Source organism: Coregonus clupeaformis, chromosome 30 (assembly GCF_020615455.1).
Source record: "Coregonus clupeaformis isolate EN_2021a chromosome 30, ASM2061545v1, whole genome shotgun sequence".
In the NCBI taxonomy this organism is placed as follows: domain Eukaryota; kingdom Metazoa; phylum Chordata; class Actinopteri; order Salmoniformes; family Salmonidae; genus Coregonus; species Coregonus clupeaformis.
The window spans coordinates 36,931,120-37,075,298 of record NC_059221.1 but is presented as its reverse complement, the minus strand read 5'-3'; the positions used below and the strand labels follow the sequence as shown (position 1 = coordinate 37,075,298).

Genomic DNA, 144,179 nt, shown 5'->3' with positions numbered 1-144,179 from the left:
CATCATCAATAGTAGACATTCCATTGCCTGAGGTAATTACATTAGGAGGCTCTCCTCTTTTCAGCTTCTGGTTGGTTCCACAGACTGTTTCACAGAGCAGGACCTCATCAAAGGGTATCACTGGAGCTAAGGGACAGAAACCCCCCAGAAGTGGCAGATGAAAGACAAATGGATGAATGGCGGATGGATCAACAGGCAAACATTAGGGCCTGTTCCCAACCCCTCAGTCAATGAGAGGGTATTCTTTTCACGTGTGCAAGAACACACACGCACGTGAACGCACACACACACACACACCATTTCAGGCCTCATGAACGTCGTGAAATCAGCTCCATCAACTCCTAAATGTTCTTAGGATGGCTTTGACCACTCTCACAATGGAGCTCACTGCATCACTGTCTCACTTTAACTACCACTTGACAAAGTAGACTAAAGGCAGACTAAATGGAGGGGGAGACACACATACACACATACCACCCCCTGCCAACACTAAACAGTGGGGAGTCTCTCTATTCCTCCAAGATTTAGAGGATTTTTTTTGGTGATATTTGCAGGCAGAAATGCTTGATTCTGCTGCGGCAATTCTGACATTTTGCATGGCAATATGCAATGATTTTGTCCAATTTGTTGGGAAAATGCACTGGCGAGGGAAAAAGTTTGTTGACGTGTGGCTTTTTTGAACCATGCGACAAAATTGCGATCATTTGACTGTTTTAATGCGGAAACAGTGCAGTGATTGGTCAAATTTGCAAGCACTCATATAATAAGCAGGGAATTGCTGATTTTGCAGAATCCTTGAGGGACTGATCTATTCAGCTGTGAATGCAAACACACACAAAGGCAGGGACAGCATCTCCATAAAAATGTCTTGCTGGTGGATCTTTCCTCTCAGAGCAAACCTGAAACACACACATTTTGAACAGTGTTAAAGAGGCTGGTCTAATGGAAACCTGTACCATACGGCACCTTTGGAACAGTGATGCACTGGTGTCACAGATCGATAGGGGAAAGATATTTTGAAGGTATAATTGACATCCTCACTCTAGAAAATGTGATGGTTTTATTAATCCATTGACGCTATCAGAGACCAAACATGTTTCCCTCCAGATTGATCTCTAGTCAAAAGTAACAGAGCTACACTGAAGATCAGCGCCGCCATCTAGTGGACATCATCTGTAAATAACATTTACAGAACAGAGTAACCAAAAAGCACACATGGTTTTAAAAGTTGTGTTTAATCAAAGGGAATGACTAGTTACACAATGTTACAGTGAATGGTAATGTTACTGCTATATTAGACACACATTACGGCTGGTTGTGAAATCTCAAAGCCATCAGACTGTTAAATTTCCCACGGGGGGCCAGTATGAAAATAATGTATGCACTCACTAACTGTAAGTCGCTCTGGATGCTCTGGATAAGAGCGTCTGCTAAATGACTAAAATGTAAAATGTAAATGTAAATAGCCATCACTAGCCGGCCTCCGCCCAGTACCCTGACCTAAACTCAGTCACTGTCACTAGCCAGCTACCACCCGGTTACTCAACCCTGCACCTTAGAGGCTCCTGCCCTATATACATAGAAATTGAACACTGGTCACTTTAATGTTTACATACTGTTTTACCCACTTCATGTACAGTATATACTGTATTCTAGTCAAGGCCATCCTATTCAACTATTGCTGTACATATACTATTCTATCCTACGTATTCTTCAGATATACTACATATTCTATTCACATACTGTCCACAATGTCTATACATCCCATCACACACACACTCTGGACTCCGACATTGCTCGTCCTAATATTTATATACATCTTAATTCCATTATTTTACCTTTAGATGTGTGTGTGTTGTTAGATATTACTGCACTGTTGGAGCTAGGAGCACAAGCATTTCGCTACACCCGCAATAACATCTGCTAAATATGTGTATACGACCAATAAAATATGATTTGATTTGAACAACAAGTCTTCAGTGGCCACGTTAGATCAAGGCAGAGAGTTTATAATGTTCAGAATTAACTGTTCTAGGGTCATTTCCCACTAGCATTTCTTATAAACACCTTGTAAAAAATACATGAGCGTTTCAGATATGGTGTCAAATGAAACACGGTAGCCTACTTGGGCTTTTTCTGATGTACTGTCAGACAGGCAATTCAAAAAAAATGACTAATTCTTGATGATAGGTGCTTGCATGAACACAGAAGGACCCCTAGAAGGTATCAGTGAGGTTTTCAACATTTTCCCACTCTCCCCTAGAACCTAAGAACGATCCACCTAGAAAGTGCCATACTGACCTCATTCCTGATTCCAATTGGACCATTCATTTCAGATGGACAAGTGCTTGTTTATGAGTAGACTGGCAGAGAAGTTAAAGACAGAGAGCCAGGGAGGGGGCAGCATGGCCAGAACGCTCACTGTGGAGAGTGACACCCCAGCATCAAGTGCCTTGGAGGACAGTTGTTTTTCCTAAGAGTGGTCAAAATCCCATTCAAGGCAACACAGTTGAAGGAAACGAGAGACAAAGAAAACAGAGGTAAAAAGAGGTATCTTCTTTGAAAGTTTCAGTCCTATTTCCTGACCCCCCCTTACCTGTTAACCTGGATGTTCTTCAGAGCATGCTCAGTCCAGTGTGATCCCCTCAGGCAGTTCCACTTCGACAGGGTCACTATCGTCAGGGTCTACTTCAAAGTGGTCAGGTGGGCCTTGAACTTCTCTGCCCTCTTCCGCGGGGTGCCGTCCACCCCCGGCCCACTGGCAAACTGGAAGAAGTCCTGACAGAGAGAAGGGAAATGGAGAGCAAGTTAGACACGAGACACACCAAAACAAACGCTGGCCGTGTGCAGCAGATCACCTGATGGGTGCCGACGAACTGAGGCAATTCAACATTTAGAATCATCAGGAAATGAATAGAAAAGGACGGACTGTGTTCTGTGGTCAGATGCGATAGGACGGCCACCTGCTGCTTTTAACCAATCATCGGTGTGGTCTGTTTTGTCTTTTAGAACTGGGGAAGATATTCTATAATACAGACATCAGTAATAATGGGGTTTCATTGATGCCAGCTCACCTGTAGCGTGAAGGTGAGGTAGTTGTCCTGAGACACAATGTCCACAGAGAAGTCTGGAGGTATCTCTCCCAGCTGCTGGAAGTGTTGAGGCCCAGGTATAGGTCCGGGCGCTGACGCAGGGCCTCCAGGGCACACTTCCCGTGCTCAAAGCCCTTGTACGTACACAGTCCCAATGAGAAAACTGCAGCTCACCTGGGGAGAGGAGGGAGGGGGGGAGGGAAAGGCATAGGAGAGAAGCAGAGAGAGGCAATCAGAAAGACAGTTAATTTCCAACTGGTGATGATCGAACCCAAAACAGTAGTGTGACATATCCAGGATTGCTCTTAGAGCAAAGGCTGTTGTTGTCAGTTTTCCTATTAAATGTGGTTAATAGTTGTTGAGGATAGGCACCTGAGGCAGACAGACATATGACTACTGCATGGTTGCAATCATGTCAATTCAAATGTCTAAGCCCCAATCTCTTTTGATGTTCCGCTGCCTATAGAGTAAAGTCTAAGTTCCAATTCACTTTATCTGCTCCATAAATCCACATAAACCAGTAAAATATATCACATAGATCTTCCTTCCGCCTGACCTAGCACGTTGAGTGGCTGCTGCTGGTGTTTCTCCAGTAGAATGTCCAGGGCATAGCTCAGGTCTGGGCTACACTGGGTGATCTGGGCTGGGGTGGCTCCAGGAGGGTAAGTCTGCCTGGGGATGGGGGAGAACCTCAGCTCAGTCCCCTCTCTCGGCTTCATCCTGTGCGGCCTGTCCAGCCCCTCCCTCATGCTCTGACACTTTATCGTTCCTGGGCAGGTTCTGCTCCTCGTGGTTCTTGGTGTGTGTGAGCTGAAGTTCTGGGATCACGTCGCTGAAGGCACACACACGACCCAAGAGAAGCTGCAGCCTTGTGGCCAGCTCCTGGTTCACCTGGGCAGTTAGGGAGACCCACTTCTGCATCACCTCGTACGGGTAGGGGCCTCAGAAAGGGTCCAGGTCTTGTAGGTCCACCCAGACCCGGCCCACCTCCTCTTCATTCTGGGAGGCAGATGTCCAGATCCTCCTCTTTGGGGTCCCAGTTGGCCAGCCTGATCTCTCTGCTTCAGAGGCCTGTTTTAGGGCCTGTTTTACCCCCAAGGTCTGGTGCGTTGGAGGAGCGGTAGTGGAGGAAGTGGAGGCCTGGTGGGATCATCTTCGTCCCCAGAAAGCGAGACCCGACCTGCCAGCTCTTGTAGTTGATGCCCAGCTCTGAGCCCTCGGGACCCTCCAAAACTACCAGGGTCGCCCCCTCCTCAAACAACCCCCATTCCACCACAGGCTTTATGTCCCAACTATCTCTTACAGTCTCACCTCAGAATTAGACGTTCATCCATGTTTCTCAAATGTCAAATTTCGAAGTTGTTGCAAATGTCACATTTCAAAGCGTTTAAGGTTAAGTTTAGGCATTAAACTCAAAATCTTTACGGTTAGGGTTAAGTTTAGGCATCAACTCCGAAATCTTAAGGTTAGGCATTAACTCTGAATGGTTAAGGTAAGGGTTAAGGTTTGGGATAGGCTTAAAACAAAAATCTTAAAAACAACTTCCTATTGCTGGATTCGAACTTGCAACCTGTAGAATCAGACGCAGATGATTACGTTAAGCATTAACTCCGAATGGTCAAGGTAAGGGTTAAAGTTTGCGATAGGCTTTAAAAAAATAACTTTATTTTGCTAGATTTGAATTTACAACATTTGAAATCAAACGCAGATGCTTACGTACACCTGCCATCCCTGTCCACACAGCTCAAGCAAAACCGAAACCTAATTGAAGGTAACAACGCTCACTATTGCCCCTAGTGACCGGTTTCCATGTCATATCCCGACAAATGGAAGTTGAATACTGACTTGTATCCAGTGCTTAAAACCCCCTAGAGTCGATTTAGCATAATAATAAAAATCCCCATCAACATCCGTCCGTTTAAACGAGCGATATCAGTTTTTTGCGCCGATGTCGCCCTTCCGCATCTGCGGTGAAAGGTGGCAGTGTTTGAGCGGTGTTTGTCAGAGCATGAGACATCCCAAAAATCGGTCTTCTCGAAGGGGTTCTCCGTTTTGCTCTACAACCCCCACAAGCAACACGGAACTCCTCTGAAGTCAGTACAGCCGATCTGCCAACTTCTGTCTGTAGCGTCTGAAAAGTTTGGACCTCACACTAATATGACCTCTCTATAGAAAGGTTAGTTAGTCTCCTACAAACACATCATTTGTTTTGCTCTAGGACTCCCACAAGCCTCACAAGGCTGGTCTGAAGGTTGCTGGGTACCAGTTAACAAAATGAATGGAAATATATGGAGATAGTTTAGTGCCTAAAATAAGAGGTTAAATACATGTAACAAATTTAATTAAAATAATAACAATTGTGTGTTTTACATGAAATCCAAATAAAAATCAATTTAAATTACAGGTTGTAATGCAACAAAATAGGAAAAACACCAAGGGGGATGAATACTTTTGCAAGGCACTGTATGTAGATGTGTTCAAGTTACTACAGCCACAGAGATGCTACAGGTTACATGCTATCTCAAATCCTTGGGACGTCCCTACCCCGTTGAAGTTGACATTTTAAATGGTTAGGGTTAAGTTTACGGTATGGACGTCCCAAGGAAGCCAGATAGCACTAACCGTTGCTACAGAGTTCATGTAAAGATGACGGTGCATGTGGAATATCTTTCCCCACAGAAACAAAAACCTAGAATAAAAAACTATCTGGAAGTTATGCAACTTGGGAAGTTTCTTGTTTTTTGTCCATTTTGATAACAATTTCTTATAACAAGAGAACAAAACAATTGGTATCTAGTAATAGCCCATGTTTTAATCATTACAGGGCAAAACAACAAATGGTGCAGTTTTAGAAATCTTTATTAGTAGGCATCTTGAAAAAATGTCATAGAACAGCAAATGTATCTATCGGATTAACAAAAACAATACAATATCTGGATTATGAGATAGCTAAGAGTTTTAAAATGTGTGTGCACCAAGGTATTACAAGTAAATATTTTCACTGCATTGTAAAACCATCCTCTACCAACCTTTATTAATTCAGATGTTCTATGGTGGGGATGAGCAACCACCTTCTGTAGGCCCGCGGACACATTTTTACTAAACTCAGTCGGGGTCTCAACGTACTGTTGAGAGTTAGAATAATACAATACACAAGGTGCAATTTTGAAATTTGGTTGTGCGTCAGCAGTCACTTAATTAGCCCATGTCAGCTAAACATGTTTAGATTGGCAAGTTAGTCTAGCGGCTAGATATCTAAACTTGTAGTAAGCATGTTAGAATTACCGACCAGGGTGGGGACCATTGATCATCAGTTATCATGTTTAAAACTGAAAACATTTGCCTCCACCCTATGGCAAAATGTATAGAATTGCAGGAAATTAGTTGTAAAACTGCACATTTTTCTCTCAGCCCCATGGCAAAATGAGTAGAATTCCATGAAATTAGTTATAAAATAGCTAAATCTTCATGGCAAAATGATCAGTTCCCTTTTTTTGTGGCCTCCACCCCCATCAAAGTTGCCCATCCCTGATCTATGGTGAGCTATAGCTTAAACATGTGGTACTTTACAGACAATAAAAAAAGGTCATAAACAGAGAGGCCCATGCCTGACATACAAACTGCGATTCTACTCTATAAAATGAGAACCAAACACAATCCATAAATGCTTTTTTGAAATGCTTTTGATAAAAAGAAAAACATATTTTTTTCCAATTATTTTGTGGGTGTTTACACACTCTGCAGCTTCTGCCAACAGTTTATCAGTGCCCTGATGAGTCTCATCCTCTTCCTCTTCTTTCCCTTTGTTCTCTGGGAAGTCACACACTTCTGTCTTCTCACCTGAAAGAAAGCAAAGGCAAAACATTGAGGATCCGTCTCATCTCATTACATCATCGTTAACTGATATACCTAATTTATACACGTTTACTATCATTATAAAAAATACAAAATTGTAAGTGACAAAAATATTTTGCCAGAACCATAATGAAACCCAGCCCTGTCTTTAAAGCAGCCTCACCAGGTCAGTGTGCCTGCAGTTCTGTCTGATCAGCACTACCATCATCTCCACTGGCTTCTCCATGCCTCCCTGCTGTCTGCTGCCCCGCCCGTGGTCCTGGTCCCAGCCCTGGCACAGGAACTGCTCCGTCATACCATGGATGGAGCGCAACACGTGCTGCACCTGCATTATGAAGCATAGGAAAACAGTGCATTATTAGGCCTACTGTCAAATAAGAGAAACACATTGGAGATACATTTTGTAAAATTGATTGTGTTGTCATTTGCAATGCACATTTTTATTTCATACATTCAAGAAATCAATAATTCATTCAATCAATCACTCAAACAAAGTTGTAATTGGAGTAAAAGGCAAGGGGTAATTGTTTTCACAGAGGGGCACACACACAGACACACACACATTTGTTTTACTATCCTTGTGGGAGCAAACAATTGATTCCCATTCAAAATCCTATTTTCCCTAGCCCCTAACCTTAACCCTAACCTTAACCCTAACCTTAACCCCAAACCTAACCCGTAAGCCTAAAATAGCCTTTTTCCTTGTGGGGACCTGCGAAATGTCCCCACTTGTCTGAATTTTCATTGTTTTACTATCCTTGTGAGGACTTCTGGTCCCCACAAGGATAGTAAAACTAAACACACACACACACACACACACTACCTTTCCTGAGGGACAATGGTCCCTCTCTTTGGGTGTGTCAAAAGTGCCTGTCAGATTCTGTTCCAAGAAAGCAAACATGTATGTTAGACAATAAAATGATATAACATTCATAAGGCAAACCAGTGAAGGCAGTCAAAAACAAGTATTCCACTGTACAGACTTGCCCTGCATTATATTTGTGTAGGCTCAAACTAGTGCCAGTCTTATTGAATAGGTTTTTCTCAGGTGTGAATTTTGCATCTGACAATATAACAGGTAGAATAAATGAATAAAGATAAAACGTATAGTTAAGTTTGAGATAAAGCCACTTTGATCTTGTCAACAACAGTATCACACTTTCAACGATCTGAAGGCCCACATACCAAATTCTGAAGTTCAACGAAGATTAGTTCTCTGTACGAGGTGAGTATCTCCGTGTAGTTGCACCTGCGTTTACTGTAGGAGACACCCAACAACAGAAACACCACGACGCTACGGAGCACAGGCCCGTTCACACACTGAAAAATCAAGTAGTGTGTGAATTAGTACATACCTGCCAGTCAGCTTGTTTTAATTCACATTAATGATTTGTAGATTTAATATGGAATGCGTCCTGCGCGTAATTGAAAAGGTTATTCTTGGGCGCACGACAGAGTGCGTAAACTGTGCGCAGTAAGTATATGTCTATATCTAATCATGATCAAACTGTTCAACATGCAACAGTTCAGGATAGAGAAAAAACACTATAACATTAGTTGGTTTTATCTACATGAATGGACCCCATCTCCACGTGTGACTTCCATTGATCTAGGACAGCACCCATCGTTACGCAAGTATGCATCACATGTCAGAAGGGAATGGCCACTTACCATTTATCATTTTCTATAGGATGATCTTCAGACGAGCAAATCCGTGTCCTCGGGAGCCAGCAGGAGCTGAGGGAGTTATTCGTGTTCGGGCTGCATACATTGTATCCAAAAGTTTAGTAGCCTATTTGGGTGTTTAAAAACGCTTTAATGGATAAAGTCAACACGTTGGCAAGCGGACCCAGGATGTGCCGTAATTTTCCCGAAGTTCCGTGGTTACCAAACATCGCCGAAATGCCATTGGCGTCTCTAGTTTCCCTCTGTCATGGGTTGCTAGCGGTGGGTTTAGGATATTACCAAACTCCTGTCCCATCAAGTCGAGGACAACTTCCGCGATCAATCAATCACCTTTTTGATTTCTTTCGGTTTCGTTGGAGAGATTATAGGCGCAGGGGAGCAATGTGGACAGGTTTAGGTTATATGCGCACAAATCTGCGGGGTAGGTTATGTACACTTTGGAGACCTCGAAATAGTTTGGGCAAACTGTAGTGCATAATAGTAGAAGAATGCTGAAACTGTTGCATTCAAACTGTTCCATTCAAACCTGTTGCATTCAAACTGTTGCATTTAAGTCTATATACAAGGGATTGTATTGTGTACTTATACTACCTTGGAATGTCAAATTACTGCAAAAAAGCGTCTGCTAAATGGCATATGTTATTATTATTATATACAGTGGGGTCCCAAATTGTTGTATCCCTTAATAAAGATTAGCAAAAAAGACTGTATAAAATAAATAATACAAGTAATGAGCTATATTGTATGCTAAAAAAACTGACATATTATTTTATACTAATACAATTAATCAGAGAAAGAGATTTTGTTTAACAAGTAAGAAAATATATCAAAAAAAGCACCCTCACCTTGTAAGCTCGAGGATAATGACACTGAGTATTTTTCTAAAATGCTTATGAGATTGGAGAACACATGGGAGGGATCTTAGACCATTCCTCCACACAGAATCTTTCCAGATCATTGATATCCATTTGTCTGGGCTTATCGACTGAAACCTTCTATTCAAACCACAGTCCGGAGACTGAGATGGCCTTGCAAAATGTTGATTTTGTGGTCAATTAACCAGTTCTTTGTGGATTTGATGTGTGCTTGGGGTTATTGTCTTCCTGGAAGATTCACTTGATTCACTTGGCGGAGGCAACCAGGTTTTTGTCTAAAATGTCCTGGTACTTGGTAAAGTCCATAATGGGAACTGAGTCAGTCTGGGTGGGAGGGCTGCAACTGTGTGTGGTTGCATTAAATAATGTTTATGGCAGGTCAGTAGTGGAACGTTTACTTTAGGCACAGATAGAATCAGCAAATCCCAACCCAAAACATTATGGGGGAATTGCCAAACGGATCTTATATCAGTGTCTAGACACACTATCCACTCCATCTCTGATTGTGCTTACATCCAGAGCCCGGATGCATTCACACAAAACAGACTATTTTTTGTTGGGTGATTCTCACAAAAATATAATTTTAAAATAGATATTCTTTGGATTTTTTGAAATCCAAATTTTCCTTTGGAGCAAAAAGAAGACAATATAATTTACATTCTAACACGTTTGGAAAAGCGTGTGTCACGTTTGTTGAGTACAGGATTGGACCAAGGTGCAGCGTGGAATGCATACATGTTTATTAACGAAGTTAACACATGACAAAACAACAAAAGCAACGTAACGTGAAGCTCACAATGGCTACACACAAACAAGCCAAACAAGAGTCAAGATCCCACAACATAGGTAGGCAAAATGGCTACCTAAGTATGATCCCAATCAGAGGCAACGATCGACAGCTGCCTCTGACTGGGAACCACACCCGGCCAACATAGATCTACAATAACATAGAATGTACACATAGAAATTCACACCCTGACCAAACCAACCAAAGAAAACCGGGCTCTCAAGGCCAGGGCGTGACAGCATGAAGTCATAGACAGGTTTGCACCTACAGTTTAATTTCTAATCTTTATGAATGGACTAACATCCTAGTACTGTGTAATATAACTCGCAAACATTGTGAATATTTAGTTGGAGAAAGGATTGTATGCTGGTATCTACATGTGTGTAAAATTGGGAAGTGTTGTTACTACAGGGGTGTTGGAGGGGGTGTATTTGTTTTTGTCTAATTAATTAGGTAGAAATATTGTCCTGTAGCTAATTGACCTTGGAATCTGTGATTTACTACCACAAATATGATAAAATCATGATTTTCAAGCATGTTTGGTGCCTGCGTTTGTACATTTTATAATACAATTCTACTGCTAATATGAGTTTTTGCAGTTCCAACATAATCCAAAGGATGGCAGCCTAAAATCCCAATCCTGCTATATTGCACGTAACTACAATTTGTTTTTCATGCAAAACATTAATTTATGGTTTAGGCTGCCACCATTTGGATTATTTTGGAACTGCACAGTGCAAGCAGCATGACTAGCTCATTAGTTAGCAGTAATGCTATTCATTGACTACAGCTCAGCATTCAACACCATAGTGCCCTCTAAGCTCATCACTAAGCTAAGGATCCTGGGACTAAACACCTCCCTCTGCAACTGGATCCTGGACTTCCTGACGGGCCGCCCCCAGGTGGTAAGGGTAGGTAACAACACATCTGCCACACTGATCCTCAACACGGGGGCCCCTCAGGGGTGCGTGCTCAGTCCCCTCCTGTACTCTCTGTTCACCCATGACTGCATGGCCAGGCACGACTCCAACACCATCATTAAGTTTGCCGACGACACAACAGTGGTAGGCCTGATCACCGACAACGATGAGACAGCCTATAGGGAGGAGGTCAGAGATCTGGCCGTGTGGTGCCAGGACAACAACCTCTCCCTCAACGTGACCAAGACAAAGGAGATGATTGTGGACTACAGGAAAAAAAAGAGGACTGAGCACGCCCCCATTCTCATCGACGGGGCTGTAGTGGAACAGGTTGAGAGCTTCAAGTTCCTTGGTGTCCACATCACCAACGAACTATCATGGTCCAAACACACCAAGACAGTCGTGAAGAGGGCACGACAAAGCCTATTCCCCCTCAGGAGACTAAAAAGATTTGGCATGGGTCCTCAGATCCTCAAAAAATTCTACAGCTGCACCATCGAGAGCATCCTGACTGGTTGCATCACCGCCTGGTATGGCAACTGCTTGGCCTCTGACCGCAAGGCACTACAGAGGGTAGTGCGTACGGCCCAGTACATCACTGGGGCAAAGCTCCCTGCCATCCAGGACCTCTATACCAGGCGGTGTCAGAGGAAGGCCCTCAAAATTGTCAAAGACTCCAGCCACCCTAGTCATAGACTGTTCTCTCTGCTACCGCACGGCAAGCGGTACCGGAGTGCCAAGTCTAGGTCCAAAAGACTTCTCAACAGCTTCTACCCCCAAGCCATAAGACTCCTGAACAGCTAATCATGGCTACCCGGACTATTTGCACTGCCCCCCACCCCATCCTTTTTACGCTGCTGCTACTCTGTTAAGTATTTATGCATAGTCACTTTAACTCTACCCACATGTACATATTACCTCAACTACCTCAACTAGCCGGTGCCCCCCGCACATTGACTATGCAACGGTACCCCCCTGTATATATAGCCTCCCTACTGTCACTTTATTTTACTGTATATATAGCCTCCCTACTGTCACTTTATTTTACTTCTGCTCTTTTTTTCTCAACACTTTTTTGTTGTTGTTTTATTCTTACTTTTTTGTTTAAAATAAATGCACTGTTGGTTAAGGGCTGTAAGTAAGCATTTCACTGTAATGTCTGCACCTGTTGTATTCGGCGCATGTGACCAATAAAATTTGATTTGATTTGATTTGATTTGATAATGTGACCAACATCAACATTAGGCTTTTTTTATTGGCAATCAAATATTGGACATTGCAATAAAATGATACTTTTTCCAACAATTTTTCTTCATGGAAAATTACGATATAGTTATGCACTTGTAATTTATACTTGCTAATAGATTTGTAAAATGTTTTATTAACACCATATTCCATGGGTTTACTAACCACAATCCATTGAATTAATATTAAGAATGTGACACTCTGGCTCCATGGACTTTGATTATTGAGCCAGGGTTGTTCATTTTCTTTTGGGTGTATTTCTATGTTGGTTTCTAGGTGTTCATTTCTATGTTGTGGTGGTTCTTGATTATTCATGTGACTCCCAATCGGAGGTAACGAGTGACAGCTGTCGGCTCGTTATCTCTGATTGGGAGCCATATTTAAACTGTTGTGGTTTCACTGTGTGTTTGTGGGTTTTTGTTCCGTTTTCGGTCTGTTGTACCGTGGACTTCATTTGAGTCGTCTTTTGTTTTGTATTTGGTTACTTTGATTAATAAAGTCATGTTTCTTGGACACGTTGCGCCTTGGTCATACTTGGACGACATAGACGACCATGACAGAAAAACCCACCACAAAAAGACCAAGCAGCGTGTCAAGCGGCAACAGGACCTACCTACACAGGATTTATGGACTCCCATAAAGGATTCATGGACATGGGAGGAGATTCTGGATGGTAAGGGGCCTTGGGATCAACCGGGAGAATATCGCCGTCCTCGTGAAGAGCGGGAGGCAGCTAAAGCCGAGAGGCGGCGATATGAGGAGGCAGCACGGAGGCAAGGCTGGAAGCCCGAGAGTACTACCCAAGAATTTCTTGGGGAGGAAGCGCCAGGTATGGAGAGAACGCTGGTGGATGTCCTCCTCGGCTGGGGACATATTACGCAGGAGGAGGCCGTCCGGTACCGGAGGGCGATGAAGGGGGAGAACCTGGCAGGAGAGGAGCAACGGCATCAGCAGGGCCATCGTCGGAAGGACGAGAGGCAACCCCAAAAAAATTTGGGGGGCACATGGCTTGGGCGCCTGGGCAGCAGGAGGCTGCCACAGGGAGATGTGGAGAGAAGGCTATCGGATTACGGGAGCCATTGGCGAGTAGAGGGAGGGAAGTTGTTGTGGCACGGCGTGAGAGACTGAAGTGTGTTACCAGTCCGGTCCGGCCCGTTCCTGATCCCCAGTTAAGGCCAGTGGTGTGTGTTCCCGGTACGGACCGGCCTGTTCCTACTCCACGCACCAGGTCCACGATGTGCGTCGCCAGCCCGGCCCGGCCTGTTCCGGCCACTCGCACCAGGGATACGGTGCGCGTCGCCAGCCCAGCCCGGCCTGTTCCTGCTCCACGCACGAATCCCTACGGGGTGCGTCACCAGCCCAGCCCGGCCTGTTCCTGCTCCACGCACGAATCCTACGGGGTGCGTCACCAGTCCAGCCCGGCCTGTTCCTGCTCCACGCACGAATCCTACGGGGTGCGTCACCAGTCCAGCCCGGCCTGTTCCTGCTCCACGCACGAAGCCTCACGGGTGCGTCGCCAGCCGGCCAGAGTCTGCCGTCTGCCCAATGGCGCCTGAACTGGCCGTCTGCCCAACGGCGCCTGAACTGCCCGTCTGCCCAACGGCGCTTGAACTGCCCGTCTGCCCTATGGCGTCTGAACTGCCCGTCTGCCAAGCGCTGCATAAGCCGCCCGTCTGTACTGAGCCTGCAAAGCCGCCCGTCTGCCATGAGCCTTCAGAGCCGTCCGCCAGACCGGAGCCGCTAGAGCCTTCCGCCAGACAGGAGCCGCTAGAGCCTTCCGCCAGACAGAATCATACACCAGCTATGGAATCAGCAGGAGCCGACGCAGCCCATACTAGACTGGAAGCCCAGGTTCGGGGCCAGCAAGAGCAGCTCCTGCAGATGGGAGCCGCCCTGCTGGAGGTGATGACCGCAATCCGAGGCTGGGGTCCGCCTCCACCGCCAGCCGCCCAGCCAGCACCATCAGCCAGCCATGAGCAGCCAGATCCGTCAACCAGCCATGAGCAGCCAGATCCGTCAGCCAGCCATGAGCAGCCAGATCCGTCAGCCAGCCACGAGCAGCCAGATCCGTCAGCCAGCCATGAGCAGCCAGATCCGTCAGCCAGCCATGAGCAGCCAGATCCGTCAGCCAGCCATGAGCAGCCAGATCCGTCAGCCAGCCATGAGCAGCCAGACCCGTCAGCCAGCCACGAGCAGCCAGATCCGTCAGCCAGCCATGAGCAGCCAGATCCGTCAGCCAGCCATGAGCAGCCAGACCCGTCAGCCAGCCATGAGCAGCCAGATCCGTCAGCCAGCCATGAGCAGCCAGATCCGTCAGCCAGCCATGAGCAGCCAGATCCGTCAGCCAGCCATGAGCAGCCAGATCCGTCAGCCAGCCATGAGCCGTCCAGCCAGGATCCGCCAGAGCCGTCCAGCCAGGATCCGCCAGAGCCGTCCAGCCAGGATCCGCCAGAGCCGTCCTGCCAGGATCCGCCAGAGCCGTCTAGCCAGGATCCGCCAGAGCCGTCTAGCCAGGATCCGCCAGAGCCGTCCAGCCAGGATCCGCCAGAGCCGTCCAGCCAGGATCCGCCAGAGCCGTCCAGCCAGGATCCGCCAGAGCCGTCCAGCAAGGATCCGCCAGAGCCGTCCAGCCAGGATCCGCCAGAGCCGTCCAGCCCGGATCCGCCAGCCAGCCAGGATCAGCCAGAGCCAACCAGCCAGGATCCGCCATTCAGTCCGGAGCTGCCCCTTAGTCCGGTGCTGCCCCTTAGTCCGGTGCTGCCCCTTAGCCCGGTGCTGCCCCTTAGTCCGGTGCTGCCCCTTAGCCCGGTGCTGCCCCTTAGTCCGGTGCTGCCCCTGAGTCCGGTGATGCCTCTTAGTCCAGTGCTGCCCCTTAATCCTGTGGGGTTTAGTTGGGGGTGGTCATTTGGAGGAGGCTACGTAAGCGGGTAGTGACTATGGTGGGGTGGGGACCACGACCAGTGCCAGAGCCGCCACCATGGACAGACGCCCACCCAGACCCTCCCCTAGACTGTATGCTGGTGCGCCCGGAGTTCGCACCTTTAGGGGGGGGTACTGTGACACTCTGGCTCCATGGACTTTGATTATTGAGCCAGGGTTGTTCATTTTCTTTTGGGTGTATTTCTATGTTGGTTTCTAGGTGTTCATTTCTATGTTGTGGTGGTTCTTGATTATTCATGTGACTCCCAATCGGAGGTAACGAGTGACAGCTGTCGGCTCGTTATCTCTGATTGGGAGCCATATTTAAACTGTTGTGGTTTCACTGTGTGTTTGTGGGTTTTTGTTCCGTTTTCGGTCTGTTGTACCGTGGACTTCATTTGAGTCGTCTTTTGTTTTGTATTTGGTTACTTTGATTAATAAAGTCATGTTTCTTGGACACGTTGCGCCTTGGTCATACTTGGACGACATAGACGACCATGACAAAGAAGTGTTCATTATTTGGCGTCAGGAGAGCACAGCGCATGGAAGAAAGCAGTGAGATATGCAACATAGCGTTATGTTTCTGCAAAATGTTCACTGCTAGCGTGTGAGGCCAAGAGTGCGGGTGTCACGATCGTCGGATACAGAGGACCAAGGCGCAGCGTGGAAAGTGAACATACTTATATTTATTAGAGTAATCACACGAACAAAATAACAAATCGATACGTGACGTCCTTAGTGCAAAACACAAACCTACACAGGAACAAGATCCCACAAACACTGTGGAAAAACAGACTGTTTAAATATGGTTCCCAATCAGAGACAACCAGCAACAGCTGACACTCGTTGCCTCTGATTGAGAACCACTCTGGCCAACATAGAAACACAATAACTAGAACTACACCCTAGAAACACAAAACTAGAACAACACAAAGAACACTCACACCCTGGCTCAACATACAAGCGTCCCCAGAGCCAGGGCGTTACAGTACCCCCCCCCAAAGGCGCGGACTCCGACCGCGCCAACAAAACACCACAGGGGAGGGACCGGGTGGGCACTCCGCCTTGGCGGCGGATCCGGCTCCGGGCATGATCCCCACTCCCTCTCTAACCCCCCACAGTACCCCTGGTCCGGTCTGGCCCTGCTGGCCGGAGCTGGACTGAACACTGGTGGAGCGGATTGCTCTAGCTCCGGCGTGGAGCAGCTGACCGGTGCCGGACCAGGCACCGGTGGAACAGGCACGGGCTGTGCCGGACTGACGACGCACACCACTGGCTTGGTGTGGGGAGCAGGAACAGGCCGAGCCGGGCTGGCAACGCGCACCATTGGCTTGGTGCGGGGAGCAGGAACGGGCCGGGCCGGGCTGGCGACGCGCACCATTGGCTTGGTGCGGGGAGCAGGAACGGGCCGGACCGGGCTGGCGATGCGCACCATAGGCTTGGTGCAGGGAGCAGGAGCGGGCCGGACCGGGCTGACGAAGCGCACCACTGACTTGGTGCGGAGAGCAGGAATGGACCGGGCCGGGCTGGCGACGCGCACCACTGACTTGGTGCGGGGAGCAGGAACAGGCCGGGCCGGGCTGGCGACGCGCACCATAGGCTTGGTGCGGGGAGCAGGAACAGGCCGGACCGGGCTGACGAAGCGCACCACTGACTTGGTGCGGAGAGCAGGAATGGACCGGGCCGGGCTGGCGACGCGCACCACTGACCTGGTGCGGGGAGCAGGAACAGGCCGGACCGGGCTGGCGACGCGCACCATAGGCTTGGTGCGGGGAGCAGGAACAGGCCGGACTGGGCTGGCGACGCGCACCACAGGCTCGGTGCGAGGGACAGGAACAGGCCGGACCGTACTGGGGACACACACCACTGGCCCTACGCGGGGATCAGGAACGGGCCGGACCGGACTGGTAACACACCCCAGTACCTCTCGCCGTGCCTCTACACTTTCCTTCCCCTTTGTGACCAGTGGCCCCCGTAACCTGGCGGCCTCCTCTGCCAACCCGCTGGACCGCTCTATCGCGGCCTCCTGCTGCCCCGTCGTCCACGGCGTGAGCCCCCCCCCTAAAAAATGTCTGGGTGTCTCTCCTCCCCGTGGACCAGGCCTCCCTATCTCTCGCCAGACTCTCACCCCACTGCTCCAAAGTCCAACCTCTCTGCTCTTCACTTGGCTTGGCCCAGTCGAGACTCTTCCTCCACTGCTCCAAAGTCCAACCTCTCTGCTCTTCACTTGGCTTGACCCAGTCGAGGTTGCAACGGAGATCCGCTAGAGATTCCCCTGGCGATGGCTCCTGGACACGCTGCTTGGTCCAGTTTTGGTGGGATCTTCTGTCACGATCGTCGGATACAGAGGACCAAGGCGCAGCGTGGAAAGTGAACATACTTATATTTATTAGAGTAATCACACGAACAAAATAACAAATCGATACGTGACGTGCTTAGTGCAAAACACAAACCTACACAGGAACAAGATCCCACAAACACTGTGGAAAAACAGACTGTTTAAATATGGTTCCCAATCAGAGACAACCAGCAACAGCTGACACTCGTTGCCTCTGATTGAGAACCACTCTGGCCAACATAGAAACACAATAACTAGAACTACACCCTAGAAACACAAAACTAGAACAACACGAAGAACACTCACACCCTGGCTCAACATACAAGCGTCCCCAGAGCCAGGGCGTGACAGCGGGGCGCTTCATTTCGGTCACGCAGGGATCAAATCTCTTCCCGGAGTCAGCCCCAGGTCTTCAGGGCTGAGCCCTGGATGTTCTGAATGCCCAGTGACGTCCCTGCTTGTGACCCATTCTTCCCATTGTACAACATTGTCTTTTATACATGGATCCAAAGTTGTAGGAAAGATTTTTCCTTCGCAGTCTTGACATTCTCCATCATTGCATGTCTTGTTGCCTTGGTCACACACAGTGGTGGCAACCAATTCTGCCACAGACAATGTGGCAATGACCCCCATTTGGTGCAGCTTCTTTACCTTCTGGAAAGAAATGCTCATGAGTTTGGCATGAGCGGACTGCTCTGGCACTGGAGTGGAGCAGCTGACCGGAGCTGGACTGGACACCGGTCCCGCTGTGTCCAGGGTGTTTGCTTCTCTCCGATATCTTTGGCCTTGCAATCGCAGTGCAGCAACCTCCTTACAATGGTCTCCATCAGCTTTCTCTGGCTGTTCTTTGGCAAAGCTGGGCTCTCTCTCCCACAAGCAGTTTGTTAAACTTGCACACAACCTTGCACACGACCTTGCACACGACCTGGACAATCTTTTTTCTTCTTCCTCTGTTGAAGTCGCTTCAGTCTTTTTCTTAAACTTTCCATCTCGCTGCTCTTTTTCTTCAGTTTCACCTCAGCATCTCTCAATTTGGTCCTTAGTTTTGAGATGGTGCGTTTTTGTTATTTATTGACCTTGGGGATGTCGAAGTTGGAAGTGGCAGATGTATGCCCATTGACGGCCTTGCATGAACAATTTGTGGATGGGGCTGTGGTTCTTCAAAGGAAGGGGGGTTTAGAGGCTGTGGTTCTTCAAAGGATGGGAGGGATTAAAGACTGTGGTTCTTCAAAGGATGGGGGGTTTAAAGGCTGTGGTTCTTCAAAGGATGGGGGTGGGGGGATGGGGGGGATCAAATATGGAGGAGTAGGGGGAGGGCTGTCATGACTTTCTCCGAAGCTGCCTCCTCTCCTTGTTCGGGCAGGCTTCGGTGTTCATCGTCACTGGCCTTCTAGCCACTGCCGCTCCTCATCTCATCATTCCATATGTTTTGTCATGTTTTTACACACATCAGGTTCATATCCCCTCATCAGTACCTGTATAAGTATTCCCTCTGCCCCCCTTGTCTTTGTGTGTGATTGTTTATTGTGAAGGTGACGATAGCTCGGTGGAGCTTTATATATTTGTATTGCCGGGATATTCACCCGTGTTCTTTGTTTTCTCCAGTGCGCCGTTATACCACACTGTAGTGTTTTACACATTGCTGTGTACCGCTGTATTTGCCGAATAAACCATTTATTCTGTGATTGTTGTGGAAAATAACCACCATACTTTATTACAAATACGGTCTTACAGAGTTTTTGTTGCATCAAGAAATGACTTTATTCAAGTTTTCAACAAAGCCGATACCCATCTGCAGAGGGGCACCAGGGTTGAATAGAGTTTGGGCTAGACCTTTGTCTCCTTGGTATCTTCTTGATTGATTACAGCTTGAGGGGGTGAGGTTTGTGTGATTTAGGGCCTGTCATGTTTAAGCTAAACATGAGTGTGTGTGCAAGACAGGGGAGCGGGTGATTGGTTGGAGTAATAGTTCAGCCGTTCTCAGGGACAAAGGAAGTGGGCGGAGCAATAAAAGAGTGGGAAAACTGAGGAGGACTATATAAGATGGAGGGAGACCTTAAGAATGGGTGCCCCTCTGCAGACGGGTATCGGCTTTGTTGAAAACTTTAATAAAGTCATTTCTTGATGCAACAAAAACTCTGTAAGACCGTATTTGTAATAAAGTATGGTGGTTATTTTCCACAACATAATTGGTGACCCCGACATGATTGGTTATAGAGATCCTTGAGTGCTTTTCCATCAGAGAAAGTTTGAGCGACTCACACAGACTCAGTGGCCGCTGTTTAAAAGGTAAGCTATGTTCTTACTTAAACTGTGTGTTTCGATCAAGCTGAATATGAGGGTGGGGTACGGAAGGGTTCTCTCCAGAAATGTAAGGGCCAGATTTAGCAGAAGAAGCAGAGTTTTTGTTGGAATGAGGAGTAAGCATGCATGCAATTGATTGTTGATGAGTTAAATTCTATGGATACTGCTTTGGGGAGCTAAAATTAGCACCCCAGAGGACATCTCGGAGGTAGGTGGCTAGCCAAACGTCCACTACGGATACCGCTCTAACGTGTTGATCATTGTTAGAGGCTGCTCGGAGGTAGATTGGACATACAGTACTGAAACGTCCACTACGGATACCGCTCTAACGTGTTTATCATTGTTAAAGGCTGCTCGGAGGTAGGTTGGACATACATTACTGAAACGGCCTACGGCTACCGCTCTAACGTGTTTATAATTGTTAGAGGCTGCTCAGAGGTAGGTGACGCATCAGCCTGGGTGAGGTGATGCACAAATTAGACAGCGAATCGGGTAAAAATGAAGTCATCCTGAGAAGGTGACAGCATAAATTGGATGTCGCGCTTTTCATCCCTAGTAGGTGAATGGTTGTGAACGCCACCAGGGCTTCAAAGTATAGAGAAATAATAAGATAGAGTAGGTCTGCTCATCTTGTGCGGGGGAATAATTTGTTTGAGCGGCTGTGGTTCATTCAATTGTGATTAAAGTTGTCATTTGGTCAGCTTCGTTCAATCGTCTGACACTATTGTTCGTCCTGCTTGTCATTCTGTCTGACTCATTTAAGCACAAGTGGCGGCTTATCTGTGTGGGTGATCGGACAACAAAAAGAAATCCTGAAAATAATAGCCTTGTCTTTGTGGAGAAAGTGTAAGGAAAGGGACTATATTTTAGGTCGTTTGAAGCTTCTACGGCTGGTGGAGAAAGGGAAAGCCCAATCTTGCATTAGGGAGAGAATAATTAATAGTAAGTGGATATTAATTTACTAACGTAAAGGAGAGAGAGAGAAATCCTGTTGAAGGAACAGTCGATACATTGAATTTCGGTCAAGCTTTTAGGGGGTAATTAAAGTTGGGAAATTTGGGAGGGATATAGGATTATGGTAAAATTGACCATAGTAAAGGAATATTCTGGTAGGTTATGCAAATAGTGATGAAGCGTGTTTGAGAACAACGTTGTGTGAATGGGATATGATGAAGAGATAAAGAGGTGTGTATGATAATGTTATAGAGCGTGTGGATAATAAGCTTTTTTATATAATAATATCTTGGGTGGTGTACAACGCGGCCTGGCATAGAATAGTGTAAGATCAGTGACCAGTCTATAGGATTCTGAGAGGATGCTATGACTGAGGGACGGGGTCTAGGTTGTTAAATTGTGTCACGATCGTCTGAAGAAGCGGACCAATACGCAGCGCGTGGAGTGAACATGATGACTTTATTTAATAAAGCAACCACGAAAAAACAACAAATGACGATAGTGAAGTCCTCTGTAACACTGACAGAAACATGGAACAAAAACCCACAAACACACAGTGAAAACACACAGTATAAATATGGCTCCCAATCAGAGATAACGAGCCGACAGCTGACACTCGTTACCTCCGATTGGGAGTCATATGACTAACAAGCTACTCCAACCAAACATAGAAATACACAACTAGAATACCCAACATAGAAATACACCCAAGTGAAAAATAACAACCCTGGCTCAATAATAAAGTCCATGGAGCCAGAGTGTCACAGTACCCCCCCCTAAAGGTGCGAACTCCGGGCGCACCAGCATACAGTCTAGGGGAGGGTCTGGGTGGGCGTCTGTCCATGGTGGCGGCTCTGGCACTGGTCGTGGTCCCCACCCCACCATAGTCACTACCTGCTTACGTAGCCTCCTCCAAATGACCACCCTCCCATTTAACCCCACTGGATTAAGGGGGCAGCACCGGACTAAGAGGCAGCACCGGACTAAGGGGGCAGCACCGGACTAAGGGGCAGCACCGGACTAAGGGGGCAGCACCGGACTAAGGGGCCGCACCGGACTAAGGGGCAGCACCAGGATAAGGGACAGCACCAGGATAAGGGGCAGCACCAGGATAAGGGACAGCACCGGGCTAAGGGGCAGTACCGGACTAAATGGCGGATCCTGGCTGGACGGCTCTGGCGGATCCTGGCTGGACGGCTCATGGCTGGCTGACGGATCTGGCTGCTCATGGCTGGCTGACGGATCTGGCTGCTCATGGCTGGCTGAAGGATCTGGCTGCTCATGGCTGGCTGACGGATCTGGCTGCTCATGGCTGGCTGACGGATCTGGCTGCTCATGGCTGGCTGACGGATCTGGCTGCTCATGGCTGGCTGACGGATCTGGCTGCTCATGGCTGGCGGAAGACTCTGGCTGATCCTGTCTGGCGGAAGGCTCTGGCTGATCCTGTCTGGCGGACGGCTCTGGCTGATCCTGTCTGGCGGACGGCTCTGGCTGATCCTGTCTGGCGGACGGCTCTGGCTCCCGTCTGGCGGAAGGCTCCAGCGGCTCCTGTCTGGCGGAAGGCTCTAGCGGCTCCGATCTGGCGGACGGCTCTGAAGGCTCATGGCAGACGGGCGGCTTTGCAGGCTCAGTACAGACGGGCGGCTTTAGCGCCCCGTTGGGCAGACGGGTAGTTCAAGCGCCGTCGGGCAGACGGGCAGTTCAGGCGCCGTTGGGCAGACGGGCAGTTCAGGCGCCGTTGGGCAGACGGGCAGTTCAGGCGCCCGTTGGGCAGACGGGCAGTTCAGGCCCCGTTGGGCAGACGGCAGACTCTGGCCGTCTGAGACGCACCGTAGGCCTGATGCGTGGTGCCGGAACTGGTGGTCCCAGGCTGAGGACACGCATCTCAGGGCTAGTGCGGGGAGAAGGAACAGGGCATGCTGGACCCTGAGGACGCACATAAGGCCCTAGTACGTGGTGCCGGAACTGGTGGTCCCGGACTGAGGACACGCATCTCAGGGCTAGTGCGTGGAGCAGGAACCGGCCGGGCTGGGCTGGCGACGCACCCCGTAGGCTTCGTGCGTGGCGCAGGAACAGGCCGGGCTGGGCTGGTGACGCACCCCGTAGGCTTCGTGCGTGGAGCAGGAACAGGCCGGGCTGGGCTGGTGACGCACACCACAGGCGTAGTGCGTAGAGCAGGAACCGGCCGGGCTGGACTGGCGACGCGCACCGTATCCCTGGTGCGTGGAGCAGGAACAGGCCGGGCTGGGCTGGCGACGCGCACCGTATCCCTGGTGCGAGTGGCCGGAACAGGCCGGGCCGGGCTGGCGTAGCACACCGTGGACCTGGTGCGTGGAGTAGGAACAGGCCGGTCCGTACCGGGAACACACACCACTGGCCTTAACTGGGGATCAGGAACGGGCCGGACCGGACTGGTAACACACATCAGTCTCTCACGCCGTGCCACAACAACTTCCCTCCCTCTACTCGCCAATGGCTCCCGTAATCCGATAGCCTTCTCTCCATATCTCCCTGTGGCAGCCTCCTGCTGCCCAGCCGTAAGCCATGTGCCCCCCCAAAAATTTTTTGGGGTTGCCTCCTCGTCCTTCCAACGATGGACCTGCTGACGCCCGTTGCTCCTCTCTCGCCAGGGCCTTGATCCTCCCCCAAGGTCCCTTGCCCCCGAGCATGTCCTCCCAGGACCACGATTTGCCCACCTGGGCCATCGCCAGCCTCTCGATCTCCTTACCAGGCGCTTCCTCCCATGTCCAGCTGTCTTGCTCCTGGACACGCTGCTTGGTCCTTTTACGGTGGGTTTTTCTGTCACGATCGTCTGAAGAAGCGGACCAATACGCAGCGCGTGGAGTGAACATGATGACTTTATTTAATAAAGCAACCACGAAAAAACAACAAATGACGATAGTGAAGTCCTCTGTAACACTGACAGAAACATGGAACAAAAACCCACAAACACACAGTGAAAACACACAGTATAAATATGGCTCCCAATCAGAGATAACGAGCCGACAGCTGACACTCGTTACCTCCGATTGGGAGTCATATGACTAACAAGCTACTCCAACCAAACATAGAAATACACAACTAGAATACCCAACATAGAAATACACCCAAGTGAAAAATAACAACCCTGGCTCAATAATAAAGTCCATGGAGCCAGAGTGTCACAAATTGATGTTCCACTGGGACTGAATTAGGGGAAATTAACATGTGGCGATAAAGAATCATTAGAAATATGAATGCGGAGGATGATGAATAATATTGACATATGATGTATGTTATGTGTGGGTAATTGATTAATGGAGAGTAGATAAAAGTGGAATAATATATAAATGCTGGCTTGCGCGCTGTCACGGTTTCGGCCGAGGCTGCCTCTCTTCCTTGCTCGGGCAGGCTTCGGCGTTCGTCGTCTCCGGAATACTAGCTGCCACCGTTGCATGTTTCTATGTTCGTTTGCTTTTGTCTGATTGTTGTTACACCTGTTATCGTTTAGTGTACTTAGTGTCCTATAAGTTCTCGTTGTGTTTGTCTAGTGTTGTGTGTGATTGTTTTTCACTGTCGTGCGTTTAGCTATTGTATATACAGTTTGCTCGGTTGAGCTGCTCTCCATTTCTGTGTATTGGAGTATTCTGTCGCGCGTATTTTGTGCGCCCGCTTTATTTCGCCTGCGTGCAGAGTTTCTCGCCTCAGGGCATTTGTTTTCGTGCTGTGTTTTGTTTGCAAACAACTAAAGTCTTTTGGACTTACTTTGTGCGTCCTGCGCCTGATTCCACCACCACACCCACCTACAGCTACACTGACAGAATCACACACCTTACTCGATGGAATCAGCAGGAGCCGCAGCAGCACAGGCGACGTTGGAGGACAGGGTCCGCGAACAGAATGACCAGATCCTGCGGATGGGGTCCGCACTGCAGGAGGTGATCACCACCATCCGAGGCTGGGAGACCCGAGGGACTCCTCCAACGCCATCCGCCCTGCCCGCACCATCGGCAAGTCAGCCCATTCCCGCTCCGGAACCCAGAGGAGTTCGACTCTCGCTCCCGAGGGCCTACGATGGGACCGCGGCCGGGTGTCAGGGATTCCTTCTCCAGGTGGAGCTTTACCTGGCCACCGTGCACCCGGCGCCCTCGGGACACGAGAGCGTGTCCGCCCTGATCTCCTGCCTTTCCGGGAAGGCGTTGGAATGGGCCAACGCAGAGTGGAGGAGAATCGACGCTAACACCATCACCTACGACGAGTTCTCCCGCCGCTTCAGGGCGGTGTTTGACCATCCCCGGAGGGAAAGCGGCGGGGAGCATCTGGTCTGCCTCAGGCAGGGAAGAGGAGTGCCCAGGAGTTCGCCTTGGAGTTCCGTACCCTAGCGGCGGATGCAGGGTGGAATGAGCGGGCTCTCATCGATCACTACCGATGTAGTCTACGCGAGGACGTCCGTAGGAGCTGGCCTGTAGGGACACCAGCCTCTCGTTCGACCAGTTGGTCGACATGTCCATCAGGCTGGATACCCTGCTAGCTACCCGCGGACGTCCCGAGGGGGTCCGTCCATTTCACCCTCCAGCGCCTCCGAGCCGTGCCCCATGGAGCTCGGGGCGCTGGCGCTAGAGAGAGGAGGGGTCGGCTTACGAGGGGTCCATCTCCTGCACCAACTGTGGTCGGGGAGGACACACCGCGGCTAGGTGCTGGGGATGGCCTCCTCGGGGAGAGGACGACAGGTCCCGCACTGGGAGTCCTTCCAGGTGAGTAGGCGCCCCACTCACCCAGAGCTCTCTGCTGCACATTTCTGTATATCTGTGCGTTTTCCACAGGTAGCACCTCATTCCCAGCATAAGGCGCTGGTAGATTCAGGCGCGGCTGGGAATTTTGTTGATAAGAAGTTTTGTTTAGCCTTAGGGATTACCTTCTCCCTGTTGACGTTCCCTTCCCCGTTCATGCCCTAGATAGCCGTCAGTTGGGTGCGGGCTTGATCAGGGAGGTCACTGCGCCACTTAGGATGTGTGCGCAGGGGGGTCATCAGGAGATGATCCAGCTATTTCTGATCGACTCGCCTGCGTATCCGGTGGTGCTGGGCATGCCCTGGTTGAGTACCCATAACCCATCTATTTCGTGGCAGGAGAGGGCTCTGATGGAGTGGTCTGCCCAGTGTGTGGGTCGATGTTTAGGCGTTTCCGTAGGGGCTACCTCGGTGGAGAGTCCAAACCAGGTGCCCGCATTTCACGTTCCCCCTGAGTATGGGGATTTGGCTATTGTGTTCAGTAAGTCGAGGGCGACGCGGTTGCCTCCCCATAGGCAGGGAGATTGTGCGATAGACCTCCAGGCAGGAGCTGCACTCCCACGGAGCCATGTGTATCCCCTGTCTCAGGAGGAGAAGAGAGCTATGGAGACGTACATAGACAAATCTCTGAGACAAGGATACATACGGCCCTCCACTTCCCCTGCGTCCTCAAGTTTCTTTTTTGTGAAGAAAAAGGATGGAGGATTACGCCCGTGTATTGATTACCGTGGTCTCAATCAGATCACGGTGAAGTACAGTTATCCACTCCCGCTGATTGCGACCATGACGGAGTCATTGCACGGGGCGCGTTTCTTCACTAAATTAGATCTCAGGAGCGCGTACAACTTGGTGCGCATTAGGGGGGGCTATGAATGGAAGACAGCCTTTAGTACCACCTCGGGCCATTACGAGTATCTTGTCATGCCATACGGGTTGATGAACGCTCCTTCAGTTTTCCAATCATTTGTGGATGAGATCTTCAGGGACATGCAGGGGCAGGGGGTGGTCGTGTACATCGATTACATTCTCGTGTACTCACCTACCCGAGTCGAGCATGTGGCCCTGGTGCGCCGAGTGTTGCGGAGACTGTTGGAGCACGACCTGTATGTCAAGGCAGAGAAGTGTCTGTTCTTCCAGGAGTCGGTCTCCTTTTTGGGTTATCAGTTGTCTGCGTCAGGGGTGAAGATGGAGGTAGACCGGGTGTCAGCCGTGCGTAATTGGCAAACGCCAACGACTGTGAAGGAGGTGCAGCAGTTTTTGGGGTTTGCAATTATTACCGGAGGTTTATCCGGGGTTTTGGACAGGTGGCAGCTCCCATAACGTCTCTTTTGAAGGGGGGTCCGGTCGTCTGCAGTGGTTAGCCGAGGCGGACAGGGCGTTTGGGAGGCTGAAGGACCTGTTAACCTCGGCCCGGTGCTGGCGCATCCGGATCCCTCTTTGCCATTTCAGGTAGAGGTGGACGCGTCAGAGGCCGGTATAGGAGCCGTGCTGTCGCAACGGTCCGGCACGCCACCTAAACTCCGCCCCTGTGCTTTTTATTCCAAGAAGCTCAGTCCGGGGGACAGGGAGCTGTTAGCCGTGGTACAGGCCCTAAAGGTGTGGAGGCACTGGCTTGAGGGGGCTCAACACCCTTTCCTCATTTTGACGGACCACCGTAACCTGGAGTACATCCGGGCAGCGAGGAGGCTGAACCCTCGCCAGGCGAGGTGGAATATGTTTTGACCCGGTTTACATTTAAGATCACGTACATCCCTGGGTCACAGAACGGTAAGGCAGACGCACTGTCTCGGCGGTATGACATGGAGGAGAGGTCCGTGGAGCCCACTCCCATACTGCCGGAGTCTTGTCTGGTGGCACCGGTAGTGTGGGAGGTCGATGCTGAGCTCGAGCGGGCGTTACGCACCGACGCTAGTCCACCTCAATGCCCGGAGGGTCGGAAGTACGTTCCGCTCGTGGTTCGGGATCGATTGATCTATTGGGCTCACACGTCACCCTCCTCTGGACACCCTGGTATCGGCCGGACAGTGCACTGTCTTAGTACCAAGTACTGGTGGCCCACGTTGGCGAGGGATGTGAGGGTTTATGTTTCCTCCTGCTCGGTGTGCGCCCAGTGTAAGGCGCCTAGACATCTGCCTAGGGTAAGTTACTACCCCTGCCCGTTCCACAACGACCATGGTCTCACCTCTCGGTGGATTTCCTCACTGACCTTCCTCCTTCACAGGGGAATACCACTATACTGGTCGTTGTGGACCGGTTTCTCTAAAGGCCTGTCGTTTGCTCCCTATGCCGGGCCTTCCTACTGCCCTGCAAACCGCCAAAGCACTATTCACCCATGTGTTCCGGCACTCACGGGGTACCCGAGGATATTGTGTCTGATCGAGGTCCCCAATTTACCTCCAGAGTCTGGAGAGCTTTATGGAGCGGTTGGGGGTCTCGGTGAGCCTCACCTCGGAGTTACCACCCGGAGAGTAATGGGCAGGTGGGAACGCGTGAACCAGGATGTGGGTAGGTTTCTTAGAACATACTGCCAGGACCGGCCGGAGGAGTGGGCAGATACGTTCCCTGGGCCGAGATGGCCCAGAATTCCCTACGCCATTCCTCCACTAACCTAACCCCCTTTCCAATGTGTGTTAGGTTACCAGCCGGTTCTGGCACCTTGGCAGCAGAGCCAGATCGAGGCTCCTGCGGTGGATGAGTGGGCGAGGCGCTCGGAGGAGACATGGAACGCTGCACACGTCCACCTGCAGCGGGCCCTCCGACGTCATAAGGCGAGCGCCCGATCTCCACCGCAGTGAGGGACCGGTGTACGCACCTGGTGATCGAGTCTGGCTCTCTACCAGAAACCTGCCCCTCCGCCTGCCCTGTCGGAAACTGGGTCGGCCGGTTTGTAGGGCCATTTAAAGTCCTGAGAAGGTTGAACGAGGTGTGTTACAAATTACAACTACCTGTTGAGTATAAGAGTATTAACCCCTCGTTCCATGTGTCTCTTCTCAGGCCGGTGGTAGCTGGCCCACTCCAAGAAAGTGAAATCAGGGAGACTCCTCCGCCCCCCATTGGACATCGAGGGGGCACCGGCGTACTCCGTGCGGTCCATCTTGGATTCGAGACGTCGGATGGGGGGTCTCCAATATCTAGTGGAGTGGGAGGGTACGGCCCGGAGGAACGGTGCTGGGTGCCGAGGAGAGACATTTTGGACCCGTCTCTCCTGACGGAATTCCATCGTGGGCACCCGACGCACCCTGCTCCGCGTCCTCCTGGTCGTCCCCCGAGGCCGAGTCGGCGCACGTCTGGAGCCGCGCGTCAAGGGGGGTACTGTCACGGTTTCGGCCGAGGCTGCCTCTCTTCCTTGCTCGGGCAGGCTTCGGCGTTCGTGCCTCTCGAATACTAGCTGCCACCGTTGCATGTTTCTATGTTCGTTTGCTTTTGTCTGATTGTTGTTACACCTGTTATCGTTTAGTGTAATTAGTGTCCTATAAGTTCTCGTTGTGTTTGTCTAGTGTTGTGTGTGATTGTTTTTCACTGTCGTGCGTTTAGCTATTGTATATACAGTTTGCTCGGTTGAGCTGCTCTCCATTTCTGTGTATTGGAGTATTCTGTCGCGCGTATTTTGTGCGCCCGCTTTATTTCGCCTGCGTGCGGAGTTTCTCGCCTCAGGGCATTTGTTTTCGTGCTGTGTTTTGTTTGCAAACAACTAAAGTCTTTTGGACTTACTTTGTGCGTCCTGCGCCTGATTCCACCACCACACCCACCTACAGCTACACTGACACGCGCCCAAACACGTAGACGTACGTGGGGGGTGGGAGACAGTACATAGTGCCATTATAATGCTTAACCTTTTCTACCACACGCTATCTATCATTCCAGAAGCAGAGGTGATATAGTCAAGGAATTTTAGTATATTAGGGGGGAAATATAATTCATTTGGTTAAGTCGTTAGAGCTGTTGCAAAATCAATGAATGTGGGTTTGACTCGTTGACTGCTAAGTTATACGTTGAGCGTGTGAGATCTGTGTCCTTCAAAGCTATTTTGTGATAAATGTGGTATGTGCAAGATACTAGAAATACGGACCATTTACAATTGGAATAATGGAGGATTTACTTGTCATTCAGATAAAGCATAGATTCTGCATTAGATTTTCCAATTACGTTTATGGGTTGCTTAGATTGATAGAACAGTCAATGTTCATTTTGTGTTATAAGACTGAACGAGTTAGCAGCTGGCTGATTTCAAATTGAACGACTCCGGTATTCAACCGGAATAAGATAGTTATTTTCTGTGGCGCTGAATTGCATTTTGGTCATTTGGCAGACACTCTTGTCCAGAGCGATTTACAGGAGTGGTTAGGGTTGGGTGCCTTGCTCTGGGGCACATCGGCAGACTTTTCGCCTGGTCGGCTCGGGGATTAGAATCACATTTAGATATAGACTGTTATGAAAGACTGAGGGGGATGTTAACAGAGCTGGAAAATTATGGGATAGATGAACAAGAGTATGATGGGCAAAGAGATGGGGGGAATACAAGTGATGAGGAAGGTGAAGAATTTAGACAGTATGCTGACTCTGATCAAGGACAGAGTGAGACAGAGGGACTAACATCAGAATCATGCAAGGAATTGTGCGACCATATTATCCACTCAATGGAGAAATACAGGAGGGATGAACGGAAATTGGCGAAGCAGTGGAGAGAGATTCTGAGAAAACTGGGACAGTTGCAGCTGGAAGAGCTGACAAGAAAGGACAAAAAGAAAACACAAACTACACCTGTTCTCCAAGAAGGTCAACAACCACTGCCTCAGAAGCAAGGCCAAATATCTACTACCTTACCAGTAGTGAATGTATACACACAACAGTCTCCTGGACAGCGGCAACACAAGAATAATGAAAAGAGACACAAGAATCAATGGTACCAACCACAGCATCAAACACACCAGAGTGGTGGACCAAGAAGACCGGGTGTCTGCTGGGGGTGCAATCAATTAGGACATATGAGAAGGGATTGTCCTACCAACCCATTGCTGCCTAGGCAATCACAACAGGAAAATTGGCAAAGAAATGGCACCAGCTAAGATGAATGGCAGCAGTCTTAGAACTCATGGGGAGGACCACATCAGGGTAGCTAGAGAAGCATTTATTTTGGACCAGGGGACAGGACTAACTTTTTGTAGGTTCTGGATTGATTACATAACAATTTATAATTTTACTAAAATCAAGGCAGCAAATTGAAATGATTCGAATACTGGAAAGTGGTTATGGGTTTGTTATGTTATAGGTGTATTCCACTTAATGAAACATGAAAATGTCTGTGTCTTGATTGGGAGTCTTTCTTCACGGATTGATGGAAATCCCCTACAGTATGAATGATGAGGGAGATGTAGGAGACCACATCTCAAACAACATTTTGATAGATACTTGGGATAAAATATCACCCGATTCCTTACACTGAGGAATTGACTGTATTTGTGAGAGGGAGAAGTATTACATTCAGTGGGGTTAAAGAATCCTTCCGAGGGTCAAAGATACTACATTCTGAAAGGTGAAATGTAAATTGACAGTATGTATGGGTGACAGCGCAAATGAGGGTTACAAATAGTCAAATGGTGTATCATGCTGCATTTAAACAATCGCTAGAGGGGTTGAATTTGTGTGTTATGGATTGGATTGTAGTAAAGTGTTATGGGTGTCGAATGACGAGGACGCTAATGGGAGAAACCATCACATTAGTAAATTATTTTATAGGAGGGGGACCACAGGGCATGTGGGAGAGTACAACCAACGAGGCAAGAGATAGCATATTTGAGTTTCCGACTCACGAAGCATGTTGGGGGTGATTGAGTGGTAGCAGTGCGGCTAGGGAAAAGCCTAGGGGTTTAAATCATATGGGATTTTATTTCGTTTTATGTGCACTAGATTGTGGAATTCACTGGAGAAGGGAGCAGTCACAAGTGATGTTCTTGAGGGTTGTCTGAAAGGAGGGATCAGGAGATGTGGCAAGAGAGTGAGAATTTCGAATTTAGATTGTGTGGACTGATTAAGAGGTATCAAAATGGGAACTAACTGTGTACTTTTTCTTCCAGGAAAAAGGGGGGAGGGATTCTCTTTTCTTTGGAATATGTTCTGAGGCTAGATATAAGGCCTGGCCATTTTTAGTTTGTTTATTGTTTTACTATATGGTGTTCAAATAACCACAAACAAACCACTTTGTATGAAATTTTAGCGGTATAGGATTTTTTATTTGGGTTTGGGGTTTTTTCACGGGATGGAAGTGAAATATCTTAAAGGGGCGAACACATGGAATTTGGGCTTTTATTTACTGAGGGATAAGTAAATACGTGTGATTTATTTTGAAAAGAGCTGTACTAAAGACATACTGTACACTTGGGATACAACATTTATGAAATGTTTTGACGGTTGTTAATGAGTAGTATACTATTTGATGGAACAATTAATTGAATGATTTCAATGACCTCTGCAATCTATCCTGGCTTTATAGTGTGATCTGATCATCCACACTATAAATCTTGGAGGCATGCTTAATTAGGGGTTCATTATAAATAAGCAATTGTAAAGAAGTATATAATTTGGCATTAATCCTATATATCATCCCAAACAGGACAAAGATGAAGTGGGAGAGTTAGTCTTGAAGGAGAGATACCCTTGAATAACGAATGCAATTGGGTTAAGATATCATCAAGGATTGTCATTTTAAGTTCAGTTATTATTTTTGGTTTTAGAAGCAATGTTGTTGTTTTGTTTTTTGAACACCTGAATCACGATGTGATGCATGTGTCCAAAGGGGGGAAGGTGTTAACGATTTTGATTTTGGGCTTTGTGCTTACAGGGGTTTTAAAGGTGTTTTAATGATTTTGGGGATTACAGGAGTTTCAATGGTTTTAATATTTTTAATGTTTTTGTGGTAAGATATGCAAATTGTATTAAGGATATGAGCAGTAGTAATAATGTGTTATGGGTTAGGTTAAATCTTTTTTGTTTTTGTGATAGGAGGCAGGGTGTAGAGGTCTGTCTATGAATTGAGGGGACTACAACGAGCTGGAAGGAGGTGCGCTTCATAATCTCAAGGCTTCTCCTGACGGATGAGAGGACATAAGTAGCATACTGTGTCTCACCTAACCTAACAATGTTCTTAAGATTTTTTCCCATGGATGAAGGGAACTCTGCCCAACGGAGTAGGAGAATCTGAGTATTTTCTGCGCCCTGGAGACTATGTGATGGTAAAAGACTATGGAAGAAAGAGTTGGAAAGACCCTATGTGGAGGGGCCTGTACCAGGTGTTGTTGGCTACCTCAATGATGGTAAAAGTGGCGGAGACAGATACTTAGATCCATGTTTTCCCACTATAGGAGTGTTCCAACCCCAGCCATTGGGTAGCATTTTTGTATTTTGTGTGTGTCTGTGCTTGTGTGTCCTTGCAGCAGTAACTCAGAGCTTCCTTATGGGTAGGCTGATAGAAGGACTTTCTTCGCAGACCGATGTCGATAGATTGAGAGGGACTCTGGCTGATCCGGAGACCCTAGTGACGGGAGAAGGTTAACAGCTAAAGTGACCATACATCATCGTCCCGGTTACACCAACGGCGGTACGGATAGAGGGGAGCGCGATCAGGTATCATCTAAACCATTGTACCAGAGTGAGGGAACTGAAGACTAAGAGACCGCCGAGAGATTCCAGACCTCCAAGACCTTCCAGACCGCCGAGAGATTCCAGACCTCCAAGACATTCGAGACCACCGAGAGATTCCAGACCTCCAAGACGCACCAGATATCCCCATCATTGATTTCTCTGCCCTTGACTAATTTCCCTGAGGATAAGGGGAATGGCATACTGACAATAGTAAAGAGCAAAATAATAAGGCAGAGAAGGGAAGCAGATAGGATTAAAATGTATATTCCTGCACAGGCAGGAAGCATAACTAAAATACAGAAAGGGATCGCTATTAAAGTACGAGGGTCAACTGGTTATTGGTGTGGGAGGAACCAGCACAAGGAGTATAGGGAAATCACATGGGGTAACGGTGACCTTAAGATAATAAAAGAAAAATATAGATTGATCATATACATAAGGATAACAGTTCAAAACATAGATAAACAATTTGATGTAGTACTTAGTGGGAAAGTGCACTAAACCTTGTATATGTTAGAGCCATACCAAATGCAGAAGAAAGGGAATGGAAGGAAGCGTTAAACGATAATAATAATAATAATAATAATATGCCATTTAGCAGACGCTTTTATCCAAAGCGACTTACAGTCATGCGTGCATACATTTTTTTTGTGTATGGGTGGTGCCGGGGATCGAACCCACTACCTTGGCGTTACAAGCGCCGTGCTCTACCAGCTGAGCTACAGAGGACCACATATGATTGGTATAGATGAGTACAATATATTACATTACAAGTAAATAAAGAAAATAGTCTAATATGCACCACATCTCCGTTTAAAGAATTAACAGTAGTTCAAAATCTTCACAGTTACCAGGACTGTGGTCTAGGATTCAATCACAACTTTTGTAATATTTAGGGATTTCTAACTATAAACAATTTTATGATCAACCAGGATGAGGAGAGAAGTGTAAGCAATTGTTAGAATAGGAACAAGGAAAAGGGAAACACCAGAGTAATATCAAATAGATTATGAGGAAATATAGGAATGTTACAATAAAACAATTGGGTTATATAATTTGGGAGAATTTAAGGGATGTTTTGGATTGGAAATTAACTCAACTGAACTGTTGTGATCTGTCCTTTCCTGAGGTTACTACGGATGGTGTCGTAATGCATAGCAGAGATAATTTGGTCCAGAACGGTGTAAACCTCAATAAAAACCAAAAACCCTCTACCCGGCTGAAGAGGAGCAACAAAGGCGTTGAAGACATTCCTGTCCGACACCACCTCTGCCAGGAGACCTGAATCCAGCATCAAATCAAAGCAATCAATTGCCTTCTCTTTTGTGCCTTTTCTCTCAAGAATGTGACAGGAGTCCATGTGGAGTGAGCAGGAGGAAAGATATATTCCAATACAACGTTCTTCATAGTTACTGGTTGGCAAAATGGACAAAACAGAATGATGGTGGAGGTGGGGCGGCTCAGGTGTGACATTGGAATTGGGGCATTGCCATGGGCAATCCAAGATGAACTATGAAGCTATCTGAAGGACATAAGGAGGACGCCAGAAGATTGAGTGCCGGTAGAGGAAGGGAGTGTTAGTTGAGGTAGTATGTTGGATTGAGGAGTTATTATACACTGCTAAATTGATAGTAATTTAGACTAGGAATGCATTAAGATACTGATCTGTTGTAATTCTCGTTATGAGGAAGGTAATGCTAAAATTATGGATAATATAAAGGTACATTCTGTTAGTGTCAATATGTGCCAAGGTGAGAGTTTTAACTTTGAATGATGGAACCAAGGTGGCTGACTAAGAATTGTCATTCTAAATTTGTTTTGGGTAATTCATTTGAGTATGATTATGAATTGTAAGCTGACTGATTGATCTGAATGAAGATATGTGAGTTAAAGATGTTGACACTATTCTTAAACATGTCCTAGGTAGTATGGTTAAAACAATGCTACGTTAGTTTTAATGTGTTAGGAGACTAACACTTATGTTGGACTTATTTTGAGTAGAAGTAGTGATATTTTTATTATGAGTATAACCTTGAATTCAAAGATTGGGATTGATAGCATAAACATAATATACTTTTATAAATGTATGGGATTAGTAATCCCATTGGGAGGGATATGATGTGTATTTTTTATGGATTATCAGATGAAATTGAGTTAATCATGAACATATAGTTAACATTATTTGTGGCTAACTGAATTGGGCCGTTTGTTTTTGTCTCTCTCTTCAAACACAGTGAAGGGAGCGGCACCAGGGTTGAATAGAGTTTGGGCTAGACCTTTGTCTCCTTGGTATCTTCTTGATTGATTACAGCTTGAGGTGGTGAGGTTTGTGTGATTTAGGGCCTGTCATGTTTAAGCTAAACATGAGTGTGTGTGCAAGACAGGGGAGTGGGTGATTGGTTGGAGTAATAGTTCAGCCGTCCTCAGGGACAAAGGAAGTGGACGGAGCAATAAAAGAGCGGGAAAACTGAAGAGGACTATATAAGATGGAGGGAGACCTTAAGAATGGGAGCCCCTCTGCAGACGGGTATCGGCTTTGTTGAAAACTTTAATAAAGTCATTTCTTGATGCAACAAAAACTCTGTAAGTATGGTGGTTATTTTCCACAACATGATTTACCCTCCTGCGCCTGACTCCGTCCAAATCACCAGCTACAGAATCACACACTCAACAGCATGGAGTCAGCAGGAGCAGGGAATATGCCTGGAGTCGTGGAGCGGGTCCGGGAGCATTCCAACATGTTAGCCAGCTTGGGCGAAGCGATGGATCAGGTTCTCCAGGCCATCCAGCGCCTGGAGAGGAGAGGACCCAACCCTTCGGAACCAGCTGAGCGACCAGATCCAGCCACCCACACCCCAGTGCCCAGAGGTATTCACCTATCTCGTCCGAGGGAGTACGACGGGACAGCCGCCCGCTGTTATGGTTTCCTCCTGTAGCTGGACCTCTATTTTTTCACCATCAGCCCGGCTCCATCGGAGCGGGAGAAGGTGTCCGCCCTCGTCTCCCGCCTCTCGGGGAAAGCCCTTGAGTGGGCCAACGCGGTCTGGAGTGAAGTAGGAGACGCGTTGGACAACTACGGGGTGTTCGCTCGCCTCTTCCGGGCAGTCTTCGATCATCCCCCCGAAGGAAGAGAGGCGGGCGAGCATCTGGTCCATCTGAGGCAGGAGACGAGGACCGCACAAGACTTTGCCCTGGAGTTTAGAACTCTAGCGGTTGGGACAGGGTGGAACGAGTGGGCCCTCATCGACCACTTCTGATGCAGCTTGCGTGAGGACGTCCGAAGGGAGCTAGCCTGCCTGGATACCACCTTGACTTTCAACCAGCTGGTGGACATGGCCATCCGGTTGGACAACCTGCTGGCTTCGAGAGGACGTCCTGGAAGGGGCCTGCCCATTTCACCCCCCTTCAACCCAGATCACGTTCCGATGGAGCTGGGTGATGTAGCGATCCGAGAGAATGGAGGACGACAGATCCAGTGTCACTCTTGTGGCAAGAGAGAATATTCTGCTGCACACTGTCATCAGAGTTCTTCTGGGTCTGGAGGCGGCAGGCAGGGCACTCTCGCGTCACCCCAGGTAGCGCAAACCCACACTTGTTCAGAGCCCTCTGCTGCGCACTTCACCATACACGTCAACTTCCCTGATTACACGGTAGTTCCCCAGTGTAAGGTGCTGGTCAATTCAGGCGCAGCTGGGAACTTTATGGAGGTCGTTAGCTAATAGTCTATGTATTACATTGGTTCCCCTATCCATTCCATTGCCCATCAAAGCACTTGACGGTCGACCATTAGGGTCAGGTTTTGTTAGGGAGGTTACAGCACCAGTCACGATGATTACACAAGAGACCCATAGAGAGCAAATAACCTTTTATATTATTGTCCCCTGATTTCCCTGTTATGTTGGGTCTTCCCTGGCTCGCACTACACAACCCCACCTTTTCATGGCCGCAGAGGGTTCTCATGGGATGGTCGCGAGAGTGTCAGGGGAGATGTCTAGCTGTTTCCGTTGGTGCAACCACGGTGGAAAGTCCAGACACTACCTCCACCGTGCGCATTCCCCCCAAATACCTCGACTTGGAGCACGCATTTTCCAAAACGCAGGCGACCAAATTACCACCCCATCGGGCGGGGGACTGCGTGATAAACCTCCGGTTAGACGCTGTGCCTCCCAGGAGTCATGTACAGTGGGGAAAAAAAGTATATAGTCAGCCACCAATTGTGCAAGTTCTCCCACTTAAAAAGATGAGAGAGGCCTGTAATTTTCATCATAGGTACACGTCAACTATGACAGACAAATTGAGATTTTTTTTCTCCAAAAAATCACATTGTAGGATTTTTTATGAATTTATTTGCAAATTATGGTGGAAAATAAGTATTTGGTCACCTACAAACAAGCAAGATTTCTGGCTCTCACAGACCTGTAACTTCTTCTTTAAGAGGCTCCTCTGTCCTCCACTCGTTACCTGTATTAATGGCACCTGTTTGAACTTGTTATCAGTATAAAAGACACCTGTCCACAACCTCAAACAGTCACACTTCAAACTCCACTATGGCCAAGACCAAAGAGCTGTCAAAGGACACCAGAAACAAAATTGTAGACCTGCACCAGGCTGGGAAGACTGAATCTGCAATAGGTAAGCAGCTTGGTTTGAAGAAATCAACTGTGGGAGCAATTATTAGGAAATGGAAGACATACAAGACCACTGATAATCTCCCTCGATCTGGGGCTCCAAGCAAGATCTCACCCCGTGGGGTCAAAATGATCACAAGAACGGTGAGCAAAAATCCCAGAACCACACGGGGGGACCTAGTGAATGACCTGCAGAGAGCTGGGACCAAAGTAACAAAGCCTACCATCAGTAACACACTACGCCGCCAGGAACTCAAATCCTGCAGTGCCAGACGTGTCCCCCTGCTTAAGCCAGTACATGTCCAGGCCCGTCTGAAGTTTGCTAGAGTGCATTTGGATGATCCAGAAGAGGATTGGGAGAATGTCATATGGTCAGATGAAACCAAAATATAACTTTTTGGTAAAAACTCAACTCGTCGTGTTTGGAGGACAAAGAATGCTGAGTTGCATCCAAAGAACACCATACCTACTGTGAAGCATGGGGGTGGAAACATCATGCTTTGGGGCTGTTTTTCTGCAAAGGGACCAGGACGACTGATCCGTGTAAAGGAAAGAATGAATGGGGCCATGTATCGTGAGATTTTGAGTGAAAACCTCCTTCCATCAGCAAGGGCATTGAAGATGAAACGTGGCTGGGTCTTTCAGCATGACAATGATCCCAAACACACCGCCCGGCAACGAAGGAGTGGCTTCGTAAGAAGCATTTCAAGGTCCTGGAGTGGCCTAGCCAGTCTCCAGATCTCAACCCCATAGAAAATCTTTGGAGGGAGTTGAAAGTCCGTGTTGCCCAGCGACAGCCCCAAAACATCACTGCTCTAGAGGAGATCTGCATGGAGGAATGGGCCAAAATACCAGCAACAGTGTGTGAAAACCTTGTGAAGACTTACAGAAAACGTTTGACCTGTGTCATTGCCAACAAAGGGTATATATATCAAAGTATTGAGAAACTTTTGTTATTGACCAAATACTTATTTTCCACCATAATTTGCAAATAAATTCATTAAAATCCTACAATGTGATTTTCTGGATTATTTTTTCTCATTTTGTCTGTCATAGTTGACGTGTACCTATGATGAAAATTACAGGCCTCTCTCATCTTTTTAAGTGGGAGAACTTGCACAATTGGTGGCTGACTAAATACTTTTTTTCCCCATTGTATATCCCCTATCGCAGGCTGAAACGGAGGCTATGCAGACATACGTCTCCGAGTCCCTGCGCCAGGGGTTCATATGTCCCTCCACTTCGCCCGCCTCCTTGAGTTTATTTTTCGTGAAGAAGAAAGACGGAGTTCTGCGCCCTTGCATTGATTACCGTGCACTTAATCAAACTACCATTCGCTATAGTTACCCTCTACCCCTCATCTCCTCTGTTATTGAATCAATGCATGGGGCGCGCTTCTTCATGAAATTAGATCTCCGGAGTGCGTACAACCTGGTGCGTGTCCAGGAAGGGGACGAGTGGAAGACAGCATTTAGCACAACCACGGGGCATTATGAATATCTGGTGATGCCGTACGGGTTGATGAATGCTCCATCAGTCTTCCAGTCCTTTGTGAACGAGGTGTTTCGGGACATGCTTGGTCACAGTGTGTTGGTCTACATCGATGACATTCTGGTGTATTCCGCTATGCACACCGAGCATGTGTCCCTGGTTCGCAGAGTGCTGGGTCGACTGTTGGAGCATGACCTATATGCCAAGGCCGAAAAGTGTCTGTTCTTCCAACAGTCCGTCTCCTTCCTTGGATACCACATCACCACCTCAGGTGTGGAGATGGAGGGAGACCGCATTTCAGCCGTTTGTAATTGGCCGACTCCAACCACGGTAAAGGAGGTGCAGCGCTTTGCCAATTACTATCGGAGGTTTATCCGGGGCTTTGGCAAGGTCGCAGCTCCCATCACCTCTCTGTTGAAGGGTGGGCTGTCCCGGCTCCGCTGGTCTGCTTAGGCTTACAGGGCTTTCAGTAACCTGAGGGCTCTGTTCACCTCAGCCCCGGTACTGGCCCATCCCGATCCATCATTGCCGTTCGTAGTGGAGGTGGATGCGTCCGAGGTAGGGGTAGGCGCTATCCTATCCCAATGCTCAGACACGCCACCCAAGCTCCGCCCCTGTGCCTTCTTCTCTAAGAAGCTCAGCCCGGCGGAGCAGAACTATGATGTTGGTGATCGGGAGCTGTTGGCTGTTGTCAGAGCCCTGACCGCGTGGAGGCACTGGCTTGAGGGGGCGAAACACCCTTTCCTCATCTGGACTGACCACCGTAACCTGGAGTACATCCGGGCAGCAAGGAGGCTGAACCCTCGCCAGGCCAGGTGGGCCTTGTTCTTCACCCGGGTTTGATTTCACGCTGTCCTACATACCAGGCACAAAGAACGTGAAGGCAGACACACTGTCACGGCTGTACAACACAGAGGAGAGGCCCATAGACAACACCCCCATACTCCCGGCCTCCTGCATTGTGGTGCCGGTAGTGTGGGCAGTGGACGCAGACATAGAGCCGGCGTTACGCACAGAGCCATCTCCACCTCAGTGCCCAGCTGGGCTGTGGTACATGCCGTCTCGTCTGTGATCGTCTTATCTATTGGGCACACACGTCCCCCTCCTCTGGTCACCCAGGTATCGGCCGTACAGTGCATTGCCTGACCGAGAAGTACTGGTGGCCTACCGTGGCAAAGGACGTGAGGGTGCATGTCTCCTCCTGCTCAGTGTGCGCCCAGAGTAAGGCACCTAGGCACCTTCCAGCGGGTAAGTTACATCCCTTACCAGTTCCACAACGGCCATGGTCCCACTTATCAATTGACTTCCTAACTGATCTTCCCCTCTCTCAGGGTAACACCACCATCCTGGTCATTGTGGACTGCTTTTCTAAAGCCTGCCGCCTCCTTCCTCTGCCCAGTCTCCCCACTGCCCTGCAAGCTGCGGAAGCCCTGTTTACTTACGTCTTCTGGCCCTACGGGGTACCAGAGGACATAGTGTCTCCAGTTTACGTCCAGGGTCTGGAAGGCATTCATGGAACGTCTGGGGGTCTCGGTCAGCCTGACCTCTGGGTTTCACCCCGAATCTAATGGGCAGGTGGAACGGGTGAATCAGGATGTGGTCGGTGTTCTTGCCATGGGCCGAATATGCCCAGAACTCTCTCTGCCACTCCTCCACTAACCTATCTCCATTTCAATGTGTTTTAGGATATCAGCCGGTCCTGGCACCATGGCATCAGAGCCAGACTCGAGCTCCTGCGGTGGACGACTGGTTTCGGTGCGCAGAGGAGACGTGGAATGCTGCCCACGTCCACCTCCACCACGCAGTGTGTCACCAGAAGGCCAACGCTGACCGCCTCCGCAGTGAGGCCCCGGTCTTTGTACCGGGTGATCGGGTCTGGCTCTCGACCCGGAACCTGCTCCTCCGCCTGCCCTGCCGGAAGTAGAGCCCGCAGTTTGTGGGGCCGTTCAAAGTCCTGAGGAGAGTAAACGAGGTTACGTATAGGTTACTACTCCTTCCTGATTACCGTATTAGCCCCTCGTTTCACGTGTCTCTCCTCAGGCCGGTGGTGGCTAGTCCGCTCCAGGAGTCTGAGGTGCGGGAGGTCCCTCCGCCCCCTCTGGACATCGAGGGCGTCCCGGCGTACTCCATCCGTTCCATGCTGGATTCGAGGCGTCGGGTGGGGGGCCTTCAGTACCTCGTGGAGTGGGAGGGGTACGGTCCAGAGTGAGGAATGTCCTCGATCCCTCCCTCTTGCGGGATTTCCACCATCGCCATCCAGCTCGCCCTGCTCTGCGTCCTCCTGGCCGTCCCCGCACTGCTGTAGCTGCACGTCAAGGGGGGGTACTGTCATGACTTCCTCCGAAGCTGCCGCCTCTCCTTGTTCGGGCAGGCTTCGGTGTTCGTCGTCACCGGCCTTCTAGCCACTGCCACTCCTCATCTCATCATTCCATTTGTTTTGTCTTGTTTTTACACACACCTGGTTCATATTACATTTACATTTACGTCACTTAGCAGACCCCCTCATCAGTACCTGTATAAGTATTCCCTCTGTCCCCCATGTCTTTGTGTGTGATTGTTTATTGTGGAGGTGACGATAGCTTGGTGGAGCTTTATATATTTGTATCGCCGGGATATTCACCCGTGTGCTTTGTTTTCTCCAGTGCGCCGTTATACCGAACCGTAGTGTTTTATGCGTTGCTGCGTACCGCTGTATTTGCTGAATAAACCATTTATTCTGTGATTTACCCTCCTGCGCCTGACTCCGTCCAAATCACCCGCTACAAGGGCACAGAGATGGAGGAGAGGAGAATGGAAAGATAGGAGACAGAGAAGAGGGGATTTAAAGCATAAAAAGACGGTGCAGCAATAATTACATGCAATGACGTTGTATAAACTATTGTATAAAGATCTAGGCCTAATTTAATTTAATCCTCACTCAAACTACCTTTCTCTCTCCTTCCTTCTGTATTCCTTCAACAGTTCTGGTTTGCCGTTAATCTTCCCTCTATGTTTCGCCAAAATAGCTTTTGCTGAAGTTCTCTTTCTCACACTGTCTTACACTCTGTCAACCTGGGCAACAACGTTTAACATTAATTGTTGAAGTTAACAATTAAAAAGATATTTCAAATATTATACACTGAAGAATAAGCTTATCATTACCACAAACTAAGATATTAATTACCGATATGGGCATCAGAGTAATGCGGTAATGAGAATCTGTATTGCGGTAATGAGAAGACCTAGCGAAAAAATGCTAATAGGGGTAGCGATTATGACTCAGCAGAAATGTTTACATTGTGATGTGTGACATTTAAATACCTTCATTGTCAGGGCGACGTGTATGCTGTGAGCGAAGTCAAGCGCAGGACACCGAGCTACTGGCAGACGAACTTTACTTGCGCAGTAATCAAAAATACAAACAAAACCTCCAAACAGGGAGGAACAAAATATGCATACACCCGAACACTGCTGACCTCACGGAAAACAATCACACACAAAAACCAATGAGAGACAGGGGGTTATAAAGGGAATACAATGTAACATAATGGGAAACAGGTGAAAACATTCAAGACAAACTAGACAAACACCGAAACATCGATCGGTGGCAGCTAGTACTCCGGGGACGACGAACGCCGAAGCCTGCCCGAGCAAGGAGGAGGAGCAGCCTCGGCTGATTCCGTGACATTCATATTGATATATACTGAACCAAAATATAAATGCAACATGTAAAGTGTTGGTCCCATGTTTCATGAGCTGAAATAAAAGATCCCAGAAATTTTCCATTCGCACAAAAAACTTTTTCTCTCAAATATTGTGCACACATTTTTTTTACGTCCATGTTAGTGAGCATTTCTCCTTTACCAAGATAATCCTCACCTGACAGGTGTGGCATATCAAGAAGCTGATTAAACAGCATGATCATTACAGAGATGCACCTTTTGCTGGGGACAATAAAAGGTCACTCTAAAATGCCACAGATGTCTCAAGCTTTGAGGGAGCGTGCAATTGGCACGCTGACTGCAGGAATGCCCACCAGAGATGTTGCCTGAGAATGTAATGTAAATTTCTCTACCAATGTCATTTTAGAGAATTTGGCAGTATGTCCAACCGGCCTCACAACCGTAGACCACGTGTAACCACGCCAGCCCAGGACCTCCACATCCAGCTTCTTCACATGCTGGTGAAACTGTGGGTTTGCGCAACCCAAGATGTTCTGCACAAATTGTCAGAAACTATCTCAGGGAAGCTCATCTGCGTGCTCGTCGTCCTCACCAGGGTCTTGCACTGACTGCAGTTTGGCGTCGTAAACGACTTCAGTGCACAAATGCTCACCTTCAATGGCCACTGGCATGCTAGAAAAGTGTGCTCTTCACAGATGAATCGCGGTTTCAACTGTACCAGGCAGATGGCAAACAGCATGTATGGCGTCGTGTGGGCGAGCGGTTTGCTGATGTTAACGTTGTGTACAGAGTACCCCATGGTGGTGGTGGTGGTGGTGGGGGGGCGTTTATGGTATGTGCAGACATAAGCTACAGACAACGAACACAATTGCATTTTATCAATGGAGATTTGAATGCACAGAGATACTGTGATGAGATCCTGAGGCCCATTGTCGTGCCATTCATTCGCTGCCATCACCTCATGTTTCAGCATGATAATGCATGGCCCCATGACGCAAGGATCTGTACACAATTCCTGGAAGCTGAAAATGTCCCAGTTCTTCCATGGCCTGCATACTCACCAGACATGTCACCCACTGAGCATGTTTGGAATGCTCAAAATCGAAGTGTACGACAGCGTGTTCCAGTTCCCACCAATATCCAGCAACTTCGCACAGCCATTGAAGAGGAGAGGGACAACATTCCACAGGCCACAATCAGCAACCTGATCAACTCTATGCAAAGGAGTTGTGTCGCACTGCAGGAGGCAAATGGTGGTCACACAAAATAGAGGAGATGAGACGTGTGAACGGACACAATGTATTTTTTTAATATTCTTTAGATTTTAATACTTTGAATTTAAAAGGAATACATTTTGATGAACTATAGAACATTAGAAACAACATGCAGTATGTAAAAAAAAAATATATTCAAATTTACATAATTTACTGTACTATACAGTGTTTTCAGAAAGTATTCAGACCCCTTGACTTTTTCCACATTTTGTTACGTTACAGCCTTATTCTAAAATTGATTTAATAGGGTTTTTTCCTCATCAATCTACACACAATACCCCATAATGACAAAGCAAAAACATTTTTCAAATGTATTACAAAAGAAAAACGGAAATATCACATTTACATTAGTATTCAGACCATTTACTCAGTGCTTTGTTGAAGCACCTTCAGCAGCGATTACAGCATTGAGTCTTCTTGGGTATGACGCTACAAGCTTGGCACACCTGTATTTGGGGATTTTGTCCCATTCTTCTCTGCAGATCCTGTCAAACTCTGTCAGATTGTATAGGGAGCGTTGCTGCACAGCTATTTTCAAGTCTCTCCAGAGATGTTAGATCGGGTTCAAGTCCGGCCTCTGGCAGGGCCACTCAAGGACATTCAGAGACTTGTCCCAAAGCCACTCCTGCGTTGTCTTGGCTGTGTGCTTAGGGTCGTTGTCCTGTTGGAAGGTGAATCTTCACTCCAGTCTGAGGTCCTGAGTGCTCTGGAGCAGATTTTCATCAAGGATCACTCTGTACTTTGCTCCGTTCATCTTTGCCTCGATGATGACTAGTCTCTCAGTCCCTGCCGCTGAAAAACATCCCCACAGCATGATGCTGCCACCACCATGCTTCACCGTAGGGATGGTGCCAGGTTTCCTCCAGACGTGACGCTTGGCCTTCAGGCCGAAGAGTTCAATCTTGGTTTCATCAGACCAGAGAATCTTGTTTCTCATGGTCTGAGAGTCTTTAGGTGCCTTTTGGCAAACTCCAAGCGGGCTGTCATGTGCCTTTTACTGAGGAGTGGCTTCCGTCTGGCCACTCTACCATAAAGGCCTGATTGGTGGAGTGCTGCAGAGATGGTTGTCCTTCTGGAAGATTCTCCCATCTCCACAGAGGAACTCTAGAGCTCTGTCAGAGTGACCATCGGGTTCTTGGTCACCTCCCTGACCAAGGCCCTTCTCCCCCGATTGCTCAGTTTGGCCGGGTGGCCAGCTCTAGGAAGAGTCTTGGTGGTTCCAAACTTCTTCAATTTAAGGCCACTGTGTTCTTGGGAACCTTCAATGCTGCAGTACATTTTTTGGTACCCTTCCCCAGATCTGTGCCTCGACACAATCCTGTCTCGGAGCTCTACGGAAAATTCCTTTGACCTCAAGGCTTGGTTTTTGCTCTGACATGCACTGTCAACTATCGGAACTTATATAGACACGTGTGTGCCTTTCCAAATCATGTCCAATCAATTGAATTTACCACAGGTGGACTCCAATCAAGTTGTAGAAACATCTCAAGGATGATCCATGGAATCAGGATGCACCTGAGCTCAATTTCGAGACTCATAGTAGAAGGGTCTGAAAACCTATGTAAATGAGGTATCTGTTTTTTACTTTTAATACATTTGCAAAATAAAAAAATATAAAACTGTTTTCGCTTTGTCATTATGGGGTATTGTGTGTAGATTGTTGAGATTTTAATTTTTTTAATCCATTTTAGAATAAGGCTGTAACGTAATAAAATGTGGAAAAACCTCTGAATCATTCAGATGTTCATTGGCAAACTTCAGATGGGCCTGTATATGTGCTTTCTTAAGCAGGAGGACCTTACAGGCGCTGCAGGATTTCAGTCCTTCACGGCGTAGTGTGTTACCAATTGTTTTCTTGGTGACTATGGTCCCAGCTGCCTCGAGATCATTGACAAGATCCTCCCGTGTAGTTCTGGGCTGATTCCTCACCGTTCTCATGATCATTTCAACTCCACGAGGTGAGATCTTGCATGGAGCCCCAGGCAGAGGGAGATTGACAGTTATTTTGTGTTTCTTCCATTTGCGAATAATCGCACCAACTGTTGTCACCTTCTCACCAAGCTGCTTGGCGATGGTCTTGTAGCCCATTCCAGCCTTGTGTAGGTCTGCAATCTTGTCCCTGACATCCTTGGAGAGCTCTTTGGTCTTGGCCATGGTGGAGAGTTTGGAATCTGATTGATTGATTGCTTCTGTGGACAGGTGTCTTTTATACAGGTAACAAGCTGAGATTAGGAGCACTCCCTTTAAGAGTGTGCTCCTAATCCCAGCTCGTTACCTGTATAAAAGACACCTGGGAGCCAGAAATCTTTCTGATTGAGAGGGGGTCAAATACGTATTTCCCTCATTAAAATGCAAATCAATGTATAACATTCTTGACATGCGTTTTTCTGGATTTTTTGTTGTTATTCTGTCTCTCACTGTTCAAATAAACCTACCATTAAAATTATAGACTGATCATGTCTTTGTCAGTGGGCAAACATACAACATCAGCAGGGGATCAAATACTTTTTCCCTCACTGTAGCTAGAACAAAGCAGCCTAAAACGTTTTCAGTCAGACATTCACACCTGCCATAAAGGGTTGAAATATTTGTCCAGCATTTGGAATTGAATAACATTGCTTCTGAACTTCAGCGCTGTAACAATTTGACACTTTCTCTTTGGTTAAAGGCAAGTCCAAACGCATTCTAGAAGCAGTCATCACTCTTGCTCGAGAGTCGAAACAACGTCACCATCTCACTGGCTTCTTCTTTGGCGAGCTCTCATTGGCTATTGCTGATCACCTTTCTCAAAACTTGTCGTTGCACATTTCACACTACAAGAACATTGCAGATTTTGTTCAGATAAAATCAAACATGTTTGAAAATATCTGGACGTCTGGGACTGCTCAAAGATGGGATTGGTAGCCCTCAGATTGCATCTCTTACCCGCTCACAATAAACAAGCTTCGGTGACGGACGCGCGCCCCGAGTAGGCAACGACATAGGGATTTTGGCTCCGATATCAAAAACTTGTCTGGAACAGCCAAATCGAGGCCAAAATCGTGTTGTGTACATCCGGCTGAAGTACGTCCCTTTGTTGGAGCATGTGTCAATACTGATAGGATCTAAAGAAACAGCCTGGTAACATAGTAAACATAAATCCGAGACACTCAAATTAGTATGATATACAAAAGTATTTGGACACCCCTTCAAATTAGTGGATTTGGCTATTTCAGCCACACCCGTTGCTGACAGGTTTATAAAATTGAGCACACAGCCATGCAATCTCCATAGACAAACATTGGCAGTAGAATGGCCTTACTCAAGAGCACAGTGACTTTCAATGTGGCACCGTCATAGGATGCCACCTTTCCAACAAGTAAGTTAGTCAAATTTCTGCCTTGCTAGAGCTGCCCCGGTCAACTGTAAGTGCTGTTATTGTGAAGTGGAAACGTCTAGGAGCAACAATGGCTCAGCCGCGAAGTGGTAGGCCACACAAGATCACAGAACGGGACCGCCGAGTGCTGAAGCACGTAGCGTGTAAAACTAGTCTGTCCTCGGTTGCAACACTCACTACCGAGTTCCAAACTGCCTCTGGAAGCAATGTCAGCACAAGAACTGTTCGTCGGGAGCTTCATGAAATGAGTTTCCATGGCCGAGTAGCTGCACATAAGCCTAAGATCACTATGTGCAATGCCAAGTGTTGGCTGGAGTGCTGTAAAGCTTGCCGCCATTGGACTCAGAAATTCCTTCTCTGGAGTGATAAATCAATCTTCACCATCTGGCAGTCCGACGGACAAATCTGGGTTTGGCGGATGCCTGGAGAATGCTACCTGCCCCAACACATAGTGCCAACTGTAAAGTTTGGTGGAGGAGGTATAATGGTCTGGGGCTGTTTTTCATGGTTCAGGCTAGGCCCCCTAGTTCCAGTGAAGGGAAATCTTAACGCTACAGCATACAATTACATTCTAGACAATTCTGTGTTTCCAACTTTGTGGCAACAGTTTGGGGAAGGCCCTTTCCTGTTTCAGCATGACAATGGCCCGTGCACAAAGCGAGGTCCATACAGAAATCGTTTGTCAAGATCGGTGTGGAAGAACTTGACTGGCTTGCACAGAGCCCTTACCTCAACTCCATCAAACACCTTTGGGATAAATTGGAATGCCGACTGCGAGCCATGTCTAATCGCCCAACATCAGTGCCTGACCTCACTAATGCTCTTGTGGCCGAATGGAAGCAAGTCCCTGCAGCAATGTTCCAACATCTAGTGGAAAGCCTTCCCAGAAGAGTGGAGGCTGTTATAGCAGCAAAGGGGGACCAACTCCATATTAATGCCCATGATTTTGGAATGAGATTTTTGACGAGCAGGTCTCCACATACTTTTGGTCATGTAGTGTATTTTTATGTTTGGTATGGTTACATAAGAGAGAAGGTTGATTAAGGCAACAACGAATGTAGGGTGGTTGGTTGGTTTGGGTGTATGGATGGATAGATGAGTGTATAATGCGAAAGTCTAGCAACTCAAATGTTGCGTGTTTGAATCTCATCACGGACAACTTTAGCCAATTAGCACTACTTAGCATGTTAGCTAATCCTTCCCCTAACCTTAACCCCTAGCCTCTTAGATAATGTTAGCCATAACAAATTGGAACTCGTAACAGATCATACTATTTGGAGTGTCCCGGATTGACATTTAAAGGGGTTAATGCAAAAAAAATATCCCATTACTGAAACGTATGTATATCTCAGATCGATTGTATTGGGCCAATTTAACTTCCCCTTTCATGTAAGAAAGTGATGACCATCATGCTTTTAGGGAAAGATTATCATTCTTTTAATTAAACTGCGAGTTTGACCAATTCCGGGATCCTCTCCAGGATAATTTTAATGTAGAAGTACTGAAAAGCTCAGTTCTGGTGACTTTTTAAAAGGACATTCTACTCCAAAATGTATGAAAATAAAATAATGCTGACACCAGATAAAATGTAATTTCCACCTCCAGAAAAAGGCCCAATAACATATTAGTAAAAATGATGTTGGTGTTTAATTAAATAAGAGAAAAGCTGCGAAATGGAGAGTTGAAAATAAAGATAAGGGAGGGCCTGAAAAGTCATGTTTGGGAAATATTTGGTGAAGTGGTAAAAGAGGATGATAGCAGTGCCGACTATGTTATGTGTGATAATTGTGAGGGGCTATACAAATTTGGCAGTTACAAGATGGGACTTCAAATAGGCCTATGACACGTAAAGGGAACAGTAGCCCACTGTTCAGATTGGTCAAATGGAAACTGAAATCTGGACACTGACTGTAGGCTATAGGTCTATAACCCCTTACATAGCCTTAAAGCTGGAATATGTAACTTTTTGGGCGACCTGACAAGGTTCACATAGAAATGTGAGTTATAAATCTGTCATTCTCATTGAAAGCAAGTCTAAGAAGCTATAGATCTGTTCTATGTGCGCTATTTCAATGCTTCTCATTTGTACGTTATGTTTTTGCGTCTTTTACTTTCGGTTTTGTACACCAGCTTCAAACAGCTGAAAATACAATATTTTAGTTTATGGAAAATATATTTCACAGCGGTTTGGATGGTACAATGATTCTCTACACTATACTTGCTTGTTTTGTCACATAAATTGAAATTAGGCAAACTATCAGAATTTTAGCAACCAGGAAATGGGAGAGCAATTTCTACATAGTGCATCTTTAATATTAATAATAATTTATGCCATTTAGCAGACAAAAGGGACTTAAAGTCATGTGTGCGGTCCCGGGAATCAAACCCACTACCCTGGCATTGCAAGCACCATGTTCTACCAGCTGAGCTACCAAGGACCACTGAAGAATTAAGTATTTCTTGTACTAAAATGATACACCAAATGTAGGCCACATTTTTACTCGGGAACAGGAGTGGAGAAACATGATTCCTTTCTTTCAGCATCTTTTGAGAATTAGCAGTTAGATAGGCTGTTTGTAGAGGTGCTGTCTTTATCAGCATCATAAAAGCAGATAGTATTTCAACCACATAAAATATACATCCAAGCTGAACTGAAACCTTATCAGAAACATGTTGGGTCATTTTCACAGCTTTGTATTTCCTTACAACTGGTCAAGCTGATGTCATTTTGAAATTTTACACCGATTTGTATTTATTTATTGCATTTTCTCCCCGGTCCCTAAACCTCTTTCAGGAAAGAAGCAGGGATGAAAGAGAACATTTTACAGATGGCAACTAGAGCGAAGCATTCATTCTATTGATTTATGACATCATTCTGGTGAGCAAGGGTTTAGTCTTCTGGGGCAACATATAATGACAGAAGATATAAATGACTAAAATGTAAAATGTAAGATAAGCTGATGTATCTAATTATAGACAAGTTGACTAACAAATAGACTACCAAAATGTTGGAAATTATAAGACGAAACATATCTAAATAAGGCAAAAAAAATCCTGCACCCCCTGTCAAAATGTTTTAGCCTACAGCGCATTTTCTGTATAAGTGGATTAGGGTCGGGTGCAGGCCTCAGATTTTCACTTTGTGACATATAGGCCTAGTCAGGTGGTTGCGGATGGGTTATTAGCAATTGCGGGTGGGTGAACAAACAGCTGACCCGCACACCACTAAAATGTACATAGGCTGAAGCATGGGGTTTGTCCATCTACATTTACCCTATTGGACACAACATCCTGATTGTTATTATTATTATTTTATTATAAATATGAACATTGATAATTATTACAAAGTATGTCATTGCCTTTTTAAGACGACATTGCCCCTTTAATAGTTCTGGTGAGCAGCTGTGCCGAAACTGCTGCAAATGCTGGTTGTAGAACTGCATTTGTAAAAAACAATGCCACATGCGCAATTGAAGGAGTAGAGAAATGAACGTGGTAACAATGGAAAACTGGCATCCCCCTGCTTTCAAAATACATGATTGCATTAAGAATTGTAGTGCATTGACTGCTTGTCAGAATACATGTTTCCCTCCTATGGATCTAGAAACTTGAATGCGCCTCGAGAGGAATATTGATCTCAAATAAAACACACAACCACAAGCCTCCCTTTGGGAGAGTTCTACTAAGCTAACATATGGAATTGTTTTAAGATGGCCATTCCATTGATCATTTAGCTATTTGATTTTGAATTTTAGGACCCCTGTAGGTATAAAAATAATATATATTCATAAATGTCAAAACAGACAGTCCAAAGATAAATCATAAGGAATAAGGTTTTGAAGTGTCTGTCCTATAGGAGAAAGTTCAGGAAATAATTTTTGGACACATATTTAACCCCTTTTTGGTGTATGAAAAACTACTTCCATAAATGTTTTAAACCGGTACCGGGTTACCTTCAAATCAAATCAATCAAATCAAATGTTATTTGTCACATGTGCCGAATACGACAGGTGTAGACCTTACAGTGAAATGCTTACTTATAAGCCCTTTACCAACAATGTAATTTTACGAAAATAGAGTTAAGAAAATATTTACTAAATAAACTAAAGTCAAAAATTAAAAAGTAAAAAAGTAACACAATAAAATAACAATAATGAGGCTATATACAGGGGGTACTGGTACCGAGTCAATGTGCGGGGGTACAGGTTAGTCAAGGTAATTGGTACATGTAGGTAGGGGCAAAGTGACTATGCATAGATAATAAACAGAGAGTAGCAGCAGTGTAAAAAAAAGGGGGGATGGGGTGTCAATGCAAATAGTCCAGGTGGCCATTTTATTAATTGTTCAGCAGTCTTATGGCTTGGGGGTAGAAGCTGTTAAGGAGCCTTTTGAACCTAGACTTGGCGCTCCGGTACTGCTTGCCGTGAGGTAGCAGAGAGAACAGTCTATGACTTGGGTGATTGGAGTCTTTGACAATTTTTGGGGCCTTCCTCTGACACCGCCCAGTATATAGGTCCTGGATGGCAGGAAGCTTGGCCCCAGTGATGTACTGGGCTGGATGTGAATTAGATTGACGCACGGGTGCATCAATCCACTCTTAAGGATTCATGTAGTCATATCTGTATGTTGCTTGTTTGTATCAATTGCAAAGACATTGGCAACTTTTTGTATTTGTAGTCAACTTTGTTCTGAAGTTATAGGAGGTCACAGAGAGATGGATCACCATGTGATTCTATGTTTATCAGAGATCTTCTGTGTATAAAGTGATGCGGGAGGGTAAAAAAGCCCAAGAGGGCAACAAAGCACTTAGATGTTATCCAAGTGGTCTGAGGCAGGCGTTTGCCTCTATGTGTGCAACAGAAGTTCAACATTCACCTTTTGCTACTTGTTCTGTCAAATCTAGCATACAATTTTAATGCATATGTTGGATAAATTTACATTTTAGTCATTTAGCAGACGCTCTTATCCAGAGCGACTTACAGTTAGTGAGTGCATACATTATTTTGTTTATTTTTCATGCTGGCCCCCCGTGGGAATCGAACCCACAACCCTGGCGTTGCAAACGCCATGCTCTACCAACTGAGCTACATCCCTGCCAGCCAGCCAGCCATTACCTACCCTGCCCTGGACGACTTGTGCGCCACCCCAAGGGTCTCCCGATCGCGGCCGGCTACGACAGAGCCTTAGACCACTGCGCCACTCGGGAGGTTATCCAATGTATGCAACCCTCAGAACGCTTAGCAACTGCCTCTGCAACGCAATGCTGCAAGGCAAATGCAGCATTACATTGTAAATTACTGTACTTCTGGTGTACCAAAGTGCAATGACACTGTTGGTCTGATCGAGGTGTTATGCCCCGTTTACATCGTGAACGGCGAGCATAGGATAGGGTTTCACGACGCAAGACAAGATGGAGGAGAGTCTCTCATCAGAAAGCACATTTATTTCGGGAGATATATGCAAAATATTAACTTTCATTCAAAACAGGAGAAACATATTGTTTCAGCTGATAATAAAACATGTTCTTTGATGGACTGTAACCCAACTGAAGAGAAGGGTCAGTGCTATCCGGGATCCTTGGGACGTCCCTACCATAAACCCTATCCTTAACCCTAACCATTTCAAATTCTAACTTCAATAGCGTAGGGACGTCCCAAGGGTCCCGGTAGCACGGACCACTGAAGATGACGCAGAGTTTGGAAAAATCCTAAGTATGCGGTGGCCATCTCCGAAGTGCTGATTGATAATGTGATTAACGAGCGCTTTCAAGTGCAACTTTAATAAAGATAGTTTGTGGAAACAGCTCGGAGATATAACGTCTAGATATGCGGCCTGTGAAGAGAGACACGCATACTCACTGACTAGCTAGCACACACACATTTTAATATTGTTTTATGGTGGTATTGTACATTTTGTGCTGTGGATAAGTAGTGTTGTGGTGATGTTATGTGATGTACTGCTTTATTTCATTTTTTGTCATTTTTTGTTTGAGTATGTGTGTTGTGCCAGTAACCGAAAGGTCGCTGGTTCTAATCCCCGAGCCGACTAGGTGAAAAATCTGTCGATGTGCCCTTGAGCAAGGCACTTAACCCTAATTGCTCCTGTAAGTCGCTCTGGATAAGAGCGTCTGCTAAATGACTAAAATGTGTTCTCCGTTTTGCTCTATGATCCCCACAAGTGTCACAGGACTCGTCTGAATGTGAGAATGGCACCGGAGGGGATGGCTGTCGTTTTAAAGGTTCCTAACCAATTGTGCTTTTTTGTTAGTTTTTTCGCATTGTTTGTCACTTTTTTTGTACATAATGTTGATGCTACCGTCTCTTATGACTGAAAAGAGCTTCTGGATATCAGAACAGCGATTACTCACCTCGAACTGGACGAAGATTTTTTATTTAATGAGTCGGACACGAATGATATAATGTTGCTCCCAGACAAGGCCCAAATCCCTGTCATTCGCATGAAGAAAATAAGGAAATACAGGGGGCGGAGATCAGGGTGCCTTGTGAGAATTCGTTGGCGAGTGGGTAACCCGCCTCTACCATCGGTTCTATTAGCCAAAGTGCAATCACTGGAGAATAAACTGGATAAGCTCCGTTCAAGACTATCCTACCAACGGGACATTAAAAACTGTAATATCTTATGTTTCACAGAGTCATGGCTGAACGACGACACATATAATAAAATAAAATCTAATTGTATTTGTCACATGCACCGAATACAACAGGTGTAGACCTTACAGTGAAATGCTTACTTACAAGACCTTAACCAACAATGCAGTTTTAAGAAAAATAAGTGTAAAGTAATTTTTTAAAATAAAAAATACAAAGAAATAACAAATAATTAAAGAGCAGCAGTAAAATAACAGTAGCGAGGCTATATACAGCGGATACCGGTACAGAGTCAATGTGCGGGGGCACAGGTTAATCGAGGTAATTGAGGTAATATGTACATGTGGGTAGAGTTAAAGTGACTATGCATAGTTAATAAACAGAGTAGCAGCAGCGTAAAAGAGTGGGTGGGGTGGGGGTGGGAGGGACAATGCAAATAGTCCAGGTAGCCATGATTAGCTGTTCAGGAGTCTTATGGCTTGGGGTAGAAGCCTTTTGAACCTAGACTTGCCGTGCAGTAGCAGAGTGAACAGTCTATGACTAGGGTGGCTGGAGTCTGACAATTTTTAGGGTCTTCCTCTGACACTGCCTGGTATAGAGGTCCTGGATGGCAGGAAGCTTGGCCCCAGTGATGTACTGGGCCGTACGCACAACCCTCTGTAGTGCCTTGCGGTCGGAGGCCGAGCAGTTGCCATACCAGGCGGTGATGCAACCAGTCAGGATGCTCTCAATGGTGCAGCTGTAGAACTCTTTGAGGATCTGAGGACCCATGCCAAATCTTTTCAGTCTCCTGAGGGGGAAATCAGCTTTGTCGTGCCCTCTTCACGACTGTCTTGGTGTGTTTGGACAATGATAGTTTGTTGGTGATGTGGACACCAAAGAACTTGAAGCTCTCAACCTGTTCCACTACAGCCCAGTCGATGAGAATGGGGGCGTGCTCAGTCCTCTTTTTTTCTCTGTAGTCCACAATCATCTCCTTAGCCTTGATCACGTTGAGGGAGAGGTTGCTATCCTGGCACCACACGGCCAGGTCTCTGACCTCCTCCCTTTAGGCTGTCTCATTGTTGTCGGTGATCAGGCTTACCACTGTTGTGTCGTCGTCAAACTTAAATGATGGTGTTGGAGTCGTGCCTGGCCATGCAGTCATGGGTGAACAGGGAGTACAGGAGGGGACTGAGCACGCACACCTGAGGTCCCGCCGTGTTGAGGATCAGCGTGGTAGATGTGTTGTTACCTACCCTTACCACCTGGGGGCGGCCCATCAGGAAGTCCAGGATCCAGTTGCAGAGGGAGGTGTTTAGTTCCAAGGTCCTTAGCTTAGTGATGAGCTTTGAGGGCACTATGGTGTTGAACGCTGAGCTGTAGTCAATGAATAGCATTCTCACGTAGGTGTTCCTCTTGTCTAGGTGGGAAAGGGAAGTGTGGAGTGCAATAGAGATTGCATCATCTGTGGATCTGTTGGGGCGGTATGCAAATTGTAGTGGGTCTAGGGTTTATGGGATAATGGTGTTGATGTGAGCCATGACCAGCCTTTCAAAGCACTTCATGGCTACAGACGTCAGTGCTACAGGTCGGTAGTCATTTAGGCAGGTTATCTTAGTGTTCTTGGGCACAGGGACTATGGTGGTCTGCTTGAAACATGTTGGTATTACAGACTCAGTCAGGGACATGTTGAAAATGTCAGTGAAGACACTTGCCAGTTGGTCAGCGCATGCTCCGAGTACACGTCCTGTTAATCCGTCTGGCCCTGTGTCCTTGTGAATGTTGACCTGCTTAAAAGTCTTACTCACATCGGCAACAGGTAACGAGTTCAAACAGGTGCAGTTAATACAGGTAATGAGTGGAGAACAGGAGGGCTTCTTAAAGAAAAACTAACAGGTCTGTGAGAGCCGGAATTCTTACTGGTTGGTAGGTGATCAAATATGTCATGCAATAAAATGCAAACTAATTACTTAAAAATCATACAATGTGATTTTCTGGATTTTTGTTTTACATTCCGTCTCTCACAGTTGAAGTGTACCTATGATAAAAATTACAGACCTCTACATGCTTTGTAAGTAGGAAAACCTGCAAAATCGGCAGTGTATCAAATACTTGTTCTCCCCACTGTAAGTATTTGACCCCCTCTCAATCAGAAAGATTTCTGGCTCCCAGGTGTCTTTTATACAGGTAACGAGCTGAGATTAGGAGCACACTCTTAAAGGGAGTGCTCCTAATCTCAGTTTGTTACCTGTATAAAAGACACCTGTCCACAGAAGCAATCAATCAATCAGATTCCAAACTCTCCACCATGGCCAAGACCAAAGAGCTCTCCAAGGATGTCAGGGACAAGATTGTAGACCTACACAAGGCTGGAATGGGCTACAAGACCATCGCCAAGCAGCTTGGTGAGAAGGTGACAACAGTTGGTGTGAATATTCGCAAATGGAAGAAACACAAAAGAACTGTCAATCTCTGCTGCCTGGGTTCCCATGCAAGATCTCACCTCGTGGAGTTGCAATGATCATGAGAACGGTGAGGAATCAGCCCAAAACTACACGGGAGGATCTTGTCAATGATCTCAAGGCAGCTGGGACCATAGTCACCAAGAAAACAATTGGTAACACATTACGCCGTGAAGGACTGAAATCCTGCAGTGCCCGCAAGGTCCCCCCGCTCAAGAAAGCACATATACAGGCCTGTCTGAAGTTTGCCAATGAACATCTGAATGATTCAGAGGAGAACTGGGTGAAAGTGTTGTGGTCAGATGAGACCAAAATCGAGCTCTTTGGCATCAACTCAACTCGCCGTGTTTGGAGGAGGAGGACTGATGCCTATGACCCCAAGAACACCATCCCCACCGTCAAACATGGAGGTGGAATCATTATGGTTTGGGGGTGTTTTTCTGCTAAGGGGACAGGACAACTTCACCGCATCAAAGGGACGATGGACGGGGCCATGTACTGTCAAATCTTGGGTGAGAACCTCCTTCCCTCAGCCAGGACATTGAAAATGGGTCGTGGATGGGTATTCCAGCATAACAATGACCCAAAACACACGGCCAAGGCAACAAAGGAGTGGCCCAAGAAGAAGCACATTAAGGTCCTGGAGTGGCCTAGCCAGTCTCCAGACCTTAATCCCATAGAAAATATGTGGAGGGAGCTAAAGGTTTGAGTTGCCAAACGTCAGCCTCGTAACCTTAATGATTTGGAGAAGATCTGCAAAGAGGAGTGGGCAAAATCCCTCCTGAGATGTGTGCAAACCTGGTGGCCAACTACAAGAAACGTCAGACCTCTGTGATTGCCAACAAGGGTTTTGCCAGCAAGTACTAAGTAATGTTTTGCAGAGGGGTCAAATACTTATTTCCGTCATTAAAATCCAAATCAATTTATAACATTTTTGACATGCATTTTTCTGGATTTTGTTGTTGTTATTCTGTCTCTCACTGTTCAAATAAACCTACCATTAAAATTATAGACTGATCATGTCTTTGTCAGTGGGTAAACGTACAAAATCAGCAGGGGATCAAATACTTTTTTCCCTCACTGTACCTCGACTGGTATGCCATCCAACCCTGGAGTTTTCCCGGACTTAAAGACTTTAATTGCATCCAGAAGTTCCTCCTCTGTAATTTCACCTTCACATGAGTCTTTCTGTATGGCTGTTAATTTTACATTATCAATAGAAAACAATTATCTACAATTAGCTTCAGTTAGAGGAGATGGAGGCGACTGAAACGAAAACATATGCTTAAAGTACTTTGTTTCCTCCTTCAAAATATAATTTGGTGAATCATGGGTGACTCCGTCATTTGTAACCAGTTTCAGTAAATTCTTTTTGGTAGCATTTCTATGTTGAAGATTTAAAAATAATTTGGTGCATTTTTCCCCATATTCCATCCAGTTTGCTTCATTTTTATAATATATTACACTTGCTCTTTCTTGAATAAGTTTCTCCAATTCTTTTTGTTTTTCCTCTAATTTATTCTAAGCCTCTATGTTAGTTTTTATTGATATCTATCTGTTTTGTTAGACCTTCTATTTCCTTTGTTAGTATGGACTCTTTTGACCTAAATTGCTTTTCTTTTCGAGATGGGTACTGAATTGCATGGCCTCTAAAGGCACATTTAAAAGTGTCCCATACAATAAGGGGATTTTCTGTACCTATGTTATGTCGGAAAAAAATCAGTTATAAATTCCTCTGTCCTCGTTAAAAACAAGTTATCATCCAATAGCCTTTGATTACATTTCCAATATCCTTGCCCACGTGGAAATTGAGTAAGAGTAATGTATATGCCAATTATATGATGGTCCGATCGCATTCTGTCGCCTATCAACACTTTTTAAACTTTTGGTGCCAATGAGAATGACATAAGAAAGAAGTCAAGACGACTAGCTTGATTGAGTCTCCGCCATGTAGATCTCACTAGATCATGATATTTAAGCCTTCATATATCTACTAGTATTCACCCCCTTGGCATTTTTCCAAATTTGTTGCCTTACAACCTGGAATTAAAATGGATTTTTTGGGGGTTTGTATCATTTGATTTACACAACATACCTACCACTTTCAAGATGCAAAATATTTTTTATTGTGAAACAAACAAGAAATAAGACAAAAAAACTGAACTTGAGCGTGCATAACTATTCACCCCCCCCAAAGTCAATACTTTGTACAGCCACCTTTTGCAGCAATTACAGCTGCAAGTCTCTTGGGGTATGTCTCTATAAGCTTGACACATCTAGCCACTGAGATTTTTGCCCATTCTTCAAGGTAAAACTGCTCCAGCTCCTTCAAGATGGATGGGTTCTGCTGGTGTACAGCAACCTTTAAGTCATACCACATATTCTCAATTGGATTGAGGTCTGGGCTTTGACTAGGTCATTCCAAGACATTTAAATGTTTCACCTTAAACCACTCTAGTGTTGCTTTAGCAGTATGCTTAGGGTCATTGTCCTGCTGGAAGGTGAACCTCCGTCCCAGTCTCAAATCTCTGGAAGACTGAAACAGGTTTCCCTCAAGAATTTCCCTGTATTTAGCACCATCCATCATTCCTTCAATTCTGACCAGTTTCCCAGTCCCTGCCGATGAAAAACGTCCCCACAGCATGATGCTGCCACCACCATGCTTCACTGTGGGGGTGATAAGAGGTGTTGGGTTTTCGCCAGACATAGCGTTTTCCTTGTTGGCCAAAATGCTTAATTTTAGTCTAATCTGACCAGAGTACCCTTTTCCATATGTTTGGGGATTCTGTCTCCCACATGCCTTTTGGCGAACACCAAACGTGTTTGCTTATTTTTTTCTTTAAGCAATGGCTTTTTTCTGGCCACTCTTCCGTAAAGCCCAGCTGTGTACGGCTTAAAGTGTATGGCTTAAAGTGGTCCTATGGACAGATACTCCAATCTCCGCTGTGGAGCTTTGCAGGTCCTTCAGTGTTATCTTTGGTCTCTTTGTTGCCTCTCTGATTAATGCCCTCCTTGCCTGGTCCGTGAGTTTTGGTGGGCGGCCCTCTCTTGGCAGGTTTGTTGTGGTGCCATATTCTTTCCTAATTTTAATAATGGATTTAATGGTGCTCTGTGGGAGGTTCAAAGTTTCTGATATTTTTTTATAACCCAACCCTGATCTGTACTTCTCCACAACTTTGTCCCTGACCTGTTTGGAGAGCTCCTTGGTCTTCATGGTGTCTCTTGCTTGGTGGTGCCCCATGCTTAGTGGTGTTGCAGACTCTGGGGCCTTTCAGAACAGGTGTATATATACTCCGATCATGTGACACTTAGATTGCACACAGGTGGACTTTATTTAACTAATTATGTCACTTCTGAAAGTAATTGGTTGCACCAGATCTTATTTAGGGGCTTCATAGCAAAGGGGGTGAATACATATGCACACACCACTTTTCCGTTATTTATTTATTTGAATTGTTTGAAACAAGTTATTTTTTTAATTTCACTTCACCAATTTGGACTATGTTGTGTATGTCCATTACATGAAGTCCAAATAAAAATCCATTTGTTACAGGTAGTAAGGCAAAAAAATAGGAAACATGCCAAGGGGGTGAATACTTTCGCAAGCCACTGTACTTAAAACACAAACAACTTTAACCTTTGATGTCTGAGGACAAAAAAATGTTGTTTGAGTAAACATTAGAATTCTGTTGAAGTTAATTGATTTTTCTTTTACTTACAACAAAACATTTTTTTTTACTTTGCAGGCTAAAAATCTTTGTATGGGCTATCTACTCACAAACACTTCACTAGCTAGGTTTCCATCCAATTGGCGACAGGTTTCCATGTGAATATTCTAAAATCCACATAAAAACAATATGCGCATTTTCCATCAAATTGACTTGTTGCGGATAAAAGGCTGTGCATGATGACATAATGCACATAAAAATTACTTTTGCGGTTAAAGTCCTATGTACTGAATAAAAAATACAATTTAAAATGGGTTTCCATCGCATTTTCAACTCTACTGATGGTTTTGTAAAACAAATTGTTGCGCTAAATAGCAAATGTGCCCACTCTGGTCTTGGCACGTGTACTCTAGCCAGCTGCTCGAAGATACAGTGCGGATACAGCCTACTACATGATGAGATTATTATTATATTGATTTGTCAAACGGCAGCCAAGCATCGATCATCATGTCACCAGAATAAGACCCTCGACATTTATTGGAAAGGAGCATCAAGCTCATCATCTTGCACTTTCACCACCTTGTGAAGTTCATCATAACTTACAGTGCTATAAAAAAGTATATGCCCCCTTTCTAATTTTCTCTACTTTTGCATATTTGTGATACTGAATGTTATCAGATCTTCAACAAAAACCTAATATTAGATAAAGGGAACATAAGTGAACAAATAACACAACTATTACATATTGTGCCACCTTTAGCTGCAATGACTCCAACCAAATGCTTCCTGTAGTTGTTGATCAGTCTCTCACGTCGCATCATCCATGTCGTCCAAAAAGTTATACTTTTGAATCATCTGTCCATAGAACGTTCTTCCAAGAGTCTTGATGATCATCCAGGTGCTTTTTTGGCAAACTTGAGTCAACTTTTTGGGACGAGATGGGTCCCATTATGCCTGGCGAAAACCAAACACTGCATTCCACAGTAAGAACATCATACCAAAGGTCAAGCATGGTGGTCGTGGTGTGATGGTTTGGGGATGCTTTGCTGCCTCAGGACCTGGACGACTTGCCTTAATAGAAGGAACCATGAATTCTGCTCTGTATCAGAGAATTCTACAGGAGAATGTCAGACCATCCGTCTGTGAGCTGAAGCTGAAGCGCAGCTGGGTCATGCAGCAAGACAATGATCCAAAACACACAATCAAGTCTACATGAAAATTGCTAAAAAGCAACAAATTGGAAGTTTTGGAATGGCCTAGTCAAAGTCCAGACCTAATCCCAATTGAGATGTTGTGGCAGGACTTGAAAGCGAGCAGTTCATGCTTAAAAACCCACACGTCACTGAGTTAAAGCAGTTCTGCATGGAAGAGTGGGCCAAAATTCCTCCACAGCGACGTGAGAGACTGATCAACAACTACAGGAAGCATTTGGTTGGAGTCATTGCAGCTAAAGGTGGCACAACCAGTTATTGAGTGTAAGGGGGCAATTACTTTTTCACACAGGGGAATTGGGTGTTGCATAACTTTGTTTATGAAATAAATATGTAATTGTTGTGTTATTTGTTCACTTATGTTCCCTTTATCTAATATTAGGTTTTTGTTGAAGATCTGATAACATTCAGTATCACAAATATGCAAAAGTAGAGAAAATTAAAAAGAGGGCAAATACTTTTTCATAGCACTGTATTTCATCTGTAGCCTAATAAACTGCATGCTTTCCAGACGACTCGTAGTGGAAAGACCACACACCATATCATCGCGTGATTTTTACGTCAAAATGATGGTTATTATATCCATATTTGCGCATAAAGGCATTTCCGCCGCTATGTCACAAAAAGATCCCACCTTGTCTAGCGTATTTGGTTTTGTCGACATTTGGATGGAAACCTGGTTTATGTGAGTAAATACATCTCACATAGTGACCAAGCTAACTGGGACAATCACCACCTGGATCTAGCAGACTAAAAAGACTGAGAATTGCTCTCCATCACACACACATTGTGACTGACTGCCTTACCTGAGTTGGCGCACTCCTGTAAGGCTTTAGCCATCAGTGTGTTGGCGATGTTCTTCAGCCCTGCCCTGAACTCCAGTCTCACCGACTCCAACCTGACAACACACACAAACATGTTACTGTGTGTGTTTTAAGCGTGTGTGTGTGTGTGTGTGTGTGTCTGTGTGCGTCCGTCTGTATGTGTCTGTTTGTGTGTAAGTGTAATGCATCTGTATATCTCACCATAGCTCTGGGCTCTGTGGCTTCTTGAGGTGTGATTTCTCCAGGATGGATCTGGCCCTGGTCAGCTGGCCAACCCTCTCCTCCAGACGAGACAGCAGCAGCCACAGGGACATGGAGTGGGGACACTTCTTCAGCTACACGTATGCGCACACGCGCACAGAGTTAAGAGGAATCGGTGTTAAACACACATCTGTTTTAAGACCGGATCAATAACTGGGCGACATTGAACTTCAGATAGCCTACTGTCTCTCTAGCTGTATGCATGTATTCTGATATCTCTCATAATCCAGAATGCCCACTCCTGTCTTCACATCCAATCTCCCTTCCTCCCCCCAGTTGTAGGCCTCCTGACCTTCTCTCCCCCTCCTCACCCCCTGGTTGTAGGCCTCCCTGAACTTCTCTCCCCCTCCTCACCCCCTGGTTGTAGGCCTCCCTGACCTTCTCTCCCCTCCTCATCCCCTGGTTGTAGGCCTCCCTGGCCTTCTCTCTCCCCCTCCTCACCCCCTGGTTGTAGGCCTCCCTGGCCTTCTCTCCCCCCTCCTCACCCCCCTGGTTGTAGGCCTCTCTCCCCCTCCTCACCCCCTGGTTGTAGGCCTACCTGGCCTTCTCTCCCCCTCTCTCCCCCTTCCTCACACCCTGGTTGTAGGCCTCCCTGGCCTTCTCTCCCCCTCTCTCCCCCCTCCTCACACCCTGGTTGTAGGCCTCCCTCCCCCTCTCTCCCCCTCCTCACCCCCTGGTTGTAGGCCTCTCTCCCCCTCCTCACCCCCTGGTTGTAGGCCTCCCTGGCCTTCTCTCCCCCTCTCTCCCCCTCCTCACCCCCTGGTTGTAGGCCTCTCTGGCCTTCTCTCTCCCCCTCCTCACACCCTGGTTGTAGGCCTCCCTGGACTTCTCTCTCCCCCTCCTCACCCCCTGGTTGTAGGCCTCCCTGGCCTTCTCATTGTTTTCAGACTGCTCCTCTATCTGTCCCCTCATCATCCAAAGCACTGCGATGCAGTGCCTTAGACCACTGCTTCTCCTGAGTGGCGCAGTGGTCTAAGGCACTGCATCGCAGTGCTAACTGTGCCACTAGATCCTGGTTCGAATCCAGGCTCTGTCGCAGCCGGCCGCGACCGGGAGACTCATGGGCGGCACACAATTGGTCCAGGGTAGGGGAGGGAATGGCCGGCAGGGATGTAGCTCAGTTGATAGAGCATGGCGTTTGCAACGCCAGGGTTGTGGGACTTGATTTGCCCTAACAAAAATGTATCAACCCCTACAAAAATGTCCATTAATTATAATCCACATAATAATTAATGTGTCTCGTAGCTGCAAGATTATTTTCCTGCAGTGAGAAACCGGTCAAATTAAGAATAGACATCTGTACAGTGGAGCAGCAGGATATTGTCTTCTGTTCCCCCTCCCCCTCAACTCAAGTCCCGGTCAAGGCTCACACATATGAACCATACACAAGCACCATATTATATATCCTCTATCACACACCCGCTCATCCCAACCATACTCACAAATAACCCAGGGATGCGCCGGACAACGTGACTGGGAAGATTTAAATTTACTGGCCATGACAGAAATAACATTTGGATTATGGTAATGCATCTTAACAGAACATGCAACTCATGTAATGAAGCAGCCAATAAAACATAATCTGTCAAAATGCAGTTCGCGGGAAAATACCATTCTAAACAGCGCACATTGGAAAACACCATTCTAAACAGCGCACCTGATAGCGGTTCCATATGTGACAGAGATGAAAATCTGTTACATTTAGAAAGAGGGGGAATCGAAAGATGCAACAACTACGATGGGTTGCTAATATGACTAGGGTTGTGCCTTTGGCTTCTGGACAATTAAAGAAAGTTGATATGAAAACCATTAGAACAGGAGAGAAATGGCAGAGCGGTGGGTCCAATAGGGAAGTAAATGGAAATAAATTAGCCAAAATTATATAATTACTCCTGTCTAACATAAATAAATAAAATAATTGAAAATACTTCACCAGAAAGCATGACTTAGCCACAGAGGAATCGAGGATCATTAGTTTCTTAAGAAAAATAGCAGTTGGTCATTTCAAAGCACAAGTTTGTAGGCCTATGTCTATTTGGGAAGCCAGCAGCACGCGTGGCAATAGGCCTAGCTGATTATTGAGTTGGAGCAGTCAGCGAAAAGCATCTAAGCACGCATAGAAACAAAAAAGTTATTATTGAAATGAAACTGTTCCATGAAAATGCACATATGAAAATCATAACTGGCACACAGAATGGTAGAAATTACAGGATAAATTGTAAGCTTCCCCAAACTTGAAACTCATGCGCCGCCAATGAAGTCTTTATATAATAACTGCCTCCAAGTTTCCACGGTCGGATTTTGACTATAGGCTACTTTGAAGCAAGGTAAGAAATGCCTCATAATATGAAATAAAACATTCAGGTTTCAAACACTGAAGTATGTTTTAAAAATGCATACTGCACTGAGAGCTTGTTGCTCGCACTTGAATGGGAGGCGTGCTTCAATTACCAGTTGAGAAATAAGAATAGTAGCTATTTTTAATGGAGCACCAAAAGGTTTTTTTGCGATTTCATTTAGAATTGTTGTGCAATGAATGGGCTTATAAAAGCACGTTTTACTCCATCAGGAGAAATCCCGCTCAAAATAGGCTCTGTATGCTGGGCGCGTATGATAGCTTTGTTGGATAAATAAGATACATAATGACTAATGAAAATAGGCCAATTTCATTCCACTAAATTATGCACATTAACCTATAGACCGATAAGCATGACGGTCAAATGTATTTCCTCGACTGGTATTTCCATCAATTAATAAAAAGCTTTATTTTGCAATGGGATTTTTTTCTCCCGGTCATTTTGGCCGGCAACAGTTTTATTTATCGGCTTTTCATTTCGATTTATCGTCCAAAAGATGTGTTAAATTATAGCCATGGTGTGAAACGGATAATCAACTCGGGGCTCTATGCGTTCTCTGGAAAATAATGCAACTCCGTGGAAGGTTAGTTCCACTTCGCTAATGTGTCGTTGAACACACCTTACACATCCTTCATTATTTTCCAGAGAACGCATTGCCTCTCGTTGATTAGCCCTTATATAAATAATCACTATTATACAAAATTCAAAGATATAAAAGCAACTAATCAAATGAATTGGCTTCTATTGAATCACTTGCCAATGACAACGTGCCACAGTGATGAAATCTACTCTGAGACAATTACAATCAATAGGTACAGGCATTCAATTCAACTTAGTCTGCTTTTAACACACACACCTGGTGCCGTGGTTCTTCTCGAAGTAGGCTGCGCTTACAGGCACACTCCAGAGCCCCGTGGGACACACACTGAAATAAAAACGAATTACAGATAATGTATCAAACTATGGACTATGCCATTTGTTTCTAATATAAACTGAGTTTGGGGTATTGAGGAATTAGGTCCAGGGGTATTGAGAGATTAAAGGAGAAGGAAAGGGTGAAAGGTCATCATGCTTACACTCTCTGCATCCTCCATCCAGGTGTGTTTACAGTCCTCCTCCTCGATGGCCGATGCCAATAACTGCCCGGATCACCGCCTGGCACGTTGCCACGCTACCCGCCTTATCACACTCCTCTGCATCCTGGAGACAATGGGGGGAGAGAGTGTTAAAGTTTGGGTTGAACGAGTGACAGAGGGGAGGAAAAATGAAAAAACGAGGGAGGGGAGGGAGAAGAATATGGAGAAAAGTTTAAAAGGGAGAGGGGGAGTTGAACGGACAGACAGGATGGAGGGTAAGGAGAGAGCGAGAGAGAACTTGTGCCTTGGACAGTCAGGCAAGCCAGTGGAATGCTGGAGCAACTACAGAGTGACTTATGTGAAAACATGTTCCCAAGGATCCTCAACTGTACTGGGGAAAAAATATGACATGATCTCTTCTCTTTTGAGTTGAATCAAGCCAGTGTTTGATCTGGCTCTGCAGTGCCAAACCATATACTTAATATTCCCCCTGTGCACTCCAATATAACTCCCATGCCTGTCCCAGAGAACAGTTGATGGACCACTTCACTTTAGAGCCAAGAAAAGAGGGAAAACAAGGGAAAAGAAACAAATACATGAATCCGACAGGTGATTGCAGTCCAAAGCTTTGTTGCACAACAAAAAGTGCAAGTGGAACAGAGGTGAAATGCACAGAACTGCACAGAGGTCGGAAAGACATCAGTCACTGACCTGCAGCAAGTGACACACACGCATACGCAAAGTGTTTGAGTGCTCCGCTGCTTGTTTTGTGCTGCAGTGATTAAATAAGATGGACGAGACAGTTGTTCCAGCACCTCTGAAGAGAGGAAGTGATTATAGTATCCTTTTACAGAGTGGAGTCAAGGGTGATGTGTATTTTTAATGGACTATGAGATAAAACTGGGTTAATCACGAACATAGAGTTAGAATTCTTTGTTACTGGGCCAGGAATTGAATTGGGTCATTTCACTGTGTGTGTGGAGGTAAAGAGGCAATCTGACCTAGGGTCAAATTGCTCGCTCTTACTTAAATCCTTGGCTATCTTCTTGATAGACTACAGCATGAAGGTGGGTTTGTGTATGGTTGAAAGATTAGAGTAGGGACCTATCATGTCCAACAATCAGTCTTCAGGTCAAGCCCGGGAGAACCGGGGTTGAACAGAGTTTAAACTAAACATTAGTGTTTTTGCAAGACAGTGGAGTGATTGATTGTAGTACTATGTGATGAAAGTCGAATTTAGCCGCCAACATAGACAAAGGGAGTGGGCGGAGCAATAAAAGAGCGGGAAAATGAAGAGGGCACTATATAAGATGGAGAGAGGGCGGGGGAGGCTACTCTGCAGACCAGCTTCCTTTTATTGAAATTCAATAAAGTAAATCTTGATTCAACAAAAACTCTGTAATAACTTGTATTGTTAATAAAGTATAGGGACGCATTTCCACAACAAGGGCAACACAGGCATGATTTGGGTAAAGGGTGAAGACACTTGTCAACATTAGACATTTTGAAAATGCTGGGGTGAAGCAGAAGGCTTTTGGATAATGGCTGCAGGAGACTGTTGTTTATTCAGTGGGTCACAGGAAAATAACAGGAGCTGGAAGTGGGTAACATCACTTTGTGCTTTGGATCACACTGGTGTTTCCTGCTCTAAATTATCACCACCTCTCTCTCACACACACTTTCTCCCTCTCACCTGTATCCACTGTTCTCTGTTGATCTCGACTCCGTTGGCCCAGAGTGATATGATGGCTCTGTCAACGATCTTCTCCACCATCTGAGTATTCCCGTTGGCCTCCTCCAGCTTGGCGGCGGTGATCCAGATGTGGCGGTCCGTAGGGATGTTCTCACAGGCCTTGTTCAGGACACGCCTGGCATTCTCATAGGTCTCCAGCCGCGCCAGCGCCAGCCACAACTACACAGGTAGAGGGGGCAGGAAGGTGAGGGAAAGGGGTATTTTCAGATCAGCAGTCAGGGTCAGAATGCAGAATTGTATGAGACTGGGTCCTTATGAGAATACTGCACAATATCAATGTGTGTGGACCTCCACGCTAGTTGGACAGCACTCCACAGCTCTGCTCAGCATGATCCTGGCATCCTCTGGCTCCTCCAGTTCTACAGCAGTTTTCCACAGACGAACTGACTTAGACACATTCTCCTGAGCTGTGGGAAACACAGAGAGAGGGGTTACACCAGGGGTTCCCAAACATTTTGATATCCCAAAAGAATTCTGCAACCCCACCATATAACAATTGATTTAATCAACAGCCAATGTTTACTTTTATTAATTGGAGCTATGACAGTCTATGACAAAATCAGTCGTAGTATTTTTGACAGTATTCAAATCTGAAGGAAGTATGGTTTGAAGTGACTGAAATGCATCAGAAAGGTAGTGGGAAGTTCAGAAGTTCCTCAGGCAAGATCTATGATCTTCTGAAAAGATCATCACCAACCACATATCCATCCACAGTTCTTATGTGAATAAAGGCTTTCTGCATTTTAAAAAATTCACGACAGCTGTGAGGGAAATAGGAAGTTTCGGTACAATTTTATAAATGACGACTGATCATTTGTTTGTTCGACATGGTGGGATCTTTTTGTGTCTGTAAAAATAATTTTGCGCGAAATGGCGGTGGAAACGCCTTTATGTGCAAATATTGATATAATAACCATCATATCGAAGTAAACTTGGGAGTCATGCGATGACATGGTGTGTGTGGTCCTCCCATTACGACTCGGGAAACTTCACAGGGTGGTGAAAGTGCACGGTATGACCAGAATAGGCACATTAGCTATTTAACGCAACAGTTCTTGTGACAAAACTATCGGTAGAGTTGAAAATGCGATGGGAACACATTGAACATCCTATTTTTATTTGGTATATGAAAACGTAAGCAAAAAAGTAAATTTTGTGTGCACTGTCATCACACACTGATTTTTATCTGCAACAAGTCAATTTGGTGGAAACACCACTAGTGGGAAAATACATATTTTCTTTATGCAGATTGTTAAAGATTTGCATGAAAATCTGTTGCCAATTGGATGGAAACCTAGCCAAGGATGATTAATTATCTGGACAGATGCCACTGCTGCCATCTTGATTTCCTTGTGTTTTTTTCTCCTCTCTGTTGTCAGCTCCTCAGTCTTCTCCAAGCAGAGCAGGCAGGCCCATTGACCTAGCGATTCCACACAGACACAGCGTGTACACATGCTGCTCCAGAGCCTGTGCTCTTCTTACTTCAGAAAAGCGTGTCAAAACTTTTTTCATTTGCACAATGTCTCTTACTAACATTTGTTTGTAAATGTCCAAACTCAGAAAAAATTACATTTGGTAGCTACAACCGATACTTGTATAACTTTATGAGCTGGATTGCTGTCACGCCCTGGCCATGAGAGCCCGGTTTTCTTTAGTTGGTTTGGTCAGGGTGTGAATTTCTATGTGTATGATCTAGATATTCTAGATCTATGTTGGCCGGGTGTGGTTCCCAATCAGAGGCAGCTGTCGATCGTTGTCTCTGATTGGGGATCATACTTAGGCAGCCATGTTGCCTACCTATGTTGTGGGATCTTGGCGCTTGTTTGTGTGTAGCCATTGTGAGCTTCACGTTACCCTGCACCTTGGTCCAATCCTGTACTCAACGAACGTGACAGAAGATCCCACCACCAACGGACCAAGCAGCGTGCCCAGGAGGAGCAAACACCCTGGACACAGGTGGGGAAGATGTGGTCTTGGGAGGAGATATTTGCTGGTAAAGGACCCAGGTAGGAGAGGATCAACGGCGGCGCCAACAGTGCCGACAATGAAGGAAGCCCGAGAGACAGTCCCAATAAAAACATTTGGGGGGGCACACGGGGTGGTTGGTGGAGCCAGGTGGCAGACCAGAGCCAACTACCCGCACTCGCTGTAAGGAGCGTGTGTTCATTGAGGAACCAAGTTATGCGGAGATACACCTTCACTGCTCAGTGCGTCCTGTGCCAGTGCCCCGCACGTGCGTGCGAAAGTGGGCATCCAGCCAGGACGGGTTGTGCCAGCTTTAAACTCCAGACCTCCAGTGCGCCTCCACCGTCCAGTATGTCCTGCTCTGGTTCTACGCACAGGGTCATCAGTGCGCCTCCCCAGCCCGGTACGCCCCGTACCTGCTCCCCGCACCAGACCAGTGGTGCGTGTCGCCAGTCCGGTACGGCCCGTACCTGCTCCCCACACCAGACCAGTGGTGCGTGTTCCCAGCCCGATGCGGCCCGTGCCTGCTCCTCGCACCAGACCAGTGGTGCGTGTCCCCAGCCCGGTACGGCTGGTGCCAGAGCAGTCCACTCCACCGGTGCCAGGTCTAGCTCCAGTCAGCTGCTCCACTCCAGTGCCAGAGCAGGCCGCTCCACCGGTGCCCAGTCCAGCTCCGGTCAGCTGCTCCACTCCAGTGCCAGAACAGTCCGCTCCACCGGTGCCAAGTCCAGCTCCGGTCAGCGGCTCCACTCCAGAACCAGACGTCAACCCTTCTCCAGGGTCGGGGCCTCCCACACCAGGGTCCAGACAGGGCTTGGTGAATCGTGGGAGGACTGAGAGGGGAAGCATCGCGCCGAGGTCCAGACCGGACCAGGGGTGCAACGGGGAGGCAGTAAGGGAGAATACGTCACACCCAGAGCCGGAGCCGCCACCGAGGCTGAATGCCCACCCGGACCCTCCCCTAATGAGTCAGGTTGGTGCGTCCGGAGTACGCACCTTTGGAGGGGGGTACTGTCACGCCCTGGCCTTGAGAGCCCGGTTTTCTTTAGTTGGTTTGGTCAGGGTGTGATTTTCTATGTGTATGATCTAGATATTCTAGATCTATGTTGGCCGGGTGTGGTTCCCAATCAGAGGCAGCTGTCGATCGTTGTCTCTGATTGGGGATCATACTTAAGCAGCTATGTTGCCTACCTATGTTGTGGGATCTTGGTGCTTGTTTGTGTGTAGCCATTGTGAGCTTCACGTTACGTTGCTTTTGTTGTTTTGTCGTGTGTTAACTTCGCTAATAAACATGTATGCATTCCACGCTGCACCTTGGTCCAATTCTGTACTCAACGAACGTGACAATTGCCTGTCTTTGCAATTAGTTTATTTTAGTGTGAGCTTGTTAGCATATTTAGCTAGCAGCCTCTATACACCATTACTTGTGCTAATTTTGTTAGCATTCTGGTAAAAGACGCCCAATAGTGCCCCCTTGTGTACTAAGACGGTAATACCGTAAATCCCGGGATGACAGGAGGACGACATGACAATATGAAAATATGGATATTGCCCAACCTTAAAACACAAAAATCCATTCAAAAACATTTCATAATGTAATCATGGCAATTATCATTTTAATATCAACACTCAATCTTCTAAGCACTCTGTGATGGATAAATAGAGAAGGTTTTTTATTTCTATTTTATTTATTGGTGTCCCGAGTGGCGCAGTGGTCTAAGGCACTGCATCTCAGTGCTTGAGGCGTCACTACAGACCCCCTGGTTCGATTCCAGGCTGTATCACAACCGGCCGTGATTGGGAGTCCCATAGGGCGGTGCACGGCCGGGTTTGGCCGTCATTGTAAATAAGAATTTGTTCTTAACTGACTTGCTAGTTAAATAAATTGTGAAATACAGAGAGGGCAGCCCAGATATGTAGGGGCTGAACACTTTCAAAGGAAGCATAACATCCAGTCTCTCACAGAGGTATGCTCCTGGGAACAGCTCTGTGTTTAAAGGAACAGGGCTCTCAGGCCACCATGACAGAGTGTAAATAGAGGGTGTGTCATTTGGGATAAGAAACGAGGTTGGGTACAAATGGAGCGATGGTCTGTTGAACTTTCTATTTCCCTCTTCTCTGTCTTTCCTTTCATCGCTAGTCTAAGCTCAGTAGTCTCAATAGCAGACACTTAAGTCTTGTTCACACTGCAGGCCTTTATGCTCAAATCAGTTTTGTTTTTCAAATCCTTTTTGGAATACTAACTGTCCAATAGAGTTTGGGTGATATGGGATTTTTGGATCCAATTCCGATTTTACAGTGGAAACTGATAAACAGTGCATTCGGAAAGTATTGAGACCCCTTGACTTTGTCCACTTTTTGTTACGTTACAGCCTTATTCTAAAATAAAAATGTTTCCTCATCAATCTACACACAACACCCCATATTGACAAAGTGAAAACAGGTTTTTAGAATTGTTTGCAAATGTATAAAAAAAATAAAACAGAAATACCTTATTTACATAAGTACTCTGACACTATGCTATGAGACTTGAAATTCAGCTCAGGTGCATCCTGTTTCCATTGATCATCCTTGATCCCCCCTCTCCACCCCCACCCACCTCCTCTTTTACGCTGCTGCTACTCTCTGTTTATTATCTATGCATTGTCACTTTAACTCTACCTACATGAACATATTACCTCAATTACCTCGATTAACCTATGATCCCGCACATTGACTCTGTACTGGTATCCGCTGTATATAGCCTCGCTACTGTTATTTTACTGCTGCTCTTTAATTATTTGTTATTTCTTTGTATTTTTAATTAAACATTTTACTTAACACTTATTTTTCTTAAAACTGCATTGTTGGTTAAGGTCTTGTAAGTAAGCATTTCACTGTAAGGTCTACACCTGTTGTATTCGGTGCATGTGACAAATACAATTAGATTTTATTTTATTATCTGTGTCGTCGTTCAGCCACGACTGTGAAACATAAGATATTACAGTTTTGAATGTCCCGTTGGTAGGATAGTCTTGAACGGAGCTTATCCAGTTTATTCTCCAGTGACTGCACTTTGGCTAATAGAACCGATGGTAGAGGCGGGTTACCCACTCGCCAACGAATTCTCACAAGGCACCCTGATCTCCGACCCCTATATTTCCTTATTTTCTTCATGCGAATGACAGGGATTTGGGCCTTGTCTGGGAGCAACATTATATCATTTGTGTCCGACTCATTAAAGAAAAAATCTTCGTCCAGTTCAAGGTGAGTAATCGCTGTTCTGATATCCAGAAGCTATTTTCGGTCATAAGAGACGGTAGCATCAACATGTACAAAAAAAGTGACAAACAATGCGAAAAAACTAACAAAAAAGCACAATTGGTTAGGAACCTGTAAAACGACAGCCATCCCCTCCGGTGCCATTCTCACATTCAAACGAGTCCTGTGACACTTGTGGGGCACTTGTAGAGCAAAACGGAGAACAGCATGGTGTTCGTGAGAGTCTCCCCTTCCGTTTGGGGTCATATTAGTTTGTAGCCCAAACTGTTCGGACGCTACAGACGTTTCCGTGAGAAGACTTTTCAGGATGTCTCCTAGTCTGACAAACATTACTGTAGCTCCGCCACTTTCCACCGCAGACGCGGAAGGCCGACATAGGCGAATGCGGTAGATTGAGACGCAGTCCACACAAAAAACAGATGTTTCTTGCTTCAACAGATGGATTTTGATGGGGATTTTTTGTATTATGTTAATTAGATTGACGCACGGGTGCATCAATCCACTCTTAAGGATTAATGCAGTCACCTCTGTATGTTGCTTGCTTGTATCAATTGCAAAGACATTGGCAACTTTGTATTTGTAGTCAACTTTGTTCTGAAGTTATAGGAGGTCACAGAGAGATGGATCACCATGTGATTCTATGTTTATCAGAGATCTTCTGTGTATAAAGTGATGCGGGAGGGTAAAAAAGCCCAAGAGGGCAACAAAGCACTTAGATGTTATCCAAGTGGTCTGAGGCAGGCGTTTGCCTCTATGTGTGCAACAAAAGTTCAACATTCACCTTTTGCTACTAGTTCTGTCAAATCTAGCATACAATTTTTATGCATATGTTGGATAAATCCAATGTATGCACCACACAGAACGCTTAGCACTGCCTCTGCCTCTGCAACGCAATGCTGCAAGGCAAATGCAGCATTACATTGTAAATTACTGTACTTCTGGTGTACCAAAGTGCAATGACACGTTGGTCTGATCGAGGTGTTATGCCCCGTTTACATCGTGAACGGCGAGCATAGGATGGGGTTTCACGACACAAGACAAGATGGAGGAGAGTCTCTCATCAGAAAGCACATTTATTTCGGGAGATATATGCAAAATATTACCTTTCATTTAAAACAGGAGAAACATATTGTTTCAGTTGATAATAAAACATGTTCTTTGATGGACTGTAACCCGACTGAAGAGAAGGGTCAGTGCTATCCGGGATCCTTGGGACGTCCCTACCATAAACTCTATCCTTAACCCTAACCATTTCAAATTCTAACTTCAATAGCGTAGGGACGTCCCAAGGGTCCCGGTAGCACGGACCACTGAAGATGACGCAGAGTTTGGAAAAATCCTAAGTATGCGGTGGCCATCTCCCAAGTGCTGATTGATAATGTGATTAACGAGCGCTTTCAAGTGCAACTTTAATAAAGATAGTTTGTGGAAACAGCTCAGAGATATAACGTCTAGATATGCGGCCTGTGAAGAGAGACACGCATACTCACTGACTAGCTAGCACACGCACGTTTTAATATTGTTTTATGGTGGTATTGTACATTTTGTGCTGTGAATAAGTAGTGTTGTGGTGATGTTATGTGATGTACTGCTTTATTTCATTTTTTGTTTGTTTATTTTGTGATGTGCCATAATGTGACTGGACCCCAGGAAGAGTAGCTGGACCCGGTTGCATAAACCATCTTAAGTGTTTGCGTTAAGGGTGTACCTTAAGGAATTGTTTAAGGGCAGTGCATAGAGCCCCTCAAATATTTTCTTAGGTAAGGGCATACTTAAGGGGTTTCATGGTAGTTTGAAGGCATTTATGGCAGAAAGAGTATCTGCTTACCATTTAGATCTTCAAAGAGATCTATTTAATTTTGTGAGATAGCAAAATAGAACTTCTATAATCAAGACAGGATAACCAAATTGCTTCAGAAGATAATAAACCACGTTTCTTGTAATAACATTTTTCTCAACTTGTTTATATTACTTTGTAGTATGTCAAGCTAGTTTACAGAGGATTGTCGTAGTAAATATATTTGTTATAGTCAATATGGAATATGATATGTTGAGTAAAATGTTGTGCTAAGATCTATTTAGGTCAGGAGCTGGTTATAAGTTCTGTTCCTACCCAATAACAATGGACAAAAGGGTCCTATCTTGTCAGCCTTGTCAGCAGGTGGCCAAGGACAACACCCACGCCATAGGCCTCTCAGTTCTTCCAACTCACGAGTTCTTGCTCTGAGGACACACACACACACACACACACACACACATCATCACTGATAACACACACACACACACACACACACACATCATCACTGTTAAACACACACACACACACACACACACACACACACAATCCCCTCCTTTAGGCTGAACATTTGAAGACAGAGAACCCGACTCAGAGCCAATGCAACAGTGACACTAGCCTGGAGGGGACCTCGCCCAACTCATCAGGACCAATCAGAAGATCAGAACTACTAGATTCAACCTACTTCATTTATTGCATAAAATGTCTGCACACAATGTTTCGGGGCTCTCTTCAGATAGCTCCCTAAGAGTTTGACGAACGAGTCCGTGCACGCGATTCCAGATATCTTTACCTCTGAATAAACTGCCTTTATTATACCATATCCACCCTGTCCAAAGTCTCTACTTGGTCTCAGTTCTCCAGTAAACTTGTGACATCAACAAAATTGGTAGCAGAGGATGGTTTTCTTCTCTGAATTCGGTCCATAGAAAGTTGATAGAGAAAGGAGACAAGTAAGAGACGGATCAGAAAGGACGGGTGACCTGTTCGCAGGAGCAGCCGGGAATCCAGCTCGCCTCAGGAAACTGATCTAGACGGCCGTCAATACAAAGGTAAGCAGAACCTGTTAAAACAAAATCTGCATATTGTATTATAGGATAAACCAAAATTAAGATCAGTAGTACTGAGCGTGAGTATGGATTACTGTTAAATTTATAACATATCTATTATGACTCAAAAGGCACATATGTAAAGATATCTGAAATCTTAGGCTTTTTACTGTTGAAATGTGACTCTCTAGAGAGGAGTCTAGTTACAGTGGTTCACAAGAGAAGGACCGACTTTTATTTTCTGTTGAATTGTGACTCTCTAGTGAGGAGTCTAGTTACAGAGGTTTTGGTTCACAAGAGAAGGACCCTTTTATTTTTACTGTTGAATTGTGACTCTCTAGGTGAGGAGTCTAGTTACAGAGGTTGTGGTTCACAAGAGAAGGACCCTTTTATTTTTACTGTTGAATTGTGACTCTCTAGGTGAGGAGTCTAGTTACAGAGGTTGTGGTTCACAAGAGAAGGACCCTTTTATTTTTTACTGTTGAATTGTGACTCTCTAGAGAGGAGTCTAGTTACAGTGGTTCACAAGAGAAGGACCGACTTTTATTTTCTGTTGAATTGTGACTCTCTAGTGAGGAGTCTATTTACAGAGGTTTTGGTTCACAAGAGATGGACCCTTTTATTTGATCCACAAGAGAAGGATCTGGTGGCTTGATAAAAAGATTCAGATAGTCGGGTTGAGTTAATTCCGTGAGAATCCAAGTCCAGAAAAGGTTCTCCCGACTAGACGCCAGTTGAATGGTTAAAACGACTGGGAGTCTTGGTTGAGGAGAATCAATAAAATAAAATAAAAATACAAGTTCAGATAGTCGGGCAATGGTTGACTTGGCACTCAACTAGATGTACTGTGAAGAACTCAAACTGAATTCATGTGTTGATGTTGATATGTAATGCAAAATGTAAATGTTGAAATGTTAACCTGAATGTTGTGTAAGATTGGCCGTTTCATGAGACTAACTAGTTGATAACTTTTAAGAGGACCACCGAGTCCTATTCGGCCTGTTGTGCAGCCGCTACGCTGAAAGCTGACTTGTACTTTTTCCCTCTTGTGGTGTTGGTATTTCCCTAAATTCTAAAATTAAATTGATAATTATTTTAGGAGCGCTCGAGTTTGTTAATATATTGTTCCAAAAGGGCGATTCTGATAGCTTTTGGGAAAATATACAATAACTCGAATACCTGAAAAATAATAATAACTTTTGCAAAATAGTTCCTGGGATTAAATTGATAATTGTTTTAGGAGCGCTCGGGTTTGTTAGTGTATTGTTCCAAAAGGGCGATTCTGATACCTTTTGGGAAAATATATAATAACTCGAATAACTGAAAAACAATAATACCTTTTGCAAAATAATTCCTAATAATAAATTATTGAAAAATTCTTTGTGTACGAGGGTGGGACATCAGAGATAAGTCTGAGTCAGCGCCAAGAATACATTGCTGGTTTCGGCCAGTGACGGGATAAGTGTATAAAGATAGTAAAGCAAAATGGCAGGGCCAAACCCAACCATACCCAAATTTAATGAATACTTAGAACAACGAATGACAGGGAGAGTAATGCCAGAGTCCACCAAGGGAGGGTGGTCATATGCCCGCCCTTGATGTACAACAGATAGAAATGACTGATTATGTGAAGAAATTGACGGAATTTTCTGCAGCACTCTCTTCTCAGGTGCGGAAGGCCCAAGAGGGGGAGCTGTCGGGAAACACGCCACCACTGAAGGTAAAAGTGGGAGACTGGGTGAGGGTGAAAGTCCACAAAAGAAAGTGGCTGGAACCCAGGTGGACTGGACCGTACGAAGTGAAGGAGGTTACTTCACACTCAGTCCAGGTCAGAGGTAAATCAGGAGCACCCTGGCACCATCTAACACATTGCACTCCAGCCCCCACTCCTTCCAGACCTTTGTCTGAAGTAAGAGCTGATTTGAGCAGCGAGAACCAATCCTGACAACACAATGAAGAAACCCTTATGGGAACAACAATCTCACTCAGGGTGAAGAAGAACTTTTTCCCCCTGGGAGAGATTGGGAGTGTCTGAATGTTTGTATGTATGTTTTCTGATAGGAATTGGACTCCTGCTGGGAACTCCTTATGAGGTGTTGTTGTGTGAAGCTATTTTGAATTACTTGTTAAATTGACTTGTAATATAGAAGAGGTGGCTAAGGGATTTTTAACAGTACCAACCATGGGGGGGGGCAAATCCTCACAAGAGGTCCCAGAATTTACTGGGGACGAGAAATGCTTGATGTAATTAAAATGAAATCCAGGGATAGCTTCAAATCTCCATTATATAACCAGATGGAGGGAGAGGTATGGTTTTGAGGGACGTCTGGACGCAGATAAACTCGAATCCATGCTTAAACAGATACATAAGGTGTGTAAAGGAGAAATAAGCAGTGAGAGAGAGAGAGCGTAGGAGGGGGCTAGTACCCACTGATAGCCTTACCTAATCTATTGGCGGGGAATGAAAGGGGCCCCAGCAACCTTAGATGTATACAGTAATAATAATAATATGCCATTTAGCAGACAGGCCATGAACACAAAGGACGTGGCTTTAATTGGGGTTTTCAAATAGAAAACAACACACCTAGTATGATGTTAATAAAGTCTTGTTGTTTCAATTTTGGAGGGTTTTCAGCAGGTCAAGGGTTATAGGTCTTAGAGGAGCACACAGTGAATTTTATGGAGTTTTTTAGGTTTTGGCTGAGTTTGGGGTATATATGATTTCTTATGAGAATGAATGTCATGAGGACTTAATGAACACTTGGGATAACTAACATTTATGAAATATTTAGAATAATGGTAATGTTTAGTATACTATGGGATTAAACAGTTCGTTAAATGATTTCAATGGCCTCTGAACTCTGTTTTAACATTCTGGTGTTATTTTAATCATCCACACTAGTAAATTCTAAAGGCATGAGAGGAGGACTTTAAGATAGTTTATTTTACTAAGTTGAGGGTAATTTATAGTACTGTGAAAATTGTGAAGAAGATTATAATTTGGTAATAATATATTTGATTTGAACCATAAAATAACAGAAGAGAGAGTGGAGGAATGGCAATTGGATAATGAAATACCAATATTAACTAAAGTGATTGTTTAGGTAGGTGGTAATATTGACACATGCCAAATCATGTGTCAAAAAGGGGGATGGTTGGATTAAATATTAAATATATACGAAGGAGAGGACAAAATACTTAAAAAAACAACAACAAAAAAACATGTATGATAGTTTATTAACCACACCTGTATGTCAGAGGTTTTGTGCCCCACAGGTGAACTAAAGGAGAAGGTGACCCACTCTATCTAACCAGGAGACTGAATCAGGCCTGGCGGGAAGGGCCCTACCAAGTACTGCCTTTGCCAGCAGAATAGCTGAGAGATCCATCTGGGTGCATGTCACACACTGTAAAAAGGCAAAACCAGCTACACCTGACGAACAAACACAGAGTTAGGAGAAAGATCCGATTACCACTAGGGCTCGGGGTTGGCTCCTAGCGAAGATTCCCTTACCCTGTCTGATCATCCCTGTGTGAGTTCGATAGAAGGTAAAGCAATGGGTTGGCCTCTGGCATCTGACATGTTCTCAGGGCAAGGGTGGGGATTCACAGGTCTCCCGACGGTAGGTAGCTGTCTGATTGTGGGGGCCATATTCCTAACACACACGGACCCTCCTGTTTCAGCCAGAAGTGGTAGTTAACCTAACACAAGTTGAAAAGGCATAGGAGACAGCTAGACGTAGGGAAAGGGGAAATTCTAGAGTAAACCTCTCTGAGGGAGGTAGTGAGACCGGGGCTGTGGTAAAGATAGTGCAAAACTATAGACCTGGAGGAAGTAGTACAGGTGGAAACGGGGTATAGAAATCTTAACCTGTGGTTGGAATGGGTTCAGTATACGGCAAGAACTATGTCTAAAGAGGACTCTTTTGCCTGTGGGACAGCCAAACCAAGGTTAACAACTACTCAGTTCCCCTTGACAGGCTTTGACTCTCTGTCAGGTTTATCCTCCATGCAAGCCACCCTGGGAATGTGGTGAAAGAGTCTTATGGTAACTTGCACTATCTGTTTCCCCCGATAACAAAGTCATCCCGACCTGGGTTGCCTCCGTTTGAAGTCTCAGGGGATTCTTATTATTGTTTTTCTAGGACTAGTAAGGATAGGATACAGGGTAGGGCATCTTAGCTCCTGCTCCCACACAGAGAATGTCACACCTAAAGAGACCATGACTAATCTCTCCTCTTTGTTGCAGCCAGAGGATTATAGGAGCCAAAACCAGGCCCGTGCTGACATCTGATGGTTGTGTGGTGATAACTGATTGTGAACTCACCTACATACGCAAACAATCAAACGTGTCAGAGACTGGTGAGTTGTCACATAGAAAGTAGGACCTCCTCCCGGGATCCTTTGATGAAAGGATATATATTGATGGGATCCACAATCAGATCACAGCTGGGTTTGAATCAAGTATTTTCTGGTGGTCAACAATTAATAAAAATGTAGATTGGATAAATTATATTTAATATAACCAGCAAAATATTTATAAACCACACTCGTGATGCAATAAAGGGATTAGCTGAGCAGACAGCGGCAACTAGCTTAATGACATGGCAGAATAGAATAGCTTTAGATATGCTTTTGGCTGAGCGGGACGGGGTTTGTGTTCTGTTTGGATATATGTGCTGTACTTTCATCTCCAACAATATAGCACCGGACGGGCCCGTGACCAAAGCGCTTGAGTGACCATCACCACGCTGGCGAACGAACTGGTTGAGAACTCTGGTATTGATAGCTCAATAAACGGTTGGTTTGATAACATATTTGGTAAATGGAAAACTATTGTTGTGACTATTCTGGGTGAAGTTATGGCCTCTATGGGTATACTTGTTCTTTGTGGATGTTGCCTTATTTCCTGGCTGAGTGACTGGTTTGGTGAGTACTCTTCTATGGTGGTTACTGGATTTCTGACCCTAGTAATTGTGTTTTTTGCTGTTAATGTGTTGTGCTGCTTGCATCGTCCCCTGTCTCAGGAGGTCAGTGGTAGGAGTGGTGCAGGCGTCAGGTATGATGCTGTTGTTACCGGCCCAGGATGATGCAGGTGACTCTGCTACTGACTCTGAGACCAAGCTGGATGATCCATGTTTTGCCTAGTAAAATACATACACGCATTTATTTTCAGTTCTTGCTCATTCATTACCTTATGTTTTTACTAACCACTGTGATTGTTTATTCTTCCTGATGTGAAGGTAAAGGATTCCTGGGTGGCTGGTAGCCAACTCAGTACATGTTAGATGTAGAGGGTTAAAATTATTATTTTTATTTTTTATTAACATTAAATGTTGTGATTTAATTTCCATATCCTGTTATTCTTAAGGGTGATTATACTCTGTTTAGAGTGACACCATAAAATTGTTGGCTTTTATTTTTAATTGGATCTGTATGTGATGAATAGCTTGGAAGGAATGCATTAATGAGGAGCACTGTACTGATATGGATTGTTTCACATAACAGGCTGATAAAAACACTCTCTCTTTGTTGTCTGTGAAACTGTCCTTGAACATGGGTACATGGAGTACAGTGGAATGGTGTCTTTTGGGTGCTGACTGTTGTACCATTAATAAAGACGTCGATAGAATTATATTCATTTTAATGTAAAAAAATTAGGCAATTGGACACAACAAGGTTTTGAGGCGGTGCATGGCCAGTTGGCTGCAACCTCTCTCATGGCTTTCCAAAATCGTATTGCTGTCGACATGCTCCTGGCTGAAAAAGGAGGAGTATGTGCTATGTTTGGTGAACAATGTTGTACCTTTATTCCCAACAATACAGCCACAGATGGCAGCTTGACTGTCGCCCTGGAAGGGTTACTGAACTCTTAATGGCAAAATGAAGAGCCACTCAGGGGTGGATACTTCAATGTGGGACTCTTGGATGGATGCGTTTGGTAAATATAAAACGCTTGTTTCTTCTATACTTGTATCCATCTCTGTTTTTGCTGCAATTCTAGTGCTTTGTGGATGCTGTTGCATTCCATGCATACGGGACGCTGACAACCAGGATTATAACCACCGCTATTGATCCAAATCCTGCAGATAACGGTCAGATGTTTCCTTTGCTTGCTATTGACGATGCTGACCAAGGATATCTGGATGATGAATAGCATTTAAGCTTTTTGTCACGTCTCTTGTGAGACGTGAAGAGGGGGAATGTAAAACTTTATCTTCTGATAAAGTTTTCCCTATTTTGCAAATTGCACTATTAGCTTGTGTTGTGTCACGTCTCAAGTTTTCCTTCTTTACTGTTACTTGGTCACGTCTCTGGGGAGACGTGAAGAGGGGGATTTGTCGTAGTAAATATATTTGTTATAGTCAATATGGAATATGATATGTTGAGTAAAATGTTGTGCTAAGATCTATTTAGGTCAGGAGCTGGTTATAAGTTCTGTTCCTACCCAATAACAATGGACAAAAGGGTCCTATCTTGTCAGCCTTGTCAGCAGGTGGCCAAGGACAACACCCACGCCATAGGCCTCTCAGTTCTTCCAACTCACGAGTTCTTGCTCTGAGGACACACACACACACACACACACACACACACACACACACACACACATCATCACTGATAACACACACACACACACACACACACATCATCACTGTTAAACACACACACACACACACACACACACACACAAAATCCCCTCCTTTAGGCTGAACATTTGAAGACAGAGAACCCGACTCAGAGCCAATGCAACAGTGACACTAGCCTGGAGGGGACCTCGCCCAACTCATCAGGACCAATCAGAAGATCAGAACTACTAGATTCAACCTACTTCATTTATTGCATAAAATGTCTGCACACAATGTTTCGGGGCTCTCTTCAGATAGCTCCCTAAGAGTTTGACGAACGAGTCCGTGCACGCGATTCCAGATATCTTTACCTCTGAATAAACTGCCTTTATTATACCATATCCACCCTGTCCAAAGTCTCTACTTGGTCTCAGTTCTCCAGTAAACTTGTGACATCAACAGGATTTTTTAACTTAAGGTGTTTTATACAACCAGGCCCTGCTGACTTGGCACCAGCTAATGGGATCCTTAATAAATACCAAAACATTTTAAAACGTCTCAATACTGAGCCAGCTAGCTGCTAAGCTATTAGCAACCCATAGGCTTAGCAGGCTAGTCTTTACGCCGTTAGCTTAGCATTAGCATATTTCGTTTTTTTATACAACTTTCTAATATATCACACTTGGGTGGGGAGATGTCAGGGCCTTTACAATATCATTGAAATGAAGTTGAAAAGAAACCACAATATTATCTTAGAGGAGCTATAAATCAAAATGTTCAAACCAAAATATTAGCAGGCGCCATCTTGTCTAATGTTATTCCATTGTCTAGCCTAAAATTCTTATAGTTTTGCCTAATTTCAGTTTATGTGAAAAAACAAGCAGTCATTGTGAAGAGAATCATTGTACCATCTAAACCGCTGAGAAAAATGTTTTCTATAACCAAAAATATTGTATTTTCAGCTGTTTGAAGCTGATGTACAAAACCGAAAGTAAAAGATGTAAAAACAACATTTAAGAATGGAAAGCATAGAAATAGTTTACATACAACAGATGAATGACAGATCTATAACATGCATTTCTATGTGCATTTGATTGGGTCACCCAAAAAGTAACATACTCTATATTTGTAGCTTTAAACTTTATTCACATAAAAGGTAAGCATTACTCAGATAACCATTTCGACTAACAGCCGTCTTCCTCTAGTGTTAGTGGGGGGACACAAACCGCTGCTCTCGCGCTCCTACCACACCCACTGCTGGCGGCAACAGGTATAAACAATTCCCAATGGAAATCCTTGGAGGACTCGCCCAAAAATAAGAGTGGATTACAACAACAATATCTGAAACTTTTTATACATAAAATGTGATACCATCACCTTATGGGCGTCACAATCCATCCACAGTGCACGAGTGGTTTGATGAGTATGAAAACGATGTAAACCATATGCCATGGCCTTCTCAGTCATCAGATCTCAACCCAATTGAACACTTATGGGAGATTCTGGAGAGGCGCCTCAGACAGCGTTTTCCACCACCATCAACAAAACACAAAATTATGGAATTTCTCGTGGAAGAATTGTGTCGCATCCCTCCAATAGAGTTCCAGACAGTTGTAGAATCTATGCCAAGGTGCATTGAAGCTGTTCTTGCTCGTGGTGTCCCAACGCCCTAGTTACACACTTTATGTGGATGTTTCTATTGGAGGGATGTGGTGTCAGAGAAAGGCCCCAAAAATTGTCAAAGACTCCAGCCAACCAAGCCATAGACTGTTCTCTCTGCTACCGCACGGCAAGCAGTACCTGTGCACCTAGTTTGGAACCAACAGGACCCTGAACAGCTTCTACCCCCAAGCCATAACATTGCTAAACAAGACTGCTAAATTGCTAATCGACTGGCTAGCCGGATTACCGGCATTGACCCTTTTTTGCACTAACTCTACCCACACATACTTACACCCCAACACACACATGAATACGGACGCCACACACACTCATGTTTAGTCATATGCTGCTGCTACTGTCTATCTATCCTGTTGCCTAGTCACGTTACCCCCACATACTTGTACATAGCTACCTCAATTACCTCGTACCCCTGCATTACCTCGTGTAACTATTTCTATTGTATCTTTAACCTCTAAAAGTCTAAGCCGTTTAGGACCATTTTAGGTATGAAAAACAAAATATATTATCAATTATTGATTTTGGCCTTTACTACTATAGCCCATAGAAACATATTGAAATACACATTCATTAATGGCAAAAGACAGTCAAAAAATTAATCATAAGCAATCAAGTTTTGAAGAGTGTCATATCTAGGCGTTAAGAAAGTTCAGGATTTATTTTTGTTGTCGACACATTTAACCCCTTATTTTTGGTGGCACAAAACTACCTCCATACTTCCATTCGTTTGTATGGGTTCCCTTCACAGGAGTCCTGTGACACTTGTGGGGGTCGTAGAGCAAAACAGAGAACACTGTGTTCAAGAGTCTCCCCTTTCCATAGAGTGGTCATAATAGTTTGTAGGCCAAACGTTTCTGAGAAGATCACCTTCCACTGCAGATGCAAAAGGCTGACATATGCGGATGCGGTGGATTGAGACACAGCCCATGCAAAGAAACTGATATCTCTAGCTTAAACTGATGGATTTTGATGGGGATTTCTTAAATTATGTTACTTCGATTGACTCACGGGTGCGTCAATAGACTCTTAAATGAACTCTGCATTGTTGGAAAAGGACCCGTTAGTAAGCATTTCACCATTAGTCTAACCTGGTTGTTTACGAAGCGTGACAGATAAAATGTGATTTGATCAATTTGATTTGATTTCCTTTATTCTGGCAGTTACCTGTGTGATCTTTGAGCCTGACTATCATTGTCATGCCACATACAGATCTTGGAAGATGCTTGTTTTCTTAAGAAGATATCTTATATCCAAGGCAATTAAATGGTAAGGTTTTCAGTTTGTTGTTTATTGAGGAATCATCCAGAGCAGTTTTCAACAGTTGTAACACATACACAGGAAGTGAATCATGACTAACTATTTACGGCGTATATCTCGATCAAGCAAATGACAGAGGAGTAAAAAAAACAATACCATGGTCAAATTAATGGTCGCATTAACTTCTTTACAGAGCTGGTATCAGGTACATTTCTCTTCTCCAAGAATACCCTTGCAGATTCAATTGAAGGACATTATATTTCACAATTCCATAAAAAATGATGTTCAACAAAATATCCTGTTTTCATTTTATTTTCCCAACAGCAATGTGCTTTAAAACTCTGCATACATTGCAAATATGCAAATATTCTGTACTACTAGTGAACCGTAGTCCACTCCTCAGCCCAGGCAAGTGTGTCTGTGTGTGTGTGTCCCCGAAGACTGCAATTATGCTGCTACTCTCTACCACAGACTTTGAAAGGAGAGAACATGGGGTGTCTGTCCCTGGTTAATGGACAGAGGGACATGGAGTCAGAGAAACAGATCCATAACACACACACAGTGTCTGTCTGTCCAACTTTAGAAGGTGTTTTTGATCTTGGAGGCGACCTGCGTGAGGATCTCTCCTATCTTCTTCTGCCAGTAGAGGACATGTTTGGATTCAGCACACCACAGCTCCCCGTGACGCGGCTCAGCATTCTCACAACGCTTACGCACCTCTTCCTGCTGCTCCTACAGGGGACACAGAGAGAGGGGAGAGGGGTGAGACGCATAGAACAACACAGAGCCCCCCACACACATACAAGCTCATTCAGACACACACACACATACCTCTGTGCCGTGTTGCATCTCAAACTTGTAGAAGAGGGCCCAGGCGTCTCCCAGGTCTGGCTCAATCTTCACTGTCCTCAGGAACCACTCTCTGGCCTTAGTGATCTTACGCTCGCTCCAGAACAGCCTGTGATACACACACACACACACACGCCAGCTGGTTACCGCCAGATTACAACTAAGATGTTGACAGAGGAAGAGGAGATAGTGGGCATGTGTTGTACTGGTAGAGTGAAAGCAAGGGAGAGAGTGAGGGAGAGTTTAAACTACTGAAGGAATGAAAGCAGAGAGAAGGAGAGTTTAACCTACTGAAGGAATGAAAGCAGAGAGAGAGAGAGAGTTTAACCTACTGAAGGAATGAAAGCAGAGAGAAGGAGAGTTTAAACTACTGAAGGAATGAAAGCAGAGAGAGAGAGAGAGAGAGAGTTTAACCTACTGAAGGAATGAAAGCAGAGAGAGAGAGAGTTTAACCTACTGAAGGAATGAAAGCAGAGAGAAGGAGAGTTTAAACTACTGAAGGAATGAAAGCAGAGAGAGGGACAGTTTAACCTACTGAAGGAATGAAAGCAGAGAGGGAGAGTTTAACCTACTGAAGGAATGAAAGCAGAGAGGGAGAGTTTAACCTACTGAAGGAATGAAAGCAGAGAGAGGGACAGTTTAACCTACTGAAGGAATGAAAGTTTCAAGTTTCAATGTCACATGCACAAGTACAGTGAAATGCCTTTCTTGCAAACTCAAAACCCAACAATGCAATGATCAATAACATAATACTAGAAAGAAACACACACGAGAAATAAGAAATATGAAGAACACAATAAGTAAGTAAGCAAGCATACTATTTACAGGGTCAGTTCCAATACCATACAATGTGCAGGGATACTGGAGTGATGGAGGTAGATATGTATACAGGAAATAAGATAAACAGAGTAGCAGCAGCTTGTATGTGAGTGGGTGTGCGTGTGTGTAGAGTCAGTATAAATGTATGTGCATATTATGTGTGAGTGAGAAGATGGAGTGAGTGTGTGTGAGTGTGTTGGCCCTGTGAGAGTGCATAGAGAAAAGATAAAAAGGTCAATGAGGATACGAGGTTAACTCAGATAGTCTGTGTAACTATTTTGTTAGCTATTTATCAGTCGTATTGCTTGGGGATAGAAGCTGTTCAAGAGCCTGTTGGTGCCAGACTTGATGCACCGGTACCACTTGCCGTACGGAAGCAGAGAGAATAGTCTATGGCTTCGGTAATTGGAGTCTAACCATTTTCAGGGCATTCCTAACACACCGCCTGATATAAATGTCCTAGATGGCAGGGAGCTCGGCCCCAGCGATATACTGCACTGTCCGCACCACCCTCTGTAGCGCCATGCGAACGAGGGTGGTCATATTGCCATACCAGGCAGTGATGCAGCCAGTTAAAATGTTCTCAATGGTACAGCTGTAGATATGTCAAACTATTTCAACCTACAGATGGGGAAGAGGCGCTGTCGCGCCTTCTTCACGACTGTGCACGTGTTTGGACCATTAGTGATCTTTAGTGATTTGGACACAGAGGAACTTAAAGCTCTCGACCTGCTCCACTGCAGCCCAGTCGATGTGGATGTTGGCGTGCTCGCCCCCCCCCCCCTTTCCTGTTGTCCACGATCAGCTCCTTGGTCTTACTGACGTTGAGGGAGAGGTTGTTGTTCTGGCACCACACTGCTAAGTCTCTGACCTCCTCCCTGTAGGCTGACTCATCGTCGCCGGTGATCAGGCCTCCCACCTTCATGTCGTGGGTGAACAGGGAATACAGGATGGGACTAAGCACACACCTCTGTGTTGAGGGTCAGCATGGCGGAGGTGATGTTGCCTTGTCAGGAAGTCCCGGATCCAGTTGCAGAGGGAGGTGTTCAGATCCAGAGTCGTAAGCTTGGCGACAAGCTTGGAGGGGACAATGGTGTTGAACGCTGAGCTGTAGTCAATGAACAGAATACTCACATTGGTATTCATCTTATCTATGTGGGCGAGGGCAGTGTGGAGAGCAATTGAGATGGCGTCATCTATGGATCTGTTGGGGCGGTATGCAAATTGGAGTGTGTCTAGGGAGTCTGGGATGGTGGAGTTAATGTGTGCCATAACCAGCCTCTCAATGCATTTCATGATTACAGAAGTGAGTGCTACAGGGCGTTAGTCATTGTGCGAGATCACCCAATCCTCTGGGTCGGTGACGGCCCTCACACCCGGCACAATGTTGTTTTTGTTGTCAAAGCGTGCATAAAATGCATTGAGTTCGTCTGGTAGAAAGGCATCGTTGGGCAGATCACGGTTGGGTCATCCTTTGTAATCCATAATGGATTGTAGCCCCTGCCACATGCGGCGGGAGTCAGAACCTGTGTAGTATGATTCCACCTTATTCCTATATTGTCCTTTGGCTCATTTGATGACTCTGAGGAGGGCATAGCGGGACTTCTTATACTTGTTTCTGTCCTTGGTCGTAGCCTCAGGGTTGTCTACGATAGCTCTGTGTGCGGTAACCCTGGCCTTTATTTTAGTGCCAACCTCTGTGTTAATCCAGGGCTTTTGATTGGGGAAGCAGCGAACCCTCACCGTGTGGCAATGTCGCAGATACATTTTCTAATGAAGCCGGTGACAGAGGTGGTTAGCTCGTCAATGTTATCGGCGGAGTCTCAAAACATATTCCAATCAGCGCTAGCAAAGCAGACCTGTAGCATAACCTCTGATTCTGGTGACCTTTTCTCAACTGAGCGAGTCACGGGTACTTCCTGTTTGAGTTTCTACTTGTAAACAGGAAGCAGGAGTACGGAGTCATGATCTGATTTGCCGAATGGCGGACGAGGGAGGGCCTTGTATGCTTGCTTGAGGGTAGAATAACAGTGGTCTAGGACTTTATCGCCCTAGTGGCGTTGGAGACGTGTTGATGGAAGTTGGGCATCACGTGTCTAAGTGATGCGGAATTAAAAATCGCCGGCAACCAGAAAAGCAGCCTCGGGATATAGGTTCTCATCAAATCAATTGTTATTTGCCACATGCGCCGAATACAACAGGTGTAGACTTTTCAGTGAAATGCTTACTTACAAGCCCTTAACCAACAATGCAGTTGTAAGAAAATAAAAAAGTGTTACGTAAAAAATAGATAAGTAAAAAATATCTTAAAATAAAAAATAATTAAAGAGCAGCACTAAAATAAAATAACAGTAGGGAGGCTATATACAGGGGGTACCAGTACAGAGTCAATGTGCGGGGGCACCGGTTAGTCGAGGTAATTGAGGTAATATGTACATGTGGGTAGAGTTAAAGTGACTATGCATAGATTATAAACAGAGTAGCAGCAGCGTAAAAGAGGGGGTGGGAGGGATAATGCAAATCGTCCAGGTAGCCATGATTAGCTGTTCAGGAGTCTTATGGCTTGGGGGTAGAAGCCTTTTGGACCTAGACTTGCCGTGCAGTAGCAGAGAGAACAGTCTATGACTAGGGTGGCTAGAGTCTGACAATTTTTAAGGTCATCCTCTGACACTGCCTGGTATAGAGGTCCTGGATGGCAAGAAGCTTGGCCCCAGTGATGTACTGGGCCGTACGCACAACCCTCTGTAGTGCCTTGCGGTCGGATGCCGAGCAGTTACCATACCAGGCGGTGATGCAACCAGTCAGGATGCTCTTGATGGTGCTGCTGTAGAATTCTTTGAGGATCTGAGGACCCATGCCAAATCTTTTCAGTCTCCTGAGGGGGAATAGGCTTTGTCGTGCCCTCTTTACGACTGTCTTGGTGTGTTTGGACCATGATAGTTTGTTGGTGATGTGGACACCAAGGAACTTGAAAGCTCTCAACCTGTTCCACTACAGTCCAGTCGATGAGAATGGGGGCGTGCTCAGTCCCCTTTTTTTCTCTGTAGTCCACAATCATCTCCTTTATCTTGATCACGTTGAGGGAGAGGTTGTTATCCTGGCACCACACGGCCAGGTCTCTGACCTCCTCCCTATAGGCTGTCTCATTGTTGTCGGTGATCAGGCCTACCACTGTTGTGCCGTCGGCAAACTTAAATGATGGTGTTGGAGTCGTGCCTGGCCATGCAGTCATGGGTGAACAGGGAGTACAGGAGGGGAACTTCAGATGGCCCTGTATATGTGCTTTCTTGAGCAGGGGGACCTTGCGGGCGCTGCAGGATTTCAGTCCTTCACGGCGTAGTGTGTTACCAATTGTTTTCTTGGTGACTATGGTCCCTGCTGCCTTGACAGTTATTTTGTGTTTCTTCCATTTGCGAATAATCGCACCAACTGTTGTCACCTTCTCACCAAGCTGCTTGGCGATGGTCTTGTAGCCCATTCCAGCATTGTGTAGGTCTACAATCTTGCCCCTGACATCCTTGGAGAGCTCTTTGATCTTGGCCATGGCGGAGAGTTTGGAATCTGATTGATTGATTGCTTCTGTGGACAGGTGTCTTTTATACAGGTAACAAGCTGAGATTAGGAGCACTCCCTTTAAGAGTGTGCTCCTAATCTCAGCTCGTTACCTGTATAAAAGACACCTGGGAGCCAGAAATCTTTCTGATTGAGAGGGGGTCAAATACTTACAGTGGGGAGAACAAGTATTTGATACACTGCCGATTTTGCAGGTTTTCCTACTTACAAAGCATGTAGAGGTCTGTAATTTTTATCATTAAAATGCAAATCAATTTATAATATTTTTGACATGCGTTTTTCTGTATTTTTGTTGTTATTCTGTCTCTCACTGTTCAAATAAACCTACCATTAAAATTATAGACTGATCATTTCTTTGTCAGTGGGCAAACGTACAAAATCAGCAGGGGATCAAATACTTTTTTCCCCTCACTGTAGCACAACAGTTGGTGTTGATGTAGAGGCAAACCCCTCCCCCCCTCGATTTCCCCGACTCCACTGTCCTGTCCGCCCGGTGAATGGAGAATCCATCGAGTTGGATAGCCATGGGGGTATCTTGTCTGAGAGCCATATTTCACAAAAGCAAAGGATATTGCAGTTTCAAGAGCAAAGAGAGGGAGAGGTTAACCTACTGAAGCAATGAAAGCAGAGAGAGGGAGAGTTTGTCCTAATGAGACAGTACAAAGGGGAAGGTTGTCATTGCAAAGATGGGGGGAGTTTGAAGATGAATATTCTGTAGTTTGGTGGTGTGTGTATCGTACTTGGCCACGGCTAGCAGGACGTGTGGGTCGTGTTCACACTTCTTCAGAGCATCAACACTCTTCGTCTTCCTCTGGGGCCGTGCCTCCAGAAACACTGCCTCAGCCCACAGGATACCTACAGAGAGACAGAGAGCGAGAGAGATACATGTAAATACAATATGTAAGAGTATTTTCTCCACCCTGAACTGTTGATCATGATTAAATATAGACATACTGTGCCTTGCAAAAGTATTCATCCCCCTTGGCGTTTTTCCTATTTTGTTGCATTACAAACTGTAATTTAAATGGATTTTTATTTGGATTTCATGTAATGGACATACACAAAATAGTCCAAATTGGTGAAGTGAACTGAAAGAAATTAATAGTTTCAAACAATTCTAAAAAATAAATAATGGAAAAGTGGTGTGTGCATATGTATTCATCCCCTTTGCTATGAAGCCCCTAAATAAGATCTGGTGCAACCAATTACCTTCAGAAGTCACATAATTAGTTAAATGAAGTCCACCTGTGTGCAATATAAGTGTCACATGATCTGAGTATATATACACCTGTTCTGAAAGGCCCCAGAGTCTGCAACACCACTAAGCAAGGGGCACCACCAAGCAAGGGGCACCACCAAGCAAGTGGCACCATGAAGACCAAGGAGCTCTTCAAACAGGTCAGGGACAAAGTTGTGGAGAAGTACACATCAGGGTTGGGTTATAAAAAAATATCAGAAACTTTGAACATCCCACGGAGCACCATTAAATCCATTATTAAAAATAGGAAAGAATATGGCACCACAACAAACCTGCCAAGAGAGGGCCGCCCACCAAAACTCATGGACCAGGCAAGGAGGGCATTAATCAGAGAGGCAAGAAAGAGACCAAAGACAACCCTGAAGGAGCTGCAAAGCTCAACAGCGGAGATTGGAGTATCTGTCCATAGGACCACTTTAAGCCATACACTCCACAGAGCTGGGCTTTACGGAAGAGTGGACAGAAAAAAGCCATTGCTTAAAGAAAGAAATAAGCAAACACGTTTGGTGTTCGCCAAAAGGAATGTGGGAGACTACCCAAACATATGGAAGAAGGTACTCTGGTCAGATGAGACTAAAATTGAGCTTTTTGGCCATCAAGGAAAACGCTATGTCTGGCGCAAACCCAACACCTTTTATCAGCAGGGACAGGGAAACTGGTCAGAATTGAAGGAATGATGGATGGCGCTAAATACAGGGAAATTCTTGAGGGAAACCTGTTTCAGTCTTCCAGAGATTTGAGACTGGGACGGAGGTTCACCTTCTAGCAGGGCAATGACACTAAGCATACTGCTAAAGCAACACTCGAGTGGTTTAAGGGGAAACATTTAAATGTCTTGGAATGCCCTAGTCAAAGCCCAGACCTCAATCCACTTGAGAATCTGTGGTATGACTTAAAGATTGCTGTACACCAGCGGAACCCATCCAACTTGAAGGAGCTGGAGCAGTTTTGCCTTGAAGAATGGGCAAAAATCCCAGTGGCTAGATGTGCCAAGCTTATAGAGACATACCCCAATAGACTTGCAGCTGTAATTGCTGCAAAAGGTGGCTGTAAAAAGTATTGACTTTGGGGGGGTGAATAGTTATGCACGCTCAAGGTCAGTTTTTTTGTTTGTTTCACAAGAAAAAATATTTTGCATCTTCAAAGTGGTAGGCATGTTTTTATGTATGTTTTTTTTAGTGGGTAGATCAGCTTTAAAATTGCAGATAGATTGTAACTTCCATCAATGTAATTGTCTGCATCACTTCCAATCCCCCCTATGTTTTTTTTCTCATATATATATATATATATACACACACACACACACAGTGGGGGGAAAAAAGTATTTAGTCAGCCACCAATTGTGCAAGTTCTCCCACTTAAGATGAGAGAGGCCTGTAATTTTCATCATAGGTACATATCAACTATGACGAAAAATTGAGAGAAATAAAATCCAGAAAATCACATTGTAGGATTTTTTATGAATTTATTTGCAAATTATGGTGGAAAATAAGTATTTGGTCACCTACAAACAAGCAAGATTTCTGGCTCTCACAGACCTGTAACTTCTTCTTTAAGAGGCTCCTCTGTCCTCTACTTGTTACCTGTATTAATGGCACCTGTTTGAACTTGTTATCAGTATAAAAGACACCTGTCCACAACCTCAAACAGTCACACTCCAAACTCCACTATGGCCAAGACCAAAGAGCTGTCAAAGGACACCAGAAACAAAATTGTAGACCTGCACCAGGCTGGGAAGACTGAATCTGCAATAGGTAAGCAGCTTGGTTTGAATAAATCAACTGTGGGAGCAATTATTAGGAAATGGAAGACATACAAGACCACTGATAATCTCCCTCGATCTGGGGCTCCACGCAAGATCTCACCCCGTGGGTCAAAATGATCACAAGAACGGTGATCAAAAATCCCAGAACCACACGGGGGACCTAGTGAATGACCTGCAGAGAGCTGGGACCAAAGTAACAAAGCCTACCATCAGTAACACACTACGCCGCCAGGGACTCAAATCCTGCAGTGCCAGACGTGTCCCCCTGCTTAAGCCAGTACATGTCCAGGCCCATCTGAAGTTTGCTAGAGTGCATTTTGATGATCCAGAAGAGGATTGGGAGAATGTCATATGGTCAGATGAAACCAAAATATTACTTTTTGGTAAAAACTAAACTTGTCGTGTTTGGAGGACAAAGAATGCTGAGTTGCATCCAAAGAACACCATACCTACTGTGAAGCATGGGGGTGGAAACATCATGCTTTGGGGCTGTTTTTCTGCAAAGGGACCAGGACGACTGATCCGTGTAAAGGAAAGAATGAATGGGGCCATGTATCGTGAGATTTTGAGTGAAAACCTCCTTCCATCAGCAAGGGCATTGAATATGAAACGTGGCTGGGTCTTTCAGCATGACAATGATCCCAAACACACCGCCCGGGCAACGAAGGAGTGGCTTCGTAAGAAGCATTTCAAGGTCCTGGAGTGGCCTAGCCAGTCTCCAGATCTCAACCCCATAGAAAATCTTTGGAGGGAGTTGAAAGTCCGTGTTGCCCAGCGACAGCCCCAAAATATCACTGCTCTAGAGAAGATCTGCATGGAGGAATGGGCCAAAATACCAGCAACAGTGTGTGAAAACCTTGTGAAGACTTACAGGAAAAAGTTTGACCTGTGTCATTGCCAACAAAGGGTATATAACAAAGTATTGAGAAACTTTTGTTATTGACCAAATACTTATTTTCCACCATAATTTGCAAATAAATTCATTAAAAATCCTACAATGTGATTTTCTGGATTTTTTTTCTCATTTTGTCTGTCATAGTTGACGTGTACCTATGATGAAAATTACAGGCCTCTCGCATCTTTTTAAGTGGGAGAACTTGCACAATTGGTGGCTGACTAAATACTTTTTTCCCCCACTGTATGTATGTATGTATGTATGTATGTATGTATGTATGTATGTATGTATGTATGTATGTATGTATGTATATATATATATCTCCTTTTAAAAAATATATTTCCCTTTAATACTTTCCAACCCCACCACCCCTTCCCTAATTGGAGTAAACTATTGAACAACAATGCTTAGGCCTCTACTTCCAGCTTATACATAATACAGTGTGGGAAAAAAGTATTTGATCCCCTGCTGATTTTGTACGTTTGCCCACTGACAAAGAAATGATCAGTCTATAATTTTAATGGTAGGTTTATTTGAACAGTGAGATACAGAATAACAGCAAAGAAATTCATAAAAACGCATGTCAAAAATGTTATAAATTGATTTGCATTTTAATGAGGGAAATAAGTATTTGACCCCTCTGCAAAACATGACTTAGTACTTGGTGGCAAAACCCTTGTTGGCAATCACAGAGGTCAGACGTTTCTTGTAGTTGGCCACCAGGTTTGCACACATATCAGGAGGGATTTTGTCCCACTACTCTTTGCAGATCTTCTCCAAGTCATTAAGGTTTTGAGGCTGACGTTTGGCAACTCGAACCTTCAGCTCCCTCCACAGATTTTCTATGGGATTAAGGTCTGGAGACTGGCTAGGCCACTCCAGGACCTAAATGTGCCTCTTCTTGAGCCACTCCTTTGTTGCCTTGGCCGTGTGTTTTGGGTCATTGTCATGCTGGAATACCCATCCACGACCCATTTTCAATGCCCTGGCTGAGGGAAGGAGGTTCTCGCCCAAGATTTGATGGTACATGGCCCCGTCCATCGTCCCTTTGATGCGGTGAAGTTGTCCTGTCCCCTTAGCAGAAAAACACACCCAAAGCATAATGTTTCCACCTCCATGTTTGACGGTGGGATGGTGTTCATGGGGTCATAGGCAGCATTCCTCCTCCTCCAAACACGGCGAGTTGAGTTGATGCCAAAGAGCTCGATTTTGGTCTCATCTGACCACAACACTTTCACCCAGTTCTCCTCTGAATCATTCAGATGTTCATTGGCAAACTTCAGACGGGCCTGTATATGTGCTTTCTTGAGCAGGGGGACCTTGCGGTGCTGTAGGATTTCAGTCCTTCACAACATAGTGTGTTACCAATTGTTTTCTTGGTGACTATGGTCCCAGCTGCCTTGAGATCATTGACAAGATCCTCCCGTGTAGTTCTGGGCTGATTCCTCACCGTTTTCATGATCATTGCAACTCCACGAGGTGAGATCTTGCATGGAGCCCCAGGCCGAAGGAGATTGAAAGTTATTTTGTGTTTCTTCCATTTGCGAATAATTGCACCAACTGTTGTCACCTTCTCACCAAGCTGCTTGGCGATGGTCTTGTAGCCCATTCCAGCCTTGTGTAGGTCTACAATCTTGTCCCTGACATCCTTGGAGAGCTCTTTGGTCTTGGCCATGGTGGAGAGTTTGGAATCTGATTGATTGATTGCTTCTGTGGACAGGTGTCTTTTATACAGGTAACAAACTGAGATTAGGAGCACTCCTTTTAAGAGTGTGCTCCTAATCTCAGCTCGTTACCTGTATAAAAGACACATGGGAGCCAGAAATCTTTCTGATTGAGAGGAGGTCAAATACTTACTTCCCTCATTAAAATGCAAATCAATTGATAACATTTTTGACATGCGTCTTTCTGGATTTTTTGTTGTTGTTATTCTGTCTCTCACTGTTCAAATAAACCTACCATGAAAATTATAGACTGATCATTTATTTGTCAGTGGGAAAACGTACAAAATCAGCAGGGGATCAAATACTTTTTTCCCTCACTGTATGTCCTCGTTAAAAACAAGTTATCATCCAATAGGCTTTGATTAAATTTCCAATATCCTCGCCCACATGGAAATTGAGTAAGAGTAATGTATATGCCAATTATATGATGGTCCGACTGCATTCTGTCCCCTATCAACACTTTTTACACTTTTGGTGCCAACGAGAATGACATAAGAAAGAAGTCAAGACGACTAGCTTGATTGAGTCTCCGCCATGTAGATCTCACTAGATCAGGATATTTAAGCCTCCATATATCTACTAGTTCTAATGTATCCATGACATTCACGATTTCCTTAAGAGCATGAGGGTGATAGTTTGTAGTGTGATTTCCTTTACGGGTCCATTGAGCTATTCAAAACGGTATTATATATAATCTCCCACCATAATAATAGAGTATTGTATTGCTTGCAAGGTTGATAATTTATTATACATTGGCTTGCGAAAGTATTCACCCCCTTGGGGGGGGGGGTTGTATCATTTGATTTACACAACATGCCTACCAAGATATTTTTCATTGTGAAACAAACAAGTAATAAGACAAATAAACTGAACTTGAGCGTGCATAACTATTCACCCCCCAAAGTCAATACTTTTTCCAGCCACCCTTTGCAGCAATTACAGCTGCAAGTCTCTTGGGGTATGTCTCTATAAGCTTGGCACATCTAGCCACTGGGATTTTTGCCCATTCTTCAAGGCAAAACTGCTACAGCTCCTTCAAGTTGGATGGGTTCCGCTGGTGTACAGCAATCTTTAAGTCATACCACATATTCTCAATTGGATTGAGGTCTGGGCTTTGACTAGGGCATTCCAAGACATTTAAATGTTTCCCCTTAAACCACTCGAGTGTTGCTTTAGCAGTATGCTTAGGGTCATTGTGCTGCTGGAAGGTGAACCTCCGTCCCAGTCTCAAATCTCTGGAAGACTGAAACAGGTTTCCCTCAAGAATTTCCCTGTATTTAGCGCCATCCATCATTCCTTCAATTCTGACCAGTTTCCCAGTCCCTGCCGATAAAAAACGTCCCAACAGCATGATGCTGCCACCACCATGCTTCACTGTGGGATGATGTTCTCGGGGTGATGAGAGGTGTTGGGCTTGCGCCAGACATAGCGTTTTCCTTGATGGCCAAAAAGCTAAATTTTAGTCTAATCTGACCAGAGTACCCTTTTCCATATGTTTGGGGAGTCTGTCTCCCACATTCCTTTTGGCAAACACCATACGTGTTTGCAAGTGTTTTTCTTTAAGCAATGGCTTTTTTCTGGCCACTCTTCCGTAAAGCCCAGCTGTGTACGGCTTAAAGTGTATGGCTTAAAGTGGTCCTATGGACAGATACTCCAATCTCCGCTGTGGAGCATTGCAGGTCCTTCAGAGTTATCTTTGGTCTCTTTGTTGCCTCTCTGATTAATGCCCTCCTTGCCTGGTCCGTGAGTTTTGGTGGGTGGCCCTCTCTTGGCAGGTTTGTTGTGGTGCCATATTCTCTCCTATTTTTAATAATGGATTTAAATGGTGCTCTGTGGGATGTTCAAAGTTTCTGATATTTTTTAAATAACCCAACCCTGATCTGTACTTCTCCACAACTTTGTCCCTGACCTGTTTGGAGAGCTCCTTGGTCTTCATGGTGTCTCTTGCTTGGTGGTGCCCCTTGCTTAGTGGTGTTGCAGACTCTGGGGCCTTTCAGAACAGGTGTATATATACTCCGATCATGTGACACTTAGATTGCACACAGGTGGACTTTATTTCACTGATTATGTCACTTCTGAAGCTAATTGGTTGCACCAGATCTTATTTAGGGGCTTCATAGCAAAGGGGGTGAATACATATGCACACACCACTTTTCCGTTATTTATTTTTTTGAATTGTTTGAAACTAGTAATTTCTTTCAGTTCACTTCACCAATTTGGACTATTTTGTGTATGTCCATTACATGAAATCCAAATAAAAGTCAATTTAAATTACAGGTAGTAAGGCAACAAAATAGGAAAAATGCCAAGGGGGTGAATACTTTCGCAAGCCACTGTACTTAAAACAACTTTAACCTTTGATGTCTGAGGACTAAAACGTGTCGTTTGAGTAAACATTAGAATTCTGTTGAAGTTAATTGATTTTTCTTTTACTTACAACAAACAATTTTTTTTTACTTTGCAGGCTAAAAATCTTTGTATGGGCTATGTACTCACAAACACTTCACTAGCTAGGTTTCCATCCAATTGGCGACAGGTTTCCATGTGAATATTCTAAAATCCACATAAAAACAATATGCGCATTTTCCATCAAATTGACTTGTTGCGGATAAAAGGCTGTGCATGATGACATAATGCACATAAAAATTACTTTTGCGGTTAAAGTCCTATCTACTGAATAAAAAATATAACTTAAAATGGGTTTCCATCGCATTTTCAACTCTACTGATGGTTTTGTAAAACAAATTGTCGCGTTAAATAGCAAATGTGCCCACTCTGGTCTTGGCACGTGCACTCTAGCCAGCTGCTCGAAGATACAGTGCGGATACAGCCTACTACATGAGGAGATTATTATTTTGATTTGTCAAACGGCAGCCAAGCATCGATCATCATGTCACCAGAATAAGACCCTCGACATTTATTGGAAAGGAGCATCAAACTCACCACCTTGTGAAGTTCATCATAACTTACAGTGCTATGAAAAAGTATTTGCCCCCTTTCTAATTTTCTCTACTTTTGCATATTTGTGATACTGAATGTTATCAGATCTTCAACAAAAACCTAATATTAGATAAAGGGAACATAAGTGAACAAATAACACAACTATTACATATTGTGCCACCTTTAGCTGCAATGACTCCAACCAAATGCTTCCTGTAGTTGTTGATCAGTCTCTCACGTCGCATCATCCATGTCGTCCAAAAAGTTATACTTTTGAATCATCTGTCCATAGAACGTTCTTCCAAGAGTCTTGATGATCATCCAGGTGCTTTTTGGCAAACTTGAGTCAACTTTTTGGACGAGATGGGTCCCATTATGCCTTGCGAAAACCAAACACTGCATTCCACAGTAAGAACATCATACCAAAGGTCAAGCATGGTGGTCGTGGTGTGATGGTTTGGGGATGCTTTGCTGCCCCAGGATCTGGACGACTTGCCTTAATAGAAGGAACCATGAATTCTGCTCTGTATCAGAGAATTCTACAGGAGAATGTCAGACCATCCGTCTGTGAGCTGAAGCTGAAGCGCAGCTGGGTCATGCAGCAAGACAATGATAATAATAATATGCCATTTAGCAGACGCTTTTATCCAAAGCGACTTACAGTCATGCGTGCATACATTTTTGTGTATGGGTGGTCCCGGGGTTCGAACCCACTACCTTGGCGTTACAAGCGCCGTGCTCTACCAGCTGAGCTACAGAGGACCACATGATCCAAAACACACAATCAAGTCTACATGAAAATTGCTAAAAAGCAACAAATTGGAAGTTTTGGAATGGCCTAGTCAAAGTCCAGACCTAATCCCAATTGAGATGTTGTGGCAGGACTTGAAACGAGCAGTTCATGCTTAAAAACCCACACGTCACTGAGTTAAAGCAGTTCTGCATGGAAGAGTGGGCCAAAATTCCTCCACAGCGACGTGAGAGACTGATCAACAACTACAGGAAGCATTTGGTTGGAGTCATTGTAGCTAAAGGTGGCACAACCAGTTATTGAGTGTAAGGGGGCAATTACTTTTTCACACAGGGGAATTGGGTGTTGCATAACTTTGTTTATGAAATAAATATGTAATTGTTGTGTTATTTGTTCACTTATGAACCCTTTATCTAATATTAGGTGTTTGTTGAAGATCTGATAACATTCAGTATCACAAATATGCAAAAGTAGAGAAAATTAGAAAGAGGGCAAATACTTTTTCATAGCACTGTATTTCATCTGTAGCCTAATAAACTGCATGCTTTCCAGACGAGTCGTAGTGGAAAGACCACACACCATATCATCGCGTGACTCCAAGTTTACGTCAAAATGATGGTTATTATATCCATATTTGCGCATAAAGGCATTTCCGCCGCTATTTCACAAAAAGATCCCACCTTGTCTAGCGTATTTTGTTTTGTCGACATTTGGATGGAAACCTGGTTTATGTGAGTAAATACATCTCACATAGTGACCAAGCTAACTGGGACAATCACCACCTGGATCTAGCAGACTAAAAAGACTGAGAATTGCTCTCCATCACACACACATTGTGACTGACTGTCTTACCTGAGTTGGCGCACTCCTGTAAGGCTTTAGCCATCAGTGTGTTGGCGATGTTCTTCAGCCCTGCCCTGAACTCCAGTCTCACCGACTCCAACCTGACAACACACACAAACATGTTACTGTGTGTGTTTTAAGCGTGTGTGTGTGTGTCTGTGTGCGTCCGTCTGTATGTGTCTGTTTGTGTGTAAGTGTAATGCATCTGTATATCTCACCATAGCTCTGGGCTCTGTGGGTTCTTGAGGCGTGATTTCTCCAGGATGGATCTGGCCCTGGTCAGCTGGCCAACCCTCTCCTCCAGACGAGACAGCAGCAGCCACAGGGACATGGAGTGGGGACACTTCTTCAGCTACACGTACGCGGACACACGCACAGTTAAGAGGAATCGGTGTTAAACACAGATCTGTTTTAAGACTTGATCAATAACTGGGCGACATTGAACTTCAGATAGCCTACTGTCTCTCTAGCTGTATGCATGTATTCTGATATCTCTCATAATCCAGAATGCCCACTCCTGTCTTCACGTCCAATCTCCCTTCCCCCTCTCATCCCCCGGTTGTAGGCCTCCCTGGCCTTCTCTCCCCCTCCTCACCCCCTTGTTGTAGGCCTCCCTGGACTTCTCTCCCCCTCCTCACCCCCTGGTTGTAGGCCTCCCTGGACTTCTCTCCCCCTCCTCACCCCCTGGTTGTAGGCCTCCCTGGCCTTCTCTCTCCCCTTCCTCACACCCTGGTTGTAGGCCTCTCTCTCCCTCTCTCCCTCTCTCCCCCCTCCTCACCCCCTGGTTGTAGGCCTCCCTGGCCTTCTCTCTCCCCCTCCTCACCCCCTGGTTGTAGGCCTCCCTGGCCTTCTCATTGTTTTCAGACTGCTCCTCTATCTGTCCCCTCATCATCCAGAGCTTGGGGAAGTCCTCGTAGTGTTTCAGAGCCTCGGTACACAGCTCGTGGGCCGCTTCGATGTTCCCCAACACCCACTCCAGCTTAACTGACTTCATAAACACCTGCAATGGGACAAACACACACTCTGTTCATTAACTTTTCATCTTAGTAATTACATTGGAACACTCTTTTCCTTAGCAACATTTCCTTCTGAATAAAAGCTTGCAGAAGAAATAGCAATGAACAACTACATTTTTGGAACTGGAGTAGGCAGTGGCAAGACAACATCACAGACAACCATTTAAAATGTAACTAATATCATGTTGTAATGCTGCCAGTTACAACATCCTCAAGCCTAGCCTGGACGTTTCTACCTTCAACAACACCACATTGTTACATTATCTGGCAAGCAATGCTACAATCTCCTGGAGACAGACAACACTTTGGCAGTTTCCCATCCAGTTGTGAATCTAGCAAGCCTGGGCATGGACGCATGGAGAAGACTCCAACTGGATAACGCACCATTACCTTCATAGAATACTTCCTCCCAAAACAAATCTATCTGAGGTCAGGTCCATCTCCATCTCACCAATTCCTGCTGTTCTGTCTGACCGAGAAGCAACCCCTACACACCTAGCACAGCCACCAGCTTCCAGATTCACATTTACCCGATAGTAAATTACTGAGGAAACGGTGTGTGTGTGTGTGTACTGTATGTTATCTATATATCCCACTGGGCCATCCTGACAAGACAAATGAGTTTGGAAATATCCCCCTGGGGCTCTAGTTCTCTTTCACCCGACACTGATGTTGATGTTGTGCAAACTGGAAGATGGATGACTGTAGGACTCGTTCTGATTCAGCTCTTTGTATCAATAGGAGGAGTCTTGGCTGACATGTAGGACTCTCTCTGATTCAGCGCTTTGTATCAATAGAGGAGCCTTGGCTGAGGCTAACAGTTAAAGGTTATGGCTAAATACAGATGTGCAATCTTAATTTGATCACTCTGTTTTCGCAGAGAATTGTCCTGCACTGTAGGAAATACAAATTTCTTTCTAAAGTTTGTAATTTCCCCTTTAAAATGTCAGACTTGATTTGTATCAACACCTACAAAAATGTCCATTAATTATAATCCACATAATAATGAATGTGTCTCGTAGCTGCAAGATTATTTTCCTGCAGTGAGAAACCGGTCAAATTAAGAATAGACATCTGTACAGTGGAGCAGCAGGATATTGTCTTCTGTCCCCCCTCCCCCTCAACTCAAGTCCCGGTCAAGGCTCACACATATGAACCATACACAAGCACCATATTATATATCCTCTATCACACACCCGCTCATCCCACCCATACTCACAAACAACCCAGGGATGCGTCGGACAATGTGACCGGGAAGATTTAAATTTACTGGCCATGACAGAAATAACATTTGGAGTATGATAATGCATCTTAACAGAACATGCAACTCATGTAATGAAGCAGCCAATAAAACATAATCTGTCAAAATGCAGTTCGCTGGAAAATGCCATTCTAAACAGCGCACATTGGAAAACACCATTCTAAACAGCGCACCTGATAGCGGTTCCATATGTGACAGAGATGAAAATCTGTTACATTTAGAAAGAGGGGGAATCGAAAGATGCAACAACTATGATGGGTTGCTAATATGACTAGGGTTGTGCCTTTGGCTTCTGGACAATTAAAGAAAGTTGATATGAAAACCATTAGAACAGGAGAGAAATGGCATAGCGGTGGGTCCAATTGTCACGCTCTGGCTCCGGGACTCTGTATGTTGAGCCAGGGTGTGTTCGTTTATGTGTTCTGTTTCTATGTTGGGTGTTCTAGGTTGTCTATTTCTGTGTTTGCCTGAGTGACTCCCAATCAGAGGCAACGAGTGTCAGCTGTTCGCTGGTTGTCTCTGATTGGGAGCCATATTTAAACTGTCTGTTTTCACCTTGTGGTTGTGGGTTTTTGTTCCGTGTCGGTATTTGTTTACCGTTGGACGTTACGAGTCATTTATTGTTTTGTTCGTGCTTTATTAAATAAATTCTAAACATGTTCATTCAACACGCTGCGCATTGGTCTACTTCTCTCCCTGACGATCGTGACAGAAAAACCCACCAAAACTGGACCAAGCAGCGTGTCCAGGAGCCATCGCCAGGGGGAATCGCTTGCAGATCTCCGTGGCAACCTCGACTGGGTCCAGCCTTGTAAAGAGCAGAGTGGATAGACTTGGGAACAGTGGAGGAAGAGTCTCGACTGGGTCAAGCCTAAGGAGGAGCAGAATGGCTGGAGTTGGAAGCAGGAGAGCGAGAGTTGGGCGAGAAATATAGAGGCCTGGCCCACGGGGAAGAGAGACCCCCAGAAATTTTTTAGGGGGGGCTAACGCCGTGGACGACGGGCCAGCAGGAGACCGCGGCAGAGCGGCCCAGCGGATTGGCAGAGGAGGCCGCCAGGTTAAGGGGGCTACTGGTCACAGAGGAGAGGGAAAGTGTGGAGGCACGGCGAGAGGTACTGGGGTGTGTTACCAGTCCGGTCCGGCCCGTTCCTGATCCCTGCGTAGGGGCCAGTGGTGTGTGTCCCCAGTACGGTCCGGCCTGTTCCTGCCTCTCGCACCAAGCCTACGGTGTGCGTCGACAGCCCAGTCCGGCCTGTTCCTGCTCCACGCACCAAGCCTACTGGGTGCGTCGCCAGCCCAGTTCGGCCTGTCCCTGCTACACCAAGCCTAAGGTGTGCGTCGCCAGCCCAGCCCGGCCTGTCCCTGCTCCACGCACCAAGCCTACGGTGTGCGTCGCCAGCCCAGCCCGGCCTGTCCCTGCTCCACGCACCAAGCCTACGGTGTGCGTCGTCAGCCTGGTCCAGCCCGTTCCTGCCACTCGCACCAAGCCAGGGGTGCGAGTCGTCAGCCTGGTCCAGCCCGTTCCTGCCACTCGCACCAAGCCAGGGGTGCGAGTCGTCAGCCTGGTTCAGCCCGTTCCTGCTACTCGCACCGCGCGGGTGCGAGTCGTCAGCCTGGTAAGGCCCGTCGCTGCTCCACGCACCAAGCCAAGGGTGCGAGTCGTCAGTCCGGTGAGGCCCGTTCCGGCTCCACGCACCAAGCCAGGGGTGCGTATCGTCAGCCCGGTCCGGTCCGTTGCTGCTCCACGCACCAAGCCAGGGGGGCGCATCGTCAGCCAGGTCCGGTCCGTTCCTGCCTCACGCGCCAAGCCAGGGGTGCGCGTCGTCAGTCTGGTGCCTGATCAGGTACCGGTCAGCTGCTCCACAACGGAGCGTAAGCAATCCGCTCCGTCGATGTCCAGTCCAGATCCAGCCAGCGGGGTCAGACCGGACCAGGGGCGCTACGGGGGAATTATGGAAGGGTGGTGGTCAAGCCCGGAGCCGGAGCCGCCTCCGAGGAGGAATGCCCACCCAGCCCTCCCCTGTGTGGGTTTTGTTGAGGCGCGGTCGCAGTCCGCGCCTTTAGGGGGGGGGTACTGTCACGCTCTGGCTCCGGGACTCTGTATGTTGAGCCAGGGTGTGTTCGTTTATGTGTTCTGTTTCTATGTTGGGTGTTCTAGGTTGTCTATTTCTGTGTTTGCCTGAGTGACTCCCAATCAGAGGCAACGAGTGTCAGCTGTTCGCTGGTTGTCTCTGATTGGGAGCCATATTTAAACTGTCTGTTTTCACCTTGTGGTTGTGGGTTTTTGTTCTGTGTCGGTATTTGTTTACCGTTGGACGTTACGAGTCATTTATTGTTTTGTTCGTGCTTTATTAAATAAATTCTAAACATGTTCATTCAACACGCTGCGCATTGGTCTACTTCTCTCCCTGACGATCGTGACACCAATAGGGAAGTAAATGGAAATAAATTAGCCAAAATTATATAATTACTCCTGTCTATACATAAATAAATAAAATAATTGAAAATATTTCACCAGAAAGCATGACTTAGCCACAGAGGAATCGAGGATCATTAGTTTCTTAAGAAAAATAGCAGTTGGTCATTTCAAAGCACAAGTTTGTAGGCCTATGTCTATTTAATAATAATAATAATAATAATATGCCATTTAGCAGACGCTTTTATCCAAAGCGACTTACAGTCATGCGTGCATACATTTTTTTTTGTGTATGGGTGGTCCCGGGGATCGAACCCACTACCTTGGCGTTACAAGCGCCGTGCTCTACCAGCTGAGCTACAGAGGACCAGCAGCACGCGTGGCAATAGGCCTAGCTGATTATTGAGTTGGAGCAGTCAGCGAAAAGCATCTAAGCACGCATAGAAACAATAAAGTTATTATTGAAATGAAACTGTTCCATGAAAATGCACATATGAAAATCATAACTGGCACACAGAATGGTAGAAATTACAGGATAAATTGTAAGCTTCCCCAAACTTGAAACTCATGCGCCGCCAATTAAGTCTTTATATAATAACTGCCTCCACGTTTCCACGGTCGGATTTTGACTATAGGCTACTTTGAAGCAAGGTAAGAAATGCCTCATAATATGAAATAAAACATTCAGGTTTCAAACAATGAAGTATGTTTTCAAAATGCATACTGCACTGAGAGCTTGTTGCTCGCACTTGAATGGGAGACGTGCTTCAATTACCAGTTGAGAAATAAGAATAGTAGCTCTTTTTAACGGAGCACCAAAAGGTTTTTTTGCGATTTCATTTAGAATTGTTGTGCAATGAATGGGCTTATAAAAGCACGTTTTACTCCATCAGGAGAAATCCCGCTCAAAATAGGCTCTGTATGCTGGGCGCGTATGATAGCTTTGTTGGATAAATAAGATACATAATGACTAATGAAAATAGGCCAATTTCATTCCACTAAATTATGCACATTAACCTAAAGATCGATGGCGGTCAAATGTATTTCTTCGACTGGTATTTCCATCAATGAATAAAAAGCATTCTTTTGCAATGGGATTATTTTCTCCCGGTCATTTTGGCCGGCAACAGTTTTATTTACCGGCTTTTCATTTCGATTTATCGTCCAAAAGCAGCCAATTGCCGGCTGACGGAAACCCTGACACCCCCCCCCCACACACACACTCACCCTGGCAGTAGGAGCACTGCTGCGGGCCTTGGCCAGTAGTCGACGTGCTCTCTCATATTCATTATTCTCAGACTCCAGCTTCACAGCAGCCAGCCAGATCTCCTCACTGTTAGGGTTAGCCTGGACACAGACAGATAGGAGGAAAGGTGTTTGACTTCTACCAAATCTTGGTTTGCACTTTGCTGTGTACCCTATTGTTATAAAGAAAGATACCGTTGGAATAAGCATGTTTACTCCAGCTAGCAAGGTCATTGCTCCTCTCTCACCTGGAAGGCAAGAGCCAGGATGCTCCGGGCAGCAGGCACGTCCTCAGCCAGCCACTTAGACTTGGCCCCCATCAGCCACAGCACCTCTGCCTTGGGACAGTGAGCCACCGCCCTCTGCAGCAGCGCCTCCAGAGACTCCCTGAGATGGAGGATGATGACACACAGGGAGGGAGGAGGTAGGGTGGATAGTGAGAAGTAAAAGGGTGAAGCGTGGAGAGAAATAAAGGGGGTCAGATGAGAAGAAAATGGGGGAGTGAGAGAGATGTGAGTAAATATAGAGGAGAAATCAAGTGCGGAGAGGGGAAAGAGAGATTGAATAAGTCATGGAGAGAAAGTGTAAGAGAGAACAGGCAGGCTTTGAAACAGTGATTGATCATAACTAACCGTATGGGTTTGGTTAGCTAAACTAGCAAGTCTGTTTGTTTGGTTACCAAGGCAACTACTGTCGCTATCTAGTAAATTTGCTAGCTACTTCAGTGGATGTTGAACACATTTCTACCGGCAAATGAACACATTTCTAGTGCAAATGTGTTAAATTATAGCCATGGTATGAAACGGATAATCAACTCGGGGCTCTATGCATTCTCTGGAAAATAATGCAACTCCGTGGAAGGTTAGTTCCACTTCGCTAATGTGTCGTTGAACACACCTTCCACATCGTTCATTATTTTCCAGAGAACGCATTGCCTCTCGTTGATAAGCCCTTATATAAATAATCACTATTATACAAAATTCAAAGATATAAAAGCAACTAATCAAATGAATTGGCTTCTATTGAATCACTTGCCAATGACAACGTGCCACAGTGATGAAATCTACTCTGAGACAATTACAATCAATAGGTACAGGCATTCAATTCAACTTAGTCTGCTTTTAACACACACACCTGGTGCCGTGGTTCTTCTCGAAGTAGGCTGCGCGTAGCCACACACTCTTCTTGCTAGGGAACATCTGCAGGGCGTGGGCATAGATGGCACGGGCACACTCCAGAGCCCCGTGGGACACACACTGAAATAAAAACGAATTACAGATAATGTATCAAACTATGGACATGCCATATGTTTCTAATATAAACTGAGTTTGGGGTATTGAGGAATTAGGTCCAGCGGTATTGAGAGATTAAAGGAGAAGGAAAGGGTGAAAGGTCATCATGCTTACGCTCTCTGCATCCTCCATCCAGGTGTGTTTACAGTCCTCCTCCTCGATGCCGATGCCAATAACTGCCCGGATCACCGCCTGGCACGTTGCCACGCTACCCGCCTTATCACACTCCTCTGCATCCTGGAGACAAGGGGGGAGAGAGTGTTAAAGAATGGGTTGAACGAGGGACAGAGGGGAGGAAAAATGAAAAAACGAGGGAGGGGAGGGAGAAGAATATGGAGAAAAGTTTAAAAGGGAGAGGGGGAGTTGAACGGACATACAGGATGGAGGGTAAGGAGAGAGCGAGAGAGAACTTGTGCCTTGGACAGTCAGGCAAGCCAGTGGAATGCTGGAGCAACTACAGAGTGACTTATGTGAAAACATGTTCCCAAGGATCCTCAACCATTTATAGACGGCTCTCTTAAATAATCTCAGACTTATGGGCGGCTAGGGCTTCAAACTGTACTGGGGAAAAAACATGACATGATCTCTTCTCTTTTGAGTTGAATCAAGCCAGTGTTTGATCTGGCTCTGCAGTGCCAAACCATATACTTAATATTCCCCCTGTGCACTCCAATATAACTCCCATGCCTGTCCCAGAGAACAGTTGATGGACCACTTCACTTTAGAGCCAAGAAAAGAGGGAAAACAAGGGAAAAGAAACAAATACATGAATCCGACAGGTGATTGCAGTCCAAAGCTTTGTTGCACAACAATAAGTGCAAGTGGAACAGAGGTGAAATGCACAGAACTGCACAGAGGTCGGAAAGACATCAGTCACTGACCTGCAGCAAGTGACACACACGCATACGCAAAGTGTTTGAGTGCTCCGCTGCTTGTTTTGTGCTGCAGTGATTAAATAAGATGGACGAGACAGTTGTTCCAAATGACTCTGGCACGCCAGCACCTCTGAAGAGAGGAAGTGATTATAGTATCCTTTTACAGAGTGGAGTCAAGGGCAACACAGGCATGATTTGGGTAATGGGTGAAGACACTTGTCAACATTAGACATTTTGAAAATGCTGGGGTGAAGCAGAAGGCTTTTGGATAATGGCTGCAGGAGACTGTTGTTTATTCAGCGGGTCACAGGAAAATAACAGGAGCTGGAAGTGGGTAACATCACTTTGTGCTTTGGATCACACTGGTGTTTCCTGCTCTAAATTCTCACCACCTCTCTCTCACACACACACTTTCTCCCTCTCACCTGTATCCACTGTTCTCTGTTGATCTCGACTCCGTTGGCCCCGAGTGATGTGATGGCTCTGTCAACGATCTTCTCCACCATCTGAGTATTCCCGTTGGCCTCCTCCAGCTTGGCGGCGGTGATCCAGATGTGGCGGTCCGTAGGGATGTTCTCACGGGCCTTGTTCAGGACACGCCTGGCATTCTCATAGGTCTCCAGCCGCGCCAGCGCCAGCCACAACTACACAGGTAGAGGGGGCAGGAAGGTGAGGGAAGGGGGTATTTTCAGATCAGCAGTCAGGGTCAGAATGCAGAATTGTAAGAGACTGGGTCCTTATGAGAATACTGCACAATATCAATGTGTGTGGACCTCCACGCTAGTTGGACAGCACTCCACAGCTCTGCTCAGCATGATCCTGGCATCCTCTGGCTCCTCCAGTTCTACAGCAGTTTTCCACAGACGAACTGACTTAGACACATTCTCCAGAGCTGTGGGAAACACAGAGAGAGGGGTTACACCAGGGGTTCCCAAACATTTTGATATCCCAAAAGAATTCTGCAACCCCACCATATAACAATTGATTTAATCAACAGCCAATGTTTACTTTTATTAATTGGAGCTATGACAGTCTATGACAAAATCAGTCGTAGTATTTTTGACAGTATTCAAATCTGAAGGAAGTATGGTTTGAAGTGACTGAAATGCATCAGAAAGGTAGTGGGAAGTTCAGAAGTTCCTCAGGCAAGATCTATGATCTTCTGTGTAGAAAAGATCATCACCAACCACATATCCATCCACAGTCCTTATGTGAATAAAGGCTTTCTGCATTAAAAAAAATTCACGACAGCTGTGAGGGAAATAGGAAGTTTCGGTACAATTTTATAAATGACGACTGATCATTTGTTTGTTCGACATGGTGGGATCTTTTTGTGTCTGTAAAATTAATTTTGCGCGAAATGGCGGTGGAAACGCCTTTATGTGCAAATATTGATATAATAACCATCATATCGAAGTAAACTTGGGAGTCATGCGATGACATGGTGCATGTGGTCCTCCCACTACGACTCGGGAAACTTCACAGGGTGGTGAAAGTGCACGGTATAACCAGAATAGGCACATTAGCTATTTAACGCAACAGTTCTTGTGACAAAACTATCGGTAGAGTTGAAAATGCGATGGGAACACATTGAACATCCTATTTTTATTTGGTATATGAAAACGTAAGCAAAAAAGTAAATTTTGTGTGCACTGTCATCACACACTGATTTTTATCTGCAACAAGTCAATTTGGTGGAAACACCACTAGTGGGAAAATACATATTTTCTTTATGCAGATTTTTTAAGATTTGCATGAAAATCTGTTGCCAATTGGATGGAAACCTAGCCAAGGATGATTAATTATCTGTACAGATGCCACTGCTGCCATCTTGATTTCCTTGTGTTTTTTTCTCCTCTCTGTTGTCAGCTCCTCAGTCTTCTCCAAGCAGAGCAGGCAGGCCCATTGACCTAGCGATTCCACACAGACACAGCGTGTACACATGCTGCTCCAGAGCCTGTGCTCTTCTTACTTCAGAAAAGCGTGTCAAAACTTTTTTCATTTGCACAATGTCTCTTACTAACATTTGTTTGTAAATGTCCAAACTCAGAAAAAATTACATTCGGTAGCTACAACCGATACTTGTATAACGTTATGAGCTGGATTGCCTGTCTTTGCAATTCGTTTATTTTAGTGTGAGCTTGTTAGCCTATTTAGCTAGCAGCCTCTATACACCATTACTTGTGCTAATTTTGTTAGCATTCTGGTAATAGACACCCAATGGTTTTTTGTTGTTGCATTTTTAGTGCCCCCTTGTGTACTAAGACGGTAATACCGTGAATCCCGGGATGACAGGAGGACGACATGACAATATGAAAATCTGGATATTGCCCAACCTTAAAACACAAAAATCCATGCAAAAACATTTCATAATGTAATCATGACAATTATCATTTTAATATCAACACTCAATCTTCTAAGCACTCTGTGATGGATAAATAGAGAAGGTTTTTTATTTCTATTTTATTTATTGGGCTCCCGAGAGGCGCAGTGGTCTAAGGCACTGCATCTCAGTGCTTGAGGCGTCACTACAGACCCCTTGGTTCGATTCCAGGCTGTATCACAACCGGCCGTGATTGGGAGTCCCATAGGGCGGCGCACGGCCGGGTTTGGCCGTCATTGTAAATAAGAATTTGTTCTTAACTGACTTGCCTAGTTAAATAAATGTAAAAAATATATATAAAAAAATTGTGAAATACAGAGAGAGCAGCCCAGATATGTAGGGGCTGAACACTTTCAAAGGAAGCATAACATCCAGTCTCTCACAGAGGTATGATGCTGGGAACAGCACTGTGTGTGCCTGTGTTTAAAGGAATGGGGCTCTCTGGCCACCATGACAGAGTGTAAATAGATGGTGTGTCATGGCTAGAAGTGTCATTTGGGATAAGAAACAAGGTTGGGTACAAACGGAGCGATGGTCTGTTGAACTTTTTATTTCCCTCTTCTCTGTCTTTCCTTTCATCGCTAGTCTAAGCTCAGTAGTCTCAATAGCAGACACTTAAGTCTTGTTCACACTGCAGGCCTTAATGCTCAAATCAGTTTTGTTTTTCCAAATCCTTTTTGGAATACTAACTGTCCAATAGAGCCTGGGTGATATGGGATTTTTGGATCCAATTCCGGAAATATTCACCAATAACTGATAAACAGTGCATTCGGAAAGTATGAGACCCCTTGACTTTGTCCACTTTTTGTTACGTTACAGCCTTATTCTAAAATAAAAATGTTTCCTACACACAACACCCCATAATGACAAAGTGAAAACAGGTTTTTAGAATTGTTTGCAAATGTATTAAAAATAAACAGAAATACCTTATTTACATAAGTACTCTGACACTTTGCTATGAGACTTGAAATTGAGCTCAGGTGCATCCTGTTTCCATTGATCATCCTTGAGACGTTTCTACAACTTGGAGTCCACCTGTGGTATATTCAATTGATTGGACATGATTTGGAAAGGCACACATCTGTCTATATAAGGTAACTGAATGTCCTTGAGTTGCCCAGCCAGAGCCCGGACTTGAACCCGATCAAAAATCTCTGGAGAGACCTGAAAATAGCTGTGCAGGGACACTCCCCATCCAACCTGACAAAGCTTGAGAGGGTCTGCAGAGAAGAATGGGAGAAACTCCCCAGCCACAGGTGTGCCAAGCTTGTAGTGTCATACCTAAGAAGACTTGAGGCTGTAATCGCTGCCAAAGGTGCTTCAACAAAGTACTGAGTAAAGGGTCACCTCCCTGACCAAGGCCCTTCTCCCCCGATTGCTCAGTTTGGCCGAACGGCCAGCTCTAGGAAGAGTCTTGGTGGTTCCAAACTTCTTCCATTTAAGAATGGTGGCTGTCTTGTGTTCTTGGGGACCTACAGTGCTGCAGAAATGTTGTTGGTACCCTTCCCCAGATCTGTGCCTCGACACAATCCTGTCTCAGAGCTCTATGGACAATGCCTTCGACCTCATGGCTTGGTTTTTGCTCTGACATGCACTGTCAACTGTGGGACCTTATATAGACAGGTGTGTGCCTTTCCAAATCATGTCCAATCAATTGAATTTACCACAGGTGGACTCCAATCAAGTTGTAGAAACATTTCAAGGATAATCATTGGAAACAGGACGCACCTGAGCTGAATTTCAAGTCTCATAGCAAAGGGTGTGAATACTTATGTAAATAAGGTATCCGTTTTTAATTTATAATACATTTGCGAAAAATTCTAAAAAGCAGTTTTCGCTTTGTCATTATGGGGTATTGTGTTTAGATTGATGAGGAAAATCATTAATTTAATCAATTTTACAATAAGGGTGTAACGTAACAAAATGTTGAAAAAGGGAAGGGGTCTGAATACTTTCCGAATGCACTGTATAGTGTATTTATAACTAACCCAAGATAGTTAATCTGGGTCGTTTACATTGGGGGAAAATGAAGCATAGTGGGCAGAACAAGCAAGGTGGTGGGAAAAGCCAAGAACGAGCTAGCGAGATCCTATTGCCGCATTGTATCATGTATTTGCATATTTATGTTAGGGAACGCCTCCTCTGTGAAGTGTGTGTGTGCACAAACTCAACTCGACCTTGCACTCCTTCTAAACAACTCAATTTTTGGAAACTTTGGAAAAGCGTCAAATCTATAAAACTCAGCGCATTGTGTTCGTAACAGATTTTAGTTTTGGGAACAGAAACATTTATTGAGATAAAATGTTTAATCAATGAGAAAGTTAGCAGATGTCAGCCCAGTTTCACCTATTTCCATCCTCTCCCACTACTGGACCTCCTCTCACTACCATATTCGGTGTTGAGAAAACTTTCTAAACGGATGCATCAGCTTTATAGCCCCTGTGACGTATCTGGGTTACCCCTTCTGTCTGTGGTTAGGGCAAAGATTTGTATTACTAACCCAAGATAGACCACAGCCTGTTGTTTCCAATGGGAGAAATTGAATCCTAGTGAGCAGAACAAGCTAGTAGGTGGGCAGAGCCAAGCACGAGCTAGCGAGATCTTATTGGCGCATTCTAGCATGTATTTGCATATTTCCATTAGGGAACGCCTACCCTGTGAAGTGCGCGTGTGCAATAACTCAATTCGCCCTTGCACTCCTAAAGAACGCAATTTTTTGAAACTTTAGCAAAGGGTAAAGTCTACAAAAAACCTTGTCGACTCTGTTCGTAACAGATTCCTAGTTTTGGAAACTGAAAACTGTATTGAGATCAAATGTTTAATTGATGAGAAAATTAGCATAATGTCGGCCAAAATCCATCTAATTTTTACATTTTAGTAATTTAGCTGACGCTCTTATCCAGAGCGACTTACAGTTAGTGAGTGCATAAATAAATAAAAAATCATACTGGTCCCCCGTGGGAAACGAACCCACAACCCTGGCGTTGCATACGCCATGCTCTATCAACTGAGCTACACAGGACTACTTCTCCCACTGCCAGCCACTGGGCTTCCTGTCATCACCATATTTGGTAGTGCGTGGAAACGCCAACCGGATGCTTCACATTTATACATCCGGTGAAATATCTCGCTCATTGTTCTATCTGTGGATAGGGTTTAGCGTAGGGACGTCCCAAGGATTCAAGATAGCACTAACCCTCAGTAGACGTCGTCAAGTACTCTCACACAGCTAGCTAGCTGGCTAGCTTGTACTCGTCACGGAAATGGGGACGGCGATTGGCGAAACATGAATTAGGACCAGTCCCTATCAAGTGACAATGAACCCATACATCAAAACGAAGCTACAAAGTGCTACTTTGTAACCAGTAAAGTTTTTTGTGTGTCTCTGAAAACATTCGAATGACAGAGCTTGAGGAATACCCTTCACAAACAGCAAATAATTTATAACACAACAGATTGCGCTGGCTTCAATAAAGGGCTATAACGTTGTTACCACAGAGTTGAATTTCTTAGCACGGCACTTACTTTACATTTGGGCATTGCATCCATTATTTGTCCCGACACCCTACCATGACACTTAATGTAACAGTATATGGCCTGTGCGCATTTTTGGCACTTTATTGAGCTGGCAAGCTTCTATCCACTCAGCACTCACGGTAGAAGCAGTAAGACTAAGAGCTAGTTCACTCTCCTCTCTGACTGGTGTAGTTGCGTTGGTCCGGTGGTAGTGTCCAGTCTTAGTGTAGCGCACCATGGGAAGATAGGCTTATAGCCATGTAGGACAAATAATGAAATGCTCAAAGTCCAATTCTAGTGAAGAACAGCTTTTTTGACGAGCATTTTCTCAGCATCTTATATTGGTCCTTTTCAATGGATTAAACAACGATACAAATACATCGGTAAAAGGCTAATATCGGCCGATAATATCGGTCAACTGATAAATCGGTCGGGGCTCTCCTGTCCAAAGAGCAGGTTATAGGACCAAATCAGATGCGTGTTCAGGCAGCAGTCATTTGCTGACGCTACACTAGTTGTCATAGTAATGACAGGTGTGGCACAGTGGTGTAGGCTGATAACTTCCAATCAATCAAAAGTTATGTAGCAAGCTAAGCTGCCATTGGCTGTTCAGACAGCAAGAAAAATAACAGATTCGAATCGGATATGCAAAACAAATTGATTTGAGTCACTTCAAACTGCCAATGTGAACAAGGCTTTACAGGTCTCAACAGGAACTGGTTTGCATCATTGTAGCTTTGACAGGGCACAAACATCTCACCCTTCCTGAGGACGCGTTTCTTGGCCCTGACGTCCGTCTCCAGCTCGGCTGCTCTGATGTAGATGCGGACAGACCCGGGGAGGTGACGCACCGCCTGGGCCACCACTGCCTTGGCTGTGTCCCCTGGCTGCAGCCTGGCGGCCTCCAGCCACACATCCTCACTCTGGGGACAAAACACACACATTGCCTGGGTCACCACTGCCTTGGCTGAGTCACCAGGCTGTAGCCTAGCAGTCACATCCATCAATCATCATCACCAATAAGGTGAAGTTTTTGAGCTCTATCATTAGTCTGTAGTAATGTGCAGGTTACAGACAGCCAGAGAGACCTCTAGGCTAGACCTATCTATCATCTAATACAGGGTAATCAGGCCAGCCCATTGTTAATGTCTGGAAATCTAACCAGGCCAGCACAGACACTGACAGGTGGAGAAATTGAATGCCTCATTTAAAATCTAAAAAGTGAGCTCACAAATATACAGATAAGCATCATGGGAAGCAAGAAGTATACTTTGAAAAGATACTTTACAGTTTGTATGTGTTACCTTGGGACACATCTCAGTGCCCTTCATGATGAGGTTCCGGGCCACCTGTAGTTTCCCTGTGACCTCCTCTAGCCTGGCCGAGGCGATCCAGGCGGGGGGGTGGTGGGGGTTGGTCTCCCTCACTGACTTCAGCAGCAGACGGGCCTTCTTAATGTCACTGCACATTCACAAGAAGACAGTCAACAATACAGCCAGAGATATAGATAAGCAACAAATGTGTGTCCGTAGCTTAGCTCAGAGTGTGTGTGTGTGTTTATTGTCCGGGCCACTCACCTGATGTCTCCTCCGTGCGTGGGGATCATAGAGTTTAGGTCAGTGAGGTAACCTTTAGGATCCACCACCGTCTGTCCACTCACAGAGTCAGACACCTGAGAGGAGAGAGATGGAGATCAGCACAGATATACAAAAACAGGAAAAGTTATACTGGGGATCACATGCTTCCTGGAGACTTTTGATACCATCTGACAGCATTTGATAGCATCTGACCAGTCCCTTCCATAACATATACAGTGAGCTCAAAAACTAAATTGGGACAGAGACACATTTTTTGTTGTTATACAGTGCTATGAAAAAGTATTTGCCCCCTTTCTAATTTTCTAAAAGTAATTGCCCCCTTACACTCAATAACTGGTTGTGCCGCCTTTAGCTGCAATGACTCCAACCAAATGCTTCCTGTAGTTGTTGATCAGTCTCTCACGTCGCTGTGGAGGAATTTTGGCCCACTCTTCCATACAGAACTGCTTTAACTCAGTGACGTGTGGGTTTTCAAGCATGGGCCAAAATTCCTCCAAAGCGACGTGAGAGACTGATCAACAACTACAGGAAGCATTTGGTTGGAGTCATTGCAGCTAAAGGCGGCACAACCAGTTATTGAGTGTAAGGGGGCAATTACTTTTTCACACAGGGGAATTGGGTGTTGCATAACTTTGTTTATGAAATAAATATGTAATTGTTGTGTTATTTGTTCACTTATGTTCCCTTTATCTAATATTAGGTTTTGGTTGAAGATCTGATAACATTCAGTATCACAAATATGCAAAAGTAGAGAAAATTAGAAAGGGGGCAAATACTTTTTCATAGCACTGTAGCTCTGTACTCCAGCACTTTAGATATGAAATGATATAATGACTAGTTAGTGCAGACTGTCAGCTTTAATATGAGGCTATTTTCATCCATATCGGGTGAACCGTTTAGAAATTACAGCACTTCTTGTACATTGTCCAATTCACTTAAATGTGTATTATAGAAGTCAACATTTTTGTATTTGGTCCCATATTCCTAGCACACAATGACTACATTAAGCTTGTGACTCTACAAACTTGTTGGATGCATTTGATGTTTGTTTTGGTTGTGTTTCAGATGATTTTGTGCCCAATATAAATTAAATGGCAAATAATGTAGTGTCATTTTGGAGTCACTTTTATTGTAAATAAGAATATAATATGTTTCTAAACACTTCTACATTAATGTGGATGCTACCATGATTACGGGTAGTCCTGAATGAATTGTGAATAATGATAATTGAGGATGTTAGACACACAAATATCATACCCCCAAGACATGCTAACCTCTCACCATTACAATAACAGGGGAGGGTACCATTTTTTTTGGGGGGGGGGGTATGATACATTATTTACCATTCATTTCTATTGGGCACAAAATAATCTGAAACACAACCAAAACAAACAGCAAATGTATCCAACAAGTTTGTAAGCCTATCTAGTAATCATTGCGCGCTAAGAATATGGCACCAAACACTAAACTTTTGACTACTTTAATACATATAAGTGTATTTGTCCCAATACTTTTGTACGATCTTCACCTGATGTTTAACTTATTTTATTTATTTTTTTGTCATTTACCAGACACTTTTATCCAGAGCGACTTACAAGAGCAATTAGGGTTAAGTGCCTTCCTCAAGGGCACCAACAGATTTTTCACCTAGTCTGCTCGGGTATTCGAACCAGCAACCTTTCGGTTACTGGCCCAACGCTCTTAACCACTAGACTACCTGTGACCCAATATAGATGAAAATACCTTCAAATGAAAGCTGACAGTCTGCACTTTAACCTCATAATCATTGTATAATTTCAAATCCAAAGTGAATTAAAAAATAAATACTGTCCCAATACTTTTGGAGCGCACTGTAGGTTGGTGAATAACAGTCAAACTAGACAAGTTACACACAAGCTTTTAAGTCAGTAGGACAAAGTCAGTAGGACTAAGTCAGTAGGACAAAGTGGTGCGTTACCTGGCTGAGCCTCATGTCCATCAGTGTGTTCCTGGCCTGGCCGATCTTCCTCATGTCCAGCTCTCCTGTCCCAGGGGTCATCAGGCCGGGGGTCATCCCCCCAGGGTACGGGCTTTCCAGACCACCTGGGAGGTTCAACTGGAGACAGGGAACCAAAACAACAAATAAGTGTCTGGATGAGAAAGTAGCCTAGAAAGACTTTTGGCATGGGTAGGATTAGGGCTGTGGCAGTCATGACATTTTGTCAGCCGGTTATTGTCATGCAGAAGACTGCCGGTCTCAAGGTAATTGACCGTTAATTAACAAAAACGTTCAGCATCTCCAGGCCTCCACATATACGCGCCTTTGGAACTTCTACATTTAAATTGTCTAATAAATCAAATTAATATACACCATCGCAATCAATCAATTATTTATTTTAGTAAGGTCTAAAAAAAGATGAAATGAAGAAAATGTATTTCAGAAGAATATAATATGAGTTGGCCTACAGTATGTTAGATATCTGGCTATGCTCCATGCCATAGGCTTGTTCATTTAGCTGACAAGATCTGCTTATAAGTCCTGTGCCATTATTTTATTTTATCTGATTTTATAGTAAAAAGAATATAATTGAACTTATATTAGAAAGGATATGTTTCCCATTAAAGAGCGAGTGCGCATATGAAGGGGCTATGTTGTGTGTAAAAGTGATCATTTGAAACAGGTCCTACAGTGCCTTGCAAAAGTATTCATCCCCCTTGGCGTTTTTCCTATTTTGTTGCATTACAACCTGTAATTTAAATTGATTTTTTATTTGGATTTCATGTAATGGACATACACAAAATAGTCAAAATTGGTGAAGTGAAATGAAAATAATTACTTGTTTCAAAAAATTCTAAAAAATAAATAACGGAAATGTATTCACACCCTTTGCTATGAAGCCCCTAAATAAAATCTGGTGCAACCAATTACCTTCAGAAGTCACATAACATAATTAGTTAAATAAAGTCCACCTGTGTGCAATCTAAGTGTCACATGATCTCAGTATATCTACACCTGTTCTGAAAGGCCCCAGAGTCTGCAACAACACTAAGCAAGCGGCACCATGAAAACCAAGGAGCTCTCCAAACAGGTCAGGGACAAAGTTGTGGAGAAGTACAGATCAGGGTTGGGTTATAAAAAAATATCAGAAACTTTGAACATCCCACGGAGAACCATTAAATCCATTATTAAAAAATTGAAAGAATATGGCACCACAACAAACCTGCCAAGAGAGGGCCGCCCACCAAAACTCACAGCCCAGGCAAGGAGGGCATTATTCAGAGAGGCAACAAAGAGGCCAAAGATAACCCTGAAGGAGCTGCAAAGCTTCACAGCGGAGATTGGAGTCACTGTCCATAGGACCACTTTAAGTCGTACACTCCAGAGCTGGGCTTTACGGAAGAGTGGCCAGAAAAAAGCCATTGCTTAAAGAAAAAAATAAGCAAATACGTTTGGTGTTCCCCAAAAGGCATGTGGGAGACTCCTCAAACATATGGAAGAAGGTACTCTGGTCAGATGAGACTAAAATTGAGCTTTTACCATCAAGGAAAACGCTATGTCTGGCGCAAGCCCAACACCTCTCATCACCCCGAGAACACCATCCCCACAGTGAAGCATGGTGGTTGCAGCATCATGCTGTGGGGATGTTTTTCCATCGGCAGGGACTGGGAAACTGGTCAGAATTGAAGGAATGATGGATGGCACTAAATACAGGGAAATTCTTGAGGGAAACCTGTTTCAGTCTTCCAGAGATTTGAGACTGGTACGGAGGTTCACCTTCCAGCAGGACAATGACCCTAAGCATACTGCTAAAGCCACACTCGAGTGGTTTAAGGGGAAATGTTTAAATGCCTTGGAATGGCCTAGTCAAAGCCCAGACATCAATCCAATTGAGAATCTGTGGTATGACTTAAAGATTGCTGTACTACCAGCGGAACTCATCCAACATGAAGGAGCTGGAGCAGTTTTGCCTTGAAGAATGGGCAAAAATCCCAGTGGCTAGATGTGCCAAGCTTATAGAGACATACCCCAAGAGACTTGCAGCTGTAATTGCTGCAAAAGGTGGCTCTACAAAGTATTGACTTTGGGGGGGGGGGGGTGAATAGTTATGTACGCTCAAGTTCTGTTTTTTGTCTTATTTCTTGTTTGTTTCACACCAAAAATTATTTTGCATCTTCAAAGTGGTAGGCATGTTGTGTAAATCAAATGATACAACCCCCCAAAAATCAATTTTAATTCCAGGTTGTAAGGCAACAAAATAGGAAAAATGCCAAGGGGGGTGAATACTTTCGCAAGCCAATGTATATGCTAGATTTAGAGTTATTTGGCAACTTTAGTTGTGAATGATACAAACCTTAGAATGCCTTAGAAATCAGAACATATATGGGCTGCATGGTGCGACTATAGGCTATTGATTTGAGAAAGTAGCAAAAAATGTTTGCTCTCTGTTCCTTGCCTCAGGCTGCACAGCTGTTCTCTCATCAAGTGATCATATTTTCACCCATCAGACTATTCTCAATTTAATAATGTCTTAGGCACTGCATCTCAGTGCTTGAGCCGTGATTGGGAGTCCCATAGGACAGCGCACAATTGGCCCAGTGTCGTCCGGGTTTGGCCGGTGTAGGCCGTCATTGTAAATAAAAATGTGTTCTTAACTGACTTGCCTAGTTAAATAAAGGTTAAATTAAAAAAATATGTAAAATTCGTTTCAATTTAGAATGGCCCATTATCAAATGGGCAGGGGAAAAGGACATGTCATCTGTATGCACTCGAATAGTGAATGGAGGCCTCGCGCTTTCCCGCCTGTCCGTTTTGTAGGCCACTTCGGTTTTATAGCGGAGCTGTGCTTAATATGAGCAGCTGAGAAATAAACATAAGAACAATTATTTCACTCTACGCATCAACCACTGTTTGAGGAACATGCTCTCACTGCCCGATGGGATATTCCGCCCAAACTCTGTATGGCATGGGCTCTCCAACCTTGTTCCTGCAGCTACCCAGTGCTTAATTTGAAATCTGTTCGGGAACAACAATAGTAACATGTTTTCATAAAACTAATTTCACTAAACTGTTGACAGCCTGTCTGCGCGCTAAAGAAAGGAATAAAGGAGAGAGAGAGAGGAGATGGAAACGCGTGGTGGTGAGATATTATGTATAGCTGAAGGTAATGTGTAACTGAATTAATTATGAAAATACAAAAAAAAGCCCTATTACTAGGCTATTCTAATTCAAATACATATTCACTAATTGAAGGCTAACTGCAAGCCGCCCTGCACAATCAATGAACCAACAGCATCGCCTAGGGCTATACGTTCTCTCCCAGACTCATGGATATACATTTGGGAGCATAAGGTAACCAGTCCATCCAGTATGCATAATAATACAATCCACACTACTAGATTACTAGAATTTGTTTAACTTTGGAGTATAGGCTAGACCAATTATGTACCAAAGACATCTTAAATGAGTTTTGTTATGTTTTTCTGCCATGCGTAATATGTGGTAGGCTATGTATTGTATAAGGGCACAATCATCATTTTAATTCTGTTTTTTTTTTTTTGGGGGGGGGGGCTTGGCCTCATAAGCCTATGCATAAGCTCTAATAGTATGGGTATTTTGAATTAATCATCACCGTAGAAAGTGCTGTCCATTTCGTTGTGTTAGGCTTTGAAACAACATCCACAACAAAACATTTTAACTGTTTCAACCTGCTGTTGAACTTCTTTCTTCAAATTGATCATCACAGTGAGGTGAGTTTTAAAGTATGATAGGCCTACTGTTTTGATGATAAGTGTTTGATGCGATTTTAAATTGCATTTGCATTGATGTCAGAGTGGTTAGAGGGACAATAGAGCCCTGAGCACCAGGCCATTAGGACCTGATGGTCGTTAGTGAGTTGGGTACTACCAAAGCATGTCCAGAATGCATAAGAGGAGATTACCATGACTCAACGGTCACGTGGAATTTTACTGCGGTCATGACTCATGACTGCCGGTGTGACGGTAATACAGTCACCGCAACAGCCCTAGGTAGGATTTGGAGAATGTTTCAGTGGTAGAAGTTGACTCCTACGGGCACATAATGAAACTGCAACACGTGACAAAACAGAGAGAGTATGGTCATGCATGACCCTTAGAAGTTGGTGAGTATGCTTGAGTGTGTGTGCGCTTCTGTGTGTGTAACGTTACTAACCCCCTGCAGTGGGTCCACGGTGGTGTGCTTGTCTCCTGTGGTCAGGTGTTTGGAGAAGAAGCTGTCTGGTACAGGGGTGAGTTTCTCATAGCGCGGGTTCCTCTGGCGCTTGTTCCTGGCATCGCCAACCTCCGGGATACTCAGCCACTCCTCATCTGACATTCCTGACAGCTTCCTCTACACAGAGACAGAGAGAGAGAATGAAGAGTATGAGAATATACTTATTGCTTCAATGTCATTGTCCATTAAGAGATGGAAAGATTTAAAGTTAGGACTGCTCGGAGAGAGTACAGGAGAGTTGACTGATGTCATGAAAACAAAGTGACCAACCTTGAGGTCAGAGAACTGCTGCTGGATCTTGGGGCGCTCCATACGGTACTTCTCTATCTCATCCTTCTCCCTCAGCTCCCTGGGGACCACACAGGACAGACTGGGTTAACACAACAGAGCAGTAACCCACACAAAAACCCACACTAATGAACACATGATGTCTCTTCTCTCACCTCCTCTCCTTGCGTCGTTCGTCCATCCTCTTGTCCAGAGCTGCGTAGATGGCATCTGCCTCCTCGTCGTCTTTCTCATAGGGCCCACTGGAGAACAGACTGCCAGCATAGCCGTTGAACTGAGACAAAGAGGAGAGAGGCAAATGTTACTATACCTGTGAGCTGAGCTTTCTCTGAGCTTGTTCTTGGGTGTCATGTATAAACAAGCACCTCATCATAGTTGGTGTCGTTCAGATCCTCTTCGTCGTCTTCCTGGTTCTTCTTCATCTTGTCCCCCACCGTCCTCTGCCCCGGGGGAGCATGGCGGTCATCCACCGGGTCATTGGCATCTCGAGCGGGACCGATATCAGACCGGGTGGTGAAACCTGTGGCTCTGGAGACAGAAGAGATGGCGTTAGATGGAGAGATTCAACAACAGACTAGAACATTATTCTTCAATCTAGCCAGCAGATCCGACCCGCTTGCTTACAGCTGCACTAGGGTTGGACAGGCTTCCTGTGTAGATTATTACACAGCAGAGCAGGCGCTATACTCCGAATTGCCCCATTATCCCAACTGAACTGTTACACCGAGAAGATTAAACGACTGCTAAAAAAACTAGCAGTCGTTTTTTTTTTTTCATTTAGCAGACGCTCTTATCCAGAGCGACTTACAGTTAGTGAGTGCACACATTTTTATTTATTTTTATTTTTTCATACCCAACGTGGGAAACGAACCCACAACCCTGGCGTTGCAAACGCCATGCTCTACCAACTGAGCTACATCCCTGCCGGCCATTCCTTCCCCTACTCTGGACGACGCTGGGCCAATTATGCGCCGCCCCATGGGTCTCCCGGTCACGGCCGGCTACGACAGAGCCTGGATTCGAACCAGGATCTCTAGTGGCAGATCTGCAATGCAGTGCCCTAGACCACTGCGCCACTCAGAGGCAATCTTCTCTGTGTAACAGTTCAGTTCAGTTGGGATAATGGGGCAATTCGGAATACAACGCATTTCTCATCCCGGGATTGAGGTACATTTTCCGAGCCATATCTCGGGTCGGCTCTGCTGTGTCTTAATCTACACTGGAAGTCTGTCTGACCCTAGTGCAGTTGTAAGCAAATTGGTCAGATCTGCTGGCTATCTTCAAAACTGGTCCTGGAGACCCACAGCCTCTGTAGGTTTTTGTTTCAGTCTGGTTCTGGAGTGTTTACACACTAAACATTGCATTGGTGCACAATTAGTTACTAACGTTAGTTAATAACAAGAAAGAAGGAATTTTAGATGTAATGCATCTTAACTATTAGCAAGATTTAGGTAAAAGTACTTGATTGCCAGCAACATTCAAGATTGTTTTCCAGTCAAAGGTAGCTTAGGTACTGTGGTTAGCTAACATCATGCCTACTTACCCTCTGCCGAGTCCAGGCACATAGCCTAGCGGCGCGGCCATCCCAAGGAAGGGCTTTTTCTTCTTGCCCATGAGCGGAGAGGACATGGGCATTGGCGGGGGCTCGGCATTACGCCCGCCACCCCGGCCACCTCCAGAGCCTCTACCAGAATTCTGCCCGCCGCCCCCGAAGCCTCTACCATCGTTCTGCCCGCGACCCCCGGAACCTCTACCGAAATTCTGTCCGCCGCCCCTGGAACCTCTACCATCATTTTGATTTCTGTTATTATAGTTTCCATCTCTGCTAGCCATCGTTGCTAGTACTGAAGACAACGCGGTTTACTCACTGAGGTATAATAAGAACGGGTTCACTTCCGGAATAATCTTCTTCGTGTGAGTTTCCGGAAGACTGGACATTTTGGGAATAATAACATACGCACTTCCTTTTACAATCATGGCATTGGCCTGCAGCAGCGCCCCCTGTGGTGCACCACAACTACTACTGCATGCTCTACCAGCAGAGTGCAGCAGACCACAGGAAAATGTGCAGGCTAGAAGAATAGCCTACTTTAGGTCCATTGCACATATCCCAGACATGGCAACTGGAAATGGGAGTCTAAATGGTTTATTAAGTCTACCTGTAACTACAGGGAATACGTGAATATGCTTGCCCCTCATCAACAGAAGCTCATTAGGCTACCTCAACCTATCTGGTTTGACTGCCAGGTCAATTTGAGTCTGCATTTCACCATTATTGACATAATGAAAGTCGACGCTTTCCTATTTCTTGAGAGAACCAATTTAAAAACACAGCTGATCGGCCCACACATTTTAAACAGTGTTCTAAAATTAATTGGCATACATTTTGACAGAGATGCATTAGCTAATATATATCGAACCAGGCTAACATGGACACTAAAGCCTTTTTGGGCGGTCCATTGTCAATCACAGGACGGGCTCACTGCAATAAATGTAATTACGATCTAATATGACGTTTCTGTGTTGTCTGTCTTGAAATGAAGTATCTCCGCCTATGCACCAATTTTATTCCATCACCTTTAACTTCAGCCATCTTCAGACAAGGCCTCAGCATTTTCATTTCTCTTCATTTCATTTGCCTCCAGGTCAGACATTATTTCACTTCTGGGAGAAGATCCTGTGGTGAAAATGGGCTGTCAGCTGCATTAGAGGATGTATGGCTTCAACAGCCCAGAACCATTTCACAGATCCAAAGAGCCACATGGGGCAAAACTTTACGGACCTGGTTTCAGTTAACCATTGCCGAGGTGTATGGAGATAGTTGATTGCCTGTATATTCTTCATACAAAATTATGATAGATTGTCTAACTGGAATATGTTTAACTTTGCCCCAAAGTAGAATGCTACCATCCCCAGAGTATGCCAACTTGTGTTCCAGCCCAGTATTAATGTACCTGATTCAACTGATCATCATGTTCTTGACTAGAATCAGGTGTCATAGTACTCGGTTGGAACAAAACCCTGCATTCAATGTGGATCCCCCAAGTTACAGTACTGAGTAACACTGGAAGTAGACATCCTCATGCGCTCCTCTGTCTGTCTGTCTGTTTGTGATCCAGCGATCCAGGTCCGTGTCATTAGAGGGAAACCACCCGTCAGTAATGTTGATTGAGGTTAATGATCAAGAAAACCCTGCGTGTCAAACCCAGGTCCACATCTAATCCCCTGGTTACTGTTCTGAATGCATTCGATCCCCTTTGTTTGAGGTCAGCGTTGGCAGATGCAGATATGGGTCAATGCCAGATGAAATCAGTGGACGAGCACTGAGTCGCAATGAAATGTATTTTTGGAACTTGCATCATCTTGTTTTTTCTTTATGTGTTGTAGGATATTTGTGGTAAACAAGCTGCATCTCTCTGCCGACACACACATACACAAATACACACACACACACACACACACACACACACACACACACACACACAAAGAGAGTCTGGCATGGCAGTGGCCCTGGTAGCCAGCAGAGAGAATGGATGTTGTCTCCCTTTGATGGATTACAGGCAATATTCACACTGGGCTAAAGGCTAGAGCTACCGATTACAAGGAACGGGACACAGACATGGACGAAAGAAAGTCCGCTACGACCTCCAACAAGACATCAAACATTCAAAATGACAATATACACTGAGTGGACAAAACATTAGGAACACCTTCCTAATATTGAGTTGCACCCCCTTTGCCCTCAGAACAGCCTCAATTCGTCGGGGCATGGACTCTTCAAGGTGTCGAACGCGTTCCACAGGGATACTGGCTCATGTTGACTACAATTCAACTCTCTCTCTCTACCGCACCTGGTATTTCAACCTCTAAATGCCCGGCTATGAAAAGCCAAGTGATGTTTACTCCTGATGTGCTGACCTGTTGCAACCTCTACAACCACTGTGATTATTATTTGACCTTTCTGGTCATCTATGAACGTTTGAACATCTTGGAGAAAAATCTGGCCTTAATGGCCATGTACTGTTATAATCTCCACCCGGCACAGCCAGAAGGGGACTGGCCACCCCTCAGAGCCTGGTTCCTCTCAAGGTTTCTTCCTAGGTTTCTGCCTTTCTAGGGAGTTTTTCCTAGCCACCGTGCTTCTACATCTGCATTGCTTGCTGTTTGGGGTTTTAGGCTGGGTTTCTGTACAGCACTTTGTGACATCTGCTGATGTAAAAAGGGCCTTATAAATAAAATTTGATTGAAATTTGAATGCTTTCCACAATTTTGTCAAGTTGGCTGGATGTCCTTTGGGTTGTGGACCATTCTTGATACACATGAGAAACTGTTGAGCGTGAAAAACCCAGCAGCGTTGCAGTTCTTGACAGAAACCGGAGCCTGGCACCTACTACCATACCCCATTCAAAGGCACTTAAATCATTTGTCTTGCCCATTCACCCTCTGAATGGCACCATACACAATCCATGTATCAATTGTCTCATGGCTTAAAAATCCTTCTTTAACCTGTCTCCTCCCCTTCATCTACACTGATTGAAGTGGATTTAACAGGTGACATTAATAAGGGATCATAGCTTTCACCTGGATTCACCTGGTCAGTCTTTGTCATAGAAAGAGCAGGTGTTCTAATGTTTTGTACACTCAGTGTAGGAGAAAGGTGGAATCCTATTACACCGGCTCTGACGCTCGGCGTATGTGGCAGGGCTTGCAGACGATAATGGATTACAGAGGGAAACCCAGCCGTAAGATGCCCAGTGATGCAGAACTTCAAAAGGAGCTAAATGCCTTTTATGCTCGCTTCGAGGAATACAACACTGAGTCTTGCGTGAAAGACCCTTTTGTTCCAGATGACTGTGTGATCTCGCTCTCAGTGATCACACAGTCCTAACACTCGCACAGGTTAACAGTCGCAAGGCCATACCAGGGCACGTTCTCAAAGTATGCGCAGACCAGCTGGCATGTGTCTTCACGGATATTTTCAATTTCATCTTGTTCCAGTCTGTAATTCCAACATGTTTCAAGCTGACCACCATTGTCCTGGTTCCCAATAACTCCAAGGCAACCTGCCTAAATGACTATCGCCTTGTAGCATTCACATCTGTAATTATGAAGTGAAAGGCTGGTCATGACACACATCAACACCATCATCCCAGACACCCTGGACCCACTCCAATTCGCATACCACCCCAACAGATCCACAGATGCCGCAATCTCAATTGCACTTCACACTGCCCGCTCCCACCTGGACAAGAGGGGAGATAACTATGTGAGAATGCTGTTCATAGACTACAGATCAGCGTTCAACATAATAGTCCCCTCCAAGCTCATCATCAAGCTGGAGACCCTGGGACTGAACACCTCCCTCTGCGACTTCCTGACGGGCCGTCCCCAGGTGGTGAGTGTAGGCAACAACACCTGTATGCTGACCATCAACACGGGGGCCCCAAAGGGGTGTGTGCTTAGTCCCTGACTGTACTCCCTGTTCACCCACGACTGGGTGGCCACGCAGGACTCCAACACCATCATCAGGTTTGCTGACGGCACAACGGTGGTAGGCCTGATCACCACAGCGATGAGACAGCCTACAGGGAGGAGGTCAGAGACTTAGCAGTGTTTTGCCAGGACAACAACCTCTCTCTCAACTTCAGTAATGTCAAGGAGCTGATCATGGACTATAGGAGAAAGAGGGGAGAGCAGGCCCCCATCCACATTGACAGGGCTGTAGTGGAGCGGGTCGAGAACTTCAAGTTCCTTGGCGTCTACATCACTAAGGGCTTAACATGGTCCACACACACCCGCACAGTCGTGAAGAGGGCACGACAGTGCCTCTTCAACCCTCAGGAGGCTGAAAAGATTTGACGTGAGCCCTTGGATCCTCAAAAAGTTCTACATCTGCACCATCGAAAGCATCTTGGTTGGCTGCATCACCGCTTGGTATGGCAAAACGCAAACCGTTACAGAGGGTGGTGCGGACAGACCAGTACATCACTGGGGCCCCAGCCGACCAAGCCATAGACTATTCACTCTGCTACCATCCGGAAAACGGTACCGGAACATCGGCTCTTGGACCAACAGGCTCCAAGACAGCTTCTATCCCCAAGCCATAAGACTGCTAAATAGTTAATTCAATGGTTCCCCAGACTATCTGAAATGACCCTATGTAGCACTGACTCTATGCACACTCACAAGACTATATATGCACACCATATACACACTCACTCACTCACACACACTACACTGACACTGACACTCTCACAGAAAACCCCCACACATTCACATACACTACATTCTTAGAAAATTAGGTGCTATCTAGAATCTAAAACGGTTCTTCTGCTGTCACCATAGGAGAACGTTTTGAAGAACCCTATTTGGTTCCAGGTAAAACCCTTTTGGGTCCCATGTAAAACCCTTTCCACAGAGGGTTCTTGTCAGGATGTCAGTGTGATGCGGTAGGACGAAGTCAGGCTAATCGAAAACATACTTTACTCATAGGTAACGTCAAATAACATAACCTCCACGCAGGGAGGAAACAAACCCGCTCACCAGACGACAACCAAACTGTCACGGTTTCGGCCGAGGCTGCTCCTCCTCCTGGTTCGGGCAGGCTTCGGCGGTCGTCGTCTCCGGAGTACTAGCTGCCACCGATCTATGTTTCATGTTCGTTTGGTTTGGTCTTGATGTTGTACACCTGTGTCTAGTTAGTCCTCGTTAGTGTTCTATTTAGTTCTCGTTGTGTGTGTCTGTGTTTGTGGGTTATTGTTTCGCTGTCGTGTTTTGTGCGCTACTGTTTGCCTTGTGCATTTCGGATTTTCCTCCTCTGTGTTTAGGAGGTTATTTACGCACTGTTTGTGTGCCTTTTGGTTTTCGCATGTGTGCGGACTTTCTCGCCTCCGGGCGTTTGACTCGTGATTTAGTGTGCTGTTCACTAAAGTCTATTGGACTTATCTTTCTGCGTCCTGCATCTGATTCCTGCATCACACCCACATACAGCACCCTTTGACAGAATAACCCACCATTATGGAATCAGCAGGATCGGCTGTGACACCGGTGTCGCTCGAGGAGCATATCCATTGGCAGGAGGGCCAGATAAGACAACTAGAGACCGCTCTACAGGACGTGATCAACACCCTGCACCGATGGGAAGCCAGCAGGGTACCCACACCTCCACCTACCCTGTCCACCCCATCGGCCGGTCCACCAGCCCCAAGTCCGGAACCCAGGAGGATTCGGCTCTCGCTCCCGAGGGCGTATGACGGAACAGCTGCCGGGTGTCAGGGGTTTCTCCTGCAGGTGGAGCTCTACCTGGCCACTGTACACCCGGTGCCCTCGGGACACGAGAGCGTTTCCGCCCTCATCTCCTGTCTCTCGGGAAAGGCGTTGGAGTGGGCTAACGCTGAGTGGAGGAAGATGGACGCCAACACCATCTCCTACGCCGAGTTCTCCCGCCGCTTCAAGGCCGTGTTTGACCATCCACCTGAGGGCAAAGCGGCGGGGGAGCGGCTAGTCCACTTGAGACAGGGGAGGAGGAGCGCACAGGCGTTTGCCTTGGAGTACCGGACTCTAGCGGCGGATGCAGGGTGGAATGAAAGGGCTCTCATTGACCATTTTCGGTGTAGCCTCCGGGAGGACGTTCAACGAGAGTTGGCCTGCAGGGATACCCATCTGACTTTCGACCAGTTGGTTGATATGTCCATCCGTTTAGACACCCTGCTGGCCACCCGTGGACGTCCCGAGGTGGGTCCGTCCATTCCTCCCTCCGGCACCTCCGAGCCGAGCCCTATGGAGCTCGGGGGTGCCGGCGCTAGAGAACGGAGTGGGAGGAGCCCGAGGGGCCTGTCTCCTGCACCAAGTGCGGCCGTGGAGGGCACACTGCGGCCAGGTGCTGGGGAGGGTTCTCCGGGGAGAAGACAACAGGCCACGCACTGGGGGGGCCTCCCAGGTGAGTAGACGCCCCACCTACCCAGAGCTTTCTGTTGCGCACTTTTGTATACCTGTTGGTTTTCCACAGGTTGCACCTCATTCCCAGCATAAGGCGCTAGTAGATTCAGGCGCAGCTGGGAATTTTGTTGATCGAAAGTTTTGTTTAGAGTTAGGGATCCCTCTCCTACCCGTTGACAAACCTTTTCCCGTTCATGCCTTAGATAGCCGTCCTTTGGGGTCGGGGGTTGATCAGGAGGTCACAGCGCCACTTAGGATGTGTGCGCAGGGGGGTCATGAAGAGACTATACAGCTGTATCTGATCGACTCTCCTGTGTACCCAGTGGTGCTGGGGATTCCCTGGTTAAGCACCCATAACCCTGCTATTTCGTGGCAACAGAGGGCTCTCGATGGGTGGTCTGCTCAGTGTGAGGGGCGATGTCTGGGTGTTTCCGTGGGGGCGACTTCGGTGGAAAGTCCAAACCAAGTGCCCGCATTGCACATTCCGCCTGAATATGGGGATTTAGCTCTTGTGTTTAGCAAAACTAGGGCGACGCAGTTGCCTCCCCCATAGACAGGGGGATTGTGCGATTGATCTCCAGGCAGGAGCAGCGCTCCCACGGAGCCATGTGTATCCTTTGTCTCAAGACGAGAGAAAAGCTATGGAGACCTACATAGCCGAATCTTTGAGACAGGGATACATTAGGCCTTCCACTTCCCCCGCCTCTTCGAGTTTCTTTTTGTGAAAAAGAAAGATGGAGGGTTGCGCCCGTGCATTGATTACCGTGGTCTCAATCAGATTACTGTGAAATACAGTTATCCACTCCCTCTGATTGCGACCATGACGGAGTCATTGCATGGGGCGCGGTTTTCACAAAATTGGATCTCAGGAGCGCGTATAACTTGGTGCGCATTAGGGGGCGATGAATGGAAAACAGCGTTTAGTACCACGTCAGGTCATTTCGAATATCTTGTCATGCCATATGGGTTGATGAATGCTCCATCAGTCTTTCAATCCTTTGTAGATGACATTTTCCGGGATATGCAGGGACAAGGGGTGGTCGTGTACATTGATGATATTCTGGTGTACTCGTCTACCCGAGCCGAGCATGTAACCCTGGTGCGACGTGTATTGAGGAGGCTGTTGGAGCACGACCTATATGTCAAGGCAGAGAAATGTCTGTTTTTCCAGGAATCGGTCTCCTTTTTGGGTTATCGGTTGTCCGCGTCAGGGGTGAGTATGGAGGTGGATCGTGTGTCCGCTGTGCGTAATTGGCAAACTCCAACCACTGTAAAAGAGGTGCAGCAGTTCTTGGGCTTTGCGAATTACTACCGGAGGTTTATCCGGGGTTTTGGACAGGTGGCAGCTCCCATCACGTCCCTTCTGAAGGGGGGTCCGGTGCGCCTGCAGTGGTCAGCTGATGCGGACAGGGCCTTTGGGAGACTGAAGGACCTGTTTACGTCGACTCCGGTGCTGGCGCATCCGGATCCCACAATTCCTTTTCAGATTGAGGTGGACGCGTCTGAGGCTGGTATAGGGGCCGTGCTCTCTCAACGGTCCGGCTCGCCACCTAAACTCCGCCCCTGTGCTTTTTACTCCAAAAAGCTCAGCCCGGCGGAGCCTAACTATGACGTTGGGGACAGGGAGCTGTTAGCTGTAGTTCAGGCCCTTAAGGTGTGGAGGCATTGGCTTGAGGGGGCTCAACACCCTTTCCTCATTTTGACTGACCATCGGAACCTGGAGTACATCCGGGCAGCGAGGAGACTGAACCCTCGCCAGGCTCGATGGAGTATGTTTCTCACCAGGTTCGTATTTAAAATCACGTACATCCCTGGGTCCCAGAATGGCAAGGCAGATGCACTGTCCCGGCGGTATGACACGGAGGAGAGGTCCGTTGAGCCTACTCCCATCCTACCGGAGTCTTGCCTTGTGGCACCGGTGGTGTGGGAGGTCGATGCCGAGATCGAGCGAGCGTTGCGTACCGACCCCAGCCCTCCACAATGTCCTTAGGGTCGGAGGTACGTTCCGCTCGAGATTCGGGATCGACTCATCTACTGGGCTCACACGTCACCCTCCTTAGGACATCCGGGTATTGGCCGGACAGTGCATTGCCTTAGCACTAAATACTGGTGGCCTACTTTGGCTAGGGATGTGAGGGTTTATGTCTCCTCCTGCTCGGTGTGCGCCCAGTGTAAGGCGCCCCGACATCTGCCCAGGGGTAAGTTACAGCCCCTACCCGTTCCACAACGACCATGGTCCCACCTCTCGGTGGATTTTGTAACAGACCTTCCCCTCTCTCAGGGGAATACCACCATCCTGGTCGTTGTGGACCGGTTCTCTAAGGCCTGTCGTCTTCTCCCTATGTCGGGTCTTCCTACTGCCCTACAGACCGCTGAGGCCCTATTTACCCACGTCTTCCGGCATTACGGGGTCCCCGAGGATATAGTGTCTGATCAAGGCCCCCAGTTTACCTCCCGGGTGTGGAGAGCGTTTATGGAGCGTTTGGGGGTCTCGGTTAGCCTTACCTCGGGGTACCACCCGGAGAGTAACGGGCAGGTGGAACGTGTCAACCAGGATGTGGGTAGGTTTCTGAGGTCGTATTGCCAGGACCGGCCTGAGGAGTGGGCGCGTTACATTCCCTGGGCCGAGATGGCCCAGAACTCTCTCCGCCACTCCTCTACTAACCTAACCCCTTTTCAATGTGTATTAGGTTACCAGCCGGTTCTGGCACCGTGGCAGCAGAGCCAGATCGAGGCCCCTGCGGTGGATGATTGGATGAGGCGCTCGGAAGAGACGTGGAACGCTGCCCACGTCCACCTGCAGCGGGCCGTCCTTCGTCACAAGGCGAGCGCCGATCTCCACCGCAGTGAGGGGCCGGTGTACGCACCCGGAGATCGAGTCTGGCTCTCTACCAGAAACCTGCCCCTCCGCCTGCCCTGCCGGAAGCTGGGTCGGCGGTTTGTGGGGCCCTTTAAAGTCCTGAGAAGATTGAACGAGGTGTGTTATAGGTTACATCTACCTGTTGAATATAAGAATATTAACCCCTCGTTCCATGTGTCTCTTCTCAGGCCGGTGGTAGCTGGTCCACTCCAGGACAATGAGATAGGAGAGGCTCCTCCGCCCCCATTGGACATCGAGGGGGCTCCGGCGTACACCGTTCGGTCCATCTTGGACTCCAGACGCCGGATGGGGGGTCTCCAGTATCTCGTGGAGTGGGAGGGTACGGCCCGGAGGAGCGGTGCTGGGTGCCGCGGAGGGACATCCTAGACCCATCTCTCCTGTCGGAGTTCCACCGGGACCATCCCGCGCGCCCTGCTCCGCGTCCTCCTGGTCGTCCCCGAGGCCGGGGTCGGCGCACGGCTGGAGCCGCGCGTCAAGGGGGGGGTACTGTCACGGTTTCGGCCGAGGCTGCTCCTCCTCCTGGTTCGGGCAGGCTTCGGCGGTCGTCGTCTCCGGAGTACTAGCTGCCACCGATATATGTTTCATGTTCGTTTGGTTTGGTCTTGATGTTGTACACCTGTGTCTAGTTAGTCCTCGTTAGTGTTCTATTTAGTTCTCGTTGTGTGTGTCTGTGTTTGTGGGTTATTGTTTCGCTGTCGTGTTTTGTGCGTTACTGTTTGCCTTGTGCATTTCGGATTTTCCTCCTCTGTGTTTAGGAGGTTATTTACGCACTGTTTGTGCGCCTTTTGGTTTTCGCATGTGTGCGGACTTTCTCGCCTCCGGGCGTTTGACTCGTGATTTAGTGTGCTGTTCACTAAAGTCTATTGGACTTATCTTTCTGCGTCCTGCATCTGATTCCTGCACCACACCCACATACAGCACCCTTTGACACAAACATGAACAAACACACACAACATACAGTGGGAGCCAGAGGGTTAAATAGGGCAGTGATCAATGATAATGGGAAACAGGTGTGAACAATCAAGACAAGACAAGTAGAACACAGAAACATAGATCGGTGGCAGCTAGTACTCCGGTGACGACGAACGCCGAAGCCTGCCCGAGCAAGAAGGAGGAGCAGCCTCGGCTGAATCCGTGACAGTACCCCCTTGATGCGCGGCTCCAGCCATGCGCCGACACCGGCCTCAGGGACGGCCAGGAGGATGCGGTGCAGGGCGAGTCGGATGACGACGGTGGAAATCCCTCAACATGGAGGGATCGAGGATGTCCCTCCTAGGGACCCAGCACCGTTCCTCCGGACCGTAACCCCTCCCACTCCACGAGATACTGCAGGCCCCCCACCCGACGCCTCGAATCCAGGATGGAACGGACCGAGTACGCAGGTGCCCCCTCGATATCCAGTGGGGGCGGAGGAACCTCCAGTACCTCAGACTCCTGGAGTGGACCAGCTACCACCGGCCTGAGGAGAGACACATGGAATGAGGGGTTAATACGGTAATTCAGAGGAGGCTGTAACCTATAACAAACCTTGTTCAATCTCCTCAGGACTTTAAATGGCCCCACAAACCGCCGACCCAGCTTCCGCCAGGGCAGGCGAAGGGGCAGGTTTCGGGTCGAGAGCCAGACCCAGTCCCCCAGTGCATACACCGGGGCCTCACTGCGGTGGCAGTCGGCGCTCGCCTTTTGTCGCCTGATGGCCCGCTGCAGGCGTTCATGGGCAGCGTTCCAGGTCTCTTCCGAGTGCCGAAACCACTCATCCATCGCAGGACCCTTGATCTGGCTCTGATGCCAAGGTGCCAGGACCGGCTGATAACCAAACACACACTGAAAGGGAGAAAGGTTAGTGGAAGAGTGGCGGAGTGAGTTTTGGGCCATTTCTGCCCAGGGGATAAAACCCGACCACTCCCCCGGCCGGTCCTGGCAATAGGACCGCAGAAACCTACCCACATCCTGGTTAACTCTCTCCACCTGCCCATTACTCTCGGGGTGAAAACCTGAGATCAGGCTGATCGAGACAACCAGACATTCCATGAACGCCCTCCAGACCCTTGAGGTGAACTGGGGACCTCGATCCGATACAATATCCTCAGGCACCCCGTAGTGCCGGAAGACGTGTGTAAATAGGGCCTCAGCAGTCTGTAGGGCCGTAGGGAGACCTGGCATAGGAATGAGACGGCAGGACTTAGAAAACCGATCCACAACGACCAGGATCGTGGTGTTCCCTTGTGAGGGGGGAAGGTCCGTAACAAAATCCACAGAAAGATGGGACCACGGCCGTTGTGGAATGGGTAGGGGTAGTAATTTCCCTCTGGGCAGGTGTCTAGGTGTCTTACACTGGGCGCACACCGAGCAGGAGGAAATGTAAACCCTCACGTCCTTGGCTAAAGTGGGCCACCAGTACTTCCCACTAAGACAGTGCACTGTCCGACCGATGCCAGGATGACCAGCGGAGGGTGACGTGTGGGCCCAATAGATTAATCAATTGCGAACCTCGAGCGGCACGTACATACAACCCTCTGTACACTGGGGGCTCGGTACGTAACGCCCGCTCGATGTCCCCATCAATCTCACACACCACCGGTGCCACCAGATACGACGCCGGAAGTATGGGAGTGGGCTCAATGGACCTCTCCTCTGTGTCATACAGTCGGGACAGGGCGTCTGCCTTAGCGTTCTGGGAACCTGGTCTGTAAGTAAGCGTAAACACAAAACGAGTAAAGAACATGGCCCACCTTGCCTGGCGAGGGTTCAATCTCCAGATTGCGATGGTCAGTCAAAATGAGAAAAGGGTGTTTAGCCCCCTCAAGCCAATGCCTCCACACTTTCAGGGCCTTAACCACTGCTAACAGCTCCCGGTCCCCCACATCATAGTTGCGCTCGGCCGGACTGAGCTTCTAAGAAAGCACAGGGGCGGAGCTTTGGTGGCATACCCGAGCGCTGAGACAGTACAGCTCCTATCCCAGCCTCGGACGCGTCCACCTCAACCTGGAATGCTATGGAGGGATCCGGATGAGCCAGCACTGGAGCCGAGGTAAACAGGTCCTTCAGATGACCAAAAGCCCTGTCCGCCTCAGCTGACCACTGCAGTCGTACCGGTCCCCCCTTCAGCAAGGAGGTAATGGGAGCTGCTACCTGACCAAAGCCCCGGATAAACCTCCGGTAGTATTTGGCAAAACCCAAAAATTGCTGCACCTCCTTCACCGTGGTTGGAGTCGGCCAATTACGCACGGCCGAAATGCGGTCAATCTCCATCTCCACCCCTGACGCGGACAGGCGGTGCCCTAGGAAGGAGATGGACTCTTGGAAGAACATACATTTCTTTGCCTTTACATACAGGTCATGCTCCAACAGTCGACCAAGCACTTTACGCCCCAGGGACACATGCTCGGCCCGTGTAGTGGAGTATATGAGAATGTCATCAATATACACCACTACACCCTGTCCGTGCAGTTCCATGAAAATCTCATCAACAAAGGATTGGAAGACTGATGGAGCATTCATCAACCCGTATGGCATGACGAGGTACTCATAATGCCCAGAGGTGGTACTGAATGCTGTCTTCCACTCATCTCCCTCCTGGATACGGTAGTGGATAACTGTACTTGATAGTAATCTGATTGAGACCCCGGTAGTCAATGCACGGGCGTAAACCTCCATTCTTCTTCTTCACAAAAAAGAAACTCGAGGAGACAGGTGAAGTGGATGGCCGAATGTATCCCTGCCCCAGAGATTCGGAGACATATGTTTCCATAGCCGCCGTCTCTTCCTGTGACAGGGGATACACGTGACTCTTGGGAAGTGCAGCGCCTACCTGGAGATTTATCGCACAATCCCCCTGTCGATGGGGTGGTAATTGAGTAGCCTTCTTTTTACAGAAGGCGAGGGACAGATCGGCATATTCAGGAGGAATGTGCATGGTGGAGACCTGGTTTGGACTTTCCACCGTAGTTGCCCTTATGGAAACACCTACACACCTCCCCGAGCACTGACTTGACCATCCCTTGAGAGCCCTCTGTTGCCATGAAATAGTGGGGTCATGAGAGGTTAACCAGGGAAGCCCCAACACCACTGGAAACGCAGGAGAATCAATCAGATAGAGACTAATTTTCTCTTCATGACCCCCCTTCGTTTTCATCCAGATTGGAGCTGTGACCTCCCTAATCAGGCCTGACCCTAAAGGGCGACTATCTAAGGCGTGTACAGGGAAGGGCACATCTACAGGAACAATAGGAATCCTTAAACTACGGGAAAACTGATGATCAATAAAGTTCCCAGCTGCGCCTGAATCTACGAGCGCCTTATGCTGGGAATGAGGGGAAAACTCTGGAAATACAATATCTATACACATATGCGCAACAGGGAGCTCTGGGTGAGTCGGGTGCCTACTCACCTGAGATGGTCCACCAGTGCTCTGCCTACCGCCTCGACTCCTGAAGGACCCTCCCCAGTACCGACCAGCAGTGTGTCCTCCGCGGCCACAGTTGGTGCAGGAGATGGCCCTCCTTCCGGTCTCCCTAAGTGCAGCACCTCAGAGCTCCATAGGAGTAGGGTCGGAGGTGCTGGGGGATGGAATGGACGGCCCCTGATCCGGACGTCAGCGGGTTGCCAACAGGTTATCCAGCCTGATCAACATGTCCACCAGTTGGTCCAGGTTCAGGCCAGTTCCCGACGAACGTCCTCCCGGAGGCTGCATCTCTAGTGATCGATCAGGGCCCTCTCATTCCATCCTGCGCTGGCAGCCAGAGTCCTGAAGTCCAGGGCAAAGTCCTGTGCGCTCCTCTTCCCCTGTACTGACGCTGCGTCTATTCCTCCCCACTCGGTGTTGGCCCACTCAAGCGCTTTTCCTGACAGACAGGAGATGAGGGCGGACACGCTCTCGTATCCCGAGGGAGCCGTGTGGATGGTAGCCAGGTAGAGCTCTACCTGGAGCAGAAAACCCTGGCACCCGGCAGCTGTATCATCATACGCCCTCGGGAGCGATAGCCGAATCCCACTGGACCCAGGTGATGAAGGGGTGGACAGCAGTGTGGGTGGTTGTGTAGTTGGAGGAGGTGTAGGACCACCATCTCTCTCCCATCGTTCCATCGTGTTCAACACGCTTTCCATTGTGGTACCGAGAGTCTGGATCATGGTCGCCTGCTGTTGGACACGTTCCTCCATTGATCCGGACGAAATGAATGTACCTGCTGACTCGATATTTAGGTGCGTGTTTCTGTCAGGATGTCAGTGTGATGCGGTAGGACGAAGTCAGGCGCAGGACACAGAGCTAATCGAAAACGTACTTTATTCGTAGGTAACGTCAAATAACATAACCTCCATGCAGGGAGGAAACAAACCCGCTCACCAGACGACAACCAAACATGAACAAACACGCACAACATACAGTGGGAGCCAGAGGGTTAAATAGGGCAGTGATCAATGATAATGGGAAACAGGTGTGAACAATCAAGACAAGACAAGAAGAACACAGAAACATAGATCGGTGGCAGCTAGTACTCTGGTGACGACGAACGCCGAAGCCTGCCCGAGCAAGGAGGAGGAACAGCCTCGGCTGAATCCGTGACAGTTCTACATGGAACCCAAAATAATTCTACCTGGAACCAAAAAGAGTACTCCTATGGGGACAACCGAAGAACCCTTTTGGAGCCCTTTTTTCTAAGAGTGTAAATACACACACACACACACACATAACACACACACGCAAACCGACACAAACACACATACGCTCCTACCAAGTGGCGTGGCGAGAAGCTGTCTCCGCACCACGTGCTCTCACCACTGGTGTCCCCCAGGGCTCAGTTCTAGGCCCTCTCCTTTTCTCCCTATACACCAAGTCACTTGGCTCTGTCATATCCTCACATGGCCTCTCCTATCATTGCTACGCTGACGATACACAACTAATCTTCTCCTTTCCCCCTTCTGATAACCAGGTGGCGAATCGCATCTCTGCATGTCTGGCAGACATATCAGTATGGGTGACGGATCACCACCTCAAGCTGAACCCTGGCAAGACGGAGCTGCTCTTCCTCCCGGGGAAGGACTGCCCGTTCCATGATCTCGCCATCACGGTTGACAACTCCGTTGTGTCCTCCTCCCAGAGTGCGAAGAGCCTTGGCGTGACCCTGGACAACACCCTGTCGTTCTCCGCTAACATCAAGGCGGTGACCCGATCCTGTAGGTTCATGCTCTACAACATCCGGAAAGTACGACCCTGCCTTACACAGGAAGCGGCACAGGTCCTAATCCAGGCACTTGTCATCTCCCGTCTGGATTACTGCAACTCGCTGTTGGCTGGGCTCCCTGCCTGTGCCATTAAACCCCTACAACTCATCGAGAATGCCGCAGCCCGTCTGGTGTTCAACCTTCCCAAGTTCTCTCACGTCACCCCCCTCCTCCGCACACTCCACTGGCTTCCAGTTGAAGCTCGCATCCGTTACAAGACCATGGTGCTTGCCTATGGAGCAGTGAGGGGAACGGCACCTCCGTACCTTCAGGCTCTGATCAGTCCCTACACCCAAACGAGGGCATTGCGTTCATCCACCTCTGGCCTGCTGGCTCCCCTTCCTCTCGCGGAAGCATAGTTCCCGCTCAGCCCAGTCAAAACTGTTCGCTGCTCTGGCACCCTAATGGTGGAACAAGCTCCCTCACGACGCCAGGACAGCGGAGTCACTCACCACCTTCCGGAGACATTTGAAACCCCACCTCTTTAAGGAATACCTGGGATAGGATAAAGTAATCCTTCTACCCCCCAAAAAAAAAAATATATATATATTAATAAATATTTAAAAAAGAGAATAAAAATAATGTAAAATTAAACAAACAGAAAAAATTGTAAAGTGGTTATCCCACTGGCTATAGGGTGAATGCACCAATTTGTAAGTCGCTCTGGATAAGAGCGTCTGCTAAATGACGTAAATGTAAATGTAAATACACACACGCACACACATAAACACACATATGCTGCTTCTACACTGTTCTTTTTTTTACTCTTATTATTATCTATCCTGATGACTAGTCACTTTACCCTGCCTTTGTGTACATATCTACCTCAAATACCTTGTACCCCTGCACATTGACCTGGTAAAATGTTTATTTTTATTGCTATATATTTTTTGTTGTTGTATTCTACCCCCTTTATCTCCCCAATATTGATCTTGTCTCATCGCCGCAACAGGCTCCGGAGAGGCGAAGGTCGAGTCATGCGTCCTCTGAAACATGACCCACCAAACCACATTTCTTAACAGCCGCCCATTTAACCCGGAAGTCAGCTGCACCAATGTGTCGGAGGAAACACCGTCCAACTGACAACTGAAGTCAGTCTGTAGGCGTCCGGCACTCCACAAGAAGTCGCTAGAGCACGATGAGCCCCCTCGGCCAAACCCTCCCCTAACCCAGACAACGCTGGGCCATTATGGGATTCCCTGTCACGGCCAGTTCTGACACAACCTGGGATCGAACCCAGGTCGGTAGTGACGCCTCAAGCACCGCGATGCAGTGCCTTAGAACGCTGCGCCACTCGGGAGGACTTTTTTATTATTTTATAACTCTGCATCGTTGGGAAGGGCTCGTAAGCAGTCTACATCCGTTGTATTTGGCACATATGGCAAATACATTTTGATTTTATTTGATGTGTTGCTAATGCCATGGAACAATTGGCAACGTTTCCTCTGAACACAGCAAAATTGTCTTGAGAGATAAAAAGAGAAAGAATGTTAGAGATGGAGAGAGAGGTAGATGGGAGATACAGAGACAGAGAGAGAGCGAGAGAGAGAGGGAGAGACAGTACTTTGTAGTCTCATACATTATGTAAACCTTTAACCTGGAATGACTTGAGCGTCAAAACACAGAGGTTTAGGCAAGTGGATAATCTCTGATGTTTTTTTGATGGTGTAGAGTTTAGTTGAGACAAGGCAACTCACATGCACGCACATGCACACATACACACACACTCCACGTACCCACACAAGCACACACGCACGCACGCACAGAAACACGGACACACACATAAACTGATTATCATTGGACCTTATTTGCTGATGTTTTATATTTAGCAACATGCAGCAGAGAGGTCATCACCCAGATGCATCTTCTTTTAAGAGATTTACACTTATCAATCAGTATATGTAAACACACTCAAGGGGGAGTGTCATCTTCTAGGTAATCTTCATGAGGCATTATGTTGATTTCTCATTATTTAATAAAGATGATAACACATCCTGCTATAACTTAGCCCATTTCTTTCAGGAGTATCTGTCTGACATTTCCGATTACTTGGAGTAGAAAACATATTAGGAAATGATAGTGTAGTCATTCAAGGGTTTTTCTTTATTTTTACTATTTTTTACATTGTAGAATAATAGTGAAATAACACATTTGGAATCATGTAGTAACCAAAAAAGTGTTAAAAAATCTAAATATATTTTATATTTGAGATTCTTCAAATAGCCACCCTTTGCCTTGATGACAGCTTTGCACACTCTTGGCATTCTCTCAACCAGCTTCATGAGGTAGTCACCTGGAATGCATTTCAATTAACAGGTGTGCCTTCTTAAAACTAAATTTGTGGAATTCTTTCCTTCTTAAGGCGTTTGAGCCAATCAGTTGTGTTGTGACAAGGTAGGGGGGTATACAGAAGATAGCCCTATTTGGTAAAAGACCAAGTCCATATTATGGCAAGAACAGCTCAAATAAGCAAAGAGAAATGACAGTCCATCATTACCTTAAGACATGAAGGTCAGTTAATCTGGAAAATGTCAAGAACTTTGAAAGTTTCTTCAAGTGCAGTCGCAAAAACCATCAAGCGCTATGATGAAATGGACTCTCATGACGACCGCCACAGGAATGGAAGACCCAGATTTACTTCTGCTGCAGAAGTTAGGTTCATTAGAGTTACCAGCCTCAGAAATTGCAGCCCAAATAAATGCTTCACAGTTCTAGTCACAGACACATCTCAACATCAACTGTTCAGAGGGGACTGTGTGAATCAGGCCTTCATGGTCGAATTGCTGCAAAGAAACCACTACTAAAGGACACCAATAAGAAGAAGAGACCTGCTTGGGCCAAGAAACAGGAGCAATCGACATTAGACCGATGGAAATGTGTCCTTTGGTCTGGAGTCCAAATTGGAGATTTTTGGTTCCAACCTCTGTGTCTTTGTGAGACGCAGATCTCTGCATGTGTGGTTCCCGCCGTGAAGCATGGAGGAGGAGGTGTTATGGTGTGTGGGTGCTTTGCTGGTGACACTGTCTGTGATTTATTTAGAATTCAAGGCACACTTAACCAGCATGGCTACCACAGCATTCTGCAGCGATACACCATCCCATCTGGTTTGGGCTTAGTGGGACTATCATTTGTTTTTCAACAGGACAATGACCCAACACACCTCCAGGCTGTGTAAGTGCTATTTTACCAAGAAGGAGAGTGATGGAGTGCTGTATCAGATGACCTGGCCTCAACAATCCCCTGACCTCAACCCAATTGAGATGGTTTGGGATGAGTCGGACGGCAGAGTGAAGGAAAAGCAGCCAACAAGTGCTCAGCATATGTGGGAACTCCTTCAAGACTGTTGGAAAAGCATTCCAGGTGAAGCTGGTTGAGAGAATGCCAAGAGTGTGCAAAGCTGTCATCAAGGCAAAGGGTGGCTATTTATAGAATCTCAAATATAAAATATATTTTGATTTGTTTAACACTTTTTCCATATGTGTTATTTCATAGTTTTGATGTCTTCTCTATTATTCTACAATGTAGAAAATAATAATAAAATAAAGTAAAATAAAGAAAAACCCTTGAATGAGTAGGTGTGTCCAAACTTTTGACTGGTACTGAATGTGTGTGTGTGCATGTGTGTTAGTGTGTGTGTGTGTTTCTGCATGTTACAGTAATGCATGTCCATTCATGTGTGTTCTTGTTCACACGAGTCCAGTGCATGAGTGCCTTTGACCTATTTATCAAGCAACACGTACAGTATGTTCAGGAATGAAAAGTCCCACAATCCTCTGGTTCATCGCACCATCTGCCCTCTCTACTGTCACAATGGACTAAGGGGTGCAATTCAATCAAACCCGCACTAGCCCCTTTTTCACACGGTCAGAACAGATCACACTGCAAAAAAACTATTACCAGGTGGTTGGACTGTGGACTGTCTTGGACTCCTGCTACATAAGGCCCTTGTCAGACTTAGAACACTATATAGGGAATAGGGTCGTGTCATTTGAGATGCAGACTGTGTCTGTTGTTG

At 46.0% G+C, this 144,179-nt stretch overlaps 3 protein-coding genes and 1 pseudogene across 3 annotated transcripts; all 4 read right to left on the bottom strand.

Annotated features, from left to right (window-relative positions):
- Nucleotides 1-2,595: 2,595 nt before the first annotated feature.
- LOC121546428 lies at nucleotides 2,596-4,908 on the bottom strand (annotated as a pseudogene).
- Nucleotides 4,909-60,496: 55,588 nt separating this feature from the next.
- Nucleotides 60,497-63,740, bottom strand: LOC121546429 (pre-mRNA-processing factor 6-like). Its single transcript, XM_041857714.2, has 4 exons — nucleotides 63,675-63,740; nucleotides 62,769-62,902; nucleotides 62,550-62,641; nucleotides 60,497-60,510 (listed from the first exon to the last, which is right to left on the bottom strand). The coding sequence occupies exons 1-4, from the start codon at nucleotides 63,738-63,740 to the stop codon at nucleotides 60,497-60,499; spliced, it is 306 nt and encodes a 101-aa protein (XP_041713648.2).
- Nucleotides 63,741-66,278: 2,538 nt separating this feature from the next.
- LOC121546430 (pre-mRNA-processing factor 6-like) lies at nucleotides 66,279-73,616 on the bottom strand. Its single transcript, XM_041857715.2, has 4 exons — nucleotides 73,574-73,616; nucleotides 68,303-68,421; nucleotides 67,955-68,173; nucleotides 66,279-66,385 (listed from the first exon to the last, which is right to left on the bottom strand). The coding sequence occupies exons 1-4, from the start codon at nucleotides 73,614-73,616 to the stop codon at nucleotides 66,290-66,292; spliced, it is 477 nt and encodes a 158-aa protein (XP_041713649.1). The 3' UTR covers nucleotides 66,279-66,289.
- An 11,981-nt stretch (nucleotides 73,617-85,597) lies between these two features.
- On the bottom strand, nucleotides 85,598-125,043 carry prpf6 (PRP6 pre-mRNA processing factor 6 homolog (S. cerevisiae)). The gene is made up of 21 exons (XM_045209559.1): nucleotides 124,667-125,043; nucleotides 123,489-123,651; nucleotides 123,279-123,397; nucleotides 123,106-123,184; nucleotides 122,776-122,952; nucleotides 118,564-118,701; nucleotides 116,586-116,680; nucleotides 116,313-116,469; nucleotides 115,769-115,931; nucleotides 109,883-110,001; nucleotides 109,535-109,753; nucleotides 108,349-108,471; nucleotides 108,077-108,198; nucleotides 107,191-107,329; nucleotides 106,925-107,044; nucleotides 101,828-102,004; nucleotides 101,223-101,356; nucleotides 101,014-101,105; nucleotides 91,569-91,683; nucleotides 86,419-86,545; nucleotides 85,598-86,319 (listed from the first exon to the last, which is right to left on the bottom strand). Exons 1-21 carry the CDS (start codon nucleotides 124,954-124,956, stop codon nucleotides 86,167-86,169), a joined length of 3,021 nt encoding a protein of 1,006 aa, XP_045065494.1. The 5' UTR covers nucleotides 124,957-125,043; the 3' UTR covers nucleotides 85,598-86,166.
- Nucleotides 125,044-144,179: the final 19,136 nt, after the last annotated feature.

Bases quoted from the DNA above. Each gene is read 5' to 3' on its own strand.
- LOC121546429 (XM_041857714.2), bottom strand. From the start codon at position 63,740: ATGAGGGGACAGATAGAGGAGCAGTCTGAAAACAATGAGAAGGCCAGG. The intron at 62,903-63,674 runs GTGAGGAGGGGG...GCATACGTGTAG, and splicing joins GGGAGGCCTACAACCAGGGG to CTGAAGAAGTGTCCCCACTC. The intron at 62,642-62,768 runs GTGAGATATACA...GTGTGTTGTCAG, and splicing joins CCACAGAGCCCAGAGCTATG to GTTGGAGTCGGTGAGACTGG.
- LOC121546430 (XM_041857715.2), bottom strand. From the start codon at position 73,616: ATGTCGGCCTTCCGCGTCTGCGGTGGAAAGTGGCGGAGCTACA. The intron at 68,422-73,573 runs GTAATGTTTGTC...TGTTTCCCACAG, and splicing joins TGGAAAGTGGCGGAGCTACA to CTCAGGAGAATGTGTCTAAG. The intron at 66,386-67,954 runs GTGAGAGGGAGA...CATTGTCTCCAG, and splicing joins ACAGAGAACAGTGGATACAG to GATGCAGAGGAGTGTGATAA.
- prpf6 (XM_045209559.1), bottom strand. From the start codon at position 124,956: ATGGCTAGCAGAGATGGAAACTATAATAACAGAAATCAAAATGATGGT. The intron at 115,932-116,312 runs GTAACACATACA...TTTTGTCCCCAG, and splicing joins GCACTGAGATGTGTCCCAAG to AGTGAGGATGTGTGGCTGGA. The intron at 110,002-115,768 runs GTGAGATGTTTG...TGTTTCCCACAG, and splicing joins GAAACGCGTCCTCAGGAAGG to CTCTGGAGAATGTGTCTAAG.